The sequence below is a fragment of the Camponotus floridanus genome, unplaced genomic scaffold (genome assembly GCF_003227725.1).
Source record: "Camponotus floridanus strain SB8 unplaced genomic scaffold, Cflo_v7.5 scaffold58, whole genome shotgun sequence".
In the NCBI taxonomy this organism is placed as follows: domain Eukaryota; kingdom Metazoa; phylum Arthropoda; class Insecta; order Hymenoptera; family Formicidae; genus Camponotus; species Camponotus floridanus.
This window is the reverse complement of record NW_020229747.1, coordinates 481,207-599,474: the sequence shown is the minus strand read 5'-3', so window position 1 is coordinate 599,474 and position 118,268 is coordinate 481,207. Positions and strand designations below refer to the sequence as shown.

The 118,268-nt window shown below is 31.0% G+C and overlaps 13 protein-coding genes and 1 long non-coding RNA gene across 36 annotated transcripts; 8 read left to right on the top strand and 6 right to left on the bottom strand.

Annotated features, from left to right (window-relative positions):
- Positions 1-15,797: 15,797 nt before the first annotated feature.
- On the bottom strand, positions 15,798-26,395 carry LOC105258457 (UPF0518 protein AAEL005291). Of its 3 annotated transcripts, XM_020029762.2 has the most exons (13): positions 25,599-26,395; positions 23,986-24,197; positions 23,656-23,907; positions 23,432-23,582; positions 23,096-23,341; positions 22,284-22,331; positions 19,850-20,017; positions 18,459-19,748; positions 18,112-18,310; positions 17,480-17,491; positions 17,241-17,391; positions 16,291-16,453; positions 15,798-15,876 (listed from the first exon to the last, which is right to left on the bottom strand). In XM_020029762.2, the coding sequence occupies exons 1-12, from the start codon at positions 25,749-25,751 to the stop codon at positions 16,294-16,296; spliced, it is 3,042 nt and encodes a 1,013-aa protein (XP_019885321.1). In that variant the 5' UTR covers positions 25,752-26,395; the 3' UTR covers positions 15,798-15,876; positions 16,291-16,293. The 3 variants fall into 3 exon arrangements, with proteins under 3 accessions (XP_019885321.1, XP_011268016.2, XP_019885322.1); XM_011269714.3 differs by lacking the exon at positions 17,480-17,491; XM_020029763.2 differs by lacking the exon at positions 22,284-22,331.
- A 52-nt stretch (positions 26,396-26,447) lies between these two features.
- Positions 26,448-29,191, top strand: LOC105258455 (solute carrier family 35 member G1). 2 transcript variants are annotated; one of them, XM_011269711.3, is made up of 4 exons: positions 26,448-26,657; positions 26,823-27,065; positions 27,291-27,376; positions 28,146-29,191. In XM_011269711.3, exon 4 carries the CDS (start codon positions 28,148-28,150, stop codon positions 29,189-29,191), a length of 1,044 nt encoding a protein of 347 aa, XP_011268013.1. In that variant the 5' UTR covers positions 26,448-26,657; positions 26,823-27,065; positions 27,291-27,376; positions 28,146-28,147. The 2 variants fall into 2 exon arrangements, with proteins under 2 accessions (XP_011268013.1, XP_011268014.1); XM_011269712.3 differs by having other exon boundaries at positions 26,823-27,075.
- Positions 29,192-30,699: 1,508 nt separating this feature from the next.
- Positions 30,700-32,314, bottom strand: LOC109610525 (enhancer of rudimentary homolog). Its single transcript, XM_025412861.1, has 3 exons — positions 32,098-32,314; positions 31,321-31,408; positions 30,700-30,970 (listed from the first exon to the last, which is right to left on the bottom strand). The coding sequence occupies exons 1-3, from the start codon at positions 32,098-32,100 to the stop codon at positions 30,750-30,752; spliced, it is 312 nt and encodes a 103-aa protein (XP_025268646.1). The 5' UTR covers positions 32,101-32,314; the 3' UTR covers positions 30,700-30,749.
- A 235-nt stretch (positions 32,315-32,549) lies between these two features.
- LOC105258454 (protein CutA homolog) lies at positions 32,550-34,183 on the top strand. 2 transcript variants are annotated; one of them, XM_011269710.3, is made up of 7 exons: positions 32,550-32,713; positions 33,156-33,288; positions 33,380-33,439; positions 33,550-33,595; positions 33,666-33,715; positions 33,781-33,823; positions 33,963-34,183. In XM_011269710.3, the coding sequence occupies exons 1-7, from the start codon at positions 32,695-32,697 to the stop codon at positions 34,050-34,052; spliced, it is 441 nt and encodes a 146-aa protein (XP_011268012.1). In that variant the 5' UTR covers positions 32,550-32,694; the 3' UTR covers positions 34,053-34,183. The 2 variants fall into 2 exon arrangements, with proteins under 2 accessions (XP_011268012.1, XP_011268011.1); XM_011269709.2 differs by lacking the exon at positions 32,550-32,713 and having other exon boundaries at positions 33,016-33,288.
- A 249-nt stretch (positions 34,184-34,432) lies between these two features.
- On the bottom strand, positions 34,433-37,751 carry LOC105258453 (E3 ubiquitin-protein ligase UHRF1). Its single transcript, XM_011269708.3, has 8 exons — positions 37,538-37,751; positions 36,638-37,218; positions 36,193-36,547; positions 35,909-36,094; positions 35,660-35,816; positions 35,369-35,567; positions 34,882-35,304; positions 34,433-34,807 (listed from the first exon to the last, which is right to left on the bottom strand). Exons 1-8 carry the CDS (start codon positions 37,619-37,621, stop codon positions 34,588-34,590), a joined length of 2,205 nt encoding a protein of 734 aa, XP_011268010.1. The 5' UTR covers positions 37,622-37,751; the 3' UTR covers positions 34,433-34,587.
- Positions 37,752-38,552: 801 nt separating this feature from the next.
- Positions 38,553-42,415, top strand: LOC105258452 (CTD small phosphatase-like protein 2). Of its 3 annotated transcripts, none has more exons than XM_011269704.3 (8): positions 38,553-38,895; positions 39,872-40,103; positions 40,314-40,454; positions 40,525-40,774; positions 40,858-41,444; positions 41,553-41,909; positions 42,028-42,123; positions 42,209-42,415. In XM_011269704.3, the coding sequence occupies exons 2-8, from the start codon at positions 39,894-39,896 to the stop codon at positions 42,272-42,274; spliced, it is 1,707 nt and encodes a 568-aa protein (XP_011268006.1). In that variant the 5' UTR covers positions 38,553-38,895; positions 39,872-39,893; the 3' UTR covers positions 42,275-42,415. The 3 variants fall into 3 exon arrangements, with proteins under 3 accessions (XP_011268006.1, XP_011268008.1, XP_011268007.1); XM_011269706.3 differs by lacking the exon at positions 38,553-38,895 and adding an exon at positions 38,980-39,082; XM_011269705.3 differs by lacking the exon at positions 38,553-38,895 and adding an exon at positions 39,662-39,770.
- Positions 42,416-43,899: 1,484 nt separating this feature from the next.
- On the bottom strand, positions 43,900-46,293 carry LOC105258456 (metaxin-2). 2 transcript variants are annotated; one of them, XM_020029759.2, is made up of 4 exons: positions 46,036-46,293; positions 45,176-45,755; positions 44,574-44,714; positions 43,900-44,182 (listed from the first exon to the last, which is right to left on the bottom strand). In XM_020029759.2, exons 1-4 carry the CDS (start codon positions 46,094-46,096, stop codon positions 44,122-44,124), a joined length of 843 nt encoding a protein of 280 aa, XP_019885318.1. In that variant the 5' UTR covers positions 46,097-46,293; the 3' UTR covers positions 43,900-44,121. The 2 variants fall into 2 exon arrangements, with proteins under 2 accessions (XP_019885318.1, XP_019885319.1); XM_020029760.2 differs by lacking the exon at positions 46,036-46,293 and adding an exon at positions 45,931-46,004.
- Positions 46,294-48,326: 2,033 nt separating this feature from the next.
- On the top strand, positions 48,327-54,539 carry LOC105258450 (zinc transporter foi). 4 transcript variants are annotated; one of them, XM_020029758.2, is made up of 11 exons: positions 48,327-48,809; positions 51,108-51,820; positions 51,908-51,972; positions 52,102-52,339; positions 52,459-52,628; positions 52,728-52,931; positions 53,016-53,145; positions 53,291-53,557; positions 53,646-53,822; positions 53,907-54,094; positions 54,185-54,539. In XM_020029758.2, coding segments are annotated over exons 1-11 (2,301 nt in total). In that variant the 5' UTR covers positions 48,327-48,807; the 3' UTR covers positions 54,332-54,539. The 4 variants fall into 4 exon arrangements, with proteins under 4 accessions (XP_019885317.1, XP_011268004.1, XP_011268005.1 ...); XM_011269702.3 differs by having other exon boundaries at positions 48,328-48,769; XM_011269703.3 differs by lacking the exon at positions 48,327-48,809 and adding an exon at positions 50,544-50,677.
- A 1,824-nt stretch (positions 54,540-56,363) lies between these two features.
- LOC105258449 (KAT8 regulatory NSL complex subunit 2) lies at positions 56,364-60,799 on the bottom strand. Its single transcript, XM_011269701.3, has 9 exons — positions 60,602-60,799; positions 59,230-59,489; positions 58,955-59,136; positions 58,481-58,649; positions 57,613-57,776; positions 57,397-57,533; positions 57,202-57,321; positions 56,967-57,107; positions 56,364-56,882 (listed from the first exon to the last, which is right to left on the bottom strand). Exons 2-9 carry the CDS (start codon positions 59,478-59,480, stop codon positions 56,631-56,633), a joined length of 1,416 nt encoding a protein of 471 aa, XP_011268003.2. The 5' UTR covers positions 59,481-59,489; positions 60,602-60,799; the 3' UTR covers positions 56,364-56,630.
- Positions 60,800-65,446: 4,647 nt separating this feature from the next.
- On the top strand, positions 65,447-86,413 carry LOC105258446 (cyclin-T). 8 transcript variants are annotated; one of them, XR_003123439.1, is made up of 9 exons: positions 68,020-69,028; positions 71,730-71,964; positions 72,059-72,182; positions 72,257-72,302; positions 72,484-72,574; positions 72,791-72,988; positions 73,129-76,278; positions 85,218-85,353; positions 86,236-86,413. XR_003123439.1 is itself a non-coding variant. In XM_025412855.1 (8 exons), the coding sequence occupies exons 2-8, from the start codon at positions 68,883-68,885 to the stop codon at positions 76,897-76,899; spliced, it is 4,596 nt and encodes a 1,531-aa protein (XP_025268640.1). In that variant the 5' UTR covers positions 65,447-65,538; positions 68,020-68,882. The 8 variants fall into 8 exon arrangements, 5 of the variants coding, with proteins under 5 accessions (XP_025268640.1, XP_025268639.1, XP_025268642.1 ...); XR_003123438.1 differs by having other exon boundaries at positions 86,232-86,413; XR_003123437.1 differs by lacking the exon at positions 86,236-86,413 and adding an exon at positions 85,735-85,814.
- LOC105258447 lies at positions 78,117-90,184 on the bottom strand. 6 transcript variants are annotated; one of them, XR_003123440.1, is made up of 6 exons: positions 90,012-90,184; positions 85,718-85,824; positions 85,420-85,604; positions 85,137-85,339; positions 79,001-79,075; positions 78,117-78,798 (listed from the first exon to the last, which is right to left on the bottom strand). It is a non-coding gene; the product is annotated as an uncharacterized LOC105258447 (long non-coding RNA). The 6 variants fall into 6 exon arrangements; XR_003123443.1 differs by having other exon boundaries at positions 85,420-85,558; XR_003123444.1 differs by having other exon boundaries at positions 85,420-85,558; positions 90,006-90,080.
- On the top strand, positions 90,100-92,777 carry LOC105258448 (sulfide:quinone oxidoreductase, mitochondrial). The gene is made up of 9 exons (XM_011269699.3): positions 90,100-90,353; positions 90,710-90,820; positions 90,893-91,001; positions 91,169-91,393; positions 91,475-91,675; positions 91,742-91,951; positions 92,047-92,233; positions 92,307-92,553; positions 92,649-92,777. The coding sequence occupies exons 2-9, from the start codon at positions 90,735-90,737 to the stop codon at positions 92,707-92,709; spliced, it is 1,326 nt and encodes a 441-aa protein (XP_011268001.1). The 5' UTR covers positions 90,100-90,353; positions 90,710-90,734; the 3' UTR covers positions 92,710-92,777.
- Positions 92,778-93,024: 247 nt separating this feature from the next.
- LOC105258445 (coatomer subunit zeta-1) lies at positions 93,025-94,552 on the top strand. The gene is made up of 5 exons (XM_011269693.2): positions 93,025-93,120; positions 93,691-93,936; positions 94,003-94,136; positions 94,209-94,299; positions 94,389-94,552. The coding sequence occupies exons 1-5, from the start codon at positions 93,103-93,105 to the stop codon at positions 94,434-94,436; spliced, it is 537 nt and encodes a 178-aa protein (XP_011267995.1). The 5' UTR covers positions 93,025-93,102; the 3' UTR covers positions 94,437-94,552.
- A 14,296-nt stretch (positions 94,553-108,848) lies between these two features.
- LOC105258444 (segmentation protein even-skipped) lies at positions 108,849-117,822 on the top strand. The gene is made up of 4 exons (XM_011269692.3): positions 108,849-108,960; positions 110,174-110,322; positions 112,348-112,595; positions 116,474-117,822. The coding sequence occupies exons 2-4, from the start codon at positions 110,184-110,186 to the stop codon at positions 117,278-117,280; spliced, it is 1,194 nt and encodes a 397-aa protein (XP_011267994.3). The 5' UTR covers positions 108,849-108,960; positions 110,174-110,183; the 3' UTR covers positions 117,281-117,822.
- Positions 117,823-118,268: the final 446 nt, after the last annotated feature.

Sequence of the window (118,268 nt, the reverse complement as noted above, 5' to 3'; positions counted from 1 at the left end):
AAGGGAGAGAGACCATAAGGGATAGAGAAGAAGAGAGAGACGAGTATACGAGTCTTACGTATCGAGCGACACTAGCGTTGCTTACATGGTACAATAAGGAGATTTTAAACGGAACGGTCTTGTATCCACTACTTTACTCTTTGAAGTGTCGACGCCGCGAATAATAATAGAACCGAAAAAGTTAGTCCGAAAGAACGTGGTTATTTTATTTTTTTATCGAAACATTTTTAAGAACCTATAGGCAATATAAACATTAGCGCGCTATTACGGCACAAGGTCGGTTATTGTTTGTTTCGTTCATCGAAATATTTACGTATTTTAATATATACATATATAGTAATAGTAATGGAATATATTTAAGTATATAACAATATTTTAGATTACATAAGATTTTTTAATTATAGCATTATTTATTAAGAAGATTGATATATGGAGTCTTTCCATTATGTTTAGAATTCATCGATTCAATATTTTATTGTGCGTTCTCAACAATTCAAAATATTTCAATGATTGAAAAATAAAGCATCGCAGATATATTGTATTTGACTCTATAAATATCCTTAGAATACTAAAAGAAATAATTTCTGCTCGTTAAAAATCGAATTTCATATCAAAAAATATAATTTATTATTTAGATTTCTGTACTATAATTCTAGTTGATTAAATGAAAATTATTACGATAAATGCGATAGAGAATTTTTGTCGGCGTTTGTATACAGGATAGTTATTATGTGTGACTCGAGTAAGTACTTCCCACGCTTAATTAATACTCTATATTTGTCTCATCGATATGTAATGATGGGAGAAGAGTAATTTTTCGGTGTTGATCGCGATCAGCATCTAGAAAAGAAAATTTAACGGGCGGTAATCATTTATTACTCATTAAAAAATATTGAGACAATAACATATAAAATTAATATAAAATTGAATAAATATGAAATTAATATAATCGTATTTCAATAATCGACATGCAGTATATTACAAATGCTATCTGCATCTGATTTATAATAATTTTTTTCATATGTCATTCTCTAAATATTTCGAATGTTTAATATTAAAAGTCAACGTTGAAAGTAGAAAAACATAATCCGTTCGTATTTATTGTATGTATTGTGACGAGTATTTGAAATATACTAAATAATTTGAAAATATAATAATAATTAAAAAGAGAATAGGATTTTTTCTTGTGCTCTCAGTTATCGCGCTTTTTATTGGCTCTTAGTTAATCAAATGTGTTTAGTTAATTTTTATTATTATTATTTGAGCCAATTTTTTAATTTTAAATTTTTAAAGTTACTTATATTACTCAATATAGTGAAGAATAGAGAATAATGTATATATAATGTAAAGTTAAAATAAACCTGAATATTTTTTGTGTTATGTAGGATTTATTTTCAATGAATGAAACCGTTGTGATAAAGATGCCCCATGTAAAAATGGCGGGTGGCGAATGGTGATGATCGGATGATTGTGATTATATATTGTATCAAGGAATATATTAATATTAATTTTATATTATTGACCGATGTGGTGATAGATAATGTAGTGATTAATTATAATATAATAATCGGGTAATATATTTTAATAATTAATACCTTCTCTCTACTTGAATAGATAGATAGAATAGATAGATAATAGATAGAGAGAGAGGAGAGAATCACAAACACTTACATTTAATATTACAAATTTAATTTAATATACATACAATGTTTTGCGTTCCTTATGTTATCGACATTTCGTGTAACGAAAGGCGATGGAAATCTTTCGCGATTATGTTACCTCATTGAAAACATTCGTCGATTTGACTACGTAGTTCATGTTTATATTTTTTGTTTATAGGATGCATTGCTTTCAGAGATCGCTTAAAAGCAGACTTGACAAAACAGAGTGAAAACTATGAACAATTTTGTTGTTTGTTTTATAGATTTAAAAATGGCCTTGTCGTATGCTACATATTTGTAGAGTTTGTAAATAATTTGATAAAAATGTTCAAATCTGGTAACAATGGTAACGCAAATGAAATATATCATTGTCTGGCTAAATCATTATATTAATAACATATATATGTAATTTTAAAATTAATTTATCAACTTTAATCTAATAAATTTGACATTTTTTCAAGGTATATATTATTGTTTAATATTGTTAATTTATGTGCTTGTCAGTATTCACATTATATTTAAAAATAGTCCACTTATTAAATAATGTGAGAAACTCTATGTTACTTTGCGAATAATAAGTAAGAACTTTTATGGATATAGCATTTGAATAAAGTTTTATATTTACAGTAGAAAAATAGTTTGTATTTCACTGTGCTTTTTGTTCTATAGGACCTAAGATGAATTATGAGAGGGTGTGAACAAGTATCAAGTAATGCAGGAAGAAGCAAGGAGGTTAGAGCAGAAGAGTAAGTGAAAAGAAGAGAAACCTAATAAAGCGAAGCAAATTATTGGCATGGTGGGAAAATTCCAATACAGATTTCCTGGTCTGACACACTTCTGTGTTTAGAGAAAAGAAATTAATTCAAACAGCTGAAACTGCTTGTAAATCTTGGAAAGAAAGCAAAAAACTTATGGAATTCCACAAAGTCAGACCAGGCCAATGCCAAAATAAAATTATCGCAATTGGAATGTGGTTGGAGGAGTGTTACATATGGATTGAATCAGATCTATTGGAAAAGGTTAATATTTATGCTATTGATTGGATTATAATGGTTAATTACACCATACAAAAATCATGTGAATCGATGTCTAATTTTCCATTTTTTTTTTCTGATTGTTTTCAGTTCTAAATATCTAAATCTTATATAATTAATATCTTGTTTTCTGCAGATACATTTGAAAGTTTTGAAAACCTGGATTTTGGAAAACAAATGATAACTTGTACTGACCAGTAAATTTAGCACGTAAGACTAGAACAATTCATTTATAGTAACTGGGAAGGAAATGAGAATTGCCTGGATTTGCGTTATCAAAAGCCAAAGCAATCCCTAAAGACGATTAAAAAAATAGGGTTGGTCAAAATTAATGTATAGTTCCTACATATAAGGAACACACTGGTAAGAAAAATTTACTTTGTAATACTATATAATATAAAAATTTATTTCGTCTCTTTTAATATCACTTTGTATTTTTGTCAGTGTCATGAATTCTTTACAACATTTTGAGAATATAAAAATATTTTAAAGAAAATTCCATGAAGGATAATGGGCTTGGTTTGTCATCAATGCGATAAAAGCATGTTGCGAGATAATTGGGCAAATAAAGGATATGTATGACAAAAGTACAAGGAGGAATGTAAAAGCATTCTTTATTGGTTTATTGCAATAAAGTGTGAATATAAAGTATTTTAAAAGGCATATTAATACTTTTTAAATTTAATTTAATATTAGAAAAGAAAATTTTTATTTATAAAAATATATATACACTATAATAATATATATAGTACTATATAGTATATATATATATATATAGTATTAGACATAAAGCTAATAAAAACGTGGATTGTGGTCGATTAATTAGTAAATTGTTTTATATTAATTATCAATTTATATAATGTATAATTATTAACAAATGATTTTTTTGTTTACTTAAACTTTATAAGGGTTGTACATAAGAAACAATCTTTTTTTATTTAGCATTTATTTTTAGAACTTTAATTTAATTATCATAATTATTAAAAATATTTGAACAAAATTAAAGAATTAAAGCTGGCTTTTTCCTGTAGTCTCAATGGCAGAGTTATATCAGTAAATCAATACTTTAATTATTGCAATATATCATGAAACAAATCAATAATCAAATATGTAGGGTAATAAATATTTTAATTTTTTACGTATACGATCTATTTTTTTATAATTTTTTCGTATACGATTTATTTTTTATTCTATCGACTGTTTTCATAGTGAAAATGCACCTTGAGCATTTTACTTCATATATTTGCAATAAAAATATAATTAAAGCAAATTATTTTGCAAATTTTTATTATTCCTAAATTTTTTATTTAGAAAGAAATAAGATTTAAAAAAGACGTATGAATTTTCAAGATTTTTTAATAGATTTCTATTGAATAAAATGCATCAGATAAGAACTGACTTTCTGTCTGTACATTTTAAATTGCCAAAAGATTTTGCTCTTTATTCCACTTACTGCAATAAATGTACACTAAAAATGACAGATTCTATTAAAAATGATAGATCTAATATTTAGTAGTGGAAAGAAAGAGAGGAGAATGAAAAGTGCATCTAGAAAATGTAAAAGAATAAAAAAACAATCTAATAATAATACATAAAGATTAATATTTGTATTTTTTCAATGAGGAATGTGGGAGCACATTTATGCATTATTTATTTGATGAAGTCAATTTTACTATATTAGGGAACACCGTTCAGTAATTCAACTCTTAATTTTATTCTATCTGTTATTACGAATATAATGAGTATATTTCCGTATACCATAACATAATATTACCTGCAAATGCTATCATTTTTGTATGCTTACAGTGATACAGAAACACATTACAAGTACTATTTTACAGATTAACATCTGGTATAAAAAAAAGCACCAAAAGACTATGGGTGAAAAAAAGTAAATATTGACGGTAGACCCAGCATAAGTTCAATCCAATTATTCCAATCGCTCTGTTTCATTAGAGTTGCAATTTTCTTTTATAATTATCTCATGAATAAATTAAATAAGATAAAGATTTGTTATACGCTTTCAAATAAATTTATATAAGTTCATAATGTATGGTACATAAACTGTCTGAACATATTAGAAAGAGTGATCTAATATCGCAGCTAGTAGAAATAAAGATACAATCCTGGCAATGTTAGCGATTTTACGGATATTGAAAAATAATTAATTTGGATTTATTTGAGAAATGCGAAATTGACTTGAGAGCAATTATTTTTGTGCCATGTATTACCTGTGTTTCCAAACTTCCACACACAGTATCATATGTGTCAGCGTATATGAAAAGCTTCATCGATGAAATAATGGTTAAAATATATTGAGATATAAGAAAAGTACTATTAAGTAATAAGTACTTGTAATGATAACGTTAATGTGGAATAACATAACAATAATTTTAATATTTTTAATTTTATGTAATCGAGATGAGGTAAACAACTCATGATTACTTTAAAATGTTCCACAAATATCATGTAACTTCAATAGCTGCTCACATTTCGTCAAATTAATCCTATTAACGTTAAAATGAAATCACAGCAAGCTTGTTTTAAATTTAACCTAACAACTTATTTATATGCTCCCTCATTAAAATGTGTAAAACTGTACACGTCGCACATTTAATGCGAATATAATATACTACGTAATAAAGTGTAATACACTAATGAAATAATTAAATATTATTTTTTGAAAGCATGATACAATCCAGGCAGCAATCCGCTTGTATTTACATTCGATATCCATGAACACCGAGAGATTAGGTTAGGTTAGGTTAAGGTTAGTATTCAACAAACTTTATCGTTTATAGTTGGCAGCCCTACGAGATAGCTGCCTACTAGTACTGCGCGCTGCGTTACAAAAATAAATTTGAAAATCGCTTCTAGCCGAACCATCTTCACAGCGATCGACTTTATTGAATTGACACGAATCGAATTATGAATGCGATTTGTCGATACGTAATTCGGAGACATCGCGATTGCTGTATAAAGCGTCGAATGAGCACGAATTAGCTTACGCAAATATTGATAAATCAAATCTACTCACCGGCTGTTCACAGGCGCTCCTTCAACAGTTTCGCTCGCCTCGGGACGTCCCATTCGATCTTATGCACTCCACACGATATCATCAACGCGAACGCGCGACACTTTATTCGGCACTCCGATACTCGCTGGCAATCCGATAATCATCATCAAGGGCCTGAATAACGCGACGCAATTTCGCTCCATCTTCGCAATGACGCCATCCTGAATATCGTCAAAAATCACTGTCGCGCGTTTCCATCGACACCTATCAAAGTCGCGAATCATCCTTAGACACTTTCGACGCTCGTTCACTCGCGATTATTCGTTTAAAAAACGGTTAAAAAGCGAAAAATTGCGGACGTACGAACGATCCGTGTAACTGCGTATGACTCCGATCACGAATGCGCCGTATGACGCCGTGTGACGTAGCTTGAACGTCGAGCTACGCGCCAACATGGCGGCCGAACCACTGCGCATTCGTTTCTGCTCATGGCCATTCCTGTGCGCAACGTCGCACTTTGATTTCTGAAATATTGTTTACGCCTTAATTAAACACATAATGATAAATATATAAAGATAGGAATCAATTAATCATATTGGTCATATATTGTAGAATTGCCTGAAGGAAAGAGAAAATTGAGAGATATTTTTAATTTTTTTTTTTTAAATAAAAATGGAAATGTCATTCATAGGCTTTGTTCTTCTTTTTCCTCTTTCGCGCAATTTCGAGATTCAATATATACCGTAGAAAATTCATGGTATATTATGCTAATGATATGAATTACGAATGATTCGGATTGTTTTTATCGCGCTTGTTCCCAAAAAGTCAAATCTTATAATATTTTAGTTTGTATTTTTAAAAGAACTGAGAGCGATTCCAATATACAGAGTTTGAAGAGATATCCAATGCACGACAAATTATTACTTGCGTTGAATTATAATTCATCAACACGAACTGTTAATGCCGCGAATACTACAACACTTTCACACATTTTTTTTCGCAAAGAACGATGTACGAAATGCAATAATTCGCCCTCGCGTTGTCACTCAGTGCGGCCATCTTTCTTTGCTGTTTAGTATCAGCTATCTGCAATTCGCGTTAAACGCCCAGAAATTCTAGTCGAAGATACTTTTTCGATGCCGTAAAGTCAATCATTTTGTAAATCATCATGTCGTAAAATGTTTAGAATCACGTCGCGCAGCATAAGGGTGTCTTTTTTTTTATTTGGGTAGTAATAACAAAATATGGTAACTTAAAAATTACTCACACGCTATCTCTTCTGGCTGCTCAGGCTCTCCTCAGCTGTCTCTTGGCTGCCGACTATTTTTCCAGATGTCTCCTTTAGATTTGTAACACACATACATTTGCATAAAGCTTCGATATTCTGCAATCTTATCTCATCTCAATTTAAGAGAAACACGTGCATTCCTTTCGATAAATCGTCCGCAACAAAAATATATCGCTCTTCAAAATAAATAAGTCGATAGTGTGCACGATTCTAATCGTACGAAATATATTCGACGACATTTTTTTTGGATGCATTGGTATTTCGGACGTGCGATCAGGACGATTTCGAAAACGATGCATGTACAGAATTTGAAGAAAGATATGCAATGCACGACAAATTAATAACTTTGCGTCGATTTGTATTCATCAACACCGAACTATTAATCGTGAATAAGTGTAAAACTCTTTCGCACATTTTTTCGTCAAAAGAAGATATACGAAATGCAATATTTCGCGCCTCGCGTTTCACTCATGCAGCCATCTTTCTTTGCTGTTTAGTATCGCCATCTGCATTCGCGTTAAACGCCAAATTTTCGTAAGTCAAGATACTTCTGACTGCCGGTAAAGTCATCATTTTGTGCCATGTCGGTAAATTGTTAGAATCACGTCGCCGCAAGAATGATTTTTTTTATTTGTGGTATGATAAAATATGTAATTAAAAATTCATGTAAAGAAACGTAATTTTTAATCAATTATAACATATGCTTATTCGATTACTCTAATACTTGTACGTTAACAGATTTAGGTTACACACTTGCAATAAAGCTTCCAGAGAAAAGTATACCAGAGGCACAAATAATTTTATAATAACGAAAATCATGCGAAGATGAAAACATAGATTAAAGAAGCCGTATAATCAATTGTATTTTATGTAATAAATGCTTCACAAAATAAAAATCTTTATAAATGAAGTGTTACACTTAAAAATATTAGTATAAAAATTAATATCGATGTGAGATTTAAAATTTTTTGTCCCTTTTTTTCTTTAGAATTTTTTTACTTTTTTTTCTAAAGATTCTTTAAGCGAGAACTGCTTCTTTCGCAAGACTATTGAACAATTTGTATGTTTTGATATTTTCTTAGTAAGTTTTAAATTTCGTGAAAAATTCGAGAGAAAATTAGATTTTTATCGTATTACTGCACATATCGATTAAACGCTATAATCAAATATGTATGGTTAAATATTTTTATTTTTTTTGTATACGAAATCTACTTTTTAATTCTATCGATGTTTTCAATAGTGAGCACCTTGAGCACTTTGCTTCAATGTTTGCAATAAAAAATATATTAAAGCAAATTATTTTGCAAATTTATTATTCTAATTTTTATTTAGAAAAGATTAAGATTAAAAAAGACGTATGAATTTTTTCAGATATTTCTATTGAAAAAACGCATCAGATAAAACTGACTTTCATGTACATTTTAAATGTGCCAAAAGATTTGCTCTTTATTCCAACTTACTGGCAATAAATGTACACTAAAAATGACAGATTTATTAAAATGATAGATCTATATTTAGTAGTTTGGAAAGAAAGAGAGGAGAAATGAAAAGTGCATCTAGAGAATGTAAGAATAAAAACAAATCTAAAATAATAATACAATAAAGATTATATTAATGTATTTTTTTCATGAAGGAATGTGGGAGCACATTTATGCATTTATTTATTTAGATGAGATTTACTTTAGGGCACATTCAGTATTCAACTTTAATTTTATTTTCTCTTTCTTAACGATATATAAGTATAAACATAATTACCTGCAAATGCATCATTTTTGTAATGCCTTACAGTGATACAGAAACAACATTACAAGTACTATATTTACAGATAAATCTGTATAATAAAAAAAAGCACCAAAAAGACTAGTGGTGAAAAAAAAAAAGTAAATATGTAGACCAGCATAAGTATCAACCAATTATTCATCGCTCTGTTTCATTAGAGTTCCAATTTTCTTTTATTAATTATCATGAATATTATAAATAAGATAAGATTTCAGTACGTTTCAAAATAAATTTATATATTTTATGTATGTAATAACTCGTACACATATTAAAAAGTGATAATATCGCAGGTATAATAAGATACAATCACTGGCAATGTAGCGATGTTTGGAATTCTGAAAATAATTTAATTTGATTTATTTTTAAGAAAATGCGTACAATACTTTGAGAGGCAATTATTTTTGTGCCATGTATTACCTGTGTGTTTCCAACATTCCACACACAGTATCATATTGTCTGCGGTATTAGTGAAAAGCTTCACGATGAAAATATGTGATAATACAATTGAGATATTAAGAAAAATAATTAGTACTTGTAATGAATAACGTTAATGTGGAATACATAAATTTTATATTAATTTTATGTAATCCGAGATGAGATAAGACACTCATGATTACTTTAAAAATGTGTCCACAATATATAATGTAACTTCAATAGCTGCACGTTCGTCAAATTAAATCCTATTACGTTAAATGAATCACAGCAGGCTTGTTTTAATTTAACCTAACCAATTATATTATATGCTCCTCATTAAAATGTGTAAAACTGTACGTCGCACATTTAATGCGATTAATATAACTACGTAAATAAAATGTAATACACTAAATGAAAATAATTAAAATATTATTTTTTGAAAGCATGATCAATCCAGGCAGCATACGCTTGTATTTACATTCGATATCCAAAGAACCCGAGAGATTTAGGTTAGGTTAGGTTAGGTTAGATCAACAAATTTATCGTTTAACAGTTGGCAGCACCTACGAGATAGGCTGCCCTTACGAGATGTGCAGCACTGCGCGCGCGTACAAAAATAAATTTGAAAATCGCTTCTAGCCGAACCATCTTCACGCGATCGACTTTATTTGAATTGCACGGCATCGCATCGAATTATAATGCGGCGCCGATTTGTTCGAACGTAATTCGAGACATCGCGATGCTGTATAAGCGTCGAATGAGCATGAATTGTCACGCAAATATGATAATCAAATCTACTCACGTTCCACGGCTGTTCCACAGGCCGCTCCACTCGCTCGCTCGGGACGTCCCATTCCGATTTGATGCACACGATATCATCAACGCGAACGCGCGACACTTTATTCGGCACTCCCGATACTCGCTGGCATCCGATAATCATCATCAAGGGCCTGAATAACGCGACGCAATTTCGCTCCATCTTCGCGATGACGCCATCACTGAATATCGTCAAAAATCACTGTCGCGCGTTTCCATCGACACACTATAAAAGTCGCGCAATCATCCTTAGACACTTTCGACGCTCGTTCACTCGCGATATTCGTTTAAAAACGGTTAAAAAACGCGAAAAATGCGGACGTACGACGATCCGTGTAACTGCGTATGACTCCGAGTCACGTATGACGCCTATGACGTAGCTATGACGCGATGACGTCACGCGCCAACATGGCGGCCGAACCACTGCGCATTCGTTTCTGCTCATGGCCATTCCTGCGCGCAACGTTCGCACAACTTTGATTTCTGAAATATTGTTTACGGCTTTAATTAATAGCACATAATGATAAATATATAAAGATGGAATCAATTAATCATATTGGTCATATATGTAGAATTGCCTGAAGGAAGAGTAAAAATTGAGAGATATTTTTAATTTTTTTTTTAAATAAAAATGGAAATGTCTATTTCATAGGCTTGTTCCTTCTTTTTCTCTTTTGTGCAATTTCGATTCAATATATAACGTAGAAAATTCATAGTATATTGCATTTATTTTTTATATATTCACAACTATAATATTCGGCGCGATCATTTTTGACATTTACAATACTCGTGTACCTTGTTCTCGATGTTCATTTAAAAGGAATAAAAGAGAATTATATATAAATGTAAATAAATTGTCCGAAGAGAGAAAAAATTGAGGGATTATTTTTAGTTTTTTTAGTAAAGGTTGGAAATGTCTATTCATGATAGAAATGCAAAGAAAGAAAATTATTATGTTTAAAATAATAATTTCATATGAAATACAAAATTAAAAGTTACATTATAGAACTTTACTTTCTGAAAGCGTAATAAAACAATCAAATAGTAGACAGAGAAAAGACTAATTGTAAAAGAAAAAAGTTGTTAACTTAACTAAACCATTTAACTAAATTTATTATTTTAACTGGAATTTTAACTATTATAAATTAACATGACATTTATTTAACTTAAATATTTCAATATTTTAATTTAAAAAATAATAATTTAGTTAAACGGTTTAGTTGAGTTAACAAAAACTTTTTTTTCTCAATGTACGTGTGTGTGTGTGAGAGACTTTAAAAATATACTTGGATATAAATACACTTATATTATTAAACGATTAATACATCTCGTTGAGGTTTAATAAATAATTAAACTGTGTATACTGAGAAAAAAAGTTGTTAACTTAACTAAGCCATTTAACTAAATTATTATCTTTTTAATTGGAATATTTAACTATTATAAATCTAACATAACATTTATTTAACTTAAATATTTCGATATTTCAATTAAAAAAAAAATAATTTAGTTAAACGGTTTAATCGAGTTAACAACTTTTTTTCTCAGTGTACGTGAGTGTGTGTGTGTGTGTGTGTGTGTGTGTGTGTGTGTGTGTGTGTGTGTGTGTGTGTGTGTGTGTGTGACTTTAAAAATATACTTGTATATAAATACAATTCTCACATACGTCACAGTACGCGTTAAATATTTCGGCAGCGAGCTAACACGTCATTCGATCTTGTGACGTCATTTGGCCTTGTGACGTAGCGCGCTATTGTTTACATACGCGACGACCTCCCCTCATTCGCACGGCGACATTCCAACGGGAGAAAGTAGCGATACGGACCGCTCCGTATTATCGAATTCTTTTCCTAAAGGTACGATCGCGATTAGATCGAAATATAATAATTCGACTATTACAAATGACAAATAATTAACTCTTATAATAAATGCAATTGTGGCGACGATAAATTCATCGAAACGCGATCTTTCATTATTGCAAATAAAAATTGAAGCGAAAGGGGCAAAAATTACAAATTTTCTCGCAATATTCTCCGATTATCGAACTTTACGAATAATAATTATTTCTTTAACATTGCGTAGAATGAAATTCGATTTCGCCCGATGTTTTAAACTTTCCTAAACTGCATGCATATATATCATATTAATTAAACGATTGCTGTATCATCAATTTACATTACTTTAATATTTTAATCTTATGATTCGCGTTATTATGCATATATTATACATCAACAAATAGAAATAGTTAATTAGTGTAAGAATCGAATGATACATGATTTTGGCTTCGTTTAAAAATCGAGCGAATTATTGTAATTTTTGTGTTCCTCTCTTGCAATAATAATAAAATAATAATAATATTATAAAAATACGTATCTCGTATGATTATTTTGCGATCGGGAGTGCCGTGCAAAGTGTCTCGCGATCGTTTCTGTATATGACTGAAATATAATTAACTGAAATATAATTGTTTGTTCGCGAGTGAATACGTGACTGCTACGAGGAAACAACAAAGGATGAAACAACAAAAGAAAAGGACATCTGGAAATGTAACGGACAGTAAGAAAGCAAGGAAAGAGCCTGAAGCAGCCAGAGACATGCGGTGAGTAATTTATAAAAATTATTTATTATTTATTATTTATATACACTATTTTTAAAATAGATATATATTGCTTATTATTTTATTATTGTTTTATTTTTCGATCATTTAAATATATAATTCGGATGGAAATGCAGTAAAACAATCGAATCGTAGATCTAATTAACTTAACAAAAAGATCCATAAAAGATATATTAGTTCTTTTAATAAATAATATCGTATACTTAATCTATATAAAAATGAAATATTATCTATTTATTTCTAAATATTAAATACTATAAATTTAATAGTTATATATTTTGTAAAATTTAATTAAAAGAATCTTTAAGATATTCCAAAAGAAACGAAGAACTTTTCTCAACGTAGAAAAAGTTAATTATAAACAAATTTATATTTAATTATTATAATTAATTTGTATTTAATTTTATTGGAATTTTATTATTAATTTTATTGCATTGTCAAACTCTACGCGATCTCTGTAATGATAGCTATTCACGAAATAGGTACAGTGAAATAATCAATTATTATCGAAAAGAGGCAATAATATACTTTTAAATCTAATTTAAACTTTTGATAAACGATATAAAATTTTTTTATTATGATGAGAAATCTTTATTAAAAATCATAATTGCAAATAAAAATGAAAATAACTTCACGAAGTATATTAATCGTTTAATAAATAATTAATCCGTGTGTACGTTTACGTGTGTGTGTGTGTGTGTGTGTGTGTGTGTGTGTGTGACTTTAAAGATATACTTGTATATAAATACACTTGTATATAACTTTAAAAATATATATTTCCATTATGTTAATTATCCGATTTTTATTCGATCGTTTTATTGCGCGTTCTGAATCAAATTATATTTAGATCAAATGATATCAGAGAGAATATTTATTTATTATATTAGAATTCTAAATGTGTGTGTGTTTGTGTGTGTACACATATATATTAGGATAGAAACGAAATAGAAAAGAAGAATAATCATTGCTCGTAAAGATTGCAACAAAGTAATAATTTATAATTTTGATTCGTATCGTATAATCGAGTATCGTATTTCGAGAGCAATCAATTATTTATTAATAATAAAATTGTATATAACTTACGAATATATTCCACTTATTCCGGACGTTAATATCGCGACAACGACGAATAAACTTTTCAAAAAAGTTCAATTCAACTATTTCATATATGAGACAGTTCTACCAATCACTGATACAAAAAACTCGTCAATTGACCAGTTGGTGAAACTGTTTCAGTTCTGAGTATTTTCTTAAAAGAGCTGTTGGCGCACATACATGCGTGTATTATGTTTACGCGCGTCACGCGTTTGAACGAACCTTGACGCGTTCGAACGAACCTTGATTCTCGCGGGTAAAGTCACTAGATTAACAAAATACCGCAATTTTGATCTCAATAAGATAAGATGGAGCAAAAATGGCGTTCGATAGTATAGATATAGGCTGCGATTGTTTCTCCACGTAACAACCTGGCATTTTTGATATTTTCTTCTTTTTCTGCGCAACAGATTTTACCGAAACAAATTTCCACGTTAGCCAATCAGAAATTCGCAACAAAGATAAATTCCCTTACGATATAACTGTTTCTTTCTTAAAGTTGGCACATTGCGCATATTTTACTAACTAGAATATTACATAACCAACAAAAATCAAATAATGTTAGAGTCAAAAATGTCAAAAAATTTTATTATGGAAATTAAAAATATTTTGACGATTATAATGAAAAATTATTAATATTTAAATATTATATTAAATATTTAACATTCAATATAATATGTGAAAATTATTCCAATGTCAAACTTTTTAAATTAAATTCCTTTTATATGTAATTTATATATAAAACATCCATAAAATCACATATTCACTTTCGTATTATAATAAACAATGTATTTATATATTCTATGTACATATTCATATAAGTAATAAGATTTCAAGTATCAAGCTATATCATATTACTATAAAAATATAAATATTTTTAACATTTTTGTATTGTACATTACAACAGTTTCCATAGTATAAGTATAAATAAATTCCAGAAAAAATATTTATATATACGATACAGTATATTCACTTTTATTTTCAAAATATACTTAAGTTTTAAAATGTGCACAGGATAGATAAATATCTAAATCACAATAAAAGCATTAAGTACAACTAAACAAATTGCAAAACACATAAACATATATTCATAGATAACAACGTCATAAATATACTTAAAAACTTTACATGCAGATTTTAATATTTTTTTGTAACAATTAATATTATCAATTTTTTCAATATATATTCAATATATGAATATAACTTGCTAGTTTCAATACAATATTCTTACAACAAAAATATATATATCCAAATTAATTTGACAATATAAATTTGGCAATTGTATTGTTGTTGTGATTAAAATAATGCCATTGATAAACCAATATGAGCGAGCTTAATATCATTTTCAACATGAATCAAACACAGTATTGGCTTATACATATTATCTAAAATCTAGAAGAAATATATTATGAAAAAAAGAAGAAAAAAGATTTTTTTTAAATTTATTGTCTATAATATTATTTTGCATTTGGCTTGCATTGGTTTTTAGTTAGCATTACTTTGATCTCTCTTTTTATCACATTCAAAACAATTATGGTGATATTACATTGAAGAAATGTAATAAATATAATATAATAAATTGTCAAACAGATTTATAAGTCATATATAAGCATAAAAATATATAACAATAAAAATATATAACATTTACATACTTTGTATAATTTGTGCGAAGAAATAAATTACAGAGCAAAAATTCTTAGTTTGTTTAAATCACAGAATATGTACAAATAAAATTTAAAACATCTTTATTTTAACAAGTTGATAACTATCCTGAATGTAAATCTGAATAATATTTATATTAATGTATTTTTTTTTAGTTTTTATATATACATAAATATCCATAAAATGTAGAAATGTTTTGTGTTGTGCCAAATATTTTAATTTGTTTTCTAATTTTTAATTTTGTTATTCATCATAGATATACATGGAATTTCAAAAGCGCACAACATCTCTTCCATACATTCTAAACCAATCTCAAATAATTTTTGGAAGCAAAAATCAAAATTAAAATATATTTCCTTAAATATATATGCTACATAGTAATAATTAAATATTTCTATTAATTTTGCATTCTTTGAATTGTACTGTTGTTATAAATATTTACATGTTATAATTAAGAATATATATTACTGTATTATTACTGTTTAAAAAATATAGTCCTGTCAAAAAGAAAAAAATTTTTATTATTATAATTGTTATTATTATTATTAAATTATTACGTATATGATAGAATTACTTTATATATACACTATTTTTTCTATTTCTAATATTTGAAATTTTTATTCAATTTTGATAAGTTAAATATATGTTCTTCAATTTTTATTCTCTTAAACATTTTTTTAGTATGGAAAAATAAGTTAAGAATTATTTTTAAAAATGACATTTTTAAAATGTAAAATGCAAAATCGAAATGTATAATTACAAATTTATTAAGTACTACACAAAAATTTAGCCTAAAATATTATTTTACATATTTTATAGTTCTGACAATTACTCGTTCAATCAAATATACTGAATTAATTTATTGAAATAGTGTATTTTCTTGTGTAAGTTCTATATTTCCATAAACTTACATGTTAAGTTTTAAATCCAATACCATCTGTAAGAGACATAATAGCATGTTCCTGAGTTATTGCTGCGAGTTCTTTAAGCCACTCATCTAATATAACAGCACATAGAACAACATTCTGCACTGGACTCACTTCATTTGGTGATTCCCATGAAGTCTTCATATATCTAAAAAAAATTGAAGTTTTAATCAATATTCCTTTAAATGAAGTAAAAATCGGAATATTTTTTATGTATGTCATAATAATTAAAAATAACTGAAAAATAATTAAAAATAATTAAAAAATTGCGAATAAAAATTCAGAATAAAAAAAATTGTTTAAATTAGTTAATATATTTTTCGCTTATGTATCATCAAAAAATTTTATAAAAAATTTTATAAATACATTGCATACTTTTATCAATTGTTAGCGATCTTATTATATGTTTAATAATTTTTAAATGTTAAAAAAGTTTATTTAAAAATTTACTTAAATTTATTTAAATTTATTTTAACTTTAGATTTATAATATAATTTCACAATATGCACACAAATACATTACAAAAAAAATTATGAAGGTTTTTATAATACATCATTCTCTTCTGAAAAATGACTTATTTTTATTTCATACTTTGATGTGACAATTGAAGTAATAATAATATTAAAGTAATAATAATATTAAATATTTAACATAAAAAATCGCAATGTACTTAATATTTCATTGATGACTCTCTTATTAATTTTCTTTTTATTAATAAACAAATGTATAACTCAATATACACATGTTTCACATTTTTAGCAAAAATAAACTTTATGTTAGTCAATTAAAAATTACAACTATCTATATTATTCTACAATATAAAAAGTTTTTTGAATATTTTTATAAATTTATCCTAATTGTAATGCATAGAAAACTCATTTTTTTCTTCTGTTATATAGAGTTATATTTAGTTATAATAAGAAAGAATAATTTACCTATATCCAGAGCCAACCATTTGTAACTGATCTTCCGATATATTGGACGGCTGACTAATAGAATTTGTTAAGCTGCTTATACCTAAGCTATTACTCGATCGTTTGAACATTTGTGTAAATGATAATGTTAAGCTTCTTCTTTTCGGTTCCCCTGAAAAAATACAATTGATATAGTATTTCAAAATTATATATACATTATATCAATTATATATAAAAATATATTGCATTAATATACATACGTTTTTTAAATACTTTTCCGCATGCACGGCACAAAATTTTAAAAGATTTAATTAATATAGCTAAAGTTAGACAGAAAAAAAGGAAGGAAGAAGTAGGAGGCAGAAAAAGGAACCAAAAGAGGAAAGAAGAATCAAGGCTTCTGCAGTCATATTGAATTGATGAATCATATGAATTCTTTTTCTTTTTACAAGATATATCCAAATAAATAATTTTTTATATGTGATCACTCGTTTTCAATAATATGCTTTAAAAAAATACATTATTTTTGTATTAATAAACTGTACAATTCATTTGTCCTATATTTTCAACAAAAATAGATCTTATAATAATTTTGACTGAGATTTACATTAATTGACAAATCAAAAAGAATTTTTGGTATATCTTACTAATCCATAGTATTTTATTAATCCATTACTATCCATATTCGAACACGAATGATTGCATTCAAAAAAATTAATTTCACAAAAAAAAAAAACTCATATGATATCATATAATTATCATATAATACTCAAGGTTAAGGAGTTTTAAAAATTAAACATAAATTTAAATCATAATAGAGAGAGGAAAATATATATACCTAATTTTTAAATTTATTATTCTCTATTATTCACTATTCACAAATAGATAATACCTCTTGAAAATGATTCACCAGTTAGAGAATGCTTTTTAACAAATGAAGATTGAGCAGCAGCTTCTAATGCATTTTTTCTTGCATTTACTAGCTTGTCTTCTCGACTTATCAAAAATAATCTTGCTTGTTCAACTAATAAATCAACATTACTGTATTTCGAGAGAAATTGATCTATTTTGTGTTTTAATGATGCAAGCACCTGTAATATAATAATGATAATTATGCAGATGTTATCTTAATTTAATTACAATGCAATTAATAATAAATATCTAGATAATCAAAATGTTCTTTCGAGAAAAATACAATTATTTGCAGCACTATTGTTTGAAACTGCAATCGATAAATACCTGAAATAAAGATCTGATGCTAGGTTGAAACACAAGAGAATGATTCAGCAGAAAGGATTGCAATAAAGGTTGCGAATATATCGCCAGTCTACTAATAAGACCTGTGAGATGTAAATTGACATACAAGTTATTGCTAGTCATACATTCAAGCTTTCGTAAGACTACATCTAAAAATATGCCAACGTTTGGCTGTCCATTAAATATATCTTGCCGGCACGAAATATTATTCTTATTTGATTTACTCAATGACGTTTTTTCAGTTGTCAAAGAATCTGATTTTGTAACATTAGGTCCAGCGATATCATTAGTCTCCTTTTTAATTATGATATGCATTTCTTCGTGTTCATTCATTTGATTTTCATTCGTCTCATTATCCGGCGTTGACTCCGGCGATCCTTTAAATGCAAAACTTTCGTAACCGCTACTCTCTCCTAATGACATGAGCGAATTCATTGTTGCAGCTGAATCATCTATACAGCTATCAGACTCCTTTTTATCTAAACAAGTTTCTTCCACATAGTTTGTCACTCCAATATCTTCATTTAATAATTCCGCAATATCAGCATCCAATTGTATCTGTTCATCAAGAGACAATACGGTATCTGTAGTCAATTCATTTTTAATATTATGTTCATTGCTATTTAAATCTTTCCCTTCTAATAAACACTGAAAATTAAATAATACATTGTCTATTAACCCGCTCTCGTCATTTTCGCACGAACTCATTACATTCTTCATTGTTTTTTCCAGCGGTAATATTCTAGATTCTTCTGTTTTCTTCTGTGATTGATTAGATGTAACACTTTCATTTGACAATGTAGTTACGTTGTTAGTATTATTACTTTCTGATAAGTCACCATCGTATCGAGAAGACCAGTTAGAACACGCAATACGGCAAGCTTTTATTTTTTGTCTGGCATCACAAAGATATGCATGATAATTTCCATATAAACTATCTGATAATTTCGTGCCATAATTTATTGATGTCGGTAGCGATTTCATTGGGTCAATTGCGATATATCCATATTTTTCATTCGAACATGATGTAGTGCTAGGTAAAGAATTTGTTTGAGAATCTAATGATGTAAATACAGTAGTGCAGCAATATGGAGTTAAAGATAAAAATTTTTCCGCAGCACGTCCAAAAGGATCTATATCTCTCAGTCGACTACGTTGGGAGAGCATTATATGCGAACACGGACTTAATGCACTCAAACATAATTCTAACATGATATCTTCGCAGTTTAAATTGACCAGAGTTTCGAACAATGCCAGAGTGACTATGCATAACTAAATTAGGAAAAAGAAAATATATATTTAAAGATAAATTATATTTAAAAAACTTTTCAAGAAAATTGCAAGAAAGAAAAAGAATAATTTTTCCAATTTACCCTTGATCGAGAAGAAATCCTTTGTATCAAACTATCCAATATTCTACAGTCATCATAATTATCTTCTAGTAAAAATCTAATAAATGATCGTAATAAGCCAGGATCAGTCACAGATCGAAGAAATAAGTCAAAATAAGCTGTCGCTGCGACTAATTCTTCCACAGTCGTCTGTAAATATTTTTCCAAATGATTAAAATTAAAATTAGAAAAATATAACATTATGCTTTATTGACAAATTTTTAATAATCATCAATAATATGCCAATGTATGTATAAATTTGCCAATAAGCAAAAAGGATTATATATTTTAATATTACCAATAGCAGAATACAGCATTTATCTTTTTTGTTAAATGTTATTTTACAATTAATTTTAATTTTTATTATTAATGTGAAAAAGATACCTTATATTAATAAAAATTTTATATTAATCTCGCATTAGAAACTCTGTAATATATTAAAAAGAAACAAAATATATAATTAAAAGAAATGTTAATTTTTACATAGAGCTATTTTCTTTTAATATTTAAATTGTTTATTTAACAGTACCATGTTATAAGACTTCTCTCTGTGTGGTAAAAGAAGGGTATAAATTATTATATATAAAATATATATAAAGTATAAATATATATAAAAGTAATATACAGATTGTCTCAAGGAGAGGAGGGAAGGGGATGATTCTACTTAAAAAAAATAAGTTGAAAATGTAGAACATTAACAAAAAATGTTTTGAAGTCACTTTCTTCAATGTTTGTCAGTATAACTTTTTATACATTAATATAATATATTTTATAATATATTTTTTATACATTAATATGTGGAAAAAAGTATATAGAAGTTATATATAATTTATATATATATATCAGACAAACTCTCACAGGATATCTATATTAAATATTTCATGATAAATTATTTAATAAACTTTTATACATTATATAAAAAAATAAAACCTGAAGAGAGAATTAATATTTAAACAATAATATTAATACAAATATATTATGATGATATTATGAATTATATTATGATATGACAAAAATGAATACAATTAATAGAGATGAATAAAAATTCTTTATTAATTACATGAATGAAATATCATATAAATAGCATAAAATTAAGAAAAGCAAGAACTATATCTTTGTAAAGTTAGCACTATATTTTCAAAATTTCGATATAATAGAGTTCCAATTACTATCTAATAAGTTGCACAGTTTCTGTTTAAAAAAACAATAATGTCAATTAAATATAAAATATAAAGATATGAAAATTAGATATTAATTTTTCTTTCATTTCAATAAAAACTGTTTCTTAATATTTTTAGATAGAATTTTTATATGCAAAACACTAAAAAATATTATTTTCAAAGAAATTTTTTAAATTTTAATTTAAAGAACAAAAAATTTTTTTTCAATTTCAATTTTATCTGCACAAATTGTAAGAATAATTAAAACTTAATTTCATTAAAGCTTCATTAAAACTTTTAAGGAGCTATCCAGAATTCCGAAGAAATCACTCGACTAAAAATGTTTTTCATTTGGTAGAAATTTAAAAAATTTTTATCTGAAGATCAAAAACTCACAAAAATTTCTTCAATCTTTTTTTTATTAATGTACAAGCTATAAAAAATAATTTTTAGATATTTTGACAGAAATATAAAATATAGGAGTATTTTACAATCGATAGAACTCGTTTTGAAATGTATCAGGAACTCTAGAACTCTTGTGAAAAGAACTGGAACTCTATTAATTATATCAAATTTCTAAAAATGAGTTGCTATCTTTACAAAGATAAAAATTATAGTTGCAAAGCAAAGCGATATAATAGCAATGTGTGTATTGTATTTGAATATCTGTTATAAATTTAATAAACCACATGATCTAGTATCTTTAATTATAAATATTCTTTATAATATGAGATACTAAATAACAATATTACATAATTTGATTAATAAACATGCTTGTGATTTATTATTATAAATCACAAGCAGTTTAATATTATTATAGATCACAAGTGGTTTATTATAAGCTCATTTATTTAAAAGTAATTTATTCTTATTAATTATGCTTTTAAATAAATGAAGTAAATTGATATAACCATAGATCTCAATATTCCAATAGATACTTGAATGTATTAATATGTCAAGACTGTTTTAAAATAATAAAGCACTAGAACACATTAAAAATAAAATTACGTCATTTAAATAAAAAAATTTATTAAATATATTAATATTAATTTAAAGTTGCAAATAATTTAATATTTTTGATATATCAATACATTTATATATAAATAAAAAAAAATAAAAAATATATCAACCTCATCAATCTCAATATCAAAAATTATAGAAAAAAAATAAAAAGTATATATAGAATAATTTAACTTTATTTTATGTAAAGTATCAATTGAAATACTGTACTGTGAAAACTGACAATTTGTACTAACCCAATATTGTTGTACATCTAGCTGTTCTAGGGTCAAGCCAAGAGAATCCTATGAGCATCATAAAAATATCACTAGATAGAAAAAGATACTAATACCCGTAAATTACACATAACACATCAATGATTTATATATTAATAGCTTCAACACCAGTGCACTTAACATTACCATCACCACATTGATGAATTCACATATACTTATAAGATGCATTATGTATGTAAAATCAATAAGCAATTAAAAATAAATGCAAGTTTTTTTTTATGAAAGTTTACTAATTATAACGAAAAATTGTACAATTTACAGCAAATTGTGCAATAATATAAAAACATAGGAAAATTAAAATTTAAGCAATTTTAAAATGATTTGTGAAATAATATTCAATATACTTAAACTTTTCTATGAATGATGAAGAAATATATATATTTATTGCAAAATAGTTTAGTGAATATTTAAAAAACTTTTTTCTATTATTTAATATATACATTTACAAGTTATGTAAAAATATCTCTTATTATTAAAATTTAAAATGATTGACATTTGAAATTTTACAAATGTTCTTTATCATATAACATTTATATATATTAATATATCATATCTGTCTGTACTACAAAAATAAATACCTTCTTTCACCACATGCATCAATACCAAAATACAATTTAGAAAGATAATATACAGATAAATAAATCAATACTCTTATGTAAAATTACATTCTTAAAATATAAAAAAATAAATGTTTTCAAAAAGCAAGAAAATCAGTTTATATTATTAATATTGAAATCTTGTTTTCTCCCTTTTATATTTTAGTAAGTATTTACCTGTAATAATGCTGGACCCATAACAGGAACTAAAAAACCTTGGTATAAAAATTCAAGCAACTGTTTCTGTACCATTGGATGTGCCACTTGTGCAACTGCATTGCAGAATTCTAGAGAATTCATGAGTTGCATAAGTGCAGGTAAGTCATTCACATCATCTGGTGTCAATTGATACCAATCATCTGTTTCAATGCCAAGTTTCCTTGGAAGTAAAGAATATAGCCCGCTCAATCCTGTAGCTAGTACCTAAATAAATGCAAACAAGATTATTTTATCATTTTTTATATATTTATTTTCCGTATTTTGTCTTAAAACAACAATGACCAAATTACTTACGGGACATATATTAGATTGATCAGCAATGTATAATCCAACTTCATCATTCTTCTTTGACAGCGACATACATAATAACATAGCATCACGTGCTTGCTGACCAACACCACCCTCTCGATGAATATGAGGTATTAATAAGTTGAATATAATAAATCTAAAATTATTTATCTATCAGTAAAAATATATTTACATAAAATATGTATTATAAATAAATAATAAACTATTACTTGTTCTTTCCAATTGCATTTGGTTGAAAAAACAAGTCAAGTAAAGCCATATTTTGCATTAAGACAACACACAACTGATTCAACAATACTACTAATTTTTTTTCTACTTCTAATGGCATAATATCATTTGCGCATTCTTGTAATAATCGTAAGAGTGGTCTAGTAACTGGTTCATGTGCAAGAAGGGTATTACTGTGCGAAATGAGCAATTCATAAAGCTTTATTTGTTCCAATCTTACAGCATTATTAAATCTGTAAAAAAAATCATAATTTTACAATAATAAATATACAATAGACTTTTATTACAAATATTAAAAAGTAGAAATGTACCTTCCTGTATGTACGCTCCAATCGTACAGTTTAACAAGTAAATTTTCACTTAATAAATGTTCTAAACATGGAGAATGCGTCGCAGTATTGCTTTGCTGATAGTGATTATGTAAATTCGAATCTCGTAATTCCAGCATCAATAATGTCACCATTTGATCAATATGATTAACAACTCCAAGCACGTCATCTTGACTAGGTATTCCTTTCAAAGGCTGAAATTAATTCATTATTACAACATGGTTCTTCTGTTATAAGACAACTTTGACTTTTACAATTTCTATAAGTAACTAATATAATTTATGTTGAGATTTCTTAATTAATATAATATAAAAGCAAATGTATACATATAATAGATTCAAAACTAGAAATCTGTATTTATAACATATTTAATGCCAAATGTGACTTTTGAATGCTTAGATTGAGATTTTGTAATATCTGATAATTATAAGATATATCAAATGTTAGAAATATTAAATTTTAATTCAAATTTGTTAATATCTTATTGAAATGTTTATTTTATAAGTAATGATTATTTTTGTATTTTTGCATTTTCATTACAATTTAAGATTTTATATATATATAATTGTCTATATCTAATAATTAAAAATTTGAAAATCTTCATGTTGTGGAAATTGTCAAATTTGTTCAAACAATATCTATAAAAATATAAATAAAAATTGCAAAGTTTTATTTAAAAAAAATAAAGAAAAATGAATATGTAACATTTTATATATAATTCTCATCATAACTTGAATTAATTTTAATTATATTTGTAAAAGATATGTTTTGCTTATTATCATATAATTTGATAACAATAAATAGCATCATTATATCTTTATCTTATAAAGATATAATAAAGATATACATCTTAATAAAGATATACATTATTGTTATCATATCATACACATATATCATAATATATATCATAATACCTCAATATATCATCATACCTCAATATATATCATAAGCTGATCAAAGATTATATTCAAGCTTTTAAAAAAAATATTATTAATTTTTACATTTCATATTTAATTTGTTTTATTTTGTTTTGCATTTAATTGTTTTAAAGTCTTAATGTAGAATCTTGAGCCTTTGTATTTATATCTAATCATTTTTTTTATATTGCTATCATGAATTTAAAGAGATGATGACACATAAGATGTTTTAAGATAATTCAAGCTTAAGAAAATATAAAATGATATTGCTAATCTTTCTATTATATCAAATTTATTTTTGTTAAAAACAGAATTTTGTATATGAAAAATTTTAACTTACATTAATTTATATATATATATATATATATATAAATGTATAATAATAATATATATATATATAAATGTATAATATATATAATTGTTTTCTTGTCAACTATATACATACCAGTATACAATATATTAAAGCAATGTATTAGATACAGAGAATTATACTATATTCTTTTGTTATCATAAATTTCATAGCTATTAAATTATTGTTCTTAAAACACTATAAATAAAAATTACAAAGAAAAGAAGAAATAAAAACTATATGTTCAGTTTTGACAGCAATGTAAAATACACATGTGTAAATATGAATATGATAATCGAAGAACTTTGAGAGGAAACTTTTTTCCTTACTAAAGAATGCAGAATAATTTCATAAGTCTGTTGCCAGTGTTTGCAGAAGCTGTCATAACATGCGGACGGATCGGCATCTTTTGGCGGAGAATTTCTGGATCGTTGCTTGCTAAAGCTCGTTCGCAGTGGACTGTTACGTCCAAGCCAGCTCATCTTTTTGCCAAGTATGTACAAAGTGTTCCTCACAATAATATGGTCAGCTTTGAAATCATCACGACCTCAATGTTCTGGTTTCAAGTAAAATATATATGTATATATACATATATATGTACAATGGAGTTCTTTCTTCTTTCACAGTTGTTATCAGAATTGTCTGATTATAATGTATCAATCATATAAGATCACATGAATGCAATACGATGACATTTATGATTCATATGATTCACCTTAATTCACACATTCAGCAAAAATATATTGTCATCTGTGATACCCTTTTTAATTCCTTTTAATGCCGCAAAATATGCCGCGTTTATTCGTCACAGTTTCGCGAAATTTTATCGTTTCAAAATCACCTGCAGTTTTTTACATTTGATTCGTAATATTTTTTGTTCTCTTTTTGCTCCCGCTTTATCATATATTATATTTTTGTGTTTTTACCATTTTTACTACGTGTTCTCGTTTGTCACGATTAATTACCTTCTCTACGTTTTTTGGCATCCACAGACTATTATTATACTAAATCGCAAAGTATTATATGATAAAATGTGATGCAGCCATTTTCTGGGTGGGTAGAATGACAGCATTTGGAGGATTTATCAGTTGGACAACATATCCAATAGCAGAGTTTGTTTTATAAAACAAACTCTCTTATTGGATATCAGGTATAATACGTCAAAAATCAGATGCAATATGAATTTGAATGGGTAGATTTTCACTTGACATTTATGTGAACATCACGTGAAATCACGACAAAAAATGGCGAATTGGTATTTTTATTTTTAATCAAGTGATACCTTTTTTTGGAAAATGAGCATCGACCGTCAAGTGAAATTCTATCTAAATATTATAAAAATTTGTGAAACATTTGTGAAACCAATATGTGCTACCAAGAAATTGACAGTACGTTTAAATAAAATTGGATTCACGTTAAATAATTCATAAATAAATATGTAAATATGATAGAAATCTGTAATAAATATTTGATCCACTCAAATCCAATCTATATAAATTTTCAGATAATTGTCAAATTTTTTTTATTGTTTAATAAAAATTTTCTCTAAATAGTAGATATCGATAATGGAACTATATCGACATGATATCGATAATAGATAACATATCGACATTTTTACGTTTAAATGAGGGCGTTTTCATATTGGAATTTTCGGCTGTCACTTCGGGACAAGAGTTTCACGAGAAAACGCCGGCGTGGCTGCTCTCAGACTTCTCTAGACTTTTCTTCGATATATGCTATATCAAATGATAGAATTTTCTATCGAAAGGAATTGTCGGACCCTTGGTACTAACTGTGTAAGTGCATGTATGTGCGATTAATTTAGAAAATAAAAATAGAAAAGTAAATATATAAAACACTATCATTTTCGTCAATAGTCTATATCTACAGACTTAACGAAATAATCGTTAAATGCATCTGACAGCTAAATATAAGACTGAGAAATATAGAATTATATTGCATATAATATTGTACTAGAAAAAATATACCGTGAGATTGTTAATTCTCGCTCTTCCATTCAGGCTATGATTCTGTGATATATTACTGGTCATGTAATTTCACGGTTATTTATACATGATGTACGTTTAATGAATTGCAAGTACTATAGGTAAGTGACAATAAAATTCTCTGCATGTGATTAACATTGACATTGCTCAAACTTGGGATATAAATAATACTATTAATTATTAGGTATTTTAAATTCAACTATCTTAAAAACAAGGTTTTGTATAGAAATTCTATTCTTTTGTGTATATATATAGTCATTTTTAATTTATAATTGTTTTTATCATTAATAATGGACAACGTTATGTAAAAAAAAAATTAATTACTTAGTACTAATTATATACTTAATACTAATTAAATACTTAGTACTAATTAGATACTTTACTGTCTGAAAATTTTAATTTTATCTTTCATTATAATTGAAATGACATCAGAAATTAATCCAAGAGAAATCATGTGAATTTTTTCTTTTATATTATATAAAATATTAAAATATTTTATATTTCATTAATTTACATTTAATAAATAGTAATAAATTAGTAAAATATCCCGAAAAAATATCTTTTTTTTTTTATTTATTAAATACACTTAATACACATACAATCAATACATATAATAGTCAAGTCAATGCATATAAAATTACTGCATAAGTAATTTGATATCAAAATTTTATATAATTTTAAATAAGCATAATTCCATTAAAAATTATCTAAAAAATTTTATTTTTATTCTCAAGAGTGAAGTCTCTATTTTAAAAAGTAGTAAATAAGTTTAAAAAGTAGTAAATTTGTTAAATTTTGGATTTATTCTTGTGTATTTAATAAATAATTGTACATTTATTGCACATTTACATGGTTTATCTTTTTTTGCAGATATGTCAGAGCACGTGGAATTGCAGCATTTAGTTGACATTGATGTGGAGAGTAACGCAACAAATCACAAAAAAAAATTCTCTTTATTATGCAAATCATGCCCTTATCTGGGTCTAGTATTAGCGACATTCTCATCTTTGTTCTTCTCATTATGTAGCGTCATCGTTAAGAGTTTGGTAGAGATAAATCCTACCGAAATGGCTATCTTCAGATTTTTGGGGGTATTGTTACCAGCTATACCAATTGTGATTTATAAAGGTGATCACCCTTTCCCAAAGGGACGTAGGCTAATACTTATTCTAAGAAGTTTTATTGGTACAACAGGACTCATGTTAAGTTTTTACGCGTTTAGACATATGCCATTGGCCGATGCTTCTGTTGTTGTATTTTCTGTTCCTGTATTTGTAGCGATATTCGCACGGATATTTTTGAAAGAACCCTGTGGGTTATTCAATGTTGTTACTGTATGTCTGACATTGATTGGTGTGATATTAATAACACGACCATCGCTAATTTTTGGCAATACCATAGAATCTCTCTCAGATGGCAGTATTAAACCAGGACATGCGGATTTGTGGGGTGCTGTGGCTGCTTTCTCAGCCACTTTATTCGGTGCAAACGTATACGTTTTATTACGCGCATTAAAAGGTATTCATTTCTCTGTTATAATGACAAATTTCGGTACATTTGCTTTAATACAGACTACATTTATATCATGGATTATTGGTGCATTATGCTTACCACGTTGTGGTACGGATAGACTTTTGGTTGTTGCACTCGCACTATTTAGTTTTGCAGGTCAAATCTTACTGACTTTAGCTCTTCAGATAGAACAGGCTGGTCCAGTGGCCATAGCAAGATCCACAGATATTGTTTTTGCATTTTTCTGGCAGGTACTATTTTTCAATGAGATACCAAATCGATATTCCGTAGGAGGCGCTATATTAGTCACAAGTTCAGTTTTGTTAACAGGATTGAGAAAATGGGCTCTCTCTTTACCAGAAACATCTAATATTAAAAAATCTCTTGGAATTTTAATGATGTAAATAATAATTATTTTATTTAATGATAAAATAAATACTTAAAGTATATTATATATTATATACAAAAATTAATATATTAATTTATTTATATCAATTTATTTATTTTAATATATTAATTTATTTATATAAAATGTATGTGTATGTATGTGTGTGTGTGTGTGTAATATAAATATGTATATATTTTAAATTAGTATGCATAATATTTTCATTTCTATTTATGATTACATGAAGATGTAACACAGTAAGAAAGTAACAAAAAATCAAGAGAAGAATTAGGAAAAAGAATCCATATGAAAATATATCTTTTTATATATTGCAAAATTCCTCTGTTCTGATTTATATCTCTTTATAAACAATTTTTTTTCTCTTCTGCTATGTATTTACAATGTAATCACATGTGATAATGAATAAAATAAAAAACGAATAAAAGAAAATATGACATTTTTATTTTGTATATTAGAATAATAGCAAAAATTGGAAAAAAAATTTCAGAAACTCGATTTGGATAGTTCAAAGTTGAAAAATTCTATATTCTGTATGTATTTGAATGAAAAGATTATGAATATATAAACTGATTATGAATACATTTTGATATAGCTATAGATACATGTGTAAGAAATACGTCTTCTTCAAGTATTTTCGCTCTAATACAGAATTTTATGGAATTTCAAAGTTCCTAATTATTCGCTGAGATTAGCTTTATTCAAAGTACATACCACGTAGAGATTTATTAAATACTAAAAGAAATTCAAATTTATTCTTTAATGGATTTTTTATTGATATTTCGTAAATAAAAATTTTTAAATCTTAGAAATTCTTTCAACTGACACGAAAATACATTTAGCAAGATGTTCCTCTTGAAATCAAATAATTTTAATTAAGCTTTTTATTTTTTGAATGGATAAAATTATTTCAGACATATTCTATTGATTAATGGAACACCTATATTGGCTGATTTAAAATCTAATAGGAAAATAATCATATATACATACACGAGCATGCACAAACATGCATGTACAAACTTGACAATTCACATTACAATAAGATTCATTATACTTTTTTTTTATAAATTCAATATTATTTATAAAACCAAACTATATATTTATGGAATATATTTCAGGAAATTTTTAAGATGTAATATAAAGACTTTATACTTATAGTACATTTTGAATTGGCATTAAAATATAAATTCAATCATCTTTTTTCTTCAGATATTTTCTAATTATTGGTATTAATGAAAATAAAAATTAGTAGTAATTCTTTTACAACAAATCTCTTCTTTTTGTCTTTCTTTACAGATAATACATGTCGATATATCAATTTATATATATATATATTGTGTGTATTAGAATTTCATTAATGTCATTAATATTAATTGCAAAATAGTGTATTATATGTTTCTAAAGGAGAAAATACATAATTATTGTATCAAAGTAATAAAATATTGTAAATTATGGACTTCATTATAACAAATAATGATATAGAATATATTTAAAGTTTTTTTAAGGTATTTTTAAAGTTATTTTATATATAAAAACATATATCTATTTTTATACACTGCTTACTCGCTATGACCTGCAGCTCTACGCAATAATACATATATTTTCTCCTTAATCCAATCCTTATTATATGGAGCATAAGTATTTGTTGATTTTTGATAAACAAGACATGATAAATCTGTTAGCTGGTCAACGAAATCAAATAATTGACTGATATCATAGGTAATAGTTGGAGTATTCGGGTTTCGCCTCTTTAAATGTTCTTCATAAATTTTACATACACCTGCAATACAAAAGTAAAAAATGATTAGTTAATATAAATTTATAATTATGGATATGAAAATATTTTAAAAATATGCAAACATATTGATAATAATTCAATCATGGACATATAATGTATTAAAAATTAATTTCATTTTCTTATAACATTTCTTATAAAATATATAAATTAGTTTACTTAAAATTGATTGATTTTATAATTTATAATTTGTAAAAGTCTATGTTATAGAAAAACAATTAATATCTTTTATCGCTAATATAAATTGTATTATATTTTATAAATTATATTTAAAAAAATATATATATTATATATATATAAATGTAACATTATTATAAATTAAGATACGATATTACCTTCCATGCATTCATTAACGCTTTCATAATCAGAATATGTTCTCGTTTCAGGCCTGTGACCAGGCTGTACCAGTAATATTGTATGAGACTAAAATCAAATTATATAAAATATAATTTTAAATATAAATTAAATTTAAATTAATAAGTATTATTGATTGAGTCAAACATAAATGTGTGAAATAATCTAATATGTATATATATACATATGTATATGAATATGTATGCCATTTTATATTTTTATAAAAATTATAAATAGAAGAAATATATTGTAATTTCATAATATTGTATAATACAAAAATATTTGTATTAAAATTCCACTAAATGACAATCAATTTTGAAACATACACAACATAATTTTCTCAAATTTTGTAAATCAATTTGTAAATCAATATAATCAGCCATACAAAGCATTCTTAAACATAAACAAAATTCACTATAATAAATTTCTCATTTTGTTAGAAATTTATTGTATTTATATCTCTTAATAGCAAATCATTGTCGCTATAATCACCTTAAACATAAAAATTTTGTGAACAATTTCAAATTATGTTCTATATTAGATTGTTATTCTTCTTTTTAGCTAAAAGGCTTCGTTAGACTGTTATTTTACTTGTTTACAAGATTAATGTATAATACAGATGGACGAGTAAATTAATCATACGTACAATTATTCGGCAAATTGATAGAAAAATAAAATAAAGTTACATATAAGAGCAAAATAAAACGGAAAAATTATGGAATGAGATTTCATCCAAGTAACTCAACACAATCGCTTACCATTTTTTTGTTTACGTGCTAACAAATTAGAGTGATGAAAAGAAGCCACAATTTGGATGTTTTCTTTTGAAGCGACAGATGAAAGAGAAATCAGAGTATAAACAAGTCTACCGGAAACAAATATGAGTAAATTATTATAATTGTCGATCACAATTATCACTCTTTAGACTCTTCGATAGCATGTTCATCGGATTGGTAGTATTATATATAAAAAAAGGAAAATCTGCCCTCTAAAGAATGTTTTCGAACTAAATGGCGAAAAATCATTAAGGCTGATATTCATAGTCCATTCTTATACATAAAACCTAGTTTACATCCGATCATTTGATACTCGTATCAAATTGTATATTTGAGCTGATCAACCAATGCTAGAGCTAAACCAATTTATTAATTATTTATTATTTGTACTGAGCAAGAACGAGAGAAAGAAATATTATATATCATAAGGAATGTTTATCCTTGTTGCGATTTTCTGATTGGCTAACGCAGGAAACTCATTTCGGATAAACTCTTTTCCAAAAACATTCTTCAAAAAAAGTATTTTGAGATAATATTAGACAAAAGAAGCAAGGAATTTCTTTATCCTTAAACAATTCGATGCTATTCTATCCTACGAGTAATATTTTCAAATATTTTTATTATTTATTAAAGTCTCTATGTGATATCTCGAACTTTGATTTTACTGGTTGTTGTCGATATATATTACCCAAAAATGGTCTATTTTCATATGAATCTTGTAAATCCTGGGAAATAATGCAAATACAAATAATTACAATATTTTTTTATAAACGAATTTAAATATAAACTTGCAATAGCAAACAAAATTGCGTTTGCATATTTTTCATCAAGCTACTTGATCTACATGCGATATATATATTCTTTGCATATAATATATATATATATTTATATTCTTTTATATTGTCAATATATTATTGATCATCCAGCGGTCAAATCTCATTTCTTGTCGACTCGAAATTTATAATTAATAATAAACATATAACCGGCGTTCCGCGACAAACCGTTGCAAATGCTAGTCTTAACACGATCCTTTCTCGTAGGAGCGTTGATGCTTTTCTGCATAACAAGAAGTATTTGTGCCCAAGTTTACCGGAACATGTCGAGTCTCGCCGGGGTACATTCTGTGGCATATGTCACGGTACCGAATCATACAGTTGCGAAGAAAATAGCACGGTATATATAATGATAGATTAACATTTACAAATGTACTTATTTGTTTTACTTTGTGATCAAACATATTTAATGTTCATTGTTTTTCACAAAGTGGCCTGGTCGAAAATAAACTCGCTGCCTGTGTCAACATCATTCCGCAACTTACTTCCATGTAAGTTTCTCCTATGCAAAGAGTATATTTTTCATTTGAAAATTAATGATAAATTCCTGGATATTTTTCAAAAAACATTGTTGATTAAATAATAAATATATTGCTCTTAGATATGAATGGGAGGGAAAAATACAAGAGGACCCTGAACTTTTATTAGTAAGAAATTCACTAAACTTTATAAATGAAATAAAAATATCTCAATACTGATTAATTATTTAAATTACAGATGATAAAAACTAGAACAGAGAAAATAGATGCTCTAACAAAATATGTAAAGTAAGTCAACTAATATACACTACAAAAATATATATATATCAAATTTTAATTCAATTTTTTTACAGAGATAATCATCCATATACAGTTTGCGAAGTAATTTCTTTGCCTGTAAGTTAATCATTGTGTGTGTGTGTTTTATTTTAAAAACTATTTTAGATATATAATGTCATTTTTAATATCCAAAATAAATACAATAACATCACCGCAAATACATAAAATATATTAAAATTACATGTTTATTCTGCAGATACAAAATGGAAATGATGATTATTTGAAATGGATCAGTGAAGTAGTACCATCGCTTGATAAAAATATCCAGGAAAAAGAAGATACATAAATTTGACACAGAAAATTTCACTACTGTGTCTATCTTTTCTCCTCTAAGATTATTCTATTAATAAATAAATAACAATCCACATTTTGATTTAAATGTAATAATCTAGACAATACATAGAATGTATATGAAAAGTCTTTGAAAACGCAATTTTCTTTGCTCTAGAATACTGATCATTAAATATGCTACGTTATATTGATCAGTCAATCAAAATGTCGTATATGTATATATATGAACATATACTCAAACAATATTTATCAGTTATAATAAAATATAAAAATTTAACTTTCAAATTACATTAGAATAAGGCATATCAATTTTCCTATATGTGAATAATTTTGTAACATGAACAAAAAAGTATTATTTATTCTTTCTTATTTTTATAAAATATTTACTATGTTGATATGCAAATATCCATTATTGAAGTTCTTGCTTCAAGAAATTTTAATTTGTGCTACAAAAAGCTATATCATAATCATATTTATACATGATACCATTATAAAATTTAAAATGAAAGATTATTATACAAAAAAATTTACTATTTCCCGTTTTCATAACCGGGATAAATCAATAATAATGCCGATGCCAATGATTGGTTGATCTCCATTTTATAAGTTTTACCTAAATCATATCGACATGAGGGGCAGGAATACACCTCGGAGGAAAAGCTTCGTTTTAAACACTTTAAGCAAATATTGTGTGCACAGGGAGTTGTTACAGGTTTATAAACTATTTCAAGGCAACAAGCGCATGTAAATCTGCAAAATCAAAAATCGATTATCAAGAAATTGTACAAAAAAACTTGTAATATTTTTTATAAAGAATATTATACCTTTCTGAAATATATTGCAAAAAGATAGTTTTTCCATCAGGTAATACTGTAGTGCATTCAGCCCATAATTTTGCATTTAGTTTGTCACTTTCTATGAAATTCTTCAATTCATCCTCCAAATTATAGATCTCCCTCTTAAGCTTTTTTTTAGGCGGACTCCTATTTCTCTTTAAAACCATAGTATCTTTTTCATCACTGAGAGTGAGTCGTTTCTTACCATTTGTTACACTATTTTTCTTCATCGCTTCGAGATATCCGTCGGGATATATCGGCTTCAAATCGAGTAAAGCGATTCTCGCCTTGCCTTCTTTAGTCCAAGGTGCAGGAGAAGGATCATCCCTTCTTAATACATATCTCCAAACACGAAAACCACTTTTACCTGTGTCTGGATAATATTTGACTACTTTGTATATACCGTCGTATCTGTAGCAAATATTGTTAAAAAAAATCATATATATACTTTATATTTATTATTCAGGATACATACCTATTACCTTCCTGTGGTGCATATTTACTATATTTCGCTAATTTAAAATTGCGTACAACTCGAACTGGTATCCCTCCTCTCCAATTCTCGGCCGTTGCTCCATCTTTCGCGTTTAACTTAGCATTACAATTTATTGCCAATGCCTTATTCATTCTGGTTAATGTCTGGTCACTACTTTGTTCAGCGGTTCTTTTGTTACCTATAAAATGTTGATAAAATGTATTGTAGAAAAATTTTGTGATTAAATACAAGCAATGTTCTTTTATCATTCATAAATTGACAAATGGTAACCTGATAAATCTCTGCCACCCGAGCCAGTGTATAGAAATTCATCACCGTTGTCAATGTCGTCTTCATAACCGCCCGATAAAACAATAGAATACGCGCAATCTGTTTCTCGTCCATGAATGCCAGCTATATGTGGCCTGTGTACTCCCACTTCTGAGACCTGTATATTTTTTTTCACATTATTCAACTAAATTATTGAACTAAATTTATCAATAAATTATTATGGGAAGAAAATTCGAAACCTTTATTTACCTGAACTCTAAATATCCAACACATGCCAACTTCTATGCCTGGAATCGGGCCACGATGATTTGAAGGAACAAGACTGCATATCTTTGTTCTACCAACACAAGCCATTCCTTTCCCCCAATCTCTCCTTGGTTCCTTATTATCTTGGCTAACAGATTTTTTCTTTGATTCTTTCAGTTTATCTCCAGCCTAATAGATAAATAATAGCAATCATGAAATGATAATGGATAAATAATAGCAATGATGAAACAATAACAAAGATATATCATCAATAAATTTAGACATACCTTAACAATTTCGTTTTCATCATTTTTGCATTCAGGACAATACCAATAATCATCGTCTGGAATTGTCGTAAGCGGTGGATTCAGACATCCCAAATGATACGCATAATTACATTCGTCACAAAGTAAAAGATTATGTTCATCTTGCTTGCCAGCGCACACTTTACAACCACATTCTTGACATTTTTTACGTGGATTGTCCATACAAGCTGTGCAGTTAGCAGCGACACGTCTGCGCTTGCCATTACTAATCATAAATCTTTCATCTTCCGCAGTTCTTTCTGTCAATAACTTAACTGTTTCTATAGCATATATTTCTCCTTTAGGATTAACCTTTTGAATTTCAAGTTGATGATCGCTGATTAAAAAAAAAACAATACAGTTAAGTTTAATTATAATTCTTAATAATTAATATAATGCAAAAAATAGAATGAAAATAAATACATACTGGCCCATGTGCAATATTCCAGTTAGTTCTTGCAATTTTCGTTTTTTATCTATTTTGGAAATTGTAAAATCGTACCATAATCCAATTTCTTTAGGCTCATCTACATTATAATTGATCATTACTTTTTGACCAATAGATAATTTATCAAATGGTACAAGATGTCTAGCGCGTGGCCGTATACATGTTTCAGGTACATTAAAAGGGAAAGCTTTGTCATCAAACTCCCACAGTACATTATAAACTATTTGCTCTTCCTTTTGGAAAATTTTTTGTACAATGGCTTCAAACCAGGCACCATGTATTTGATCAAGGCAGTCTATGGCATCTCCAACTTTATAATACAAGCTTTCTACTTCCACCAATTCCTCTTCTTTCCTTTCACTTATCTTCCTCTCCTTTTTTACATTACTAGAGGTAGCTTTGTTCTGTGTATCATCTACCTTTATCTTTATCAAAAGCTGTATGACGTCATTCAAATTAACATTATAATCATAGAGCTTATAACCATTTTCCAATTGCTTGCCACGAAAAAACAACCTCTGCATGTCTGTCTCAATGTGCAATTCTTTTTCAACTTCACGCTGAAAATTCAGAATATCAGTAAATATTCTATTATGCTGTTAAATATGCCTAGTGATTAAGTCAATATTTGTATTAATGCAAGATACAAATGTATTCGATGGTTGAGCTGCTCAACATGTACGAGATTCATTATCATCTAATTATGACTAATATGAATAAATATTAATTAACAAAAAAATATTTAATACACATGTTCATTGAGTAGAAGCTATTCAACGTTCATAAAGCCATGTATTCATTCGTAAAATGTAACATCTGGCGATGAATACCTCTCTGCTACAAAATTATTTCGCACGGCAATAATCATCAGTGACATACCTTTAAATCTTCTACCATAGTGAGCTTGGAGATCATTATAATCGTCTCCTTTTTCCCATCCATTGACCTCACTTTGACGTACATGTTGCCGTTGATGATGCACACTTCGCTTACGTACGTTGCCGTTGATGATTTACACTTTGCTTATGTACGTTACCGTATCACGATCCCGACCCTTCCGAATACAACAGCCTTTTGGCGGGAAATGTTTCTGATTTCCGAGAAGCAATGACCGTTCTCATGCTTGATAAAACAAACGTTACGCATGCGCAATAACGCAAATGGGTCTGTTCTTTTTAGCTGCTAGTGTAGAATTTATCTCAACTTTAGCTTAGGTTTGTTCTTTTTAATTGAACTAGTGCTGCACTAGGACTGCACTAGAATTAACGAGAAAATTTTGCCAGTACAAGAGCACAATGAGGAATAAAAAGAACAGTTTAGTGCAGTACTAACATGGCACATCAAAATATGAGAAACATAAATGTTCCATAAATAACAGAATTATCCGATAAAGAAAGACTTACTTGTAATGAAATTTATTTTATTACAAATTTGTAGGAAAATTAATGTTAAGTTTATTGATTATAATTAAAAATGTATTTTAAATTTTATTTTTTTAATTTTTCTATGAATTAATAATTTTATTTTCATTTTATTTATAATTTGATTTTTTGAATTTTTCTACGAATTAATCATTGTTTTTATCTATATTCTTTATATCAATATTATTTACATGACTATTTTTTTCGCAATTAATGCGTTGTTAATTAAAGGTTAAACTGCTGTATGTGTTTAAATCACGGCCTTAGATTCGTCTTGTTAAAAAAAATTCTCCTTTCTCGCCTTTCAACATATTATAGAATTGATTATGAAACTGCTCGCTTGCGCAATAATATTCTCGAATCTGCCAAGAGTGTTTCGAGGGCGGGAAATCGAAGTTAAAATTCGTAGCGGTTCGTAGCGGAAACGGTAGATGGCGGATAGCTGGTCGAGCGACCGGAAACCCCAGGTGTCGAAACAACAATCGAATATCCCGCGGGATATCGTTCGAGAGGGAAAAGGAAAATCCGCCGCTCGTCGTCCCGCCCGTCGTCCCGGGGGAATAAACGGCGGGCGACGTTCGCGGATCGCGCGCGCGAGTTGCCGCGGTCGAGGCGGCGCCGCGGGTGTCGCGCTTGAGGCCGCGAGTGCCGCGGCGGTGACGCCGTCGCCATGTTTGTTATAGTTTTCGGAGGGATGATAAGCGTACGCGACGGCGTCGAGATTTGAATGAGACGCGTGTGAGCCCGGTTGCCGTGTTGCACGTCCGTTGGTGCCGGCGTGCGAGCGCGCCGGCCGTCGCCGACTCGCGGAGCATGGTAAGCAGCCGTGGGTGCCGTTAACGACCCGGCCCGCCAGGCCGGCCCCGTCGCCCCCCGCCCTCGCCGCGCTCGGCCGGCGGCCGATTTTCGCGCGGATTTTCGGCCGTCCCGTTCGGGGCCTACGACGCCGCCAGCGACGTCGCGCGACCCCCCCGAGGCTCGCTCGCCCTCTCGAGCGGAAAAGGTAAAGGGCCGGCTCGGGTCCCTCGTCGACGCGCCGCGTCGAGCGTCGCGACGCCGACCGGCGCGAGAGATCTCCCGGCGAAATCGTCGTAACGCGATATGCACGGGCATTGCGCCGCATGTAAATCGATATATGGCTCGCTCGCGAGTGTGCGCGTGTGCACGTTCAAACGTCGGCCGCCATGTGTGCGTGCGGTCGCGCGCGCGCCCGCCCAAGCACTCACACAAGCGCGTCTCTCCGGAACGCCCCTTTTTATCAAACGATCGAACTTCTTTCCCGCGCAATCTTGCCCGGCGCGAGACGTCGATAGCGCGCGCCGATGTCCTCCGAGAGATCCTGTCCGTTTGAAATTCGCAGCTTGTGAATAAGAGTTGTTTTAACTCGATTTTTTGCGTTCTTCTATTTTTCTTTCTTCGCGCATATATGTATATATTTTTTTTTCTTCCGTATCGCGGTACTTGCTTCGAATATTTCGATTATTCCTGTATACGCGTTATACGTTTTTCATAAATATTATTTTTTTGTATAATTTTGTATAATTTTATAATTGGAAAAATATATGTGTGGCAATAAAAGCTTTAGAAATTTGAACAATTTTTGTAAATTTTATTTTGAGACAGCGTAAAGACTCTTCCTATCAATTTTCCCAAAATAATTTACAATATTATTGAGCCTAAACAGTTTTTAAGTATGTATTCATTTATATCAGTTTTTAAAACAAATTGTAAAAGATTCAGTTATTAATTTAAAAAGTGTCAATCTACAATTTATATTACGCTATCATTTCAGGATACTTAACAACGCTATTGAAATGTGGCTAAGAAGCGAACGAATTAGTAGAAGATTGCGCGGCCGTTTAAGTTTAAGCGGTGTAACGGCATCAAAGGCAACCAGTCATCGAACGCAAGTTGGTACAGCGCGCAAAGTACCGCATATTGGGAACAGCAGTCGAGTGATAACATCGAGTAGATGCAGCAGATTAAGTCAATGGCGACGTAGGACATCCAGTTTTCTAAAAGAAGTGAGTTTATGAGAATTAGCACATTCTTTTTATATCATATTCCACTAGAATATATTTTGCGCAATATTATAGTTGCATATTTATTATATAAATATGATCTTTGCAGATCATTTATACTTTATCTTTTATTGAAACGAAAGATGTATATAATTGGCAATTGCTAATTAAATAAATGCAGAGAAGATATTTAAAAATTACTGACCTTTGTAGGCTTGTAAAGAAAATGTTTTACATTTTGCCAAATCCACACCTATTAGACGAGAAAGAGGACCTCGTAGAAGAAAATGTATAAAACGGTCGATGGTTACGTCAACTCCCTTGCACCGTGCTCCACCAATAGATGCAGTCATTGTAAGTTGTCGCGATTACTCTTTGATGTAAAAATCAATTATTATATCTGAAATTAATACATACTTTGTAGCCTGCTAAAAACGTATCACCGTCTAAAGTTTCGGAAGAATCTAAGGAAAATTGGAATGGAGGATCCACTTTACCTCTTTGCTCGTCAGTAACGAATACGGACTCTCGTAGTTCAATGATACCGCCGGTACATGATTTGAAATCTTCCATATCCAGTGTATCTTCATTGACCTGTCTAATGCCTCCGGTATCCTTAGGATCGCATTCAGATCTCACATGTTTGCTAGATGATGAAGGAAGCAAAAACAACGGTATTTTTCGATGTCATGTATATAGTCAAAGTAATATTGAATTAATACGGTATTAATATATTCTTCTCTTCCTTTTTTTACAGATACTACGCTACCGTCGTCATTACACTACTCTTCTTTATACGCACAGGCCGATACGTCCACAGAATATTATAGTTTGATGCATTCGACTTCAATATATAACGTCCGTACAACCACGTACAACATACCTGACAAATACTTTCCAAACGGAGGAAAGTGCTCGCTTATCGGTAACAATGAAAACCGCAGTGATCTCTCAAAAGATCAATATGCTATTGAAACAGACTCAACAAAACATGAAACAACTGCTGGATATCCCAGTACAAAATACAATGTACCAGCAAGTATGTACAATATAAATCCTCATCATCCATCTGATACAAACGGCAATCTTAGTGACAAATATGATTCCGAGGACGTCGACAGTCGTTATCACGAGGTTGAATACATGGAGGTGGGTAGCGAAGAGATAGTAGAGTCTTGCGATGTAGAGAACATGGTTACTCAAGTTCAAGAAGACTGGGAGCCGTTCGATCCTTATGTCTTCATTAAGCACTTGCCACCGCTCACGCCAGCAATGAGAGCAAGATGTCCGGCTCTGCCGCTCAAAACACGAAGCAGTCCGGAATTTAGCCTAGTGTTAGACTTGGTAAGCTTGAGGTCGAGATTATATCTATATATATTTGCAATATATGGTGGTAAACAGCTGTAATTACTTTTCGGTTTTCTTTCTTTTTTTCGTTTTGTTCTTTTGCAGGATGAGACATTGGTCCATTGCAGCTTACAAGAACTATCCGACGCGGCGTTTCGCTTCCCAGTAGTTTTTCAGGATGTAACATATACGGTATTTGTAAGAACGCGACCGTATTTTCGCGAATTTCTCGAACACGTCTCGTCACTCTACGAGGTGATTCTGTTCACGGCAAGCAAACGAGTATACGCCAACAAGCTGATGAATCTGCTGGATCCAACGCGAAAATTGATCAAGTATCGTCTGTTCAGGGAACACTGCGTCTGTGTTAACGGAAACTATATAAAAGATTTGTCCATCTTAGGCAGGGATCTATCTAAAACTGTAATTATCGACAACAGTCCACAAGCATTTGGGTATCAGGTAAAATAATTTGTATAAATAATACATATGACATGATACACTTATATCATGACATATGATACACTTTAGAAATATCCTTTAGAATATGCATTTAAAAACACTAGTGTGTATTTTACAGCTAGAGAATGGCATACCTATAGAAAGTTGGTTTGCTGATCGTTCGGATAACGAATTAATGAAGTTATTACCATTTTTGGAAAATCTAGTAAACTGGGTAAGTTTTTGCACAATGCCGAACCTAATTTTATGATAAAGTATAAATAGTTAGGCAATTGGTTTTTTTCTATTTCTTGTCGCAGGGAGGCGATGTAAGGCCGCGCATTAGAGAACAGTTTCGACTATTCAGCTTTCTACCACCGGATTAATTTAACTAGTGCACAAAATTCAACACTGTCTGAGATACTTCTCTAGCCAATAAAGAAAAAAGAAGATACAAAAAATATCTTAAAGATATATTAAATAGATAAATAATAGTTATTCTCCGCGATGCATAAAGCGTAAGCCGCTATAATATAATAGTTTACAATGTTTCACAAATGGAAATGCCTGTTGGTATATAGAAATGGAATTTAATAAGTCTAGATTTTTGGAATTATTGTTTCATGATTCATTGTCTGAAAGGAAGTATCTGTAAACGAAAATGTTGCGTACATATGTGCGATTTTGTTAGTTTATTCATTTAGACTTATAGATAAACAAATCAAATCATGTCTAATGAACATTAGTGAGCATAATATGTTATTGTATATAATTTTTATCAATACTTCCAAATGAGAATCAAGTCTCTCCATGACGTGATTATACAACTTATGTATATAAGATTCGTATCTTACGTACAATATACAATATACAATTGTTTCACAATTTACTCTTGTATTGCAATAATTGAAAGTAATATCTATATGAGAGTGCTAATTTTACTTTTTTTTATTTTTTTAACCAGTATCGGTGAAATGTATGATCTCAATTTATTTATTTATCTATCTGAAACATCACTGATTTGAAAATTCTTTAATATATTCGCGTTATCACGATTATTTGATTTGATTGTGAATTACAATTGTTTATTATCACAATTTTTAAATCTAGGTCTAGATTGCAATTTATATATAAATGTTAATATTATTATAATAATATAAATTATTATAATAATATAAACACATCAATAATTATATAATTATATGCATGATATAATTATATAATTATACGCAATTATATGTGGTACATGATAAACCTGTGTATAATTCATAATGTAAGAAACATAGAATTCAGTATCAAAAACAAAAAAAAAAGAATTAGCAGCAATTATCGTGTAAGTGGCGTCGCAAAAATCTTACGCCTTGTAGTGTGTTTATCATAGTTTAAGATTATACTCATTATGCACATACAATATTAATAATAAATAATAACAAATTGTTATTCGTGAATGCAATTGGATTATGTATAGCTAATTTCCCAGAAAACGTTCTTTTTTTTTCTCTTACATCACAATTGTGGATTATTTTTATTTTGCGTGTTACATATATATATATATATATATATATATATATATATATATATATATATATATATAAATTATCCCTATGTTTGTTATGAAAATAAATTAACGAGAGATAAACAATGATCTTGTGGTATGAATAGACAGATCATTTGATTCGCGTTTCAACGGTATAGTAACTGAAACGCTGGAGACAAGAAACACACTGAACATTATAAATATTAAGTTTAATATTTATAAAAAATATATTAAATTTTACATGCAGCTATTATCCACATCAATAATTATTATCTTTCCCGAATCTGCATGCGACAGATATAAAAATTGAGAATGATATACATTGACTAGAAAATTGTTTTTTTCCTACTTTGCTATAACATCGAGACGACATATTTTAATTTAATAGCGCGCTTAACAATTACACTATTTTAATATTTTTAATTATTAATATAAATATTAATTATATTTTAATAAAATAATTATGAAAAAATATTCATTGTCAGTATTCAAAATCATTGATGTGATATATAATTATCAATATTTTACGAAAAACGAGATTTTATACCTAATATATATATATGATAGCTTCCGAAATTGTGCTTCAATATGTTTCGGGACATTTATTGCCTGACATTAGGCTATGTTTGAATTTAAAGAAAGATCGCCATTTTCTTTTAATTCATTTATCCTTGGTATGGATGTTGGATCATTGGCTTAATTCTTGAACTCCAGCGTTTCATTAGTCTGACTGTCTATAGCTTGAGGAGAAAAAAGGCTGAAAAATGTTATGTGCAATATTATGCATTTAAAAGAAATCCATAAGTATTGGAATGATCAACTTTAATATATATATATCATATTTATAATAACAACGAGCTAACATTAAAGTATATACTACATGCTTCGATTTAACAATACTCGCACTTCAGATATATCCATCTTGCAGTGAAAGAAAAAGAAGAAAAATTCGATTCCTAATCAGCCTTTATCGACGAACAATTAATTATTGAATATTACATAGATTTTCCTTTATATGGTCATCCTTGGCCACGTCCGTCGCAAAGCACAGGAACCTCAATTTACGATGAATGTAATCGGTGTACCGCAACTCGATGTATCTGAAGTCCGAGTAGGATTCTATCTAATCCTCCGAACGCTTGAAATACCTATTCTCGATGCGTTTACACAGATTCACGAGCTTTGGATGATTCCGCACAATCATAGCCAATTTGTTGTTTGGCGTTAACGGCGTTGTGATTATTGTAAATATATGACCAAAGACCAAGGCATCCAATTCATTAGGCTTGCTAGATAAAATCATGCATCAAATGTCATAATCAATATATTTAAAGAAACATGTATTTATTAAAGTTATATATATACGTATAGTAAGTTATATATACGTATAAATCAATTCATCGATAATGTAAAGGAGTGTTCGGAAAGAGAAGGAAGTGATTCAGGCTGTGATTGAAAGCCATCCCACAGAGTATCCTTGGAAGGTGATTCAATTATCTCAAACTCTTCAACAACTTTGTTTTGTACTTTAGAGTTAAAGTAGCAATGTTTAATTCTAAACATGTGTTCGATAAGCTTGGGAAACTGACGAATCGTGGTGACGATCTCTTGGTTTGAAGGAAAGGATGATGTGAGAGCGTGAACGTGACCATATATCAGAGCATCGATTTCGGTGGGACTTGAAGGAAAAAATCAGGCAAATGATTCACAGAAGCAAAAAAACAATGACGATAGTAGAAAAGTAACTTACTCTTTTCCAAAGAAAAACTCTTCGTCTGCTAGTCTCTCAGAGAGCGCTATACAACACTTTCTTACATCATCGTACACTTCATCTAGACTCTTGTTATACCAGCCGAGTACATTAAGTTTTTTTATAACTTCTCGTCTCTTTTGCCAGTTTAGATAATGATTAAGCGGCCAAGGATACACGCTCCCGTGTCTCGTTTTTGTAACTGCGTTCAAAATTGCCGTATCCACCCAACAGATGTACAATTCCGCGTTTACAAATACATTGTTTACAAGAGACAGATACGCTCTCATATCCACTTTGGCGGCAGAGTCCAAGTGATCGGACAGACTTACTCCTTTACTCGCTATGTGGGTCACTATACCATCAAACTCGGATATCAACTTTGTACCGCATTTGATAAATGGTACACGACCCGATGGCGACATAAATTCTGCATTCTTCCTTGGTTCTATTTGAAAATTAAGCTGACACATCTTGAGAAAGGCCTGCACCGCCAAGCAGTTTGCATTGTCAGGAAGCAGAATTTGCTCCACTTCGTAAGGTTGATATAGAGTGATCGGTTGAGGCCATGGCTCTTGAGCTGCGGCACAAAGTAAGATGTTATTACAGTGATATACAAGATTCATCTTCAATGTAACAGTTACATAATCGACATGCAAAGATTAATATATGTCATAACGAATTAAGAAATGACGGATAAAATGTGAAAACTCTTTTTATTATCATTCAAAGTGGCGTTATACATGTGAACTTACACATCGCGCGCAAAATCTTGTTTACAGAAATGTAAGGTTAGATTAGGCGAAAACTTATCGAAATGATACGGAAACTCTGATAATGCAATTTCAAAGAAACGTTACCTTCCAGCTCTACCGCGATCGAGTCGCTCAATAATACGTGAGGCATGTCAATGACAATCATACACGCGAGGACGCGTCTTTTTTCGCCCCGCTATTTCGAGATTTGCGACTGATTGCTCGCGTTGTAAGTTGTAAAAGCGCCACGAGCCCAATAGCGAATCGTCGAACCGCGTCGTACAACGATTTTTATCAAGCAAGCAGACATTACAATTCGCGCAAAATAATTCGAGTCGAGTGAATAAAATTCAATCGAAATTCAGTCAACTTTCAATCTCTCTCAAATCTTATAGTACAAAAGTTAATCCCAATTTATAATTTTTTTATCCAGTTTTTAATAGAGAAATTCTCGCGTCTTCTTATTCCGATTAATCGATACAAAATTGACGTAAATTGCTCTCGCAGATTTTCCAAACTATTTTTACTTTTAAAAAAATTCAAATATTTCTTAAATATTAATTTTTTTATATGAATATAAATACATCTCACTTTGTGAATCAAGAGATTGCTCCGCGCAAACGTTTCCAGTTTCTCTCGCATCGAGCTGAGATTTATCCTGAATCAATAATAAACATAATGTTTCATATATCTTTATCACTATTAATATTCTTTAAATTAAGTGCGCGTATAAATATTCGCTGTTAACTTTTGAGGACTTTGCACTCGATAAAAAAGTGCGAAGGATGCACGCTTGTAATGACACATCATTTTTCTCGTCAATATCCTGAAATGTATTCTGATAGGCGTGCATATTTCTCGTTAGAAAAGAAATTTGTTCGACACTTTTTCTTCACATTAATATAAAACTTACAATTTTTATCGAAATTTATATCTAATCTTGTTTGATATAATATGCCAGATATATATAAGTCAAAACATTTTCATTACTACTTGATTCATTAATAACATAATATATTGACGTAGTAATCAATAGAATGTCCATTTAATTTATTCGAATGTTTTTTAACATGAGATTTTATAAAAGATTATAACAAAAAATATTTCCGAATAACATTAATTCAAATATATACAGGGTGCCCGAAAAATCGCTCGCAGTACTTCGACAAGTGATTCGGGATCCAAAAAGAAGCTATAAACATAAATTCGAAAATAAGTCGTTGCCGAGTTATAGTCACTTTTATGTAAAAAAAAAACGTAATTTATAAGCTGTATTCCGAGTTTACTGCCAGTACTGAAAATCTATAATATATGTGACCTAAATTATTACTAGATTTTTAGTACTGGCAGTAAATTCGGTACACGGCCATAATCTATTTGTCATCTTTCTTTTTTAAATTTAAATTTAAAAATTTAAATTTAAATTTTAAATTTAAATTTTTAAATTTAAATTTTTAAATTTTTAAATTTAAATTTTTAAATTTAAATTTAAATTTAAATTAAACGTTTAAATTTAAATTTAAAATTTTTAAATTTAAATTTTTAAATTTAAATTTTTAAATTTAAATTTTTAAATTTAAATTTAAATTTAAATTAAAACTTTTAAATTTAAATTTAACATTTTTAAATTTAAATTTTTAAATTTAAATTTTTAAATTTTTAAATTTAAATTTTTAAATTTTTAAATTTAAATTAAACTTTTAAATTTAAATTTTTAAATTTAAATTTAAATTTAAATTAAACTTTTAAATTTAAAAATTTATTAATTTTTAAATTTATAAATTTATTAACAATTATTATTTATTATTTAATTTTTTTATCGCATTTCATTTAAAAAAAATTGTACGTATACTCTTCGGTTCATATATAATCTGGAATAACGGTTGCACGTCGCAAGAGTTACGGATTCTATCTCTTTTTTTTCTATCGCCGGACGATGTTAAGATCAATACAATTTCTGCTCGAGAGCTCCGGGAAGGTTTTTAAATGTCAGATCATATGATTTGATTAATCGCGTTTAATTCTGGAGGATGATTGGCACGTGAGCGAGAGACTTATTGTCATCGAGAGACCAACAATGAAATTCATCGACTTGGAGAATTTTCACGAGATCGAATCGAATTGCTAATGAGATTGCAATTTTATATTCAATTTAAAAAAACCATACAAAAAGAAGATCGAAGATTACATACACAGATTCATCGTGTAAAAATGGAAAGGTTATGTAGAGAAAAGGAGAGACGGAGAAAGAAAACAAAGCGGCGTTTCGTAAAGACGAATCGATGGCAGGAGCGCTAAGGTTCGCGGATGACAGTTTCCCTCGGCCTCTCGGTCGGAGAAACGCGTGTATATTCTTAGGTCGACCCGTCTCGACATTCTCCTCTTTCTCCTTTCGTCCGTACACATGTGCGTGCATGTGCGTGCGCTAGAGAGAGAGTCGCATCGCATCAGGCATCGGCGTCGCGCGTCGCCAGAGCCAGTCAGCTGGCCCGCCAGGCCCGCCAGGCCCGCCAGGCCCGCCTGTCCGCTCGCCTGCCACGCAAGTCCAACGCAGTCCACCTGAATCCATCGTTCGCTCGCCTCCTCCGGCGCTACGTTCAGACGGTACATACTTGTTGCTCGCGCGCAAAGAGAGAGAGAATACGGGAGAAGAAAGGTGGGAAGAAGAAGCGGCCGCGGCCGAGGGAGGACGAGAGGGAAGAGAAGCGGGAAAGAAAGGAAAGGGAACGCACCGGTACGCAGAGACGGATACACAACACACGCACCCGACGCCTTCGCCGACATCTTCGTATCGCTCGACGGGCAACGGGCAGACACTCAGCGAGCCTCCCGCAAACCGGTGAGAGAGCGCGTCTCGATCACGATTTTCGAGCGCACATGTATGTACATACGTATCTATGTATGCATGCCGTTTCCCCGGTCTCGTGGCTGCCATCGCGGCCGCCATCGTCGCCGACGATCGCGCGCGATGATGCACGCTGATGGCTACGTCTCACCGGGCAGCCTCGATCGAACGACTCGCGACCGCGTCGTGACTGCTAGAAATCCCTCGGCCTTTCTAACCTAAATTCTTCATTTTGTCAATTCTCGCGGGGAAGGAGAGATAGCGAAGAAGTGTAGCGTGTTCTCGTCGATTCTTCTCGTTTCTCCTTCTCTCTCTCATTTACCCTCTCTTTTCATTTTTCACAGCTAAAAATACAATTTTTGTCGCAGAGGCAACCACGACTATTTCGGCGCCGGCGCCGTCGACCGTAATCTCGGTCTTTTCCGCGGTCCCGAAGGTCTATTCTTTCCACGAAAATCCTTGGCGCGTTTTTATCTCCTTTCTTGTAGATAATAAAAAAAGAATTCTGACAAAAATTAGAGTCCAACGCGATCGATACGTCGAAACGACCTCTCGACCTAAACGTCGTTTGATTACCAATGATTGTTTACCAATTTTTCGTGATTCGCATCGTAAATAATTGCAAAGATTGACGATGATGCGCTAATCGAATGTATTACAGTAGCCGCATGACGAAAAAAAAAAAAACGAATTGCGAACCGGTATCAAATCACTATAAATGCAACTTGATAAAATGGATACCAGGAGATCAGGTGTCGATTTATTTTTACCGCGTTATCGCGTCGTATCGTTCACACTTCATGAAAGAAATACTGTTCTCCTTTTTGAGACATCTCAATAGAGCACATGAATAAGCGGTCCTGCAATAATACGCTTTTGAACTGATATTTTTTTTACGAGTTTCTCGCACTTAAACATAAGTGCAAATGTCTCGAGTTGCGCTCCAACTAGGAACCTCCGCAAAGGGAACATTTAAACTGCGAGACTTAAGGAGGGGAAACGACAATTACATAAATAAGCTAACTTATTTGTGGCTACGTTGCTCGTGATTGGCGGTAGAGATTGAATAGATTGAGCAAACCAAGAGCGCGGATAATGAATCTTCGTGCGTAGGACGCGATCTGCGAACGATGCGTAGTTATTCGCCAAGAGAGAGAAAGAGAGGCGTTTTCGGATTTCCAAAGGAATAACGCGCATCGTACCTTTTACAGAGACACACGCGTCTACTAAGGCGAGCATTCGCCTTTTACAGCGAAAAAAATCTCTTAAAATCTCTTTCACCTCGAAAAAGTAGCTCGATCGTAATCATAAATTTATATTTAGCCGGTCCAGCTTTATATATTACAATGCGCAAGAAAATGATGCTTTTGATATAGATTAGATATGTACGCGGGTAAAAGATCGTGAGTCACACATTGCCACATGTTGCATAAGACGTTGCGTCGCTAAATGGGCTTGTGTCCAGAGATGCCCCGGAGATTACTTATCGATAAACGCTGGACGGATGAGACATATGTTCGATGAATGATCGAGGGTGTTTTTAAGTTAACGACCAGTTAAAAACGACAGTTAAAAACAAAAAAGAAAAAAAAAAAGAGAGAAAAGTTTAGGAAAATTTAACAAATTTTTTACCTCTGATTTTTACTCATGTCCTCCCCTTGTTCGTTTTTTTATGGCCTTGTAGTTGTCACATGCGAAGGACACTGAGGCGTAACGAAATTAGAGGTCGAGCAATTTTCTAAATATTCGTTATGGCCCCCCGCGGTTTTGCCTATAAAATTTCTTTATAAAAGCGCGCTCCTTATCGAGACATGCGCTCACTATTGCTCGACGTTTGCGGAACAATTGTGGGCGTGTTTAAATCGCTGTCGCGATAAAGCTGTCGCGAATAGGAATCGTCATGTAAGTAGCTGCGTGTAAAACAAATCGAGTTGGCGGGTTATTTCTCATCCTGTCTATCATTATTATACACTAATTTATCGATAATTTACGTCTAATTTATATAACAGAATAAAATCAATCAAGGGGAAATGCATTCTATAAGGAAACGGAAATATTAAAATGCTCTTATTATTATTGCTCGTCATTATTATTTGATTATTCCAGTTGCACTATCTGTCTATACTTGGCATTATCATGAGACTGTTACTGATAAATGCTCTTCCTGCTTTACGCTCTAGCCGATTAGTAAATATATAAAATTAGTTTTCCAAGCAAGTTTGTACGATACACATATATTGGCATCCCTCGTTACGTTGACAGATTGTTGCAATTTATCACCGCAAAAAATGTTTGCGACGTACATTCTGACAAGCATGTATTCTGTTTTTAGGAAGTTCACCATGTCGCATCATATTGTTACCGTCTGCGTGGTGTGTGTATTGTGCGCCGCACATGTGCCCTGCTCGGCGCATACGAATCCATCAGGAACAGTGCGCAATTCGACAAACACCAGAGATCCCTCCAGTCCGGACGAGCAATCATTTTCGACGCTAATAAGTTCCCAGGATACATCACATCCAGACACGAACAGTCAAAGCTCGTATCCGAATAACTTTGTTAGCAATAAACGCGACACTGTAAGATTTCACAGTACGCGATACGTTAATCGTAATAATAATAATAATAATGTCCCGGTAGCCGTTAATGCAATACCAACCGCATCGCGCGATGCTTACCTTCTTAAAAAGGAGATAACGGAAAACTTCAAAGGCGGTGGGAATGCACGAAATACCCAGTCGTCGATTGCGAGCGCGGATGTGTCTGTAAATTCGAGAGACGTGGAACTTTTGGAGCGACTAGCTCAAACGGAATTATCATCGAGTGTAAAACATAAATCTAGTGCAGATTTACATACCGATTATAGATCTAGATTAAAAAGAGATGTAGCTGTAGACGAAATGTACTTCATGAAGAAGATTTTCGAGGCCTATGGTGACGGAACGAGTATAACTATGGATGGTTTCGAGAAACTTGTCCGTAAATTGGGTCTATTGAGATTGTTGACCGACGCATCGAAGCTAGAAAATGGCAGCACTGAAACAAGTACGCACAAAAATTAATTATATAATGTGTATATTAAGAAGTGAGTAAACTTATCGAGAGAATAATTATCAATTTTACATGCGACAGGTAACAATAAGAATTATCCAAATAACGGCCTACATGACGTAGATAGCAAGAATAACAAGGAAAGGGTGAGATATATAAACTGTTAGAATAACATTTAATATTTGTGCTTAGCTATGTATAATTATTATAAATTATTTAATTTTGTTCTGCTAAAATATTTACATTTGCAACGATTAATATTTTTACTATTTTAGTGCTTAAACAGCCAAGAATTGCTGAGTACCGTCGCACAGGATACGCATTATACTTTCTCTAATAATGCCACAACAATGCCCAGCTGGCTCTTCGAACGCGTATGTCCGGCTCTTGTATATCAATTAGCAGCTGAATCCAGTTCAGAGAGGAATGGCTGTATACGGGTACCCGAAAATTACAAACCCGTATCTCTCGATAAGTTTTATACAGATGATTCAGGGCGCAATACTTTCAAAGGTATATATAACTAAAGCACATATGTATATAGATATAAACGCATGAGTGCAATGATTAATCTTTTCTTGTACAATTTTATCACTCGATAAATGCAATTGTTGCTTTTTTACTTATTCCAGTCTGGATATATTCAACAATTAGTATTTTCATAATTAGTCTTAGTGGGTTACTCGGTGTAGCGGTAATTCCGATCATGAAAAAGAATTACTATCATCATGTGCTACAGTTTCTAGTTGCGTTGGCCGTAGGTACTTTAACCGGCGATGCCCTTATTCATCTGTTACCACATGCAAGTTTTTTTTTTAATTTTCAATATATGTTATATATACATTTAAAATACAGAGAAATATTTTAATAATGCAATAATTTATTTCTCTTGCATCTTTAGGCGATGATGCCCTCTCATCACGAACACGATGAACATGACGATCATCGCGAAGAAAATACTTTATCGATTAATCACGTGGAGCAACATAATTCAAACATGTGGAAAGGATTAGTCGCTATGATGGGTCTCGTGTTCTTTTTCTTTACCGAGAAAGCATTAATCATGTTAGCGGAATGGCGGAAACGTCGACAACGTCGGAACAAGGTAAATTAAGGAGAAGCTGTATTAAATTTCACATTATATATTTCGCATTATATATTGTAAATTAATGAAGTAAAATTATTATAGTTACCTACGCGCGTACGAGTAATGAGAGAGAGTGACGGGCCAAACAGTAATGTTGTCGGTGAAAAGTTATGTAAACACAAATATTCATCGTATCCGTATTGTTATGGCGAGATTGCTAGCGAAACTCAAGGTAATATTTATTTTCTATAGGCAATTTTTTATCGATATAAAAAATGATACTCGTGTCATTGCATCTCGATCAAAAAATAGAATCATATCAACATTTTTGGCGCGATAAAAAAATAAAACTAATTTCAATATTGAAACGTACATAGATAATCATCACAATCGCCAAATTAATCACCACGAAAGACCACCTATTATCGAAGAAGAGAAGCCGTTGACATCGAATTGCAACTCCACGAAAATTGTTAATGATATGGAGAAGAAACCGAAGGATGATTGGAGATTGGATGATTCGATCATCAATAACGCAAAGAAAAACACCGACGGTGCCAACGTATCGTTAAACGAATCGGAAAGCTATACAGTCATTATACGAGAACACGAGAACAAACATCACGGCCACAGTCATTCTCACGGTAGTGCTTTTATATAAATACAATTGTTCAATATAAAATATAAGAATTGCACAAGTAATTTAGTAACATGCCTGTTAAAAATCTCCAGGTCACGTACATTCGGCTCCTGAATCCATGTCCAGCGTAGCTTGGATGGTCGTTATGGGAGATGGTTTGCATAATTTCACAGACGGTATGGCTATTGGTGCAGCATTTTCGGCAAATATTGCCGGTGGATTCTCTACGGCTATTGCCGTTCTCTGTCATGAATTGCCTCACGAACTTGGTAATGTTCCTGCAAATCATTAAGATTATATAAATATAATATACACACATGTAATAATTTAATAATCCGAGTGTTTTTATACAGGTGACTTTGCGGTGTTGCTAAGAGCGGGTATGAGTATTAAACAGGCTATTTTTTACAATGTGTTGTCTTCGGTGCTCTGTCTATTTGGCATGATATTCGGAGTATCGTTAGGAAGTACTCCAGCCGCAACTAATTGGCTATTTGCAGCAGCCGCTGGAATATTTATATACATAGCATTAGTAGATATGGTTGGTTTTTCAAATTAACAATTCTACAAATAACTTGAAAAATTTCAATAAGAAAACATCCTCATATATTTTATATCTTTTTCTCCTTAGATACCAGAATTATCATCGAGTCATTCCGCGGAAGGTGGTTCGCGAGGGCAGTGTATTTTGCAAGGTTTAGGGTTGTCGACAGGCCTTGGGATTATGTTACTTATCGCCGCCTACGAGCACGATCTTAAGCACATTTTCGATGACTAGATTTATGAGTAATTTCTCTTGTAATCATATTGTATCGATATTGCAAAATACATTTTTTCTTCCTATTACGTTCGAGTTACTATATTTTTCTTTCATTTAATGCCTAGCCGCTCTTTAGCGTTTAATGTTTGTAGTAAAAATAGGTTTTCTTCAAAATAATTACTATTTCTTAATTATTGATGTTTGAGAGAAAGAACGTAATGGGAAGGTTTATACAATTTAAATAGGGCGATGAAAAATATCTGATTTATAGAATTGTCAATGAAAGAAACAAAAGTGCAATTTTACAAGATTAAACTAATAATCGATTTGTCGAACAAATTGCAAATTAAAATTACTTCTTAACCATTTCACTAAAAATATTTTCAACATTAAAATTTTGTGAAATTAAGAAATTGTAAAATGCAGCAAGCATTCACATAAAGTTTTGAAATTGTCCAATAATCATATATAATTGCTAAAATACGTAAATATTAGACGATTTTAAAAACAACAATAGCAAATTTTCTTCTTTGCACAAAATTAATAATTATTTTAATTTAGGTTTTCATTAGTTCACATATATGTACTACTAGATGTACATCATACACAGATGAAAGTTGTACAAATTCTGTGTAAAATACACAGATTTATACATATATGTGACAATGATATTTAATATTTTCCATGAATTGTCCGATATAAGTGATAGTACATGACTATATTGTTAATTTGCAACAAATTTGTGATAATTTTGCATAACGAATACTAAATAATATATATATGTATGTATATACATATATACATATATATATCCATATCCTATCATACACATGTACATTTACATTATCACAAAAACCTGAATATGGTTTGATCATAGAAGAATTTTTGTCTCGTTATATTTTTTTATGGAAAAAAAGAGAGAAAAGTGCATTATGTAATAATATGAATGGAGTTGTCCAATGAATCAATATTGCTTAAGGAAGATATCTCCTATATGACAATATTTGAAATTTACATTTATGTAATTTACAATACACAAGTGTTATTTTTACCAAATATTAATAATAACGATAATAATAATAATAATAATTAATAATAATTTTATACATTGCATATTTAAAATATTAAAAAATATTCATTTTTTCTGATATTATTTTGATTTTATAAATTAGTCAAAATAATGTGCATTTAAAATGTATCATTGTAGAAAAAATTGTATGCTATAATTGTGTTGTTATGATATATTGACTTTTTAAAACTTATTGCTATTCTGTCGAAATTCCATTTATATATATTTTAAGTTTCTCTTGTATATCATTTGTGTACATCTATAGTATTGCATATCTAATAATGATGTTGTGTAATTATTTTTATAGGAAATGTAAACTTGTAAAAAGTGTTCTCTTTTACAATTTTGTTCGTATACAACTGCCACAGTTAAATTGCATTATCAAGATGTTATTGATAGCATAAGTTGCGTTTTATTAAATTAAAAGTTTCGATAATTTTGTTAACTAGTCTTTAAATGCTTCTATTTTTTACCTGTGTAATACTTGAAATAGTTAGATAATAGATTAATATCCTAGTAAGTATTCCCGTACGAGTATTAATAGTACTAAAATGGGTATATTTGACATGATTAAAAAAATGAAATTGAACAAAATGACTATGAAAATAATTAAGAGAAAATTTTTCTAATTTATTTATAGAAAAGATTTGAGAAAAATAGATAGAATTGATAGAAAATTTAGAGAAAATTTTTCTATTTTATTTATAGAAAATAGAAAGTTAATTGTTTTATTTGAATATTAATAGTAAAATTAAAAACTTAGTTTGTTTTCATTTCTTTAAATTAGATCATTAAAAATATATCTTCTGTATATTTTCTGTATATAAAAGGAATTAGAAATTTCTATTGTACAATAGAGTACGAATTATTTTTATAAATCTTGAGTTTTTTAATCACATTTGCCAATATATTGTTGATATCGTATTAATAATATCTACAACTACAATTGCTTATTAATAAATATATATTAAACTTTTTAAATTATATCCATATATGATGTCTTTTTAATTTCCTCAGATTATATACAAATATTAACAATTGATAGCATTCGATTGAAATGGTTATGTGAAAATAAATTATACTACTGTTGCTGAAGTCACTCTGTATTCGAGCGAGAAAATTTCGACACTATCACATGAGTATACTAAACAGGGAAAAGCATCTTAGCAAATTATCCCTGACATTTTGTATCAATCGAGCAACGATAAATTAGATGTCACAATTTGAAAATCACAGAAAAATATTTTGTCATACATTAACGAAATCATCCCGATCACTCATCTGTGCCGATAAACTGAACGCAGTGTCTGTACTAGTTTCACTATTCAAACTCTCGTTTGCAAAAGAAGGTTTTACATGAGCGGAGTCGTTCATTTCTCTCATCAAACCCGCCATATCGTCATCAGGATCGATTTCTTGCGCCTCGCCCACTACATCAATCTCCATCGATTGATTGTCAATCATTGACACTTCTCGAGTCGTAGGTTTCTCCTCCTCAAACTAAAAATAAATTATACATAAAATATATTTGGAAATAATTTGTTTCAAATAATCATAAAGACATTCAATTAATCATCTTTGTACCTTTACAGGCTCAAGTTTGCATGACGGCGGCAAGTTCATATGAAAGACACAATGAGAATCGAAAATAACAGGCACAGGTTCATGACACTCTACATCCGATCGTACCGCTCCGCATGCCTTGAACAAAACTTGATGTTGGTCCTGTTGTGATCATAGAATAAAAAATGATAGATTAAAATTACATAAATTATATAATCGCTTCTAAAACATAATATAAATATATATGCACATATACCTTTAGAATATGTTTGCGACAATGTTTAGCCGATGGAAGAGTTCTTTCGCCGCATTTCACGCCACCTTCAGTAAACACGCACTTGGACATATTTGGCGGTTTCTGAGTTGGTTCAGTTACCTGAAGCGTATTATTATTATTATTTTTGTTATGCAATTGATTCATATAAATAATGATATATTTATAACATATTACCTGTGCGCGACGTTCTAATGATTTCCTATAAAGTATTGCTTCAGCACCACTCCGTCTGTGATAGCGATTTAAAGCTTTCAACTTTTCGTAAAGTTTCTTTTCTTTCGCAGTTTCCTTAGTCTGATCATGTATACTACCTGCATATTTTTTAAATTTAAATTTTTTTCACTTATTGAAAAATATAACAATATTCTAACTTGAAGTTAGACTACTTACAAAACGTTTCCTTTTCTTTCTTCAGGGCAAGTAAATACTTTCGTCTTTTTTCCCTCAATATATATTGTAGCCTTCTAAATTGATCGATATAAAGGGATTGGAGCCTAATCAATTTTTCCCTTGCAATATAAACCACCTCCTCCGCAGTAAAAATACCGGCGTGCCTTAAAAAATTGATACTAACAATTGGGAGAGTAAGCAGTATCTTATCTTTGCGCAAAGCACAACTACAACGAAATTATATGAAAACAAACACGCGCACTTTTTATTTTGAAAAAATATAAAAAGCAGATGAGAAATTTAGTGGAGTTATAATAATGCAAGTTTGTGTAGGAATGCAAATAAAAAGTTATGACAATTAGTCTTAATCACACAAGTATTCTGTTATGTATACAATAAGAAAGGTATACAATATACAAAAGTATATTGTATACCTTTCTTTAAAATTATATTCTTTAAAAGTATATTGTATACCTTTCTTTAAAATTTATAAAGTTCTACAAATTAAAAAAAAAAAAAAATTAAAACTTAATTATTATCTTTTGATTCTGAAATTTTAATTTAAAATCGTGAAATGAGTATAATTTTTTAAATAATGATTTAGAGATTTTTATCATAAACTGTTAAAATAACAGAAACATTTTGAATTATAACATTTCAACTATTAATATTAAATACGCTTTAAAAAATCATAAATGTACATCATCAATATAATTTATAAATAGACTCGGACATTATGTATATAAATAGTAGAAATAATAAATATTTGTAAAAATTGCACAAGCTGAAGCATGCTAGCAAATATTCTAATGTGATACTGTCATTTTCAAAACAATTAACATGTAGTGTAGTTGAGGCATGTACTTACTTTAGGGGATCCTCTTGTGGACTGTGCAAACTCTCATTATCGCTATCATCAAGATAAACCCCTCTCAGAGTATCATTGACAACTGTAGGTTCGACGTCGCTCTCTGACGAACTGGCATAATCTAAGATGTCACTCCCACTTGCATTTACTCTGTAAGCATCAACTTCGGCTGAAAACAATAACTTGTTGATGTTTTCATTTAAGTTTGCAACTTTTAGCAGCATGCAAAATTATAAAATGTATAAACTTTTATATTCTGTAGAAAAAGTTGGTCACAAATGTTTTATAAAGTTAAGTATAAAGTGCTTTTGTAAAGTATTTATGTAAATGTAGTATAAGTGTAAAGTTTCTTTTGTAATAAACGAGTAAAAGCAAGTCTTAATAGAATTTTAAAAAATCAAGATATAAGTATAAGATATATAATAAAGATAATCAGTCTATCTATCAGTCTATCTAAAATCATATGGTGCTCACTGAAAGGATCTAAAGCTCTAATTTTTCCTCCTTCATCTTCTGTATCTTCCGCACTAGAATCGATAGGCTTGGCATAATGGCTCAAATTAAGCAGTAACATCTCAGGTGTTTGTGGTAAAGAGCGTCGTGACATTGACTTAATTCGCGCAATTTGCGCTTTTCTAGAATGTTCATTGCAATATCTGTGGAAATTAAATGTGCAAATGTGTTAATTTTTCTAAAAAGCAAAATTTACAATTCATATTTTATATAACATATTGTAAGAATATACTTACGAGATATCTCTCCTATCCAATTTTGGGGCTGGATTTTGACATTTCTTTCCATTGGTATTGTATACAAAAGCACACTGTTTGTAAGGTGCATTTGAATCTTCGAGAATATGCCTAGCGCAATACGAGTAACCCTCTAGACATGGTTGTGTGCATTCATAGGATGCATAAAGGCAACTTTGGATCTGTTTCGGACGCTTTGTAATTGTTGTTGTGGTAGACGTAGGCATTGTAGGCTTTGGTATCCGAAACATACCTTGTTACTATAATAAAATTATAATCAATTATAATTATATATAATCAATTCTAAATTAGTGAAATCTAATTTATAAAAAAATAGATGCGAAAAAGATATAAATTGAATTTATCTCGTATCATACAAAGTAATTGTAATACATATTTAGTTGTGTGCAAGTATATAAATTCCCATAAATGCTTTCTTTATGCATTATATGTTATTTCTAACATAATGAAAATCATTTATTGATATTAGTAAATATAGAGATAAAGATAAAATAGATAAAAAGATGTGAAACCAAGATTCGTAGATACATTTTTTTCAATTAGAAAGATTGAAAAAGTTGTACAGAATAATAAAAAAAGTAAATTGTAATTATAATTAACCTTATAAGATGTGCAACTTTAATTCTATCAAGTATAAACATTTAATTTTTTCAGATTACATCATTTAATTCCTCTTGTTGAGATTCCTTTAATGATTGTTATATAAATATACTTCTTATCTCTATTTTATCTTTATATTTACTAACCATAACTTTGGAATCGTCTTGGAGATAAAAGTAAAACACATGGAAAGATGGCATTTGTGACATTAGATTTTTCACATGATTCATGCAATACGTTGACACGTAATAAATATGCTCCAACAAATTACTTCAATAATAAATTATTAATTAATGACATTACATTATGATACATTATTAATTATATTATATTACGAGCGTGTTTATTCAATCGATGACAGATGTCTCTAAGGATCTATTTTGATGACTCGACATTATATTCTCGAAAAAAATATTGTAATTACCTCTTCTCACTCTGTAATAATCAATCTAATAATGTCTTATCAAACCGAAAGCTAGAGATTTTAAATTACGTATGTCGTCATATGTTGAAAAATATCAATGCGTATTGATAAAAGTACAGTGAAAATTAAAGACAAGTACACCCGCCATTTTACCGAGACATGTCGAAGGAAATTCATTTCTTTTTCATGAAAAATTGTCAAATTTGGAAAAGAAAACGTGGATAATCGTTAACTAGCATTATTATCTTCATCGGAATGCATAGAGATAATGGCGGCTTCCTAATGCGTGACTAATTCTTTCAACAATTAAAAGCAAATAAAACTTACTGTGCTCCGATAATAAAAAGAACCTTCGGTCAAAACTCTCACTCCTCTTTCTCTATCTTTCTCTCCACGAACATTGGTATTTCCCGATAGATCAAAAACACCGCCTAACCCATGCTATACAACGCCTGACGCTGCAAAGGTAAAGGTAGAGAGTGGGAAGGTTAAGCTGATCGTGAAACTAACGAAAGAGTAACCACAGAGAGTAACCAAGAAGAGGGGAGAGATTGGCAGTACTGAAAATCTATAATTTACGTCACGTATACTATAGATTTTCAATACTGGCAATTTATATCGGAACGCAGTCATAGGAGGAGTGTATACGTTGTTGTACTGGCAAGGAGCGAGAAGGAAAGAGCCGGCAAATGAAAAGGACCAAACAATGAGCCGGACTGACGACAATGTTACAATTTTATTCCTTCGAATAAAACGCAACTTACCTCAACTTACTACAGTTACATGTTACAGGTGCATATTTCTATTTGATATTATAAATATTATAAATATTAAATATTATAAATGTTAGATTATAAATATTTCAAAATAAATATTTAAAATTGATCCGAGAACAAGAAAACAATTAGTCAATAACACACACAAACACACACAAACACACACACACACACACAATGCTTTATCAAAAATATTTATTTAAATATATTTTTTATGAAATATTTTGTTTATAAATGTTATAACATGTATGTATATAATATTATTTCATTACAAAAAACACACTTTAAATTTATATAATTTATTATTTACATACAGGATGTTTCTAAAACTATGTCGGAGATTTTAAGGGCGTAAAATCTCCGACATAGTTTTAGAAACACCCTGTATATAATAAAGTTTGTTGGATTAATAAATTAAATGTTTGCAAAAAATAATATAGAAAACCGTTGAAAATAAAACTAAACTAAAGTTTCGAAAGTTATGTAAAAATAGAAAATCTCAAAATATCTCTTCTTATTCTTTTCCTTCAATAGAACGGTTTTAATAATACAGAGTCGTAAAGCGAAATAGATAACAATAAGAAACCGGTACCTTTGTCAATCTTTAACTTGAAACAGCAAATTCATCTTTCATTTATTTATTTTTCGAAAACTCATAAATCTTCCCAACAGTTCGTCGAAGAGAAAGCTAGGCAAGAATAAGACCGAATAAAAAAAAATACATATACATAATATACATATAAATATTACTACAATACATATAAATATAATTATTATAAATATGTACTAGACATATACATATCCGCGAATACATATGCATATGTTATTAATAATTTAATTTATTAATTTATTTATTCAAAAAAACTTTATTATATAAATAGAGATAATAGATTTATATAAATTTGAAGTGTACTTTTTTGTAATGAAACAATCGTATACACACATATATTTTATAAAAAATGCATATTAAAGAACAGAAACATATTAAAGAAATGTGTATTTATCTTAGAAGCGTTTATGTGTGTGCGTGTTAATGTGCTCTCTCTCATTAAGCAAATGGTATTTCTTGAAAAAAAATTAATTGAAATAATCTAAACAATTTTGTTGCTACGATTTAAGGAAACTAAGTTTTTACAAACAGAGAGAGAAAGAGAGAGAGAGCTGTTCTTTAGACGAATATATACGTGTTCGTAATTTATGCGGAATATACAGCTACGGACATTACCTGCTCACAGACATATGTTTTCTTATTGTAAGCTATAGAAAGAACCTTTTTCAACGATCATTAAGTGAATTTTCTTTTCTTCTTAATGGTTTTCTTTCTTAACGTTCCTGGATTATTGTTAGGAATTATTAAAAATCCTTAAAAATAGGAATACGTCCACCTTGACTTGTCTCGAACTGTAAAGTTCTTTCTTGCAATACCTTCTTTCCTATAAAATAAAAAATGCAATGACGAATACGATAAAGCGAAAATTTTAATAAAACTGTATTTGCCGGACTGAGTTGACAAGTAGAATGATTAGAGCAAATATGTAAAGATAAGAGCTGATATTAATATTTTATTTAATATTTAAATGTATGCAACAACGAAAAAACAAAAATAATTTTTAAACATAAAACAAGTAAAGGGTCTCCGGGAAACATGATGACGTCTAAAAATGTCTTAATGACATATTAATGACATATTATATGTCATTAAAACGTTATTAAGATATCTTTCGACGTTATCATGTTTACTGAGTCGAACGATACCCTTTAAATGATATCCTGCATACATTACTAATGTGTCATTACAAACATTCATAAACCCTTTCGAAGGAACGCATGATTTTTTGAATTTTGTCTTACAAGAAACAGAATCAAAACGTTCAAATTTTATTGTATAATTAAATTTTTGAGGCAATTTTTTTCCATGTTTTATATCTCTTATTTTCTACGCCTGACTTTTTGTTAATCCGTTATTATATTTATTTTACATCGTATTATTAGAGTCATATCTACGTTTTTAATTTATATATATTTTTAGACAAATCATAAAAAAGATTAAATATTAAATGAATATTATAATCGTAGGAGAAAAAATGTGTTAATAATGATGAAAATGAGTAAATAATGTATGTATTTAATATAAAATTTATTTTATAATATGCCGAGTCCACAGACTTGTAAAAATAGACCGCGCATCCCTGTACAAAAGACCGTCTTAAACATTAAAAAAAGAGAGTGATAGCGGTTAAATCTCTTTCTCTCTCGTATTTCATAATTTTTCTGTTTATTCTCCTCCTCCAATCGTGACATTCTCTCTCCTTCAATGGTACGAGAGAAAAAGAGATCTGATCACTATCACTCTCTCTTTCTGAAGTATAAGATAGTCTTTTATACAGGAATCCGTCGTTTCCACAGTCTTACAAACAGCTTTTGAAACTTCGGTGGTAGGGGAGGTTTCACTTATTGTTAGTGTGTCCGTTTTTCGGGAGTTCACGGCTTACCTGCTAGGTTTGCTGCGATCTAAAAGTCGCAATGAGAGCGAGAGAGACAGAGATAAAAGGCAGTAGTCGGTCTCTCTCTAACATACGTCTCGCATTGCGACTTCTAGATCGCAGCGAACCTAGCAGGCAAACTGTGAATTCCTAAAAAAACGGACACACAAAGTGAGACTTCCCCCACCACTAAAAAATGCCTGAGTTTAAACCTGTTTTCTAAAAGTCTATAGCTGGATTCTGAAAATTCCGATGTTATTTAACCTTGAGCGTAACCAAGAGCTCTTAAGGTTAACTTTAAAATTTTTAATGAAAATTTCCAATTTTTATTCAATATTCCTATTGTAGCTTATCTCGAGAGCAAAACACTATAATTAAGTTATTTTTCATTAAATACTTTTCGAGTTATGAGGCTTGAAATAATTTCTTAATTTTGTATAAACTATAAAAAATCTAATAAAATATTCATTTTTCGATTATCTTACCTTAATACTTTTATGAACAAAATAATGAGAGGAATCAATTGGTGTAAAGAAAATACATAATTATTTGTAAAAAAATATATAATTTGCAATTAACAATTATCTATTGTTTCTTAGAAACAACTATGTATTTTTTCTCTACACCAATTGATTCCTCATATTATTTTGTATAAAAGTATTAAGGTAAGATAATCAAAAAATGAATATTTTATTAGATATTTTATGATTTATACAAAATTAAGAAATTATTTGAAGCCTTGTAACTTAAAAAGTACTTGATGAAAAATAACTTAATTATAGTGTTTTGGAAAGCTCTCGAGATAAGCTATAAAAATATTGAATAAAAATTGGAGATTTTCATTAAAAATTTTAAAGTTAACTCTGAAAGCTCTTCGATGGTAACGCTCAAGATCAAATAAGTTTTACTATTTGATGCACGTGCTGAAACTCAATGATTTTTATGTAAAACATTTTTCTAAATTGTTTCGTTTTCAAGATATTTTATCAATCCGGTATTTTTTGCGCATCCTGTATATCAAAAATTAATAAATTTAATACATTTTGAGATTTATGAATTAGACATTGCGCAATATACACTCTGTTAATCTTTTAAAATATAAAATTAATAACTAATTTGTGAATTAAAGTAGAGATTTTTCTTCTATATTAAAATTTTCATTTTCATGAATTTTTGCATCGTAAAGTTAAAATTATAATATAATCATTATAAAAAAATTAATTCGATATAAGATAATATTTGCGGTTTTCTCAGATAAAATATTATATTCTACAAGACAAATATTTACCTTAACTCACAAAAATTAATTATTAATTATTAATTATTAATTATTCTTAATCTAAGGTATTAAATTTATTAACTTTTAACGCATTCTCCCCGTCCAGTTTCTTTAAGAATGTACTTTACATATTTTTTAACGGACATGTTACAAACAAAATCTATTCGATATTTAAGAAGGAACATTTATATATTTTAATTGAGAAGCGTTGTGTGTGTGTGCGTGTGTGTATGTGTGTGCACGCATGTAAAAGATGTTCATGTTAGATTTTGAAATTTTCCATTAGATGAAATAATAAAAGGCTGGCATGTTCTTATTGGTTCAGAAAAATCAGTAACGTATCGAAGTCTTCCGAGGGTATCATTTGGGCCCTTATTGTCTCTCTTTTTTTTGAAATCTTTAAAAAATTGTTATTTTTCTTAATTTTTGGCTATTTACACAAATATTTAAGCAACTAATATATTACTATTAACTCTTATCTTTACATACTTATTTTAACCATTTTAATCTGTCGATTTTGACGGATATAATCGCTCTAATAACATACATACGTCGTATACATCACTGATTAAGCCTTTAAGGTGAGGGAAAAACTTCCACCTTCCACTCTTGGAGCAGACATCGTGTGGATAGGACCAGGTTTCTATAAGTGCACAATTTTGTCTGAGTTTTTAGCTTGCTTTATCGATTTGTGAAAAATCTTTATTTCTTCGAGGATTTTCGAGGGTGAGTTTTAAAAAAAATTATATATATATATATTTATATAAAAAATGAATTAAATGCAATACATACACTTGAAGCGAATTGAATATAATGTAACAAATCAAACGTACAATTTTTAGTGAAATCTTTACAAAATTGATCTTGTGCTTTTTCCGTTTTTTGTTTGCAACTTCTAAATATGTAAATTATTTTTAATAAATTATTCTTAGTTCAATTATAAGAAACAAACTTTTCTTATTATTAATTTAATTTTTACAATACATTACTTTTAAAATCAATAACTAATAAATTATTTTAATTATTAATTAATTATATATAAATTATATATAAATCGCTACATGTGTATGTGATTTCATTTTTCATTTTTTACTACACGTGGTTGATAGTTACCGATTCGAGATGCAACGTAGTGGAGGGAGCACACAAGTGAAAAAATTGATCTTGTGCTTTTTCTTATTCTTTGTCTGCAACTTCTAAAAATATGTAAATTCTTTTTAATAAATTATTTTTAGTTCAACTTCAATACATTACTTTTAAAATCAATAACTAATAAATTATTTTAATTATTAATTAATTATATATAAATTATATATAAATTATATATAAATCGCTACATGTGTATGTGATTTCATTTTTCATTTTTTACTACACGCGGTGGATAATTACCGATTCGAGATGCAACGTAGTGGAGGGGATAAGCACACAAACGAAAATCACTTGTGTGCTTATATCTCTTTGTGTGCTTGTATCCCTTCCACTACGTTGCTGGTTGCTAAGGAAAGCATTCTGGCATCACTGGTTGCCACCTAACAACACATACAAAAGATGTACGTACAAAAGAGTCGTGTCATGGATACACGGATATGGCTCTTTCTTTGTGCGAGCTACCTCCTTTATATGTGTTACTAGGTAGCAGCGTTTCGAAGTATCCTAGTTTGATATAGAAATGTCTTTGTTTTCGATATATGATACATATTTTTGAGCCTAATATGTGTGCATGTATATGTCGTAATATATAATAAACAAATTAACATACCATTTTTAATAAAATGTTCATATAATTTGAAATCTTTAATGGCCGATTTTGCTAACCACGTTTAACTTTAATCTTAGTTTAATCTTATATTTTAGCTTTAAGCGAGACTTAAATATATGTCTATCTTTATCTTTCTTTCTAAATAAATAAAGAGAGACAAATATTTAAGTTTCGCTTAAAGCTAAAGTAATGTTGGTGCAACCGGGCATTAGTCACTCTTTTGGCCGTTTCTCTTAACTTATTCTTTGTCTCTTTCTAAAGGAACAGTTAGAAGGAGACAAAGAATTAAGCTAAGATTAAAGTTAAACGATGTTGGTAGAAACGGTCATTTGTCAACTGTTCCTTTAGAAAAAGAAATCGGTAAAATCAGGCATAAGTGATTTATGATATTCGATTCGCTAGAATATTTAAAAAATATGTATAGAAAGAAATATTTCTCTTATTAATTTTTTTTTGTTTCACTATTTTTTAACAATAACTAATTATTTAACTAATTATTTAATTAATTATTTAACTAATTATTTAACTAATTATTTTTATTTTGTTTTGTTCAGCAGCGTTCTCATGTTCAGGTATTTATAACATAAAAATGGTTTTTCGGATTTTATTATTTAAATATTTTCGAGTACGATATATCTCTAAAATATTAACGGATTATAAATTACCTTTGAGATTATAATCGATGATTTTATAAAGAATAATTAGAAAGTATCAAATTTTTTCACTAACAATATTTATCCGGTCTAAAATTGTCTTCAAACATTTCCGATGAATACACGAGGTATCAGAAATTCGTTGCAAACCAACATCACTGAACATGCGTACAGACTGTCGTCGGGTAGACGCTTAGAAGCCTTTTGTTTGACCAATCGGGACAAAAAGAGTAAAGATTCTTTAACCTGATTGGTTATTCGAACGCTTCAAAGTATCCAGAGCGTTTTCTCGATCGTAGCCATAGAAGACCACGTAGAGTACCACTGCTCAGTCCAATCAGAGATCCGATTAGTTGTCTTCTTCTTTCTTTAATTTGAATGGTCCCTAATTCCCAAATGGAATATAAGATACTGGCCAAAAATTGGTATACGGTGCCATTGTCGAACGGTGCTACTGTCGAAGCCCTCGAGAGAGGGAGAAACTCAAAAATTTTATTAAAACAAAAATCACGCGAAGAACGCGCAGGAACACGTCCTCTCCTGTCTAAAGGCGGTAACAGATTCTCCGATTAGTTGTAAACATCCTCGGCCTTTGGTTTGATTGGTCCATGTTTCTATGTAAATTTACCTGAACATGAGAATATCCCTTTATAATGGGTCTGTTCGTTTTAGCTGCACTGCTGCACTATAGTGCAATTAGTTAGAGTGAAAGAAAGTATGTTTGTCTCTTTCTAACTTATTGCACTAGTGCAGCTAAAACGAACAGACCCAATATTCGTGAAATTTGTCGAATAGTCTACGGACACGTCGGAAAGCGCTCCTTCGAGTGGCGACGAAACCCGAGTCGGAGGACTCGCGGGGACGAACATTCCTAAAAGAAGGGAAGGAAAAGGAGAAGGAGAAGGAGGAGAAGGACAACGACGACAACGACGTAATCTCCAGGACCAGGGTCTCGACGATACGCTCGTCCATGGGTTACGCAACATGTAACGCGACCGATACACCTTCCATCATCAGCGTTACGTTGTCACGTCGGGGTTGCAGGAATGAGAGCTCGATGACGATGCGCCTTTTCGAAGCGCTGCCGAGGTTATGAGAGTGCATCCCGCATCCCGACCATCGCCAGGGGATTTCGCGTGCTTCGCGTCGCGTTCGTTCCACAGTGTTCCGAACTCATAAACATAGTACTTGTACTCTACACCGCGTGCGTTCGCGAGAGAACCGCGAGAGCCAAGTGACACGGAGTGACAAGTTGGTGACGATCTCGGGATTTCCATCCGTCGAACTCGGTCCCTGGGGGCCTGTCGCGTGGTGTGAAACTCGGGAATAGACATCATTTCGTGAGAAAAAGGTCGCCCCCGTAAACCCAGACCCCTCTCTCGCGAAGGACAGACTCTCCGAGTGTTTACGTTATCGAGTGTTATCGTGTTCGCACCAGGGCGCCATTTTCGATCGCTCGAGCGAGCGACGTGACTCTAGTCGGCGAGAGACGTGACCGTAGCGGTGCGCGTGTCGAGTATTTGAGACTCGGAACTTCGAGACTCGGAGCTCCCCTCGCCGCGTCCCCCATTCCCCCCTCCCCCGGCTGTCCCCGCGATCGCGTGTGAATCGTGCGTGCATCGTTTACTCGATCTCGGGTGAATTGTGTGTACATATAAATGGCGGCTGACGAACGATGGTACTTTACGAGAGAGCAGCTTGCAAACACGCCGAGCAGGAGGTTCGGCATCGACGCCGACAAGGAGCTGAGCTATCGGCAGCAGGCGGCCAACTTCATTCAGGACATGGGACAAAGACTTGTGGTGTATCCTTTTTTTATTGCGCGCAAACGTGCGTTTTTTACTCGCGCCTCTTCCCACTCGCTTCCCTCTCGTCCGCCTCGCTTCCCTCGCTGGGGATCGTTTCGCGGACAACATTTACCGTCCTTAATTTAATGATCGATGCTGCATATCAGATTAAAGGCGCGTCGCGTTTCCGCAAATCCACGTGTCGGGTGATCTCTTGACACGATGAATCGACGACGTGCGGGAACACTGGAGTTCACCATATTGGAATTTCTGCATTTCAGGTATCGTAAATGATCATTCGTGCAAATTTCTACGACGACGGGAAGGAAATTTAATTCGCATTGAAAGGAAATTAATTGAGGACACGAGATCCGACTCTACCCTCGATAGATATGTGTGGAATAGAGTAATGGGGAATATCGATTGATAAAGATCAATCTATTTTTGTTCTCATAATGATTCTCCCTATTATGAGTAACATTTCATAGTACAATTCATGATATAAACTAAATATATAAATATAAACTAAATTTTATATATATTTATTAATATTTTCATGCTACTCGAATATCTCGTGCTGTCACGCTACAAAGATTTAAATTTTTGCTTCGTAGGCATGCTTATTAGAGAAACGTCAAATGTTATTTGGGTTTTAACGTAGTGCTATCTTTAAAGGTCGTTATGCAATGTCTGAAGATTTGAAAATATATGAAAAATCTATTTATTTTTATTTGAAACTTTTTATGATCAGTTTTTACCACTTTTTACAATACGTACAAAGTTTAATTATATTTGTTTTCCTACATCATGCAAAAAGTGGTTGTCCTTTTTCAATATATTTATTAATTTAATAAAAATATTAAATATATATTAAAGATCTTATTTCTTTGTGCTTTGAATTTCCTTTCTGGTTATATACTAATGATATATATTAATAATATTTCAGTAAATTTCAGAATTATTATAGAATCCCCTATCCTAAATTGAATTATCATTAAGAAAAAGTATAAAATTGTTGACACAAATCATAAAATTGTGATAAATAATAAAACTAAATAAATAAATGTGTGATAAATAATAAAACTAAATAAAACTAAATAAATTTATATCTATTGTATTCTATACCTTTAATTTTACTATTTAAACTAATTTTATCGTACTTTAAATAACATAGAGAAAGAAATATAATTTTTATTATTATAAAATACATTAATTACATTTATTATTATAAATATATTTTTTATTATTTTTATTTCTCTTTCCAAGTTTGAAAACAAGATACCTGAAAAATGTTTTTTTTTGTTTTTTTTTTTTTTTCGCCTTTCCTTTCTGAAACAACATCCTTTTATTAAAATACAATTAAATAATTTTAATTATTATTAATAATTATACAGTTTTATTAATTATGTTTCTATATTTTATCAATTATTTTGTACTTTAAATAACAAAGTGACAAAAATATAATTTACATTTTTTATTATTTTTATTTCTCTTTTCAAGTTTGAAAACAAGGTCCCTGAAAAAATGTGGTTTTTTTCCCCTCAAGTTTAGAATATCCTTTTATTAAAATTATACAATTAAACAAATTATTTTAATTATTATTAAAATTATACAATTTTATTAATTATGTTTCTATATTCTATCAATTATTTTGTACTTTAAATAACAAAGTGATAAAAATATAATTTACATTTTTTATTATTTTTATTTCTTTTTTCAAGTTTGAAAACAAGGTCCCTGAAAAAATGTGGTTTTTTTCCCCTCAAGTTTAGAATATCCTTTTAATAAAATTATACAATTAAACAAATTATTTTAATTATTATTAAAATTATACAATTTTATTAATTATGTTTCTATATTCTATCAATTATTTTGTATTTTAAATAACAAAGTGATAAAAATATAATTTACATTTTTTATTATTTTTATTTCTCTTTTCAAGTTTGAAAACAAGGTCCCTGAAAAAATGTGGTTTTTTTTCCCCTCAAGTTGAGAATATCCTTTTATTAAAATTAAACAAATTATTTTAATTATTAAAATTATACAATTTTATTAATTATATTTCTATATTTTATCCATTTTCGCAGAGGTGGTACTGTGAATTGAAAATACTATTATATATTTTTAGTAAATTTTATATATTAAACTATACGAAATAATGATCATTTACGATACCTAGCAATGTAAAGGCTTTTAAATATTCTTATAAAAATATTTTATTATTGTAATATAATATATATGTAGAATTTTGCGCAGAGAAAAGATATTGCATAATATTTTATTCAATATATTGATACAATGTCGTATATTCAATGTAAATATTATACTTTGTACTTATGTTTGGTTCTATTGTGTTAAGAATTGTCATAATATCTTTTTTATTTATATATTTTTATTATGTAAAGTTGTCCTAAGAAAGAGATACACAAAGATTATTTTTTATTAACTATATAATATTTTAGGACTACTATAGTTTTTAACTAATAGTTAAGATAATTTAAAATTATATGAATGTAATTTTGAACAATATTTAATATATAGAGATGGTAAATGTTGTCATAATATTATATTTAACATGATTATATATAAATTGTTTGATATTAGACCTACTATATGATTTTATAATACTTCCATAAAAAAAAAATTCTAACAATTTTCAACTTCTACAAATTTTATTTTAAAAATGGAGTATTTTCCTCAAGTTATGAAAATATATAGGTCGCAATTATGTATCAACACAGCTATAGTTTACATGCACAGGTTCTATGTGTTCCATTCGCTAACCCAGTTCCACAGGAATGCTATTGCTGTGGCGTCACTTTTTTTAGCGGCAAAAGTAGAAGAACAGCCAAGGAAATTAGAACATGTCATCAAAATGGCTTACATGTGTCTTCACAGAGAGCAAGCACCACCTGACAGTAGGTCCGATGTAAGTTTCAAGAACAATAAAGTAGTAAGTAAATATAAATTCCAATTTATAATTAAATCATACAGTTCATCTATTTTTAATATTTGTATCTTAGAACGATACATTTTTACATTTACAGCAATTTCTTGAACAGGCTCAAGATTTGGTGTTCAATGAAAATGTTCTCCTACAAACATTAGGATTTGATGTTGCCATTGATCATCCACACACTCATGTTGTTAGATGTTGTCAACTGGTAAAAGGTACATATTAAATTTTGGTATCATTGTAGCATCTCATTTTTCAATTATATTAAATTGTATTTTTTTTATCTCAGCAAGCAAAGAACTGGCTCAAACTTCATATTTCATGGCATCTAATAGGTAAATGTTTTAGAAATATTAATTTTTCTAATATTTTTAAAGCCATCGCACATATCATCCATCATAAGCATTTATATTTTAATTCGCATATCCGTTAAATAATAATCTATAATATCCATAATAATCTATTATAATTACAAATTATGTATTATTTTTTTCATATAAATATATTTCTTTTCAGTTTACACTTGACAACAATGTGTCTGCAATATAAGCCCACAGTTGTTGCTTGCTTTTGCATACATCTTGCATGTAAATGGTCTAATTGGGAGGTAAGAGAGTTATACATTCCATAAATATTTATGTAATCATTTTTATATGTCATGCTGAATATCTGAAAATAATGAGAATGAAAATTGCAATGTAATTAATTTCATATTCGTTATGGATATCTTTATCAACTTGTCAATTTATGTCTGTTTTAATTTTTCTCGCATTATATCAATTTGTATGATCTTCTAATAAGTATTTATTTTTTTTATGCACAGATACCCCAAAGTACCGAAGGAAGACAATGGTTCTGGTATGTAGATAAGACTGTAACTGCAGATTTACTTCAAGAACTCACAGACGAATTCTTACACATATTTGACAAGTGCCCCTCAAGATTGAAAAGGAAAATTATGAGTATTTCCGCAAGTCAGAGCCCAAGCATTCATCATCCAAGTCTCCCAAATTCCCCATTTGTAAGTAACTCATACATAAGATTCTATGAAACAATCACACGTTTTTTTCTTGTTCAATCTCTTGCTTCTGTCATGAATTAAATATTTTTCTAGTCCAGTATTCCATGGCTAGAGTTTAACTCGCTTCTTTTTTCCGACAGGATACCGAACCACGTAGAGTACAATCTCCGGCAGTACCAACGGACAGTGCTACTGCTGCCGCCGTCGCTCATTTAATTCGTTCTCATCATTCGGTGGATAATACTGCTCCTGCTGCCGCTCATTCAAATCGATCCCATCATACAACAGACAATGTAGCTTCTACTTCTACCGCTACCGCCTCTGTTGCTGCTGTCGCTCATTCGAGTCGGTCTCATCATACGACGGACGGTGCCGTCGCTCATTCAAGTCGTTCTCATCATACGACAGATGGTACTGTCGCAGTCGGTCATTCAAGTCGTTCGCATCACACGCAGCAGGAAAAACAGGATGAGAAGAAAATTGGGACCGTTGCAGGACTATCGACATCAAGGGCGGCGATAGATTATCGAGAGTATCGTGAAAAGAAGGAACGTGAACGTTTGGAACGGGAAAAGGCGGCGACAATTGGATCCCATATCGCCGATCCTAACAAACCTCCTCATCATTCGCACCATCACAAGCCCATGTCGAACGTAAGCATCCCGAGTAAGCATCAGATACCAGTGCAAAAGACGAATCTTCATCATAATCATCATCATCGACCGGATATGAAGGTCGGTCAACCAGTGCCACAGAGACATTCCGCTAGTGGTCATCCTAATCGCGATCCTAATAGACAACGATTATCGAGAGAACATAATACTGGTGTAACTGGCACAAGCGCTAGTATTGTGCATTCGTCACATGCTCACGTTAATTTAGAAAGTTCCTCGTCCGAGTCTGTGTCTCATCGATCGGACGCCAGCAGCGTTACGCAAGAGTCGGGATATGGTACTTCACAAGAGAAGATAAGTAACAACAATCACAGTGGACATAGACTGAACGCACTTGATAGTAAACATCAAGCGCACGACAAGAGATTATACCGAGAAGATCCGCGACTCAAATCTGCCAAATATCCAGATATAAATAAAATCGAGAATCAACGACGAAAAACAGAAACGTTAGAACAAAGATGCGAGGAAGTGCGAAAGCTAATCGAGAAACCGTTGCCGCCGCCGAAGCAAGCGGACATGCCATACCTAATGAATGCGCAACAGAAACAACAGGCGCATCATTCCAAATATAATCAACAGCAAGACAAATCTCAAAATAGCTCATTCACGGCCGATACAAAGCATGTGACGACGATCGGTCAGAATGCGCTTTCTCAGGATGTATCGCCGAGTGCTTCGTCGTCACAGATGGCTCAAAAGTCTGCACCTAAGGCACAAATATACAATCAACATACCGCGCAAGGTGTATCCCAGATTCTCAAGGACACCATCAAAAATGGCAATTCCCAATCCTGTCTGAATTTGAATAACATGGATGATCCGAAATCGGAGAAACGACCACGAACGATCGCGCACGAGGATCCTACGGAGAGAAATTCTATCGACGTGCAGCAGAGTTCGCACTTACATACACCGCCTAGCAAGCATAGGTCACTCTTCAGTCCAGAGACGCCAACCACGCCTAGAGAATCGCATGTTCAAAGTAGCGCGAGGCCTAAATCAAAGCAAAAGATGCCACTCTCCGCAACCACGAAAGTGAAAGAACGCGTGTCACCGTTTGCAAATTCTCCGACTTCGCAAGATACGTCAGCGATGAAACGTTCATCTTCCAGCGATGGAATGACGTTCGCACATAAGAGATCTCGTACGTCGAGCATTGGTGAGAACGAACAGCCCGTGAAAATTAAAACAGAGATAAAGACGGAAGATACATCCGGTCTGGAAGCGATGAAAATGTTTAGTCGCGTACCTGATCTGATACAACCAATACGCGACAATAACAGAAGTAGCAGCGCATCGTCTGTCATTAATGATCTGAAGCCCCCGGAACTCATAAAACCGTTCGAATCGGATCCGCCGCGTTTTAATGCGATCGCGCAACAGAAAACCTCATCTCTTAACGTGCACGCCCTGACAAATGGTATGGATCTTAACGTAGAACAGGAATTTCCGGAACATCGCGTGAAAAAAGAGGCCTTGGAGTATTATAAGAAGAAGGAACAACCCAGGCTTTCGGAATTGCCGCTGCATTCTCACTTGCAACCGAAAGTCGAATATTCATCGCCGATCAAATCCGCACAAAGTATAAGTGCGTTACTCCAAGAACCATTGGCACCGATGCCATCGCTGTTGCAGAATCTGCAACAAATTAGTAGTCAAGTATCCTGTCAGCAAGGGCATCAGGAACAATTACAACAGCATCAGCAACAACCTATTCATCATTCGTTGACGGATCATCAGCTAACAGTGACAACTCCTTGCCTGTCTATACCCACTGTGAGCGATACTTTCACGTCAATAGCCTCGACAGTTGATATCAGTGTTTTTTCCGATAGTATGCCAATGATGCTATCAAATAGTAACAACAATATGACGGAACCAACAACCTCCGAATTGGTTCACACAGTGACGATAGTTCCTTCGACCGAAGAGAAGCGGTCTGAACACCACAAGAGTGAGAAGAAAAAGAAAAAGGAAAAGCACAAGCACAAAGATAGAGAGAAGAGTAAGGAGAAACATAAGCACAAACACAAGGACAAGGTTAAAGAGAGGCATCGGGAGAAAAAAGAGAGGAACGAGGAAACACCGGCGGCGGCGCCCATCAGGATCACGATCCCGAAGGACAAGTTGAACCTAAGCACGGAAACATCGTCGAGTATGCTTAGTACAAGTTCCAACTCGTTGGAAAATAAGAACATATCGCCGCAGGGCACGGGTTTGAAGATCAAAATTCCAAAGGAACGACTCAAGGGCACCGACAATGTGCCTAATTCACCCGCGCAGCTGCCGATGGTGCAGGGTTCGTTAAAGATCAAAATACGTAAACCAAATACCGACGGTATTTCCAGGAGTTCCGCGCCGCTGCCGCCGCCATCGTCGACAAACGGTTCGAGCTCTGCCCAATTTTCTTCCGAATCATCTACGAACGAACCGGCGACGCGGAAGCGTTGCATCGAGATGACCGGCAACAGTTCGGTGACCCCCTGTAGCGGTCCCCCGCTACCTACGACAAAGAAGCAGACGATGATGATACCCGCGACGAGTTACAGCCAAAGCCATCGACCTGGAGAAAGGCAGAACGGCAGACATTATAACTCCGGCAGCAATAATAAGGTACGTGGTAGAGGCGGCCGTCAGCATTACGACGGCCGCGGTCCTCCGCCACCACCACATCACGCGGCTGCCGGTCAGCGCGGTAGCGTAGGTGGTCACTACCAGCGTGACAAATACGATAATGGCCGTGGTAGCCGCGATCATCAACATCATCAGGCTCCCTATTCCCATCAATCCCATCACCCTTCGGCCGGGGTGCGCGGTGATGTTCGCGGGACTGCTGGCTACATCGATCAAGCCGCAGAATATTTTTACGCCAACTATCCAGCGTCGATACACTTTGGTGCACCCGCTAGGTACATGTACGATCCTGCGTATCAGCAATACTACCAGCAACAATTTCAGCAATCGCAGTATCCAATGTACCCAGCGGGGAGTGCCCTGATAGTGACACCGGACGGCGGTACGATTAACACGTCGATGCCGCCGCCGTCCTTACTTCCGAATCTCTATCAGAATCGGCAAAATGTAGGGCACCATTCTCAATCGGCCGCTCGGCAGGATGATGCGCAGTTGCTGCCTCCACCGCCGCTTGAACCGCCACCATCTCCACCACCTCTGCCGAGCGGACCGCCGCCCCCGCCTCCTCCTCCCCCACCCCCCACCCATATGCCGGAGTAAAATATTTTTACTTCGTCAAAGATTTTTATATCGTTCGGCACGAGAAACGATATATGTATATATGTATAATAAAAGAAATATATAATTAGGGAACGTAATTAAAATATAAATATAATTAGGCATCAAATGAAATATAATTAGGTATTAAATTGCCTAAAATAATATATTCTGTTACGTCTTTTTATAATTAGTTTATTTGTGATTAGGAAAGTACATGTCCCTGTGATAATATTGTGAGTCGGATATAAAGAAAAAAATAGTAGGTTGTTATAATTGGGACGCAGAAAAGAATCTGAATTTGAACATCAGATATGATAAAATTGATTAGCGACATATCTTTCATAATTTCGATGAAACTCAAAGAAAAAAATGTTCATAAAAGTGGAAGGCAAATCGACAATCGCACATGTACACATTTTCATTCGACAGAAATATTTTTCTTTTTTTCTATATTTTTTTTTTGTATATTATTCCTATGGAATTTTCTTTATATATATATATATATATATATATATATATATATATATATATATTTATTTATTTGCCGCCGCCGTCTTTTTACTCCCGAATCATCTCTATCAGCGTGACAATTACGATAATGACCGTGGTAGCCGCGATCATCAACATCATCAGGCTCCTTATTCCCATCAATCCCATCACCCTTCGGCCGGGGTGCGCGGTGACGTTCGCGGGACTGCTGGCTACATCGACCAAGCCGCAGAATATTTTTACGCCAACTATCCAGCGTCGATGTACTTTGGTGCACCCGCTGGGTACATGTACGATCCTGCGTATCAGTAACACTACCAGCAACAATTTCAGCAATCGCAGTATCCAATGTACCCAGCGGGGAACGCCCTGATAGTGACACCGATCAAATCCGCGCAAAGTATAAATGCATTACTTCAAGAACCATTGGCACCGGCGGTACGATTAACACGTCGATGTCGCCGCCGTCCTTACTCCCGAATCTCTATCAGAATCGGCAAAATGTAGGGCACCACTCTCAATCGGCCGCGATCATCATCATCAAACTCCTCATCATTCCCATCACCATTCGGCCGCGTTCGCGGTAATATTCGCGGACCGGAAATATAATGCACCACACTCAATCGGCCGTTCGGCAAGATAATGATATGTATGTATATATTTTATATATACATCACATTCGATAAAAAGAAATGTATCTCTATTTACAGTGATTGTGTCGTATTGTGTGATTTTTCATCATCATGTCGATGTGCCTTCTATCTTATACTATGAACAATTTTCTCCCATTTTTTTGAAATTAATGAAGATATTTATACGGGGATGTTTATGTTAAAATAATGCGAATATTTATTTTGCAAAGGTAAAAAAAGTCCCCCGCGATCTCTGAACGATACTTTTTTTTTCTTTTAGCATTTTCGACTAACAATAAGTGAATTGCTCTGGAAGCAATTAATTTTTGTATAAATTTTTATTGGACTGAAGAAATATATAATAAAGAGATATACATTTAAAAAATGTATATATATACATATACGTGTACATATATATTTTTTTTATATTTGCGAGTTGAGACCTTACGCGAGACTGTTACTGATCGTTAATCATTTTCAGAGCTATCCAAAGTCAAGCGAAAACGCTATTAATATTTTCTTTTCTCTTCAAGTTTATGAAATAGTTTGGTAGAAATAGTAGCATGTGACACTATTGTATATTACTTTTTATTACATATAACTGCTTCTGTCTATTTTCTCACTCCTTTTTGTACATGTAGCATATTCCATAGAACCTTAGTTGGCATTTCATTTCAATATTTTAATTCCGTCGTAATAAAACTATCATCAATTCGACATCAATTTGTTGGTATCGTAACAATGTCAACTCAATTATGCAATTAGTGTGTTTGGAAACCTATGAAAAAATTTAACGTACATAAATATCAGTTGGTATTGTGTGGAAACAACTATTCAATCTTTGATAACATACGACCAATTTCATATAAGCATTACATAAGTGAAGCTAAAGTTAAATATCTATAGGAATATACATAATGATAGAAATTATTAATATTGTAATCATTCAACGTGGTTTACACGTTATTTTATATTCATACCTTTTACTTAACTTTTGTTTCTCTTCAAGATTAGATTCAGTATTGTCCACCTAAGGTCCCATAAGTCAGCATGACCTATATTGTAAAAGTATGCCATAGAAATAGACTTGCTCTTGCTTACTATTATTTTCCTTATATATATATATATATATATATTTAAAAGATATAAGCTATAATTTCCTTATAATCTATTGTATATATATGTGTGTGTGTGTGTGTATATATATATATATATATATATATATATATATACATATATACACAATAGATTATAAGAAAATTATAGCTATTTAAAAAATTATAAGAATTTAAATTATAAAAATAAAAAAAATTACATATATACATATAATTTTCAAAATTTAAATGAGGATTTATAATTAACACAATAAATATGGAAAAATGCCTATTAATATGAAATCCTCTGCATATAAATATGTATATAATATTTTTATATAGTATCTATGATTCTCTAATCTATGATCATATGCATTATTCAAAATACCTTTGTTATATTTTTGAAATTTACATATAATTTTTAAAATATATAAGCTATAATTTCCTTATAATCTATTGTGTATATATGTATATATATTTAAAAGATTGTAAGAAAATTATAGCTACTTAAAAAATTATAAGAATTTAAATTATAAAAATAAAAAAATTACATATATACATGTAATTTTAAAATTTAAATGAGGATTTATAATTAACACGATAAATGTGGAAAAATGCCTATTAATATGAAATCCTCTGCATATAAATATGTATATAGTATTTTTATATAGTATAAATTGAAATATACTTTGGAAATATGTATCATAAATCTATGATCATATGCATTATTCAAAATACCTTTGTTATATTTTTGAAATTTATATAAAATTTTTAAAATTTTTCAATTATTTCCCAGTTAACTCTTGTATAATGATATCATGAATTATCTATGATTCTCTAATCTATGATCATATGCATTATTCAAAGTACCTTTGTTATATTTTTTAAATTTACATATAATTTTTAAAATATATAAGCTACACTTTCCTTATAATCTATTGTGTATATATATGTGTATATATATATATATATATATATATATATATATATATTTAAAAGATTGTAAGAAAATTATAGCTATTTAAAAAATTATAAGAATTTAAATTATAAAAATAAAAAAATTACATATATACATATAATTTTCAAAATTTAAATGAGGATTTAAAATTAACAGAAAAAATGTGGAAAAATCCCTATTAATATAAGATCCCCTGCATATAAATATGTATATATTATAGTATTTTTATATAGTATAAATTCAAATATACTTTGGAAATATGTATCATAAATCTATGATTCTCTAATCTATGATCATATGCATTATTCAAAATACCTTTGTTATATTTTTGAAATTTATATAAAATTTTTAAAATTTTTCAATTATTTCCCAGTTAACTCTTGTATAATGATATCACTTTAAAATGAATTTAAAATCATATCGTTGACGTATGTATATTTTTATAAAGATATTTTAATAATTTAAAAAAATATAATGCTCTTGCAATTATAATGCTCGTTTTTTTCTTATTCTGTAAAAAAAATCAATGTTATAAGAAACAAGAAATCTTTCTTGAAAATCCTTATTTTTTCAGATATCCCACATTTTTACATGTGCTTTATCCTCGTCATCGCATAATATAATTAAGTATAATCATTAATTACCGGATACATACATATATATGTGAATATTTTTAGAAATGTATAAGTTTACATAACTAGTTGCAATAAAGTAGAAAGTTGCGTTGTTTGAGAAAATTTGAGAAAGTTTGAAAAAAAAAACACTGCCAGACTGATAGATAAAAATATATAAATAGCAAAGGAAGCGATTATAATTTTATAGGGCATCAGTAGTGTCATTTTCGAAAGACTATTCATAAAAGTAATTTATAGTGAATAGCGAGAGAAGCAACGCTTTTGCTGGTCAAGAGAATAAACGATTACATTTACGAAAAATCAATTGTGAAAAAACACAAACTTTTGTTATGTAATCGGAGATTATTTATAATTGTTCGATTAAATCTTGTGTATATTTTTCTTAACGAGATAATGTGAAATTTTTATAGAACAAATATTAATGACTCAGGAACTTGTTGGATTAAATAGTTGGATTATGCGATTGCAATATATATATTACGCTAATAGTATATTTCCTATGTCTATATAACATGAATATTTTTAAGAATTGTATATAATATAGTATATATAATATGCGCGCAGAAAGCGGTATTATATTGGAATCGTGAAAAAATGTATCATTGTTGTTAATTGTTATAATTATTGTCACGATTATTATCGCTATTTTAACATATGCAAATATTAATTGATTTGCGAAAAGATTGCAGAGGATTTATGATTAACAGTGTAAATGATAGTTTTCTTTGATATTGTGGCATCCTCTGTGTGTAATGTAAATCATGTAATTTTTTCTTCCCGTGTAAACTCAAGTATGCCTTGAAAATGCTACGATCACCTCTTTGCTATCTTTAACATTTATATAATACATATATATGTATTACATGTATGAATATGTGTATATTCATGTATGTAACTTGTTGAGCTTTGTGAATTTATGAGGATCATTATTCGTATTTTAATTTGATCTATTTAATCTAAATCTCTTTATCTAATCTAAGATTTATCACATATCCATGATTAGTTTTTATGATTAGTTTTTAAATATCTGCTGATGTTTTTTGCCTATCTCTAGTTTACTACACTTTAATGAATTTAATTGATTATTTTTATTTAGTACTGTAAATATTTATAGTATTAAAATGTTCTCTCGTAAAATTTTATTTTCCTGTACCGCTATTCTGATAATTAAAGCTCTTCTTTAATAAACTAAAATTCTTTTCTTGTGCTACTACAGGTTTATTACATGGATATGTGATTACATATAAAATAAGAAAAAAAGGAAACATTTCTACATATGTGTCACTAAAATAGAATGGGAATTGAAGGGAAATCTTATCGCTTATTTTTCAGATTTTATCATATTTTGACACTTTAATCGAATTTTTCTCATAATTCATAATTACTGTGCTAAAGTATCAAATTAAACTATGTAATAAACTATTTATTTCCAAAAGTCATCTCTTTCTTATTCTTCTTAAATTTATCTTATTGCTTTCTTCACTATACTTCTGTGTATATACTGATACATATATATGATTATATATTTTATATTTCTAATGATGAATGTTAGCTTTCGATAATTGTCGATAATCTTATTGAAGTTTACACGGAACGAAATTTATTTCTTAGGCATATGTACTTTTAATCACAATTTTTCATCGTGTACATGTAATCGAATATCTTAAAAGAGTTTCTTTTAGATAATCTATAAATATGTATATCTATATATACATATAAATATTTTATAAAAAGTAAAACGCTTTTCCAGAGTGTGATATTTTAGCATTGCACAGAGGAATTTTAAGAAAAAATCTTTCTACATAAAATGGTGTTCTCGAGCACCTTTTCTTCTGTGATTCAAAGTTGTAAATTAATTAATACTAAGCGACTTAATGTTTTTAATTTCTGTTAAATGTAAATTAATATATTGCCAGTACTATGAAATACGTATTATGCGAACGTGCACAGTGAGTAAAGCGCGAGTCGAAAAGTTAATGCGAAAGTGATATTGTTCAATCACGATAATAGTGGAAAGACAAAATAATTGCTAAGGTAAATCTCTAGTTTTTATATATTCTGTGATCGTAAGAATTTTAAGAGAAAAGGAATATATATTTGCAAGGCGTTCAATCATCATCTTTTTTCGTGAACGTAATAAATTTTTGAATTCAATTCAGAGCTAACTTTGTGGCGAAAATTTTATGATGACCTTAATTTTTGTATCAAATTAATGATATTACTGAGTATCCTCAGTTAAAATTGCGACTTATTTGTGATCTTGTTGTAATATATAAGAATATGAAACTGATTGTCTTAAGGTATCTAGCATTGCAAATTAATTAAATGATAGTAAGAATTTTTTTTCAAGAAAAGAGTAATTTGAAAAGAGTAATTTGAAATTTGATCATTGATTATTCTCTCGCTTCTGTGATTGGTGGTAAAAAAATATGATATATAATAATGAGAGAAACAACGAGCGTACGCGAGAGAAATATATAATACATATTAAAAATATATATAAGTTTCTTTCTGCGTTGTCTATAAAATATTTTCAATTTTAAAAATTTATAATTTTTTATTAATCGTTGAAATATTTGTTTTTGTTCTCAATCACTATGCCACTATTTTTTGATAACATGTGTATTCTGTCATAAAAATAAAGGAACCAACCAGGCTTGAATTAACTTGGACTTGTCAAATAAATCGCAACGTTTTTAAACTGCTGTTTAGCTAACGAATTCCGCATCGATTTAAACAAGTGATAATTACACTAAAATATTGTATACATGTACGAGCTCACGCGTATGAGCAGCGAATGATATGAGCGAATTGAAGGATATAAATATTAAGGTACAAGTAATTCTCGCCAGAAAAAGAAGAAAAAAAAAAATATATATATATGTGTGTGTAACGCGAACACATATTTACTGCGTAAATTCTGTATATGATGTATATTCATCACTTGTCACGTACGTTATCTGTTTCGTGAAAAAAAAACGCAGAAAGTATGAAAATGTTAATGTATAATTACAAAAATTTAGAAATTGTTTCAATTTTTCATTTATAATGATAAATATTCATCTTTGATTATTTATGTTTGTATATATTAGTTTGTACACAAAAGACAAATATATATTTTACATATATGAACGCGTAAGAAGTTATTTTTATCAGGAATCGCTCTACATGCAAGAAGAGAAGATACAACAGCAGAGATCGTGCGTTTCACGTGGTTGATAAAAAAAGAAAAAAAAGAAATATATAAAAGCAACGCAAATAAAAATTTTGTTCAAATGAAACGTACCTTAATGATTATTTTGTCTTTTTCTTAATACCACATCATATATATATATACACATACACACACATGTACATATATATATATATATGTGTATATATATATATATATATATATATATAATATATATATATATATATATATAATACCGCACACCGTATTGCCGCATTTCTTTTATATGTACTAACATATCACGCCTTAGTATATTATATACGAATATATGCCATATTGCGATGTTGTCATATTAGTGTTACGCACAAAACTCAAATTCGGCCAAATCGTCAAAATAAAATTAATTAGTTGCTCTCATGTCATTTGTTCTCGTTGCTTGGTGAAGGGTACATTAGGACTATTGTTGCTAGTATTGTTACCGCTATGTAATCATTGTTATCGCTGGATTATATTGCTGCTTATTGTTATAATAGTATTAGTATTTTATTTCTTCTGCGATATGTATGCATGTATATATGCACAGGTGTAAGCCTGTATGAATATATATATGCATGTGTGCACGCGCGCATGAATGATTGCATAAACGTGAGCATGCGCTCGTATGGCTATGCATTTTTATAATTCGAATATATTTTTATGCATACAATTCGCAAATGCAAAAGCTTCTCGTTCGTAATTTCATTAAATCACGCTTCGTTATCGATTCATATAATCACATTCGTGTAAAAGAAAAACAAAAGATTATCGTAAAAATATAAGTCTCATTCTCTTCTTGTTGACATTACTAATTTTAATTGACTCATTAATTATTAAGTGTCATTTCATGTGCGTTTTTCTTTCGAAAGATCTTACGCGATAAAATTAATCTCAAACAATTGGTTTTTTACAAATTATCCATTATTCTCAATCTTCTTCAAAGTGCATTTTTTACGAAAAACGAAAATTAACGATATACAAAAGATAAATAAAATTTGCATTTAGTCATGGACATGTAAAAATGTGAAAATTGAGTCATTTATTTTGGAAATTTTGTTAAATATACGATTATATATTTGTCGGATTAGTTTAGAGATGATCCACGTTTAATTAAAGCTTATATGATTAATTAACTTATATTCTATTGTTCTCAAAATAATAGACTCGATTATTGGAAATATATAAGACATACGTATATATGAGGCTTACGTAGTATATTACCTTTATGAAGTATTAGCGAATTTTCAATCATCCTCCATTATTTCATAGAGCAAACATCACATCTTTATTTGTCATTTTCAGGAAAGACACACGTCCAGCCATCACAAAAGCGCCAACAAGCTGTCGCAGTCTCAGCAGTTCCATGCGACGTAGTATGCTGTTGGACTAAATAATAAGGAAGTGTCCCAAGTGATCTGCCCACTCTGAAGAGAAAAGAGTGAGTGAATTCCAAATAGCGAAAGTTTATTGAACAGAATATTGGATTTTGAGAAGAAAGAAATACCTATCGATACATGTAAAAATATGGGACGAATATCGTCTGATTTATCACGATTTATGTCGATCGTTTGCCTAGATAAGGATTATCTCTCGTTCTTCCCCGTTTTCTTTTTTTCTTTCTCTCTTCTTCGAAAGAAAAACCTCTACGATTATCACACGATAACTTGAAATATTTCACATTACCTCAAGCTTTTAAAAAAATAGCAAAACGTGAAATAAAAAATTTGAATAAAAGAAGAAAAAAATATACAAATTATGTAATTCGCTTATGGTACAATAAGATGAATAATTTTTTAATTTACTTGTTTTTTTTTCACAGCGCACAGCGTATATGTTGTAATTTAATTTTTAAACGGGGATAATCCTTGTTGATTCACGAGGCTGCGAACGATGTTTCACCGTTTGTGTCCTAAATAAAAATTGACTGTTAGCGGATTATACGCGTGATGATACATTGGCGGACTTACTGCGATTGTAAATATTGATGTCGAATATTTCGCTATTCTTTGCGCAAGTCCTTATTTATCCGTTATTATTTGAATCGAATGTGTCAAGGTTATTTTTATTTTATATTAATTTTTCTATTTTTCTCTTTCCTTTATAAATTACAATTGACAGTTATTGCATTATCTACAGTAGTTATTTTTCCACAAATAAAAACTGCAAATTAACTCTACTTGCTAAATCAAAGAATATTGAAGACGTATCCTTTATTAATCAACTCGTGCAAAAATAGCGAAATGTTAAGAGTTAATAGAAAGCAATTAATATATTGCTTTGTAAGAAATATGCTAATGCGACTGTATATTGTTTCAGACAGAATAGACAGACAAAAATTAGAGAGGAGAAGAGATTTTGTAAGATGCCTGACGAGACTTTGTGAAGACAGAATCTTGATAACGAGAAAAAAAAAAGAAGAAAAACTTGAAGATTGCGTTGTTAGATTCTCTCTTCGCACTATTTCGTCTTATTGTTAGATATTTCATATTTACCATGTTCCTCGCCTCAAGGAACGAAATATTCATCGCCGAATATTAGCCGTTGATTGCCAAACTGATTCATTGGAGAGGAAAATTTGGCATAATTAATCTTGGAAGTTTAATTTATAGCTATGTCCAATGAAAAAATTTTTAAGTAGATTTATTATAGTAACAACTCCCCCGCAATGCGACTCGATTTGCTCGATTCGGGGGTAGATAGATGGAAAATTGCATATACTTGTATTATATCAGAACTGTATCGTTAGTCATGTATAAACGCGCAAACTATTGTAAGTTTCTTTTCTAAGTAAAGTAGTAATCTTATTATTTAATGATTAAGAGTCGGTTCTCCTGACTCCAAGTACGTTATGCATTTAATAATGCCTTATTTCCGGCTGTGTTTTAATTGATATTTTCTCTTTCATTTCCTTTCATACATGCATCGTTTGCATGGCAATGTCGTAAAGAGATATGTCGCTCATATTTTTTCACATAATAATTTAAATCTCTTAAATCCTCCAGTTTTGACAGTTTACTTCATCAAAGTCAATTTTACCAATGCTTTATCTTGTTAGCGATTGTTTCGCGAGATAAATCCACCGAATATCTCTACAACGAAACGATCGATCAAATAAGAGAAAACAAACATACATACACATATTCACAAACGCAGTGAAACATCTGCTAGATATTTATATTCGTCTTATCCTGTAAATAGTTCTCTACCTGCATAATGTAGTACGTAAATATGATACACTATTATATAAGTTATAAAATAAGTTAGTATATAAAGAATGAATATAGAGTGAATATTGATATTATCAACAGACTGTAAATAAAATTATTTTGTATGCCAAAAGAAACCAAATGAGAGTAAATTACTTCGATGCACAGTATCACACATAGTTGAATGCGTACAATGCGACGCATATATATGCACGTACATACACACACGCGTGCACACACAAATCGAATGCTCTTTAAAGATGTATAGTTACGCGCAATTATCTGCGAAATTAATGTATACGTTCGCGATGATTTGTATCGATGATACATGCTGATTATACTTTGTTAAGCGGTATACGATATAAAATATCAAATCGCATTCATTCAGTCGACGATCGTAAAAATTATATATATATATATATATATATATATATATATATATATATATAATTTTTTTAAAATGATCGACTTAAGTTAAGCCTGACTTAAACGTCAATTATATAAAATTAAGTGTAAAATTATATTCGGATTACGTGTGCATTATATTCAGCAACAAGATAAGAGAAAAAGATATGTTAAACTTGCGTTTTTTATAAATGTATATTTAAGTAGCATTTTTTTTATCGTCAAGAAGTTTATATGTCAAAAGTCAAAGAAAAGAATCCAAACGTTGGATTGATAATGAATTATTATTAGAATGTTTTCTTTTCACTCTTCATCGTAAAAACAAGATTCGCACGCGTAACTGCACGTCTTATTCCTCCTTTTTCAATTTTTTTCTAATATGCGATATTTGTGTTCCTCAATCGACATACACGAAACGTGTACGACGAATTGTATCTATCGACAATATCGTGTATGATCTGAAAACGACGCGATACAAGAATACATTGTATTATTGCAATTGTGTTCTTCGTCGTACAATGACAGATTTTCAAAGGATTCAACGATAATCGAATAATCGGCGCGATAAAATCGTAAAATGCTGCGTTTCGCATAATATGGCGGGAATATTTTTAATCCTTATCATGGTAGAAAATATAGCGAAACGACAAGTCTATTTTATCGCGACGATACCATATATTTTGGCAAAAATTATTGAGGGAAGAAGAGAAAAGAGAAAACGAATTAGACTATATTTTTTTTAGCAATCTTTCGTTAACAACACTTTTCGTTATTCTCTTGTTAGCTTAGATATCTATAGTTAATTTGCTAGTATATGTAATTAGTATGATTATGGGATTAATATATACGAGCTATTGAATGAAACATTACACGCGACTCATGATAAAGATAATACTTTTTATTTTCACATTTTTTTTCTTGCATTATTGTTTAAAACATGTAAGAAAAATTTGCTCACATAATTGTTTTCTTACAAAGCTTTGATATATATATATTTATTTATTGCATAATTATAAATAGTTGTACAATAGTTTATGATGTTTGATTTTCTCAAATCTTCAATTTTGGGATTGAAGAAAAATATTTTTCACGTTTAATTAATATTAATAGATATTTATATATACATTATTATGTATAATAAATTATTAATACATTAATATTAATTATTTTTTAGTAAGTAAATACTTAGAACGTTTCACCCAATGGCTCGTATTTAAAACCATAATGTAATGTTCGAACGATAATCACGAGAACATTATCAGATTATTAAATTACGGGTGCGCGATGTGTTAATGATATGAAGGGCTAATCGCGCCCTTAGGAGGAATGGGCGACTAGTGAAAGTTGATAGGAGGGAATCATGTCCACAATACTGTATATAATAACTCTAGTTATAAGGACTTAGAGAAAATAACAACCGCGATGTGCACAGCGAGAGGAAAAAATGTAACTCATTATTACCGCTCGTGAACCGTGTGTGATTTGCCGCGAGTGTCCTCGATCGCGACCAGACCAAACTTTTTTATTCGTTTTACTCGCGCGTCACCTTATTGTCATACGTAATGTACATATGTAGTAAATATACACAAGCGTGGAATTTTCTTTCAGGTTTATCCGAATTTAATCGTAGTAGAACTGCCACTTTGGTGTTTACCTTTATTTTTCATTTCCGAATCGCGATTCGCGACTCAAAGCTGCGGGCGTGATTCGAATTTGAATTTTGGCGCGATCGAGGAATTGGCTGAACCGAGCCGAGTTTGCCTAGTTTAAAGGCGGCGTTCAAAAAAAAGCTATCCTCAATAAAGAGAGAAACAAACAATCACGAAAACGTATCGCAAACGCTTTCTTTTCTTCCCTCCTTTACATGACCTCCTTGCGTATTCATCTTCAATTATGACAAATTGCAAATTTTATTTTTGCAATCGATCAATGCAATTTTAACCTTTCCATTGCATAAGATTTTTACTATTATTATTGCACTGTTATTTTTGGCATCTTCAAAATGTAAAAACGTGCGAGAAATCTGAAAAAATTCAGGCTTTTTTTGATCGTCTTTTAAATAAAAACTAATAAATTTGCAAAATTATATTTTTAATATATAATTTTAATATATAATTTCATGACAAATATATGGAGCTTTGATGCACTTTGATGGAGTCAAAAGTGATCTTTATATACGGAGCAAGAGTTGAATCTCGTGGATGCACATGCGCCAGCAATAAGTAGATTAGTGACGGATTTATAGGGTTCATGCATACGATTTTTTAGAGAGAATTCCTTTTTAAAACATTAAAAAATCGAATTATCATAAAATCATATCGTGTACGATTGATTTTGGCTTCTATAATTGAATTCTATAATTGAATTAATTCTATGATTGAAATTAATTTTATTTCCTAATTTGACATTTCGAAAATTTTATCTGTATATCTGTATCTATTTAAATAGAATCGATGAAATTAACGCAATTAAGACGTACACTTACACCTCTTTCTTCTCGATCCTGCAATTGTTAGCAATTCTTCGAGGGCTCCGTGTTTCTAGCGCACAGCTGTTTCTCTCAGCTGTTTCTCTCTGCGAAATGTGAGAGATGCTCGTTTCTCTTATCCCCTCTTGTTCCAAGGTCGTGGACATTTTTCTCGTAATGTACCGGACATTACATTCGCCAAGATTGCAATGTAGCCATCGAGCAAGGAAATTCAGACCAATCCCTTTTCAAGTGATACGAAAACACACGATGTCCCGAAAGTGAAAGTTTGTCGCATCAACCGGACATGAAAGACGTAGAGATTTTAACCTAGAACCACAAAAATACAAACTTCCAATCGTATGTAAATAAGAAACAGATGTTTCGTACACGTTGATAGGACAATTAATTTGTAATTTACGATGATTCCTTTCCTGTCGTATTTATCATCATAAATTCTGGAATTTATGTTATTTTATTCTTACCCATTTATGTTATTTTATGTTATTTAATTTTTTTTTAATTTGTTATTTTATTCTTACCCATTTGCTTAATGGAACGTGATAATTACTGGTATATTAATGTAAATAAAATTAAATTATCGAAGAAAATTAATTTAATTGGAAAAATATTAATTTTTAATCCGAACAAATATCAAAATATTTTTTAGATGATTATAGAGACTTGTAAATTATATTTTCACTTGTTGCACACAGAACTACATTTAACTACTCCACCACAATGTTCCACCTACTGTTATCTGAAAACCTTACGTCACTATCTAGAAGAGTATTGATTAGAAATGAATACAGGCAAATCCATCATACGTAAGTACTATGTTTTATACAAGGAAAAGTTATGCCATTGATATTTAAAATATTTTGAATTTACTGTACTAGCTGCAAAATCTTGGTGATTGGAGGTGGTACCGCTGGCTGTTCAATGGCTGCAAAACTGTCCAGAAAACTTGACAAACCAAACCAAATTATTGTGCTGGAACCCAGTGATGTAAATTAAAAACATTCAAAATTATATTGTATATTATAAATTATATGTATATTTATATGTATATATATATATATATATTTATATGTATATTTATATTGTATATGTATATTTATATATTGACATATAATTGTACGTATATATATTTTAATAGTAAATTATTTTTCTAGGTTCATTATTATCAACCCTTATTTACTTTGGTCGGTGGTGGTATTAGTTCTTTTAAGTCATCAAGAAGGTATATGAAAGATGTTTTGCCAAAGAAAGCGAAGTGGTTGAAAGCTTCTGTTGTCGAGTTTCAACCAGATGCTAATAAAATATTGACACATCATGGAGATACTATACAATATGATATTATGATTGTTGCTCTAGGCTTACAATTATATTGGGATAAAGTATGATATAGTAAAATAATAGTATTCAATATAGTATATTTGATTCAGGATTCAATATAATGACAGAAATATTTTTGACAGATTCCAGGTTTAACTAAGGGTCTATATGATCCTGATGCACAGGTCTGTTCTATTTATGGATCTGATACTGTACCCCAAGTTTACCAGAAAATGAAAAAAATTAAATCAGGAACTGCAATATTTACATTTCCGAATACGCCAGTCAAATGTCCAGGCGCGCCGCAAAAAATCGCTTACATTGCTGAGGATTATTTTCGCAAGGTATATCTCTGAAATTATTATACTTCGTTCATTTATAAGAAGAATTTTCATTTATTATACTTAAAGCACAATTTGCGCAACAATATTGACGTTGTATATAATACGGCATTACCAGTTATATTTGGAGTAAAAAAATATGCCAATTCCCTCTGGAATGTTTGTAAAGAGAGAGATATTACTGTCAATCTTCAAACAAATCTGGTTAAAATAGATCTAAACAAAAAACAAGCTACATTTGAGAAGTTAAACTCGTCAGGAGAAACATCAGTGCAAGATGTATGTTTTTCTCTTTTCTTTTTATAATATAAGTAAAATAAAAGTAAAATTTCTTTCAATATGATAAATTTAAATCCTTTTCATGATTGTACTAGTACTCTTTTCTCCATGTAACGCCTCCAATGGGACCTCCTACAGTTTTGAAAGAACATCCGATATTAACTAATGAAGTTGGATTTCTTTGTGTCGATCCTAAAACTCTACGACACACAAGATATTCAAATATATTTGGTATAGGCGATTGTACAAATACTCCGAATTCTAAAACGATGGCTGCAATAGGTAAAATAATATTCTATAAAATTAATATATATATAAATATTACATATATAATAGCTTATACAATATTTGTTAGCTGCACAAGGAAAAGTGTTGTATCAGAATATCAAGGATGACTTGGCTGGAAAACCAATGACAATGGTTTATGATGGTTATGCATCGTGTCCCTTAGTTACTGGTTATGGCAAGTGCATTCTAGCAGAGTTTGACTATAATTTGCAGCCTAAGGAGACTTTCCCAGTGAATCAAGGCAAAGAACTCTATTTTATGTTTATACTGAAGAAATATATCTTTCCTTTTATATACTGGCACTTGATGTTGAGGTGAGATTAATCTATATTAATAAATAATGAGATTGCAAACATATACGTATATGCAGAATTTTACATTAATTATTTACCCAATGAATATTTTGTAGGGGTTATTGGAATGGACCAGAGTTCTTCCGCAAGTTTACAAAGCTCTTAAAGACAGATTAATACTCGAAGTAAAAAGAAAATGTGGGAAAAATAAGCCTGGTGCCTTTTTTTATAATTGAATAAAGTAATATATACATACATACAATTAGTGTATATATAATTTTAAGTAGTATAATAAGTAATGTATATATAATTTTGTGATTTTAATATTTATTATTATATGTATATATGTAGATAATTCTCTTTTCGTTTATTCCTCGTATAAAATTGCATATATGATGATATTTAATAATGTGTATGAAAAACTAATATTTTGAATATATAAAAGAAATTTTTACGCATGCGCGTGCAATTTTTCGCACTAAAGAACGCTGTCCTAGGGAAGTTTACATTTAGACATCCAGCAGCACTGCTGGACACGTCAAAATTCGTAGAGTTTAGTTTGACGTAAACATGGATGGTCAATTATTGGTAGGTTTTTAAAATAAGATAAATGTCAATTAATTTTGCAGTTGCAAAACTTTGTAGCATACATTTGTGCAAAAAATATTGTGGCATACTATTATTTATGTTTCTAGCATGAATCACAAGAAAAATTTGCACTTTATATAACATAACCTAATTGTCACACATTTTATTAATAAAGATTGAGATAATGAAAATAACAAAAAAAAGGAACAAAATTTAATTAAATTCCAAGTGTGCTCGATAATCCTATAGTGTTGAAAACATACATTTCACACATTTAAAAAAATATATATACAAACAATGACATTTCTGGCAAATATAATATACCGATCTTTTTTTCAAATTTTTATTCTATTTTATTAATACAAAATAAGGTCATTAATAATTTCAGATAATGCATTAATATCGTCAACCTAAATTTCATTATGGTTTGTTATATACTGCATCAGATATATGTGTGTGTTATCTGTAAATATATATATATATATATATATATATATATATATAAAAATATATATTTTATGTTGTATTATTTATTACAAATAAAAAATCAGCTATTGAAAATTAATCTAGGAACCCACATTATATACCGTCAAAGGAATGGCCATCCTTGACAACGATGGCAACAGAATTTTGGCAAAGTATTATGACAAAAATGTATTTCCAACATCAAAAGAGCAAAAAACCTTTGAGAAGAATCTGTTTAGTAAGACACACAGGGCGAATGCCGAGATAATCATGTTGGACGGTTTAACATGTGTTTACAGAAGTAATGTAGATTTGTTTTTCTATGTTATGGGCAGTTCACATGAGAACGAGGTTTGTATAAGTCTATTAAATATCTTGACATAATTATAATTATCTAACATATTGGACTTGTTTCAGTTAATTCTTATGAGTGTTCTCAATTGCCTATATGACTCTGTCAGTCAGATTCTCCGGAAAAATGTCGAGAAGAGAGCAGTATTGGATAGTTTGGATATAGTAATGCTAGCGATGGATGAGATTTGTGATGGCGGGTAAATAGTAATTATTTATATTTAATAAATTTTGTATGAAGCGATATAAAAAATTCAAAATTATCTTTTCAGTATAATTTTGGATGCAGATGCATCAAGTGTAGTGCAAAGGGTAGCATTACGAACAGATGACATTCCACTTGGGGAACAGACAGTAGCTCAGGTAACATTTTAATTTGTATCATTTTTAATTTAAACTGAAAGCTCTAATTTTGATTTATTTATGACACAAGTCTTCTTTCTTTGTTTCAGGTTCTGCAATCGGCGAAGGAACAGCTTAAGTGGTCATTATTAAAATAAGTATTTTCTTTTTGTATAAAAATCTCACATAGATCCAGCAACATATGTGCACACATATGAAAATTATTATTAATATTATTTTATTATCGTACAAAATAAAGCAATTTAATGAAAATGTAAAAAATTAATTTCGCTTATTGTATAATTATCTCGATAAACTCGTTAATTATTTTTTCTCATGAATACTGTTCCTTATCCAAGTACTGCATAATCTAACTTTGGATATGAAGAGAAATAATGCTAATAGCGAAATCTATTTTATCTACAGTAAGATACTGGTACGTGCACAGAGTTTATTATCATAAATTGATAAATACCAGAATACTCTTAATACCATTTTCTTTTGTTAGATGACGCTTTATGTTTTTTTTATAGCAATCTACGCATTGAAAGAGATTAATTTTAATAAAGTATTGTATTCAGCGATATATACAATATATTCAAGCAGGACCTGTCCGAGTACGAATCACTCTTATACGAAGCCATTTCGTCGCCTTTGTTCGGAAATATCTATGAAAATGCTTGTGAAATGTGCCACCTCTGTATACGTGAGTTGCAAACATTGTCTTTCAATTATATACATAAATGTATATCATCGATATAATCTTTTAACCTCTCGATGCCATAGACGGGAAGATATATATATTAGGAATAAATAAATACGAGGCTTATTTTCGCGCGATTGCATCATCGACGATGCGACGATTTGCGAGTTTATTGAAATTATATCTGCTTCAATCCTTCTTAATGGAGCCTTGGCGATGCCGAGCCCCTCGTCCATGTCCTCGTCCGCGCCAACTTTTTATACGGCCTCTACCATCTCGGCGCCCACCGCCCCCCAGGGAAATTCAGTGTTCGAGAGAGTGGTCGACGAGGAGAAGAGAGAGGGAGCCGCCTAGAAAGAGGGTGGATAGAGGGTTAGTGGCGCGCGCGCGACTTCGCGGAAGAGCATCGGGCACAGGATACCGTCCTCCGTTTATTCGACGTCACGTGACGAGGAGACCCATGGACGACCCGTGGACGACCCGTGGACGACCCGTTTCGATCGCGTCCGCTGGTTACTCTTTCATCAGCCTCCTCCGCGCTGGGAATTTTAAATTTGATTACAAACTGCCCGAACGCGCGCCACACGTTCTCCTCCTCCTCCCCCCTCCCCCCTCCTTCGCCGGAGAGGTTCCGCGTTTCCTCGTCCTCACCCCCTACTCCTTCTTGCCCTCATTCTCGTCCTCCTGCCTCTCTACCGGCTCTCTTTCTCTCTCTCTTTTTCCTCCGGCGCTCTAGCGTTCGCTCTTTCTCGCGCGCGATCCGATGAAAAACTCTTCGTCGCTCGATCGCGACGGAATTATTGGCCGGCCGGCTTTATTTATAGCATTCATTTTCCTGGGAATCGCGGCGCAATCCGTCGCCCGCCGACGTCAGCCATTTTTCTCCCTCCCTTTCTCATCCTTTTCTCATTTCGCTAATTGCTTACTTATTCTGCTACTTGTGATTTTTACCGTTATTAATGCTATCTATTCCCGATTGCCTGATTAAAATCATATCGCCATCGATATTGATTTAAGACATTTATATATTTTTCTTGTACTATACTTGTCTGTGATAGATGATTACATCGTCAACGTCTATCTCTTTTTTTCCATATATATTTTATAATTTTTTGACACAATTTACTTTTCACAAAATAGACAATAATCTTTATAATAATCTTTCGCATTTTAGATTGTTACATTATTTCTTATATAACGATAGAGATGCTTTATTAGAAAATAAAAGGTTTTGGAGGAATAATTGATTGCGCGATATAGATTTATACTTAAGAAAGATCTCATTTTAAAATTATTTAAAAAATTAAGATTAAATTAAGAAGAAATGCATATATTTTCTTGCAATATAATAGTTACAAATATTTCGTATAATATGATTCTTTTAAACAGAATCACATTATATTTATATTTTTATTAGTAAAAAGAAATTTTTTTTTAATTTCCCGCAATAAAAATCATACAAAAGAAAAGAAAATAAAAAATAAAATTCTTTGGAGAAAAAGTAAAGAAAATTAATATTTTTTTTTATTTGTATTATATTTATCAATTTCATTTCCTTTAATGCCTACTATTTCTTTTTCATATGATTCTAATTTCCAATTTTATTTTTTCTTATACGATTTCTAATTTAAGATTTTTTTTGTAAACGTTTAGAACTTCGAGTCCCATTAATTTTGGGCGCTTCATTAATTTCTTTATTTTGCTATCGCCTTTTCCACGCTTTTGCGCAGACTGTCGATACACGATTTACGACCCGTCAGGTGAGGAACGAATAGTACGTTGATAACGACGACACTTTGACGAGAGACACCTCTTTTCCTCCTACTAGCAACGGGGATTAATTTCGGAGTTTTGTACGCGCGTGTTTTTTCATCCTCTCGTCGTGTATTATCTTTAAAATAATAATTTAATAGCGTCGTCTAATATTATTAACGCGTTTTTAATATTTTTCAATAAACCAGATAAATTAAAATAAAACGAAGGACGTTTAAATAAATCACTAACAATTCTCTCTTCTTCATTTTAAGTATATTTAAGAGAGAGAGAGTAGTAAATTCAAAATAATTACCTATATTTCAGCAAATTAAATTTAAATATCTGAATGCAATTGCATTTGCGACTCAAGCTTCGATTAAAAAGTTGAATAAAAAACATTTTCCCAACACAAACACACAAATCCCTCTTACAATTAATTAAGACAGACCCACGCTCTGATGTTTAATCGATGTTAAATTTACTTGTATGATTATACATGGTTAAAGCGTTAGAGTAACGTTTCGAGTCATAAATTACCGGGTGGTCCATTCGGTGACCGACCGAATTACCGTGTCTAAATGCGTTGGCGTACATATCTACCGGGGATGGAAAGAGACGGTCTCGTATAAATCAATAACCCCGAGACGAGGTGAGATCCGCGACATGCACATGCTCGAGACGTTAAACGCGCCCGTTGAACGGACTCAAATCCGCTCCTAACATCTCGCGATCGTCCTGATGGTGGTCCAGGTGGCTCGCAGAGGCAATTAAACGTATAAACGGCGGGAATTAGCCGCAAGAATTGGTTCAGCGAGAAGCGCTTTCAATGGATCGGCATTGCTTCCCCGGGCATCAGGACCATTTAACACGATGACATCCCATTTACCACCCCCGCACAAAGACTTTCGCAGACACTGCAAAGCCCCAAAAACCCATATGTCAGCACGTGCCGCCAAACGAAGGCTGCTACGATGCGGCGAGTCGTTCCCTTTCAATGCGGCGAAGTCGATAGTCGGAGTCCCAGATCGGTTCGTCGGTTTCGCTAACAGCCAGTGGAAAATTATTCGCGCAAATAAACAATTTGCAATTAGCATTTCTTTTTAACACTATGATGACGAGAATTTACAATGATCGATTTGATGTGAGAATTTATTTTATATAAATTCTTTTCTCATTTATTTTTCTCAAATATTTAAAAATATAAACTTTATTGTAAGGGAATTGTAGCTTTTAAAATCTTTGAATTTTTATGTCGGTTTTTTTCTAAAAATTATTGTTAAAATATTTAAAAATATTCCGCCAATTTTGCAACTCTGACAAATGGTCGAAAAATTTTCAAACCGTGAATATAAAATATAAAATGTACGCAAATATGAGTTTTTGCTGCATTACAATATATTTACTAATGATAGTGATTTATTAAATTTTATTCACGACTTGTATTTTAATTTCCATAATCGACATCGTTGATGATGTCAATAATGTCGATGAAAAATAAGTAATTATTTCTTTTCAGATTTGAATAAACTTCGACGATATAAAAGACGGCAGTTTAAAAAAAACGAAATAATATATCAATATTTTATGAGTATACCTTGACCTATAAAAGGCCTATAAATATACTAAATTATAGCAATTTTGAAGTGTTAGTACTTTATGGCTTTCGAGGAAGTCCCCTGAAATTTGAAAAAAAGAATCGTTTACCTTTCCTTTCTCCTGCTTTTGTCTCCATTGGGCTTTTCTAGATGTGCCGATGAGCTTCGGTTCAGCACGACAATAAATTCGTTTAATACTTCGCACCATGGGTGTCGTATTCTCTGAAAATTAACTTTCGAATCGGTCATACTATTTTATTCTCTTGCCGTTTCATTCTTCACGAGGAATCTCATGTAATTCTCGCTTTCTAATCTTTAAAGCTTTTTTATAAAGACCCTATAATTTATTTATAATTTAACAAAAAAAATTCTTTTCGTATCTATATGTTATATAATGCTAATCATTGGCAAGCAAAAAAATTATCTTTTTTTAAAGTGAGTTAGCATTTCCGAATCTGTATTTATTTATATTTATTATATACCCAATTACATAATTCTATAAGATGATTATTAGATTATCGATATATTAAATGTCAATATCAATTAATAATTCAAATAATTAAAATCCATGTGATGGTATAGAAGAGCCCATTACAAACAAAGTACAATAATACCATCTTTTTGCGAGAGTATCTTTATATCTAACAATGTGTCGCGACGTTGAAGGACGCGAGCATCTATCTAAATCCAGCATAAGCAAAGGCGCAAAAATATACTATACATAATACATGGATGAACGAAATAATACCGAGTCGAAACGAAAGGATCTGATTTGTCCGCTTATAGTCTCTGCTCGCTCTTAATCTCGCCACCCTCTCTTCTTTGTTTCAATAGTGTATACGCTACCGTGTGTCCAGGTATATCCTTAGATCTCTCTAGTCTCTCGCCCGCGATCCTCTCTTATCCTCTTTCATCCTTCGACGCGTTGCACCGCCCACGAGCCTCCGCGCTGCCAGGGCCAATCGTCTGCGAGCACCGAACAAGGAGTGGTGAATCAACCCCCTCTTTATCCGTTCGCGTTGCGTTGCCCGAGGGGGAAGAGAGCGCACGCTTACACGGATTTCCTCCCTTCACTCCGAAGAGTATCGACCGAATGTCTCTCCTCTCCCTCCGCGCTGATAAGCGAGAGAGACCAGAGCCATCATGGCCGCTGGATGTTTCGACGTATATACACGTTATATACAATATGTAGCGCACGCCTTAGTTTTCCAACTAGCTGTTGTCGCGACGATTTTTGAAACACGGATTCGAAATTAATCCATACTCCTCCTCATCAATTAAGCTTTGCTCTATTATTTTTATAATAATTCAATAATCCTTCCTTATTATTTATTATTTATTTTTATTATTTATTCTTTTTATTATTTATTTTTATTATTTATTATTGTATTATTTTTCAAAAAAATGTCTGCCAAAAATGATTGTAATTGTTTGGCAAAAGGCTCTTGAGAGAAAATTGTCTCCGCAGATCGCGATTCGCTCCCCCCTTTACCGTCATTACGCGATAAGGACGTATTATGGCGTATCTACGCTCGCGCGAGTTCAACGATCCATTCGACATACATATCGCGTGGGTGAGATCGCACTATATACGCGTGTTCGCCAGATCAGAGATCGTAACAGCGCGGTGCCCAGAGCCTTATTGCCACCTACCACCTTTCCCCCCCGAAGTCCACCCTCTCCAATTCCCAATCTTTCCCCGGCGATATCCCGTACGCGGGTATAGAGACTGTATACATGTGCGCGCGCCACTACAATAGTAAATGTACATATATATACACGTAAATATATATGCATTTTATATGTATTTACAGGACGGATCACAAAGAGAAGACCACCGAATAAATGATTCCGCAGCCAAATTAACGATTTATATAAACAAGTATCTCCGTTAGATTTTTTAATGCGTCAATTTTTTTTAATTAATAATTAATTTAATATGTGGATATAATTTTAGTTGAAACCTCTTCTCGCTGATGCTTCTCGAGCGAACCTTCGGCTTTTCTTGGACGTTGCTGTAGAGCGCACACGCGCACATGTATACCTCTCACCTACGTAAGGGCGTATACGTTCACTTAGAACATCGTAACGGCGAAACGCTGTACGAGTTCATCCGTACATTCGGTGTCTACAAGAAAATGTTGCCATCTAACTCGAGATTAGCGTCAGGGACGCTCCTATTCTCCTTCTGGTCTTACGAATTTCCCCGGTTTATCAATCATTCTAGATCCGCACAAATAATCTCAGCGTTTAGTGCGTGGCAAATAAAACGACCTTTTCCGCCAACGAAAAAGATACAAATCTTCAATAATGATTTCTCTCCGGCTTGGAATAATATTATTTTACGATTGCGACATTACATAAATACTATATGATTACTTTTCGCAATCTGTATAAATAATAGAGAAAGAGTGGAAGAAAATATTTATTTTCTAAATTTTTTTTATTTTTACTCCAGAATTATATACATAATAAATATTTACGGTATCTATTTGCTTCTGAATATATTTGAATAAACAATGATAAATTAAAGACGATTAAATACACGGATAAATTAATTAAGAACGGTTCAATTTTGTGTGATTTATAAAAAAAATTAAATTAGAAATATATATTTAAGATGAATGATATAAAAAGAAAATAAAAATTACAAGAAAGAAAAGAACTTATATAAGCGATTTGCACAAATGATAAAATTGATGAGATATTCGCGATATATTTGAAGTCAAGGGTTGCGCCCCTGGCGAACGACCTCGACGATATCCTTCCACAAGGCGGCCATGTTACATTCCCTGCAGCGGTAAAGCCTTGCCAACTAATAAGTTTCATCCCCCGCGTAGTGAGCACCAATTATGAACTTGCTCCGGCCATAATTAAAAAATGTAATTTCGCCGCCAGAGCTCCTCGATCTTCTCTTAACGTCTTAACGATCTCTTACCCTATATTCCCAGAGGTCTGTGTGGAGCAGGATAACAAATTGAAATATTCATTCTCTCAACTCATCTAACTAACCGTCTGTATCTATTGTAGTCGTATTAGCTATAGTTTTTACAAATTATCTCATCTCATTTTTTCGTCGCTGACAGATGCACATAATTAAAATTCTAATAAATAATATAATTTTTCGGGTGTGTGAATAATTATATTTTTTTTTTTCTAAATAATTATCAAATAGTTTTTTAATTACTATTATAAACTAAAGCGATCATTTAGCTGTTAATAATCGTTAATAACTGATGCATCCACCCTCTTCTATCTCTTCCGGCTGGTTTTTCTTTCACGCATTGGAAAAAAATGCGCCACTTTGGCTTTCTCGAACTTAAGCGGCAATTAAAACGAGTGACAAGTGCCGGAATTAGAACGAAATTAGGCGTGCCACTTGAAAAGCTTGCCTAAAAATCTCTCACCGATCGAGGAGCACTTTAACCGACAGGAGCCTGACGCTTCCTGCTTCCTGTTCTTTTACCTTTTTTAGGTCCTTGTGAAGAAAAAAACAATGTCGCGCCGCGTTGAACGCTTCCGTAAAAAAAATCTCTCCCCATACCGCTTATCGCAACGAACTGATGCAAACGTTGCTTCTTCTTTTTCTCTTTTATTCACATGATATTTCACTTACTACACGATTAAAGTGCGTAAAAGCATCGTGATTAAAAATCATTCGTCGTTTTCGAAGAATCAAATTTAATTTAATAAAAAGTTCATTATATTTTGTGTATGAAATTTAATTAGATATATTTTAAATTTGAATTGTATTTATTTTAATACTTTATAAGTAGACAAATTTTCATTATATTTATATTCATTTTCATTGTATTTTTTATTATTTTATTATTTAATATTCAAGTTTTTTAAAACATTTTACATTCATTTAATATCGAGCATCACAAATTCCTCGATTATTTTCATAAAATCCAATTTCGATGCCTAAAATTTCGAGCTTCTCAGCAAACTTTGGAGGAGTTCTACTTTCTTTTCCATGAACAGTATCGAATCTGCGAAAACACCGTGGAAAATCGCGCGCGCTCAGGACCGAACGAGAAGTGGAATTTAATGTCTCTAATTTTGCGCGATCATCCCCTAATTTAATCAAAACGTCCCGCTCTTTCCCCGCTCGTCCCCTCCTCGTCCCGCCGGTTAGCATCGTTATTCCCTGCCCGTGGAATGAGCGCGGAGCAGCCGATTTCGCTAACTCGGTTATAAACTCGGCGCCGTATTACGCTCGGAGGATACGTGCCCCGATCCATCCTTCTCCATTTTCCTCCTTCGCCTCGCAAACCCCGGCGGGTTATGATGGCGGCTATGAGCAGGTACGCCATTAACGTGGAAATTATATTATAATTAGGAGCGCGGGAGCGCAAAGGACGCAGCTTGGGGAATTTACAATTTCGCGTTTCTCACGATCGATTCTCAAACTTGAATGCTTGTAAACGAAATAATGTAAGAGTTTTAAAACTCTTCTCTAAAGAAAAGATTAATGCACCGATGACGAAATAAATTGCAATCAATTTAAATGCACCCAAAAACTGCAGATACATCGCGATTAATGACGTTTCAATATTTTGATTAATAATATATTTTTATGAAATTCGTTCTGTAATTTTGATCTGTTTTTTTATCTGTTTTTGATCTGTTTTTTTCCGTCGAGGATACGAAAAAGAAACAATCATGATGCCTTCGTTGGCAGCTCGAATGAGTATCTTGTCCAAAGAAACACCATTCGCGCAGTGAGAGTGCTTGTCATTGTTGGCAGCCAGATGTATCTACTTGACCAAAGGCAGATTGTGATTAAATTACATGATATATCAAACAAAACCTCTAAATGATACCTTTATTTGATGTGAAAATTGATATCATCAGAAAGTGACGTTCAATTTTTTCAATTGATTTACGTGATTTCACTAAAACAATACAATGTTACGAGTTGTAGAAATGGGAATGGGAAACCCCTTGCAACAAGCTAACATATAACAACATAGATTCCTGACCATCAATAGTTTGTTGAAAAACAAATTATTTGGCTTACGATATCGAGAGGGTTATTTTCTTTAAAATAATTTAATTTAAATTTCTCAAATTTTTCATCGCGTAGATAAAATCATAAAATCATTACAGAGAAAATTTTTTCTATTTTTGAGCAATATATATTTTATGTTTGGAGTACTTTTCAATACTGCATAATTTGTATAAATTTAAATCGATGTTAAAATCATAAATCTCTTTATCCCATTTCAACGGAGCGACATTGGACTGAAATTAATATTCGCGAGTATTCGAGCTGACTCGAGCCCGTATCCCCCGGGACGGGAAGACGGCAATAGAGACCGGCAGCCTTTCATCTCGCCGCTTAACATCAGCGCGATGAGCGACGGTCTGATGCGTATGCGCGCCCGGTGGCACGCACGCTAATACGGCCCTAAAAAATGTCGACACCACGACAATGGCGGCGCGATACAACTTTACGACATATTTTACACCGACCCCCTTTTCCTCGCCTCGCTGGCGGGATGATTCTCGCGCGGATCCGTGAAATCGTCCAACGCGAGCAACAAGCTCGATGACTCGAGTAGCTGCGAGTCGTACGGTAAGAGAGATAAGAAAATCGTCGAGACGTCCCCTCTCAACGAGACTCTTTTCAAGTATATCCACATGACGACCATATTTACCGACTTTTTTTATCGGTCTTTCGATAACCTACGTCATTTTACACAAATTTAATTTAATTTAATTATCGATAACCTAACAAAAATTAAATTAAATAAAATTATCGATAACTTACGTCATTTTACAAAAATTAAATTGAATTAAATTAAACGCGAGAAAATGTCACGTGTATTTAATATCTTATTATTAATATTAATATTATTATTATTATTTGAGATTGGGATGAAAATTTTTGATGTAATTTGGCCTGAAAATTTAGGATGCTAAAAAATCACCCTATGGTCCTGCTATAGTAAATACCAATAATGCCTTTATTCAAGAATTTATCGTTAAAAGGCCCTATATATAACTGGTGATGGCGATTCGTCGCTATTTACACAGTCCTCTCCCCTTCCCCTATTGTAACAGAGCCATCGAGATGTCTATTAAAACCACATTTCGTTGGCAGGGTATAAACCACTTTCCACTACACGCGAGTGATACGCTAATGTCCAGATATTCGCCAATAATTGGCTTAATTGTGCGCTATGTCGCGTGTCTCAAATTAATCGCATGAAATATTCTGTGTTATATCCGTTCTAGTCGGCAGAACCGTAAATTCGCGAGCTCGTACGAGTAATTGATTACGAATGATTCGCAAATGGATAGCATCAAACGCTGCCTCATCGAAGACTCTACTTTCTAATAAACGTTTACGACTTAATACTGTATCAATTACATATACGTGATTATATTTTAATCATTAGTTATGATTGAATTCTCTGTCCATGTTGAACAGAAGATGTCTTTTGTATCTCGTAGAGCTTGATGTAAAACTTTTTAATTATCGCACGTGAAAAATAAAAGCGGCTAAAAATTTTTTTTATATTTTCTCTAAAAAGTTATCAAATATAAAAAGCAAAGTAAAATTGCCGCATTTTTATTTTATGTAATAAAATGCGATTATCATTAATAATAATAAAAATAGCTGTAATAATGTCGATAGCATCAATAAAACATGGCAGATGATCCTTTGTTAAGATTTTATGCTTGAATTATTGTTATTTTCAATTGTTAAAAAGAAAGAAAGTTACCGTTAGCAAAAGCATTAAGGAAAGACACTTTTATGGCTTCCCTTTCGGCTAACAAAAAGAGAATTAGTATCTCTAAATAGTGATCTTACCGACAAATAGCGATATATATTTATAATTGATAATAATAGAAGAGCATTTTAACAAACTGGAGAATTACCTTTGGAAAATTACAAACAAAAAGAAATTGATAAATAGATTTCGATTTATCACGATGCAACCATTCAAATGTTGTTCTCAAGATAAATTTCGAAAGTTTTTGCTCAAACGTTTCGCTCGAAGAAATAATTACATAATTTAATAGTTAGCAAAATTTAAAGATTTTGAAATTAAAGATCATGTACCTGCAAATTAGATTAATTTAAATTATTACTGGTCAAGTCTGAGCGAAAAAGAACTTTAGCTCTTTCTCTCTTTCTTTTTATCAAATAACAATTAATTGATATGCTGATAATAATAAAAAAAATTGAATAGCATAATAACATATTACTTCGTCAAACCTCTTCGCGAATCCTCCCGAGAATTCTCGTGGTTACTATTTGATATCCCGTCATATGATACCCATGATTTGCGAGTTGTGCGTTCGTATGACAGATCGGAACGGGGAAGAGAAGGGCGTTATAGATTTCGCATAAAGTAACGTTACATCGCGCATGTGAGTAAATTAGTCGCTTAATCAAACCGTTTAATCAGCGGCATGATCGCGACCACATCTGGCCGAGCTGTTCGCGCCAATTATCTCTCGCCTCTCCCCCGTTTCCACCTCCCTTATGCGCATAACCGCGTACACTGACGTAACTAAACAGGGGAAGCAAGTGCGAAATTCTCTGAATACGAGAAAAATGCGAAATTCATAAAATCTATCAATATTAATACATATCAGTATCACAGCAATGAAGCGAATTTATCAAAAAGAGCTTAAAGAAGCTTAAACGAAATTTTTTAAATAAGCTTCATAAATAATGTAGCTTTATAAACTGCAAAAGCTGCATGTGTAAATACAGAAGATACATGATAATAAAAATTAAAATTAAAAATGGTATAATCTACTAATTTTTTAAATTTTGCTCGATGTATGTGGGTGTATTTAAGCATGCACGTGATGAATAAAGTGCAGTGTCGTTCCATCTTAAAGTATACCGTTAGTTACTTTAGAAAGATTTTTAGTTACCTAATAATTCTCGCTGAAGGTCCTCCTCTCGGGAGAAAAAAAAATGCCTTAGTTCCCGTTTTAAAAAACATGTTCTAGGTTCCTTGATAGTCATTGTATTTTAGGGAAAAAACGAAAATAAGAAAAAAAACGGTATTCGAAAAATATTTTCTAAAAAAAGAGCGGTACTTTATGTATAAATAAAGAACCATAAGGAGTCTCTAGTATTTGCACGACGAATGTTAGGCATATAAGAGCAGTTTTTTACGAGGTATCCCGTTTTCGACAAAGAAGACAATGGCAAGCAATGAAGTAAATTGGTAAAACTAAAACACACTCTGATAGCTTAATAGCTTTCCTCGTAATTTCTTTACGAGTTATTTTCGTCTCCAATTTTGTAGCGTATAAATCTGATTTTCTTTGCAGAATAATTTATTATTAACACATAGGAAGAAAAACTCATACTAGCTACCTTATTCATGTTGGCTTCCCCTTCAAGAAACCTTTTTTTTTTATTTAATAATAAATTTAAAAAAAGTTTAATTTTTTTTGTTTTATGAACGTGTAAATGGCGCATAATTATATAATCCTTTCGTTAAATTCTCGTAATGCGAGAAGTTAGTTGGGGATAAACATGATTAATTACATTAAATATAGTTACATATATTTAATATCACTTTTATCATCATATAAGATCTCACATAAATAACTGTCTCATTTGCTATAATAGATTATTCTATTGTAATTTTTATTATGAAATATTTTACTTCAATATATTTTTCTGGTCTTGGGAGAGATTTTTGAATTATATTTTTATCTCTTCCCTCTCTCTACCTATGTCTATCTTTCTTAGATTTCTTCAAAGAATTTATATGAATATATAGATGTATTCAATTCGAAATTAATTTTGCACAAAAGTACATTATCAGATACTGAATGATATCCGATCCGTCAGCAGTCTTTCTCAATTTTTTGCTATTCAACAGTTTTTCTGGTTTTACCTGAAAATCAAGTTTTCAAAGATGTTTCTACCAAATAATAGAAAAAAATAAACGAGAGAAAGGGTGACTAAAGTTTTACATTTGCACATGGTCATATAATCATTTTGCCATTCTTCGGCTAGTTTAAGGACATAATATTGAAGATTTATGACAGTTACGGAGTTTACATTGTTCAACAGAATAAAGACGTTCTACCAGACATTTCTTAACTGGGATCCCGTAGCTAAATTATATCTTAAATGCCATTATTAGAAAATGGCAAAAAGAAACTTCACAATCTTAATATTAGATGATAAATATGCACATATAGATTGATATAATAAACATTCATTGAAATATAATAAAACTATTATGCAGCGTAGAAATTATGTAGAAATTTAACAAATTCAATTATGTGAAATTTACGATCACGTGACAAAGTTGAATAAAAAATTAAATTAATTTAATTAATAATATTAATAAAATTAGTAGCAATAGAGGAACAAAATATAATTAAGTAATTGTTTGATATTTTTTAGCATATTTCCAATGAATTTTATTTGATATATGTAAAGATAGAGATGTATTAATATTCGCTTATATTTCAATCGATTTCATATAATTTATCTTATGCAAATGTTACAACTTTTATTTCTGTTTTTTTTTTAGTTTTCTATTATTATTTACATTTGCTATGACAAATGAAGTAAGTGTATCAATGAAAAAAAAGAAACAAAATCTTTAATTTAATACGGTTTCACACGGAACCGTTCCTGAAACCGTTTCTTATTGTTAGTTCATAGTGATGCTTCAGAATGGGACAAAATCTGTAACGGTTCCGGATTTGTAATTTTCTACGCGACGCAGGATTTCTCGAACATCATCCACTACTTTTGATGCAAAATGAAATGTATAATAATTCCGCATAAGCTCTGCTAATTTTTTATGCGAAGCGTAAAATTTCATTATCATTATTATTTCGTATCGAAAATACCGAGCCAGGTCCAGCGAACTCTTCTTCTCGCGTGAAAAATTGTTAACACACGAATAATTATGTTACATTACGAAAAATAATTTGTTCATTTTTATTTTCTTCCTATATTTCAAGAATAAATGATAAATTTATTAAGTATTATTATTTTATTTATTTATTAGGTATTATTATTTTATTTATTTATTTATTTATTAGATATTAGATATTATTTTATTTATTTATTTATTTATTAGGCTTATGATAGATTAATTTTTCTCTAATTAATATTTGATCGAATAAATTTTTACATGTGTACGTGAATATCTCAAATTTATACGCGACCGCCGATTAAGATAAAGGCAAATGTTAATCAGAGAGCCTTTCGATTTCTACAATATATTATACAAAGTCCAAATTATTAGAGACATTTTAAAAAAATGTTGCGTCTAGGGTCATGGAAACAACTAAATCCGATCCTGTCTGCTTCCGACCGCACTGTTAGTCTATACTATAGCTGTACACACACCAGACCAGAGTGTCAGGTAGGCTCCACCCCTCGTTCAACGGGATGTAAGCGCAACGACCAGAGCTCTCGCCAATCAGAGAACCTAGAGCCTGGTAGGGGAAGTGGATCTATATATATCTGGACGCTTTAGTGATCTCTTAGTCAAGTTTAAGACATTTTGCGTGACTGTGTCGTTAGAGAGTGTTGTACAAAAATACAAGGAAGAAGAGATATTGAAATGCATATATTTATAAATTTGCAATAAGTGTGATTAAAGTGATATTTATCAGGTAGATATCTTTCTCTTTCTCTCTCTCTTTGTCAGTTATATGTATTTTTTATAAAAAGAGTAAAGTGATAAATGTAGAGATAACGAAGTTACTTTCTCGCGTACGCAAAAAGATGACATACGTGTAATATTTTCCGAATTACACATTTGAAAGTAGATCTCTTTGCACTTATACGAGTTTTGGGAGCAACTTATCCTGGTGCCAAGTATGAATTTGATTTGAAAGATACACGACGCGTGTAATTCATGTTTCACCTGCCGGCACCAACACTCACGTGTCAGCGTTCGCGTGCTGATGTTATCCATTTGCATCCTTTTACTACGCTTCTCTCTCTTTTTTTCTCTCAATATTGTATAATTTTTTCTCATCTTTCAATAAATTATGCGTAAATTTTCGGCTTGTCTTCACAAATGCTAAATAGTCTTTTACGTACAAATGTGCTATCGATTTGTCATCTTCATTCAAAAGTTTATTTTGCTAGGCACAGGACGATAATAAAGTCTTAATTTGTGAATGTGTATTATATTACTTTTCCGATACGATAGACTTATATCAAATGATACGCCTATAGAAAAAAGTGTTAAATCAAAATTTGTATATTTACACTAACGTGTTCATTGACTCGTATATACGCAACAATTTATAATCTTCTTAGAAAAATTTAATAATTTTAAATTTCAACAATATTAGTCTTATTTTAATATTGTAATTGTCACCTCAAGTATATATAATTATTTAATTCTACTTTAAGAAAATTATAATATTTGATTTAAAAATGTTATTTTATATCTAACATTGTTTCCTTTTCATTCATGAAAATTTAAATCTTCGAAAAATCAGAAAAATATATATTTTTCTTGATTGCACTAAATAAAATGGCTTCATTCAAGTAAGCAATTATTCAAGCAATTATATTTTTCTTTCATTAACGCAATATAATCTCATTTCAAGATTTCCATGTTAAGACTAAATATATTTTCAAAACCAGAATGTCTTTTTTTCTGTGCGAGAACATAACAATTGACTAAAATGTTTAATTAAATTATTGTTATTGTTCACTATACCGATGATAAAATATCGCGGAGATAAATAGCTATATAATTCTTGTGTTAAACATTTTACGCTTTTGATTGAAAAAATATCGCGAAAATTTAAGCTATAATCTTCAATTTGTAATAAAGTGATAAATATGTGTATTTCCTCTGTTATAAAGTGGCAACACAATGCATTCCACTTATAATAGCGAAGACTATGAGCATGAACAAAAAGAAGATGTGGCCGATGATGATACGATAGTGGTCGATCTGGGGCCATATGGATACAGTCCACCATCAAAGGTATCGACATCGCCAACTGAAAATGGTAAGTTTCATTACATTATTAATTATTACGCGATCAATATTTCCCAATCATTAAATCATTAATTTTTATATGCGAGCAAAAAACATATTTCTTCATTCTTATAATTAAGAAAATTATAATTAAGATTAAGATATATAATTAAGATTAAGTTATAATTAAGAAAAAACGTTTGTTTAGAAATGTTTAAGTTGTTTATGTACAATTAAGATACGCGATAATCATGCGACATAGTCAGAACAATCCATTTTTTAAATCCATTATTTCATCTTATTTTATATTTATATTAAAATTATTAACGCGCTTAAAAATCACATCATACACTCTTTTATAATTATTATTGTATATAGACAAAATCAAAAATTTAAATCGCGTCCCTCGCATATAATAAGATTAAATTTATTTAATAAAATAAAATTTGAAAAAAAAAACACGGATTTTTTTTAATATCTTGATTTTTACTTTGAATTTTCTTCCAAAAATAATTCCAAAAATAATTGTAAAATAATTGTAAATGTTAATTGTTGGAGTCTCTGAATAGATCTCACATTTGAAAAATGATGCTATAAATAATCAACAATGAAAGATTACAGTTTATTTATGACTATGATTATGAGAAGTATTTTATGACCATCTTTTGTTGGGGACCAATTGAAACAATAATTATTGTTGTGAAAAATCCTAGCCCTTATCTTTTGTAAATTATACCCAAATAAAAATATAAATTCTTTTGTAAAATTTTCTGAAGAAAAATACCCGAATAAAAATACAAATATTTTAAATGCGTCATCTTTCATGATCATTTATTCTTAGAAAACCGAACATTTCTTTGTGTATTATAACATAGAATTATGTCTGTGATAATTTGATGTTTTCTTAAACATTTAACATGTATGAGGGAATAAAAGATTAAAAATAAAATTAATAAAGAAATAACAGCTATGCAATATCAAATTAATAAAAATATAGCTTTGCATGTTTAGTCATGATTAATATATACGACAGACATGATGCAATTCGAAAATGTTTAAACGAAAAAGAATGGAAGGTAATTAATTTAATTTACAATAAAAAGGCTAGCAATATTTTTAATATTATTGATATTAATCTCTCGAAACAAATGCGTCCATGCGTCGAAAAGATAATAAAAACGAAACAACAAAGAGATTCAAAGATCAACTAATTTCAAGTAATTATATGCGCGGGCGAAAATAATTTTTTCCTCGTATATATTTGCGGCATTAAAAATCTTGACGTCAAAATTATAGTATTTTAATTATCGCATCGTCCTTTATGTTTTGAGATGACGACTTGTTTGTATATTGTAAACCACAGACTGAAAAGAATCGCGCGAAAAGATTTCATGCCGAAAAGAAAACTAGAAAAGGCCAGTAGTAGAATAGACCACGAACACTTTTCTTTTGTAATGTTGCGATCTTTAAATACGATCACCCACTGTTAAATGTTTCTATAATATATTTTCTTTGTAAAAAAGACATGACCCGTGTTTTTCAGAAACAGGAACAATAGTAACTTCCTTGTGGAAATATCTCGCAACTGTTATGTGTCTAAATTTCCGTTTACGTAAAAAGACAAAGAAATGAGACATGAAAAGAAACTAGTATAGATCTCTTTGATGTAAATTAATTTAGAGTGATTAAAAATCTTTTTCTGTATTTATAGGATCAGTTGAACCTTCAATAGAATAAAGTTAATCGGCTTTAAAAAAAGAATTTTATAAAAAACATAAAATTGTGTACTAAATGAATTAATATCATGGAGTACATTTATATTTTGAATATTTAATATTATTAGATACTATCTATATCATCATTAATAAGACATAATCTGACATTTTTACGAGCATTGTTAAAATAATAATAATAAATATTTATTAAATGCAATAATAATAAATAAAATAAATATTTATTAATTGCGTTTTAATTCTAGTTAGATATTTTTTTATTACCGAAATTGTCTTTTTTAAAAAGATTATAACGTTTGTTTGTTCTTTTGTGTTTTATTCAGAATCGCCGATTTTGCATAAAGATCAACAGCATCACGTGCAATCTAATCATCAGCATCATCAACAACAACAATCACAACAGCAACAAACACCAAATCCTCCTGTGGACACAGTCCGGAGATACAGAACCGCCTTTACGAGGGAACAATTAGCTCGTTTGGAAAAAGAGTTTAACAGAGAAAACTACGTAAGCCGACCGAGAAGATGCGAACTGGCTACGCAGCTTAGTCTACCAGAATCTACGATCAAGGTAGGGAAATTTTTGAAAAATGCAAATATTCTACTGGAGAGAGTTATCTCGAACGTATTCTCGCGAAAAGTTTTCTGAAAAAGTTACAAATTTCGCGATTATAACGACTTTTATTGTGCTGCCGACAATAAATAAATTTCGCTTACATTAGATATCGAAAAATTTAGATTGTGACAATCTGAGGCTCGAGCGGTCTCTCTTTGTATTAGATAAACATTAGGTCGAGTATTATGATCGATACCGGGAGTCTCTGATTGAAAATGAGTTAATATTTACGTATAGAATTCAACAAACAATGACTTCATCTATAGCCGACGCAATAACGCTTTCCATTAACGCTTTCGTGTTTGATCGAAACTTCGAGAAATCATTAAAGAAAATCCTTGGATCAATTAACGAATTATAAATCTTCAAATTAATAAATTCAATATACATATAACAGTTATCTCCCTCTCTCCTTTTCACATTATTTATTTTCTTATACGATATATAACTTATTTATTTATAAATAAATAGAAAACAAATTTAAAAATACATAATTTATAAGAGAAAATGTGTGCAAGAGAGAAATTATATGCACGAATTATATTTAAAATTATATTGAATCTATTATTTTTACTAATTGTTATTAATTCATTAATTGTTATATAATGTTATTAATTCATTAATTGTTATATATTCTACATATATAATTTCTCACGGCTGCTGCACCCACTAAAAGATAGAGACTCCTAACACCGAGCACTTAATAGAAGCAATTAGTAGCGTTTTTGTCCGCGAGCCGAGAGCTGCCGGTTATTTCTTGCCGCGGCCAGCTGTAGCCATGTTTGATCGGCGATTATAGCTTGGAAAGCGATTCAGCATCGTGGCTCTTATGCAGCAGTGCCGTAAGTAAGTAAAGCTATTCCCCGAGATCATCCTTGGACGCGGTAGGTTCGGACCGAAATAGAGTTTTTACGCGATGCGCGAAAGGGCTGCGTTAACGCGTCGGTGAACATCACTGTGTTTTAGTTACGGCACTGATCTCGCCGGTTCGGGGCGAGAAGGGGAGAGGTGGAGGGAGGGGGAGGACCGGTCGAGCAAAAGTGTTAAACGGCTCAATTAGCGACTGCCTCGCGACCCACCTCAGACATTAATGGATCTCTTAATTTCTCGTCTCGCGTTAGCTCGCCGGCCGGCGATGTCGGCCGTAAAACGCGCGGGCAATGGAGGAGCGAATGGCCGAGGTGTTAAACGACGGTAAACGTCCCGCACGAATTATCGATATAATCGTTCGCCGCCTCCGAGAATTCTTTATTTGTATAAATACACGACCGAATGCTTATTTAGAATACGTGGTATCCCCAAGTCCGCGAGATAAAATAACCATAGCGAGAAATTATGCGCCTTTAATATATTGCAGACATAATAAGAGTATAATTTATTTTAAAAAATATTAATATAACGAATATGAGATATACGATCGAAATACTTAAAATTAATTAATTTTGTATAAGTTTTGTAACAACTATATTTTAATCTTTTATAATTTATGTACTCATTGTTTATTTATTCATTCTAAAAAATCATTTAATTATTTAATTTATTATTTAATTAAATAACAAAATTTGTCAGTTGTTTTTTTTTTACTATTTGCTATATGTTTAGTATTTTTAAAATTTATTTCTTTTTATTAAATACTTGGAGGCGATTAGCCTTCACAATGCATAAAAAATAATGTATATATACATATATAGTCTATGATTTTAAACAACATTAAATTTTAAAACTGTCTGCATTAAAAAATTTCAAATAGTTTTATTAAATTTTTCGAAAAAACTTTCTTGCTATAGTATTTTAAGACACCCCGTGTATAACTTTCAAGCAATACAAAAATATAGAAAAATAAATGTAGAAATAAATAACATAGCTGCTTCATCAAATCGATCAAATAGTGAGTTAACAAAATTAGAATTTAACAAAATTAATATCGCTCACCTCAGGGTTGCTCGATTTCTCTCCGAGTCTCTTCCTTCTCTCGTCTTTATCCTTTGTTGCTTCTTTGTGGCACTCATTCGGGAAAACAATTAATTATCCACACTTTACTTTATTTTTCAAATCGCACATATGACACACACATTATTTTAAATCACAGATAATCGCGAAAATCATTATTAAAGTTACGATTCATCGGCACACTGAAAAATCGCAACGTTATTCGTATTGATAACGAATTTATTCGTCATAAATTATATTCATTAAATAAATAATTAATTGGAGAGATTATTGCTTCGTGTGATTATAAAGTTTTGCGATTGACGACTCGTAACCGTATCGAGACAATGGTTATTTATCAAACAAGTATTTCACGCTGCTTACGCGGCTATCAATCAAAACGATGCGAAACGAGAGTCGACGGAGCGATGATATATATTCTTCAATATTAAACGCATCTGCGTGTATCTTCAATTTTAATGTATACTGCATATATTTATCATATATTTATTTATTACATGTGTTAAAAAGACGCGAGAAAACCTTGAGAGATAACTAATCGCGCAGATTGATAACCGCCAGGTGTAACGACGATCGCGTTTCGCGAGATATTACGTGTAAAATCGATGAGCATACCTCTCCCCCTAACCTTCCCCCCACCCTTCAACTCTCGTGGAATGTCAACATGACCGCGCATAAACAGTAGGGCACAAAGAACGACAAATACGTTTTATTATCGTAACGAAAAATATTGTAACATATTTTACAAAATCGGAATATTTTCTTTTTGTGTTCTTTTTCAATTTCAAGTAGATTAATAATATACGACATGTATAATGATGTATCACGGCTTTTCATTGAGCATTTCAAATCAGTTCGAATGTACGATTTAAATATCATTGCACGTTCTTAATCCGAAAATGATAGGTATATTATACGTCTCAAGCCGGTGAAAAAATATAAAGCAAAATATATTCGAATTTAAATATCAAAGAAATAACGATGGTATTAAATATCATGTGCTAAGATAATTTTTAATACCTATCCCTTATGGTTTTGATGTCTGTTTATAGAAATTACGTATAAATCGCGTGAAATAATTATCTTGACAAAAGTAATTATTGATTCTACGAATTGTCAATCGCGAGAATAGATTAATTACGAGGGCTAATAATTTGCTGAGGGATAATAATTATATGAGAAATAATTGCTAGTAGTACTTGTCGTGATCGCGATATACAGACCGAATATGTATCTATACAATAAACGTTTTTTCTTGTTTATATTCGGCAAGGTTAAGTGTGATTCATTGTGTTACATTGTATTCCTTCCTGAAAAACCTTTTACTTTCTCATTCATTCCTCTGCTTCAGACAATAAAGCCTGCGCACGACGTCAACGCGCCGCAAAATTGAGTTTATATTTTTAGTAAATTATAAAATATATATATATATAGAAAATACATATACATAGAAAAAAATATATGTTTTAAAGCCATCATATATAGCTAAATATATTTTTATTATTATATATATTATTATATATTATTATATATTTTATATTATATATATTATATATTTTATCATCATATGTATTATTATATATTTTTATTAAAATTATATAACAAGTTTTCTAAAGTTCGAAATAAAGTTACGAAACTCTGATAAATAGCATCTAATGAATATTTGAATAATACATTTTTCTCTTAAATTTTTGACATATATATATATATATATATATATATATATATATATATATATATATGATAGTATTAGGGATTATAAAATCTAAAACTCAAAACAATTTTCGAAATTATAATTTGACATCTACATATATTATAATATATACACGATAATGTTATCAATTTAATTAACGTTAATTACAATATCGTTTCGCTCGTTACAGGTGTGGTTTCAGAATAGACGTATGAAAGACAAGAGGCAACGGATGGCGTTTACGTGGCCGTTGACCGTGTGTTCGGATCCAGCGTTCGCGACATTGATCGCCGCGGCTTCCGGCGCCCTGTCACCCTATCACAGCGCGATACCGAGTATACCGGCGACGGCGCATCTGGCCCCTTCGGCGACCCCGTACGCATCCGCGGCCGCGACGTACTACGCGCGGTACTCGCCGTATCCCTCGATAAGCGCCCTGCATCGACCGCATCCGCGAGCCGCTGCCGCCCCTTATCCGGCGCACTCGCACGTGCTGCATCCTCATCCGGCTCATCTGCCCTTGCAGTTCGGCCTGGGCGTGCCGACCGTTGGCAGCAACGCCTTTCCCCCTGTCAGCAATCCTCCCCCTACTACGATCACGTACGGGCCGCCGTTGCTGCCGTCCGAGCTGAGCCCGGTGAACTCTGACACCTCCAGCGAGTGCGAATCTTGCGCGGGTAATCAGCCGCAGCCGCAGCACGTCGTCCACCCGCACCACTCGCATCACTCGCCGCGTCACTCGCACCACGTAACGAGCGGAATCCCGGTGCAGCCGCAGCGGGACCGAGTCATCGGAGCGGAACAGTCGACCAAACTGCCTGCACTGAATGGTATGAACGTACCTGCTTCGATATCGTTCATCTCCGAGGGTCTCTACAACTTGTCGACGACCTCGCCGCTGTCGACGTCAATATCGACGCCGACGACGACGACGGTAGCGGCACCCGTATCGGCATCGACGAATAAACCCGAGTTATTCCAGCCGTACAAGAAGTAATTGTTTCACTTGTGACGCGTGATATATTATTTCTTCCGCCTTTCTGCCCTCTCTGCCAGGGATACCACCCCCTGTTTTACGGGAGAATAGCCTTGATCTTTGGTTCGTTTCGCATAGAGTCCTTTCTAAATACCGCCCGCTGGGCAGTAAACATTTCGACTTAAGGAAATGCTTTCGCTGTTAGCGTTGTCTGCCCGCTATTGGGTACCGCAACTCCTACTTTGGGCTAACTTTGTACTGCCAGTTGCGAGGCTGTTTCCTTTGGCTAGGATGGCTGGATAGATACGTGTGGATGTCGTAAATACTCAATGCCTTAACAATTATTAAACGAGTCCCCTTCGAATCGATGCATCACATTGATGCGCGGAATCTTTAATACAGCTGTAATAGAGTTATGTGTCTGAGAATGTTATTTATCGATCAGAACATATTTTTTATTTTGACTTTTATTTCTATTATGATTTATCTCGAGACTGTATTTAAAAGATTTCGATCATTTTGACGATGCCGATTTAAACGTTGATATGATAAAATCGAAAAATTGCCACGTAGTTGTTTCGAGTTATTAAATATAAAGGCAAAAAAATATATAAAAAAAAATATTTAAAAAATGTAGCTAATTTGAATATTTGAATATTTGATTTTACTTTCCATTTTACTAACAGATACTAGCAGATTTTATTTTCCGCTTACGCAGCATTTTTGATCGTAAATACGTTTATGCTTGAAATTAATTATAAAATAAATAGTTTGGATTAGTAAACTAGTAAAATAAAATATTTGGATTGATAAACTATAGCTTTAATAAAAACTATAGCTTAATAATTATAGCTCAATATATATTATGTATTTAAAATATAAAAAAAAATTTTTTTTTGTATTTTATAACATAAAAAAATTTTTTTTTTATTGTATTTAATATATTTTTCAATATTCATTTTATTTCTCACTTATTTTGCATTTACACAATGTAAATATATAGTTTTAG

Coding starts and splice junctions, on each gene's coding strand:
- LOC105258444 (XM_011269692.3), top strand. CDS start 110,184: ATGCATTCCACTTATAATAGCGAAGACTATGAGCATGAACAAAAAGAA. Junction 110,323..112,347: donor GACATCGCCAACTGAAAATG/GTAAGTTTCATT, acceptor TGTTTTATTCAG/AATCGCCGATTTTGCATAAA. Junction 112,596..116,473: donor TACCAGAATCTACGATCAAG/GTAGGGAAATTT, acceptor CGCTCGTTACAG/GTGTGGTTTCAGAATAGACG.
- LOC105258450 (XM_020029757.2), top strand. CDS start 51,064: ATGTTTGCGACGTACATTCTGACAAGCATGTATTCTGTTTTTAGGAAG. Junction 51,973..52,101: donor GCAAGAATAACAAGGAAAGG/GTGAGATATATA, acceptor TTACTATTTTAG/TGCTTAAACAGCCAAGAATT. Junction 52,629..52,727: donor TTATTCATCTGTTACCACAT/GCAAGTTTTTTT, acceptor TTGCATCTTTAG/GCGATGATGCCCTCTCATCA.
- LOC105258453 (XM_011269708.3), bottom strand. CDS start 37,621: ATGTACGTCAAAGTGAGGTCAATGGATGGGAAAAAGGAGACGATTATA. Junction 37,219..37,537: donor CTATGGTAGAAGATTTAAAG/GTATGTCACTGA, acceptor CTGAATTTTCAG/CGTGAAGTTGAAAAAGAATT. Junction 36,095..36,192: donor ATGAAAACGAAATTGTTAAG/GTATGTCTAAAT, acceptor TTTATCTATTAG/GCTGGAGATAAACTGAAAGA.
- LOC105258455 (XM_011269711.3), top strand. CDS start 28,148: ATGTCAGAGCACGTGGAATTGCAGCATTTAGTTGACATTGATGTGGAG.
- LOC109610525 (XM_025412861.1), bottom strand. Junction 30,971..31,320: donor CGTTAATGAATGCATGGAAG/GTAATATCGTAT, acceptor TTTGTATTGCAG/GTGTATGTAAAATTTATGAA.
- LOC105258456 (XM_020029759.2), bottom strand. CDS start 46,096: ATGATTGTCATTGACATGCCTCACGTATTATTGAGCGACTCGATCGCG. Junction 45,756..46,035: donor GATCGCGGTAGAGCTGGAAG/GTAACGTTTCTT, acceptor TTTGTGCCGCAG/CTCAAGAGCCATGGCCTCAA. Junction 44,183..44,573: donor TGTAAACGCATCGAGAATAG/GTATTTCAAGCG, acceptor AACATTTTTCAG/CCTTTTTTCTCCTCAAGCTA.
- LOC105258454 (XM_011269709.2), top strand. CDS start 33,125: ATGCTAGTCTTAACACGATCCTTTCTCGTAGGAGCGTTGATGCTTTTC. Junction 33,289..33,379: donor GTTGCGAAGAAAATAGCACG/GTATATATAATG, acceptor TTTTTCACAAAG/TGGCCTGGTCGAAAATAAAC. Junction 33,716..33,780: donor GCTCTAACAAAATATGTAAA/GTAAGTCAACTA, acceptor ATTTTTTTACAG/AGATAATCATCCATATACAG.
- LOC105258457 (XM_020029762.2), bottom strand. CDS start 25,751: ATGAGCTGGCTTGGACGTAACAGTCCACTGCGAACGAGCTTTAGCAAG. Junction 23,583..23,655: donor AATGCAATTGGAAAGAACAA/GTAATAGTTTAT, acceptor AAATAATTTTAG/ATTTATTATATTCAACTTAT. Junction 20,018..22,283: donor TAGATGTACAACAATATTGG/GTTAGTACAAAT, acceptor AAATATTTACAG/ACGACTGTGGAAGAATTAGT.
- LOC105258446 (XM_025412854.1), top strand. CDS start 68,883: ATGGCGGCTGACGAACGATGGTACTTTACGAGAGAGCAGCTTGCAAAC. Junction 72,183..72,256: donor ATGTTGTCAACTGGTAAAAG/GTACATATTAAA, acceptor TTTTTATCTCAG/CAAGCAAAGAACTGGCTCAA. Junction 72,303..72,483: donor TATTTCATGGCATCTAATAG/GTAAATGTTTTA, acceptor ATTTCTTTTCAG/TTTACACTTGACAACAATGT.
- LOC105258452 (XM_011269704.3), top strand. CDS start 39,894: ATGTGGCTAAGAAGCGAACGAATTAGTAGAAGATTGCGCGGCCGTTTA. Junction 41,910..42,027: donor CACAAGCATTTGGGTATCAG/GTAAAATAATTT, acceptor TGTATTTTACAG/CTAGAGAATGGCATACCTAT. Junction 42,124..42,208: donor TGGAAAATCTAGTAAACTGG/GTAAGTTTTTGC, acceptor TTCTTGTCGCAG/GGAGGCGATGTAAGGCCGCG.
- LOC105258445 (XM_011269693.2), top strand. Junction 94,137..94,208: donor GATGAGATTTGTGATGGCGG/GTAAATAGTAAT, acceptor TTATCTTTTCAG/TATAATTTTGGATGCAGATG. Junction 94,300..94,388: donor GGGAACAGACAGTAGCTCAG/GTAACATTTTAA, acceptor TCTTTGTTTCAG/GTTCTGCAATCGGCGAAGGA.
- LOC105258448 (XM_011269699.3), top strand. CDS start 90,735: ATGTTCCACCTACTGTTATCTGAAAACCTTACGTCACTATCTAGAAGA. Junction 91,952..92,046: donor GAGAAACATCAGTGCAAGAT/GTATGTTTTTCT, acceptor TGATTGTACTAG/TACTCTTTTCTCCATGTAAC. Junction 92,234..92,306: donor TAAAACGATGGCTGCAATAG/GTAAAATAATAT, acceptor AATATTTGTTAG/CTGCACAAGGAAAAGTGTTG.
- LOC105258449 (XM_011269701.3), bottom strand. CDS start 59,480: ATGTTTCGGATACCAAAGCCTACAATGCCTACGTCTACCACAACAACA. Junction 57,322..57,396: donor CATTAGAACGTCGCGCACAG/GTAATATGTTAT, acceptor AATACGCTTCAG/GTAACTGAACCAACTCAGAA. Junction 57,108..57,201: donor GTCGCAAACATATTCTAAAG/GTATATGTGCAT, acceptor TGATCACAACAG/GACCAACATCAAGTTTTGTT.